This window comes from Pristis pectinata, chromosome 3, assembly GCF_009764475.1.
Source record: "Pristis pectinata isolate sPriPec2 chromosome 3, sPriPec2.1.pri, whole genome shotgun sequence".
NCBI lineage: Eukaryota > Metazoa > Chordata > Chondrichthyes > Rhinopristiformes > Pristidae > Pristis > Pristis pectinata.
In genome coordinates, this window is record NC_067407.1 from 986,926 (window position 1) to 1,131,104 (window position 144,179).

The window sequence follows — 144,179 nt, forward strand, 5'->3', positions numbered from 1 at the left end:
TCTCTGTACCCCGGAGCCTTCCTGTTTAAACATCTCTTCAATTGTCTCCACCAGTTCCTGTTGAATCTGCTCCCCAGTCCGACAGCGGCTCCCAGAGCCCAGCACCTCACTGTGGGGGACATTCTCTCCTTCCGACCCTTCAGCCCGTCCCCACACTCCTAGCCCCACCGTCCTGCCCTGGGAACATTTACTCAGCGCAGCCCCGTTACCGAGTGTGTGAGCACCTTCAGTCTCATTCAGTGCCAGTGTGTGGACTCTCCCCCGCCCCCAGTCACCGGCCCCCCCTCCGTTTTCCTCCCCCAGCTCCTGCCGCTCTCTCCCACTCACAGTCACCGGGGGTCCTCACTGACTAGAGCACAGTCACCGGGGGTCCTCACTGACCAGAGCACAGCGCCGGGAAATGTTTCCGCTGTGATTCACGGGGCCGCAGGGAGCGGTCTGACACCGAGCGCGGAGTTGGCCAATAGTCGCTCCCTGGCCTCTGCTGGTCCAGAGGGACTGAGCCAGGACTCGGGGCCGGGAGCAGGGAAAGTCCAGGAGCAGCGACCCTGCACTCACACACCCAGGGCACAGACAGCATTTATGTAGCGTCTTTCTGGGAGTAACAGCAGAAATGAAACAGGCACCGGCCAATCGGCCCCTTCAGCCAGTACGGGCATTCTATGAGATTGTGGCTGATCCAATCTTGGCCTCAGCACCACAGATGCAGCAGGCAGAGCCACTGCCTCACAGCTCCAGAGACCCGGGTTCAATCCCGACCTCCGGCGCTGTATGTGTGGAGTTTGCACGTTCTCCCTGTGACCGCGTGGATTTCCCCCGGGTGCTCCGGTTTCCGCCCACATCCCAAAGATGTAGAACACGGAACAGTATAGCACAGGAACAGGCCCTTCGGCCCACCATGTCTGTTCCTAACACAATGCAGAGTTAAACTAACTCACTTCTGCCTGTACATGACCCATATCCCTCCGTTCCCTGCATGTTCATATCTAACAGCCTCTTAACCGCCTCTGTCGTATCTGCCTCCACCCCTGCCCCTGGCAGCATGTTCCAGGCACCCAACCCCCTCTGTGTGAAAAATTTGTCCCGCCACCTTTAAACTTTCCCCCTCTCACCTTAAAGCTCTGCTCTCCAGTGTTTGACATTTCCACCCTGGGCAAAAGACCCTGACTGTCTCCCGTCTCTGCCTCTCATCATATTATACACAGCCATCAGGTCTCCCCCCAGCCTCAAACACTGCAGAGAAAACACCCAAGTTTGTCCACCATCTTGGGTGGCTGTGAGCAGTAGTGTGTTTGGGTATAAGTGTGAGCAGAGCCAGTGTGATGGGTGTGGGTGTGAGCAGTAGTGTGATGGGCATGGGTGTGAGCAGAGCCAGTGTGATGGAAGTGGGTGTGAGCAGTAGTGTGTTTGGGTGTAAGTGTCAGCAGAGCCAGTGTGATGGGTGTGGGTGTGAGCAGTAGTGTGATGGGCATGGGTGTGAGCAGAGCCAGTGTGATGGGAGTGGGTGTGAGCAGTAGTGTGATGGGAGTGGGTGTGAGCAGTAGTGTGATGGGAGTGGGTTTGAGCAGAGCCAGTGTGATGGGAGTGGGTGTGAGCAGTAGTGTGATGGGAGTGGGTGTGAGCAGTAGTGTGGTGGGTGTGAGCAGTAGTGTGATGGGCATGGGTTTGAGCAGAGCCAGTGTGACAGGTGTGGGTGTGAGCAGTAGTGTGATGGGAGTGGGTGTGAGCAGAGCCAGTGTGATCAAGTGCTGATGTGAGCAGGCGCAGTTGCGGGCAGTGTTTGTGTGATGGGGTTTGGGTGTGAGCGGGAGTTGTGCAGTCAGACGGCAGTGTGAGCAGGAATAGTGTCAGCAGGGTGGCGGAGAGCAGGGGCAGGGAGACAGCTGAGGTTGTGAGGAAAGGTTTGTCTGCACTGGGCTGAGACATCACTCACAGTCCCGTTCCCCATGTGCTGAGCGGGACAACCGTGATCACTTATCCCCAGTTCCGGAATCTCCTCCCAACCTGTCCTGGGAACACAAGTCGAATATTTCTCCACTTTCAGAGAAGTATTGACAAAGCTCCCTTATCTGACGTTTCAGCTGATTAAATGTTGAAATATCACTGACTGGGTTCACGGTGTCTCCACAGGGCTCTTTAATATCCATCTCACTCTGCGCTCACTGAACACTTTGGCAGCAGATTTACATAGAGCAGTCCATCACGGCAACAGGCCCTTCAGCCCGCCATGTTTGTGCTGAACATGACGCCAATCTAACTGATCCTATCTGCCTGCACGTGGTCCGTATCCCTCCGTTCCCTACCTGTTCATGTATCTATTTAAGTGCTTTTTAAATTCTGGGGTCATATCTGCCTCCACCACCACCACCACCCCTGGCAGCACGTTCCAGGCATCCACCACTCTCTGTAAAATAAGACTTGCCTCGTAAATCTCCTTTAAACTTTCCCCCTCTCACCTTAAACCTCTGCCCTCTAGGATTTGACATTTCCACCCTGGGGAAAAGACTCTATCTACCGTGTCTGTGCCTCTCATCATTTGATAAACCTCTATCAGGTCTCCCCTCAGCCTCCGTCACTCCAGAGAAAACAACCCAAGTTTGTCCAACGTCTCCTTATAGCTGATATTGTCCAATCCAGGCAACATCCTGATCAACCACTTCTGAACCCTCTCTAAAACCTCCACATCCTTCCTGTAATGGGGTGACCAGAACTACACACCCTCGGCCTCACCAAAATTTTAGACAACTGCAACACGACTTCCCAACTTTTGTACTCAATGCCCAAACAATGAAGGCCCAAACCTGTCACCTGTTGAACAGGTTCAGGCGGCAGGCACTGTGGTCCCAGGATAATGTGTGGTGCCGACTCGGGGGAAATGGCTTCTGATTAACCGCAGGCTGTAAGCAGTTCACTCCTGACTTCTAGTGGGGTGTTGGGACGAACGAGGTCTATGCTGACAGCACTGGTGATCTGGTGGCAGCGGGTCAGTGAGTGCTCTGGTCCGTCTGGGGTGGAGGTGAGTGGAAGGCACACTGCCGGTGGCACTCTGTGAACAACCTGGAGATCCCAGCAACCAGCACCTCTGACAGGAGAGAGCTGTGCAAAGTGGCGCTGCTGTTTGCCACCTGGGATATCTTCACATTGAAGTCTAGTTCTTGATGGATTACCTTATATCTTCTGCCGGTTCGAAATATGTACGAGGATATAGTTGTTAGGTGCAGTGAATGGTCCCCCGCTGTTTGGGAACTTGGGAGCTTTTGGTTGAGTTGGGCCAAACCATTGAGTGTTGCAGGATACATATGCGTTCAAATGTGAAATATTTGAAGCAGACTGTTATTGTTTTTACCTGTACTACATCAATGCACTCTGTACTGACTCAATGTAACTGCACTGTGTAATGAATTGACCTGTACGATAGGTTTGTAAGACAAGTTTTTCACTGTACCTCGGTACAAGTGACAATAATAAATCAATACCAATAGAATGATGTACACCTTACCACCCAGGGAGCTATGGACTATGTACATCAACACTCCTGAAGGTCCTGAAATTAACTGTATACTTTCCTCATGCAAATGATCTCCAAAAATACAACACCTCACACTTGCCTGGATTGAATGCCTGGGACCATAAGAAACTGCAGAGAGTTGTGAACATAGCCCAGCATATCATGGAAACCAGCCTCCCCCCCCCCCCCCCCATGGACTGTCTATACCTCTCGCTGCCTTAATGAAGCAGCCAGCATAATCAGACCCCACCCACCAGAGTCATTTTTTCTTCTCTCCTCTCCCATCAGGCAGAAGATACACACGTACCACCAGGCTCAAGGACATCTTCTATCCCACTGTGATAAGACTATTGAACAGTTCCCTTATACAATGAGATGGACTCTTGACCTCATGATCTACCTTGTTATAACCTTGCACCTTATTGTCTACCTTCACTGCCCTTCCTCTGTAGCTGTGACACTTTACTCTGTATTCTGTTATTGTTTTTACCCTGTACTACCTCAATGCACGGTGTAATGAATTGATCTGTACGAACGGTATGCAAGACAAGTTTTTCACTGGACCTCGGTAGACGTGACAATAAACCAATACCAATCTGCCGTTTCTCTGCCCACATTTCCAGCTGACCCATATCCCGCTGGATCCTTTGACAACCCTCCTCACTCTCCACAGCTCCACCGATCCTTGTGTCATCTACAAACTTACTAATCACCCCCCCCCCCACATTTTCATCTAGTTCATTTCTATACATCACAAACAACAAAAGTCCCAGCACTCCTCCCCACAGAACACCACTGGTCACAAACCTCCAGTCAGAAAAACCATCTCTCCACCACTACCCTCTGTCATCTATGGGCAAGCCAATTATGTATCCAACTTACAGTGGACTCCATGTGCCTTAATTTTCTGGGTCAGTCGACCAAGGCGGACCTTGTCAAATGCCTTACTAAAGTCCACGTAGGCAACATCCACTGCCCTACCCTCAATCATCTTCCTCACCTCCTCAAAAAACAATCAAATTTCTGAGGCAGGACCTCCCCAGCACAAAGCAATGCTGATTATCTCCAGTAAGTAAGTCCATGCTTTTGCAAAAGTGAGTAATTCCTATCCCCAAGAATCTCCAGTAATTTCCCCACCACTGATGTAAGGCTCACATGCCTATAATTTCCTGGTTTGTCCTGTTGCGCTTCTGAACAGAAACAACTTTGGCTATTCTCATCTCTGGGACCTCACCTGTAGCTAAAGAGGACACAAAGATCTCTGTAAAGGAGACAACAGTCTCCTCCTTTGCCTCCTTCAGTATCCTGGGATAGATTCCATTAGGCCCTGGGGACTTTAGTCCTTGAATAGTCCTACCCTCTTCCTAGTTACACTTTTGTTTTCAATATACTGTATGTATAAAATACCTTGCGATTCTCTTTAATCCCACTCACCAAGGACATTCCACAGCTCCTTTAGCCTCCAGTTCCCCGTGTAAGTTCTCTCCTGTTTCCTTTAGATTCCTCAAGGGCCCCGTCCAATTTCAGCTTCCTAAACGTTACATGCGCTTCCTTTTTCTTTTTGACAAAACTTGCAACACTTGTCACCCACGGTTCCCGAATCTTCTCATTCTTATCCTTCATCCTCACAGGAACATTTTGGTCCTGGCCTTTAAGAGATTCCCACTTGTCAGATCTGGATTTACCCCCAAGCAGCTGCCACCAATCTGCTTTCCCCAGTTCTTGCCTAATATTGTTGTAATATTGTTATAACGAGCCTTGCCCAATTTAGCACTTACCCCCAAGATCCTGTCTTATTGTTGTCCATAGCTATCTTACTACCTATGTGTTGTTTCAAGAAACTCTCCTGAACGCACAGAATTTTGCCCCATCTGAGCCCCCTTGCACTAAGGGAGCCTCAGTCATTACCGGGGAAGTTAAAATCACCCTCTACAATAACCCGTTGTTTATACAACTCACACAATCTGCCTGCATCTCTGTTCTGCTATATCCCGCTGGCTATTGGGAGGCCCATAGTATGTCCCTGTCAGAGTGGATCTACCCTGATGGACCCACTGGATGAGCCCATAAGATGTCCTCTCTAAGTGCTGCTGTGACATTCTCCCCAATCAGTAGTGCGACTCCCAATTCTCTTACATCCCTCTCTCTCGCATCAGGAAGATCTATATCCAGGAACGTTGAGCTGCCAGTCCTGCCCTTCTCTCAACCAACTTTCTGCAGTGGCTACAACACACTTCTCTGTACTAATCCAGGCTGTGAGCTCATCTGCCTTACCTGTTGTACTCCTTGCATGAAAATAAGCACACCTCAGCCCATCAGCCCTACTGCCTACAGTAACCTGGCCCTGTACGTTCTTCCTTTTACACTTACCTGAGCTAACCCCGATCTTCTCCTCAACCCCTCCACCAGCTGACCTACTGCTCTGGTTCCCACCTCCCTGCTACACTACTTTAAACCCTCCTGAGTAGCATTAGCAGACGTCCCTGCAAGGATATGCGTGGTTCACTATTTGATCCAAACTCTTTGTTCAATCCCTCAGGTGTGGGCTGGAACTGTAACCAAGAGCTGCAGGAAATTATTCCCCTGTTGATGGGTTTGAAGGTACCACTGACCCACACTGGTCCTGGTTTACCAAATTTGCATCCTCATGTTCAGGCTTCTCCAGGGTCCTGCCCCTCATTATCTCTATAGCCATCCTACAATTCTGTAACTTTTGGAATAAACACAGAAAATGCTGGAAACACTCAGCAGGTCAGGGAGTATCTGTGGGGAGAGAAACAGTTTCAGGCCTTGGACCCTTCATCAGAACAGGGAAGAGATAAAACAAGTTAGTGTTCAGTGTCAGGGAAGGTGGGCAGGACTGGAGAGGACAAAGGGAATATCCCTGATAGGGTGAGACCAGATCCGTTCATGTAGAGTACATCAAATAGAAAATGCAAGAAACGCTCAGGAGGTCAGGCAGTTGGTGAAGGATCCCAGACCTGAAACATTAACTGTTTCTCTTTACACAGATGCTGCCTGACTTGCTGAGTGTTTCCAGCATGTTCTGTTTTATTTCAGACTTCCAGAACCTGCAGGTTTTGATTTTCACAGTGTAGCAGTTCGAGTACGGGTACAGAAGAGATTATGCTTCACAGTCTGAGTAATGTGCTGCTAATTGTGAGGCTGTGGGACATGCCCAGCAGGCCACACTGTACAAATAGAAAAAGAAGAAAAACTGAGCCAAAATAATGACAGGATATTCCTCTGGGCTCTCTCCAGTTCCCCAGTTCTGGCATCTTCATCACCTCTGATTTCAAATCGCTCCACAATGCTGGCTATTTTTTCTGCTACCTTCGCCCCAAGTGCTGGCAGTCCCCTCGGTCCAATCCATCTCCCAACCCTCAGTAAGCAATACATAACTGCCGAATGATTTGCAGTGAATTGTTGGACACACACGATGTGGCAGGCACATCCCTCTCCTCTCTCGGTCTGATTGAAATGATTGAGTGAGCTGTGAACAGAGCAGCGGGGAAGCTCTCTCGGGGATGGCGATAATGGACCAGCTCTGCCTCACCACTCATCCATTACAGTGGGGTCAAACTCACAGAATTAAATGCCCCAACCTTCTTGCAGTGCCCCTGTTCCCCTGCCAGCAGGTGAAGTGTATGTTCCTAAGTACCGCTCACCGGCTCAGGATGATCCCACTCACAGACAGTAGTCACTGTTGTGGGTGATGCAGCAGCCACAGTGAACACAGCAAGATCCCAGAAATAGCAATGTGATAGCTGTCTCACATTCACTGGACAAACGTTTAACTTCCTGCTCTTTGGAATGGAAAACGTGGGGTCTTCTCCACCCAGCTGAGATGTCACGTAAGCATTGTATACAAATGTTGGCACCCTGACCATAGACCAACACTCCCTCAGCACCGCCCCTTTCTTTCTTATTATAAACGTTTATTCGCTAAAAGCACTACAAAAAGACAACCAGTGTCAATACACGACATCTAATACAGAAAGAAGAAACAACTAAGCAACTACAAACTACAGTAAAGAATGCAAACTAGTACCCTCAAAACACACACGCAACACTACACCCGCTAACGCAACATGCGACACTTCAGATAAGAATCGCATTTGTACTGTCCACGACACACACCACCCCCGGAGGGACCCACCGAGCGCGGAACTCAACCAGGGTGCCCGCGGAGACCGCGTGCTCCCTCTCCAAGGACACCTGCACGCGCACGTAAGCATGGAAGACGGGCAGGCAGGTGGACCAGCCGGAACCCTCGGCCACCCGCCGCTGCGTCCCGTGGATAGCCAGCTTGGCCAGGCCCAGCAGAAGACCCACCAGGAGATACTCCACGCGCCCCGCCCCGCGCCACACTGGGTGCCCATAAACCAACAGCGTCGGGCTGAAGTGCGGCCAGAACTTGAGCAGCAGCCCCTTCAGATACGCAAAGAGGGGCTGCAACCTCTCGCACTCCGCATACGCGTGGTACACCGTCTCCTCCCGGCCACAGAAGTGACAGGCGGCCGGGGTGTCGGTGAACCGGCTCAGGAATCGGTTGCACGGCACGGCCCGATGCAACACCCTCCACCCCAGGTCCCTGACGTACAGCGGGAGGACTCCCATGTAGAGAGACCTCCACCAGGGACCCCCCTCGCTGCCGGCCGGCAAGACAGACCGCCACGGCATGTCCAGCTGGCAGACCAAGGCAAGGGAGTGAAAGGTGTGTAGGAGAAGCCCGTACAAGAACTGCCTTGGTGCCTCGTGGAACGGTACCGTCGGCGTGTCCGCCAGGCAGCTCAGGTTGTGCTGCGCCGCCTCCCACGAGACACGCCGGGCCCGACCAGCAGGGCGGGGTCCGGCGCAGCCAGGATCCCCCCCGGCGCCCACTGCAATGGGAGGGGGAGCGGCCACATGCTCGCCGCACGACACCACGCCCCACACCAACATCAGATCCCGGTAGAACCCGGGCAGCTCCCACAGAGCGGCACAGCCGCCGGCCGCCGGCGGGAGATGCACCCCTTCCTGGAGGCAGTGTCCCCGGTGGAGGAAATAGGTGGCCAATGCGTGCCACCGTGGGGGGTGCTCTGTATACAGGTACCTCTGCAGCGCCCAGAGGGGTGGAGGGCCACCAGATGGGTACGCACGCACACCAGCGACTGACCCCACCCGCCAATGGCAGATTCAGGACAGCCGCAGAGACCCAGTGCCTCCAGCCGCCCCAGAAGAAGTCCGTCAACCTCCTCTGGGTGGTGGCAACGAAGACGTTGGGCGGCACCAGCGTGGCCAGCCAGTACCACAGCATGGAGGCCACCAGCTGGTTAATGACCAGTGCCCTGCCCCGGTACAAGATCGCCCGGAGCAGCCCCAACCAGCGCCCCAGCCGGGTGGAGAGTTTCGCCCCAAACTCCTGCCAGTTCACCGGCCAGGACCCCTCGGCCGGGGACAGGTAGACCCCCAGGTAAAGGAGGTGCGAGGTGCTCCACTCGAAGGGCCACAGTTCCTCCGGCAGGGAGTCCACCCGCCACGGACTCACCAGCAGACCCCAACACTTCGCCCAGTTGACCCTGGCGGAGGACGTGGCCGAGTAGACCCGCTGGCACTTGCGCATCCTCCGCAGGTCCGCTGGGTCGGTGACCGCAAGGAGGACATCGTTGGCGTAAGCAGAGAGGATGACCTCCGTCGCCGGCTCGCGCAGGACCAGACCCGTCAGCCGCTTCCGAAAGAGGCACAGGAACGGTTCCACGCAGACCGAGTACAACTGCCCTGACATGGGGCACCCCTGACGCACCCCCTCCCGAAGCGAAAGGGCGCCGTCAAGGACCCATTGACCCTGACGAGGCTCTCCGCGGCGGTGTACAGCAGCCGGACATGGGCTGCAAAACACAGCCCAAGCCCGAACATGCGCAGAGTCCCAAAAAGGTACCCGTGATCCACCCTGTCGAACGCCTTCTCCTGATCGAGGGAGAGGAAGGTGGCCGACACTCCGGCCTCCCGACACAGGTACAGCAGGTCCCGGACGAGATGGACGTTGTCCTGGATGGACCGGCCCGGGACCGTGTACGACTGGTCGGGGTGGATCACCTGGGCCAGCACGGAGCCCAGACGATTGGCCATCGCCCAAGCGAACACCTTGTACTCGGCGCAGAGGAGAGACACCGGGCACCAGTTCCGCAGACTGCGGAGATCCCCTTCTTGGGCAGCAGGACCACGACTGCCCTGTGCCAAGAGAGAGGCATCTCACCCATTGCCAGGCTCTCCCCCAGCACTATGGCATAGTCCCCCCCTCCAGGACATCCCAGAAAGCCCGGAGGAACTCAACCATCAGCCCGTCCAGCCCCAGAGCCTTGCCCCTCCTCAGCTGGTCCAGGGTGCCGGTCAGCTCCTCCAGACTTAGGGGAGCCTCCAGCCACTTGACAGCCTCGGGGCTGACTTGTGGCAGACTCTCCCACAGAGTCACGCACATGTCCTCACTGGACGGATCCGGCGAGAACAGAGCTGTGTAAAAGGCGCGGACCTCCCGGATGATCCCCGCCTGATCCGTGACTGAGCGTCTGTCCTCCGCCAGCAGCTCCACGAGCTGCCTGCGGACACCCCGCCAATGCTCCAGAGAATAGAAGAATGGTGAGGCATGGACCAGATCCCGCAGCATCTGGACCCACGATCGCACGTATGCGCCTTGAGCTGCAGGTCCCTCAGCGCTTCCTTCATACATGGCACCGCGGACAGCCGGTGGCCCAGAACACTCGGTAGTGCTGCCCCTTCTACACAATCTGGAACTGCCCCTCGGCATTCCCACCCTGTGCCAACTGCATAAACAGCGAGCGCTTGAAGAAGTACACGTTCTCGAAGCCAGGTATGGCCGGCTTGAGCAACATTGGAGTGATGCTCGACTGCACCTCGCCCAGAGACCGCAGGTGAGGGAGGAGGACCTCGTCTGGGATATGGGGAAAGACGTCAGAGAGGACAACCTGCTGCACGGAGGCCCCCACTGGCTCTACTGGCATAAAGACCTCCCCTGACGTTAGCCCCCTGCCCAAGGCCAAGGACACCTCCTTCTCAGACCGCAGTACAAAAACCATCCCACCAAACATCTTAGTTACCGCTACAACACCAGCCTTGCCCCCCACAGTCTCAGGCATGGCCAGTAAGCCACCCCCCAGTCCAACCGATGGAGGCACAGTGCAGCGCACAGCATTTTTCAGAGTCAACAGTCTGAAAGGTGACATCTTCTCAGTAGCCACGCCTCCAGGAGCAGCGACGGCTGCGTCGGAACGAGGCTGCGCCATGTTCGAAGCACAGGCAGCCGTGATAAGTCCCTACGCAGTAAGAAATTCAAAACTCACTGCCTGTTCGCTAAACAGTAACACATTAATTAGTTCCACAAAGAGCAGCTCAGAGAAAGAAAGATGAGAGATGTCTCCTGATATGCAGTCTGTGAGCTGAAACTCCAGCGCCGTCCCTCCCGCATGCAGTGAAACGTCCACCGGCATCCCAGCCCGATGTCCCTCCGGCCGCACAAAAGTCCAAGGAGCCGTCGAGAAGCTCTTCACCCAGTCATCCCGGGTCGATTCCTCGAGTGGGAGAGCTTGGTTGTTATCACGGACCAGGATGATATCAGTCCGAGCTCTTAAACAGTTCAAAAATGAACCATGGCAGCTCGCCAGCCACTGCTGTTCCCACAGCACTTGGAATCCACACTCCCAAACCTAGGGAAAAACAGTCCTTCCACTAAGAGAAGCTGTTCCCGCCACTGCTCCAGATGAAAACCACACACACCTCCACCTTCCAAGGTACTCCGACACTGCTCTTTTAGATTTCCACCAATATATCATCAGTCCAATGGAGAGCACACTCAAAACTGCCACTTCTACAGTGTGACCCTCCCTCAGTACTACCCCTCCCACAGTGTGACCCTCCCTCAGCACCATCCCTCCCACAGTGTGACCCTCCCTCAGCACCACCCCTCCCACAGTGTGACCCTCCCTCAGTACTGCCCCTCCCACAGTGAGGCACTCCCTCAGCACCATCCCTCCCACAGTGTGACCCTCCCTCAGTACTACCCCTCCCACAGTGTGACCCTCCCTCAGCACCACCCCTCCCACAGTGTGACCCTCCCTCAGCACCACCCCTCCCACAGTGTGACCCTCCCTCAGTACTGCCCCTCCCACAGTGAGACACTCCGAGTAGTGTACTGGGTGTGTAAGCCTGGATTTGGACCAATGCTGCCCCTGCAGCCTGTCTGCTGAAGTGTTTTATTCAGCAATAGATCTGCAAGTGATGTCTGTCCCCACGGTAATGGCCCTCAGTGCCCAACACTCTCTTGTTACCGCTCGGTCACTGCAAGACTGCACCTCCATCATCACACACGTGGTTCCCACCTCTGCGCGACCCACAACACAATTCTCTAGTGACGATACAATTTGTTCAGGGAACCGGGTGAGCAAGGCCAGACCCCGATCTCCAACTGCAGAGCAAGTTTTATGCAGGCCTGCGATAACTCCATGCTTGAAGGCTGAGCTCATGTTTAATCTCCCCGCTCCAATCGTCGACAATTCCTTTCCTCCCACAGGTGCAGCTTGACCTGCTGAGTTCCTCCAGAAGACTGTCTGTGGCTCCAGGTTGCACCATCTGCAGCCTCCTGTGTCTCCTTTCTTTGAGTTCAGGTGCTGCCAATCTCAGAGTCACAGGGCCTTTCGCCCAACTGGTCCATGCCGACCCAAGCCAGTCCCATTTGTCTGCGTTTGGCACATATCCCTCTAAACCTTTCCCATCCATGGACCTTTCCAAGTGTCTTTTAAATGTTGTTATTGTACCTGCCTCGATAACTTCCTCTGGCAGCTCGTTCCACATACCACCAACCCTCTGTGTGAAACAGTTGCCTCTCAGATCCCTTTTAAATCTTCCCCCTCTCACCTTAACTCAATGCCCTCTAGTTTAGACTGCCCTACCCTGGGGAACAGACTGTGACCATCCACCTTGTCTCCACCCCTCATGACATTATAAACCTCTGTAAGGTCACCCCTCAGCCTCCTTTGCTCCAGGGAAAACAGTCTCAGCCTGTCCAGTCTCTCCTTATAACCCAAGCCCTCCAGTTCAAATTATATCCTCGTGAATTTTTTCTGCACACTTTCCAGTTTAATGGCATTCTTCTGCTCCTGTTCAGGCCCTCTTTCCCGGGGACATGTTGAAAGGATTCTCATCAACCCGTTCCCAAGCCAGTAAACTAATGAAGCAAGCACTGACTTGGTGCTGGTGGGCTCGGGTTACTCTGTGACATACAGATGGCAAGGAGATGAGAACATTCATCTCCAAGGCCTCCTGTGAGGGATCTGAGGAGGAATCTTCTCAGCGAGAGGGTGGCTGGAATCTGGAATGCACTGCCTAAGGGGGTGGTAGCATTTGGGCAAATGTCTGAATCACTAAAGCAGGGAAGCAATGGACCTAGAGCTGGGAAATGGGGTTAGGATAGATGGCGACAAAAGGGACTTCAGATGCTGGAATCTAGAACAAAAACACAACACTGGAAGTACTCAGTGGGTCAACCAGCATCTGTGGAGGCAAAAGGCACAAGCTGATGTTTCAGGTCAAGACGGGGGTGGGTGGGGGGGGTGGAGGGGAGGTGTGGGAGGAGGACAGGGGTGAGGGGGGGGTGGGCAGAGAACAGGGGGGAGGGGGCATGGGTTACCTGGAGTTGGAAAACTCATGGTTCATTCCATTGGGTTGCAAGCTTCCCAAGCGGAACGCGAGATGTTTTTCCAATCTGCGTTTGGCCTCTCGGTAACAATAGTATGGATGGGTCTTTGATGGTTGGTATGGAGACAATGGGCCAAAAGGCCTGTTTCTGAGCTCTAACAGTCTAAGAAATAGTTTCCCTCTTTCCTATTTCAGCACCCCTCAGTAACATTCATACACATTCAAATTCTGGGTTTGAATCCAGGATGTCTTAAGTAATTGCAAATGTTTTACATATAGTGACATCTGAGGGCTAAAATATACTAAAATACTTGGAGCAGCCTTCTGCAACCTGCCCCTGTTTACTGTACAGTGGTCGGCAGTCGCTGGACCTCAGGCTTCGAAGCAGATGCCTCAGAATGGGTGGGCGTAGGCTGGAGGGGATTCCCTGGCAATCTCAGAGGGTGCAAAGTGCTCTCTTTAGCTATGGCCACCTCAGGGGCTTCTGCCATGAACTCTCTTCCCTTCTGAGCTGCCACCCTGGCTCTGGCACGCAGCAATCTGTCTTTCGTTGCTTGGGAGAGAATGATGCTGGTGGCTGTGTTTGTGGCGTTGTTCTCTGCTTGCATGGCCAGCTGCCTTGATGGGGAAGAGAAAGGTCAGTCAGTAATGGGAACCTTCCCAAGATCCCAAGAGGAAAATGTTAAGTGTTTCACATCTCTCCCCTGCTTCACCAGAGTGGAGTTTTCATCTGATTGGTCTGTTCCACTGAGGCAAGTCAGTGATTGACATGAATAGCACAGAAACAGGCCATTCAGTCCAACTGGCCTATGCTATACTTTGCCCCACCCCCATTCTCCCTTCACTACTTTTCTCCTCACCACTTGGCTGGCTTTTAATCCATCCCTGCTGTCCATCTCAGCCATTCCCTGTGGGACTGAGTTCCACATTCCACGCACTCCCTGAGCATGTTACACATCAGCTGCCCTTTCATGCCCTCTGATTCTGGTCTTCCCACAACCGGAAATGTCTTATCATCTTCTACCCCATTACATTCCTTCAGCGTCTCAAAGACCTCCATCATACCACAGCCGCAGATTTGTTGTTTGGACAAGAGCCCCAATCTCTTCAGACTTTCTGATGGGTATAACTTCTCTGTTATATTATCTTTCCAATGAGAGGTCAAATATAAGAGGAAAGTATACAGTAAATGGCAGGACCCTTGGGAGCACTGATGTACAGAGAGATCTTGGGGTGCAAGTCCATAGCTTCCTGAAAGTGGGAACACAAGTAGGTAGGGTGGTAAAGAAGGCATACGGCAAAATTGCTTTCATCAGTCAGGGCACTGAGTGTAAAGTTGGCAAGTTATGTTGCAGCTTATAAAACTTTGGTTAGGCCATATCTGAAGTCATGTGTGCAGTTCTGGTCACCTCATTACAGGAAGGATGTGGAAGCCTTGGAGAGGGTGCAGAAGAGGTTCACCAGGACGCTGCCTGCATTGGAGAATATTAGCTCTAAGCAGAGGTTGGACAAACTTGGGTTGTTTTCTCTGGAGCGTCAGAGGCTGAGGGGAGACCTGATTTAAAAAGTTGTGAGAAACATAACTAGGGTAGAGAATCTCCCAGAGTGCAAATGTCAAATATTTGAGGTCTTAGATTTAGAGTGAGAGGGGGTAAGTTTAAAGGAGATGTGTGGGGCAGGTTTGTTTTTACACAGACAGTGGTGGGTGCCTGGAACGTGCTGCCGGGGGAGGTGGTGGAGGCAGATATGACAGTGGTGCTGAAGTCGCATTTAGACAGGCAGGGAATAGGGGGATATAGACTACATGCAGGACGTAGGAGGAGACCGGAGCACCTGGGGGAAACCGTAGGTCGGGATCAAACCCGGGTCTCTGGAGCTGTGAGGCAGCGACTCCACCCGCTCTACCACTGTGCCCCCATGTCTTGTTCTAACAAGATTCCTGTTAGCGAGGATGCAAAGTGATAGCTCACCTGAACACCATGAAGTCGTTTCTCTCTCTCTTCAGCTGGCTTGCTTGCATCTTGATGTTCCTGGCCAAGTCAAGATTCCGTTGACGGATGTTTTCGTTCTTTTCCCGGATCTGTTTCTTCAGCAAGGTTTCTGACATCATTGTGTAGTGGGAATTGAAGTCCCTGGTGGACTGCTGCTCCAATGCTCGCTGGTTCTTCTCCTCGAGGAACAAGATGTTGTTCTGCCGGATGAGCCTCAGCGACTCCGCGTGCTCTGCCTCACGTCGCTGCAGGACCTGCTTGCCCTGCGCCTTGTCCTCTTTGTACTTACGCAGAGGATCCAAGCCTCTCCTGATCGCCTGGCCGTGGAGGTGGCTCCTGGCTTGTTCTTCAGCTGCCTTCAGTTTGTGGGTCTGGTCCGCACAGAGTCGCTGCCTCATCGCTTTCTCTCTGTCACGGTAGGCTTTCTGGATCGCCACAAAGGGAGCCAGGGTCACACAGCCAAAGGATTTGGCATACAGCCTCTTGTCCAGGCTCACAGGCGGCTGGTAGGTGAACCTCGGCTGCGGCCTGTTCCTGAGCATCTCGTGAAGCTGCTGGATGCCCAGGCGAACATCTTCCCCGGCCGCCCAGTTGGACAGCAACACCTCACGGGCACGGACTGGCTGGTGCAGAATCGGACCTAACTTCAAGCGGTCCGCCCTGTCAGCGTCCTCCTCCTCCTCCTCCTCCTCCTCCATCCAGGACTCCGAATCTAATGTAAAGGGACAGTACACAGTTAATGGCAGGACCCTTAACAGTGTTGATGTACAGTGGGATCTTGGGCTCCAAGTTCAAAATGGCTGCACAGGTTGATACAGTGTTAAAAAGAAGGCACGTAGCTTGCTTGCCTTTATAGTTGAGGCATTGAGTTCAAGAGTCAGGATGTTATGTTGCAGCTTTGTAAAACTCTGGTTAGGCTGCATCTGGAGCATTGCATTCAGTTCTGGTCACTCCACACAACAAAAGTTTTTGTGTGCTGTTCCAGCATCTGCAATCTTTCTTGTGTCTCCATTTTACTGGGACGCTGCCTGGATTAGAGGGTATGAGCTATAAGGTTGGACAAACTTGGGTTGTGTTCTCTGGAGCGTCAAAGGCTGAGGGGACACCTGATAGAAGTTTATAAAATGATGAGAGGCAGAGATAGGGGAGGCAGTCAGAATCTTTTTCCCAGGGTAGAAATGTCAAATACGAGAGGACACACATTTAAGGTGAGAGGGGGAAAGTTCAAAGGAGATGTGCAGTTTTTTTTACATGGGGAGTGGTGGATGCCTGGAACAGGCTGCCATGGTAGTGGTGGAAGCAGACACAATAATGATGTTTAAGAGATTGTTAGAAAGACACAATGTGCAGGGAATGGAAGGATATGGATCATGTGCAGGCAGAAGAGATTTAGTTTAATTTGTCATCAAGTTTGGTGCAGTCCTGGTGAGCCGAAGGGCCTGTTCCTGTGTTGGACTGTTCTGTGTTCTAAAACATTGCATGTTATATCCTAATCAGAAAGGACAGGGGAGGAGGAAGGGTTGGGGAGCCGGGTAATTAGTGATATCATTGTGGTAACAGGGCACAGACTGCCCAAGGGTCAGAAACACAGAACATAGAACATTACAGCACAGTCCAGGTCCTTCGGCCCACAATGTTGTGCCGACATTTTATCCTGCTCTAAGATCTATCTAACCTTTCCCTCCCACATAGCCCCCCATTTCTCTATCATTCATGTGTCTATCTAAGAGTCTCTAAGAACCATAGAACAATACGGCACAATACAGGCCCTTCGGCCCACCATGTTGTGCCGCCCTTCAAACCACACTTAAGACTATCTAACCCCTTCCTCCCACATATCCCTCTATTTTAAATTCCTCCATATGCTTATCTAACAATCTCTTGAACTTGACCAACGTATCAGCCTCCACCACCACCCCAGGCAGCGCATTCCATGCACCAACCACTCTCTGGGTGAAAAACCTCCCTCTGACATCTCCCTTGAACTTCCCACCCATTACCTTAAAGCCATGTCCTCTTGTTTTGAGCATTGGTGCCCTGGGAAAGAGGCGCTGGCTGTCCACTCTGTCTATTCCTCTTAATATCTTGTATACCTCGATCATGTCTCCCCTCATCCTCTTTCTCTCCAATGAGTAAAGCCCTAGCTCCTTTAGTCTCTCCTCATAATCCATACTCTCTGATCCAGGCAGCATCCTGGTAAATGTCTTCTGCACCCTTTCCAATGCCTCCACATCCTTCCTATAATGAGGCGACCAGAACTGGACACAGTACTCTAAGTGTGGTCTAACCAGAGTTTTGTAAAGCTGCATCATTACTTCATGGCTCTTAAACTCGATCCGAGGACTTATGAAAGCTAACATCCCATAAGTTTTCTTAACTACCCTATCCACCTGTGAGGCGACTTTCAGTGATCTGTGGATATGAACCCCCAGATCCCTCTGCTCCTCTACACTCCCCAGAATCCTGCCATTTACCTTGTATTCCTCCTTGGAGTTTGTCCTTCCAAAGTGTACCACCTCACACCTCTCCAGATTGAACTCCATCTGCCACTTCTCAGCCCAGCTCTGCATCCTATCAATATCCCTCTGTAAGCTTCGACAGCCCTCCACACTATCCACAACACCACCGATCTTTGTGTCATCTGCAAACTTGCTAACCCACCCTTCCACCCCCTCATCTGTCATTAATAAATATCACAAAAAGTAGAGGTCCCAGAACCGATCCCTGTGGGACACCACTAGTCACAGCCTTCCAATCTGAATGCACTCCCTCCACCACAGCCCTCTGCTTTCTACAGACAAGCCAATTTTGAATCCACACTGCCAAGCCTCCCTGGATCCCTTGCCCTCTGACCTTCTGAAGAAGCCTACCATGCGGAACCTTATCAAACGCCTTACTAAAATCCATGTAGACCACATCTACTACACTACCCTCATCAATCTTCCTGATCACCTCCTCAAAGAATCCTATCAGGCTTGTGAGGCAAGATCTTCCCTTCACAAATCCATGCTGGCTGTCCCTAATCAGTCCATGATTCCTTAAATGTTCATAGATCCCATCTCTTAGAATCTTTTCTAACAGCTTACCCACCACAGACGTAGGGCTCACTGGTCTGTAATTCCCTGGACTATCCCTACTACCTTTCTTGAATAAGGGGACAACATTCGCCACCCTCCAATCCTCCGGTACCATCCTTGTGGACAACGAGGACTCAAAGATCCTAACCAACGGTTCAGCAATCTCTTCCCTTGCCTCACGAAGCAGTCTGGGGAGTACTCTGTCAGGCCCTAGGGACTTATCTGTCCTAATATTTTCTAACAACTTCAACACATTCTCTCTCTTAATATCTACATACTCTAGAACATTACCCTCACCAACACTGTCCTCAGCATCATCAAGACCCCTCACCTTGGTGACAACTGAAGAGAAGGTAGGGACATGTTCGGCACAGCTTTGTGGGCTGCTGTAATTGTTCTATGTTCTATGTTCTAGAAGTATTCATTGAGAACCTCACCCACTTCCAGGCACATTTTCCCACCTTTGTCTTTAATCGGACCTTTACTCTCGTCATCTTTCTGCTCTTCACATACGAGAAAAAAGCCTTGGGATTCTCCTTAACCCTACTTGCCAAAGCCTTTTCATGTCCCCTTCTCGCTCTCCTCAGCCCTTTCTTAAGTTCCTTCCTTTCTACTCTATATTCCTCACGAGCCCTATCTGATCCTTGCTGCTTACACCTTATGTATGCTGCCTTCTTCTTCCTAACTAGTTGTTCCACCTCTCTCGTCACCCACGGTTCCTTCACTCTGCCATTCCTTCTCTGCCTCACCGGGACAAATTTATCCCTAACATCCTGCATAAGATCCCTGAACATCAAAAGATCCCTGAACATCAATCACATCTTCATAGTACATTTCCCTTCAAAAATGTCATCCCAATTTACACTCAAGTTCTCGCCTTATAGCCTCATAATTTGCCTTTCCCCAATTAAATATCTTCCCGTCCTCTTTGCTCCTATCCCTGTCCATGACAACTCTAAAGGTTATGGAGCAACAGTCACTGTCCCCCAAGTGCTCACCCACCGATAGATCTGTCACCTGTCCCGGTTCATTACCTAAAACTAGATCTAATATGGCATTCCCTCTAGTCGGCCTGTCAACATACTGTGTCAGGAATCCATCCTGGACACACTTAACAAACCCCGCCCTGTCTAAACCTTTGGCACTAAGTAGGTGCCAATCAATATTTGGAAAGTTGAAGTCTCCCATTATAATAACCCTGTTATTTTCACATCTTTGCAAAAACTGCCTCCCAATCTGCTCCTCAGTATCCCTACTGCTACTGGGGGGCCTATAGAGTACTCTTAAATGTCCCTAATGTATCTGCCCCCACAACCTCTGCTGGCAGTGTGTTACACGCACCCACCACTCTCTGTGTAAAAAAACTTACCCCTGACATCCCCCTTATACCTTCCTCCAATCACCTTAAGATTATGTCCCCTCATGTTAGCCATTGTCACCCTGGGAAAAAATCTCTGACTGTCCACTCAATCTATGCCTCTTATCATCTTGTACACCTCTATCAAGTCACCTCTCACCCTCCTTCTCTCCAAAGAGAAAAGCCCTAGCTCACTCAACCTATCCTCATAAGCCATGCTCTCCAATCCAGACAGCATCCTAGTAAATCTCCTCTGCATCCTCTCTAAAGCTTCCACATCCTTCCTATAATGAGGCGACCAGAACCGAACACAATACTCCAAGTGCGGTCTAACGAGAGTTCTATAGAGCTGCAACATCACCCCGCGGCTCTTGAACTCAATACCCCGACTAATGAAGGCCAACACTCCATACGCCTTCTTAACAACCCTATCGACCTGTATGGCAACCTTGAGGAATCTATGGACGTGGGCCCCAAGATCCCTCTGTTCCTCCACACTGCTAAGAGTCCTGCCATTAACCTTGTATTCTGCCTTCGAATTCGATCTCCCGAAGTGTATCACAAGTGTAACATACCTAAGCCACAATAACTGGGCAAAAAGGCAAGGAGAGACTAATCCTGATAATGGGAGCAAAGTGTAGAGGTAGAGGAGGTCCAACAACAATCTCAGGAGATTTCAGCCACACCCAAATAAACTGACAGGAGACAATGAGAGAAGACTGCTGTTTCTTTCTTTTACAGGCAGGAATAATTTCTTCCCCAAGATATAACAATCCCAACAAGAGAGGCAGTCTGTCAGATCTGAAGAAGACAACCTTGGAAAATGTAATGGAATGTAAGGGAAGGAAAATGGGAGCATATAAGCAGTAGTGATCACAAATTTATTTATATATTCCTTCCTCCACCTCCTTAGATATATTTCAAGTAGAGGTATCTAAATATTTGAAACATCAAGGAATTGAGGGTTATGGGGAACTTACTCAGAAGAGAAGCCGAGGCCAGCACAGATCAACTACAATTATATGGAATGGTGGGGCAAGCTTGAGGGGCCAAGTAGACTTTTCCTGCTCTTATTTTCTTGTCTTATTTTTTTCCTGTCCAATGGTAAGTGATAAACTAAGCAAACATGGAGGGGAAAAACCCCAGGTCCAGATGGATTGTATCTATGAATACTAATAAAGTTCAGGAAAATACTGCAAAGGCTTTATTACCGATAAAAAAAAGAATGCTCTGATATTGGAAAACTAATGTTATGCCAATGTACAAGTGAGTTGGAAGAGACCAAATAGCCTGATGTCAAAGGTAGGAGAGAGAATGGAATCCTGACTCAAAGATGCAACAGAGAAAAAAACTAGAAAATTAAAATTCAGTAAAGAGTAGTCAGCACAGACATCAAAGCAAAGGTCAGACATGACTAACTGCTCTTTTTGGAGAGGTTACAAAGATGGTAGAACCGTGTAATTAATCTCAGGTAGGCAACTGGTCAGCATGGATGTCGGGCTGAAGGGCCTGTTTCTGTGCTGTACAACTCTATGACTCCATCACTCTAAATGCAAAATACATGGACTTCTAAGGAGGTCCCAACAGTAGACGTGATCAATATCAGAAGCTAGTGTCGAGGACCAGTCATACAAGGTAAAGTAAGTTGACCACGAGGTGCAGATCATACAGTACGTGCTGAACGCTGTTATTCAGATTAATGAATGGTGGAGAGAGGTGTTCCTCAGGGATCAGTGCAGGGATCACTGCTGGTCACACCTTCAGGATTAGGAAGGACAATTATTATGAAATAAGGGCAGAGAGTTTTAGTCATCAGGAAAAATCAGGGGCCATGAAGATGCTCCTCTTGCAGAAACACAGAACTAGAGGCCGTAGATACAGTAGTTTAGGAGAAACACAGCAAGCAACTAAAATGTGGAACGCGCTCCCACGGGGGATTGGTTGAAGCAAATCACAGAGAGAGATTTAAGGGGAAGCTGGATAAACACAAGAATAAGAAAGTTATGGTGACAGGTGAGATGGAGGGGACCTGTGAAAATGTTCATGGACATGTTAGTATTTACAAAGCAGACCGTTCAGGCGATGTAAGATTATATAATACCATAAAGCTGTTTACTGTATCATCTAAATTAGTGTCATCATCAAGTCAGCTATTTATAAATACAGTAAAAAGCTGAGGCCCGAGCAACCTGAGTCAGCAATATTGTACTTCTGGTGCACTGATACAGCAGGCTCTTTAACTACATTTAACATCACTGCAAAATCTGATCACAGAAGAGATCTGGCCTAAGGACGAAGTGGGCCTACCTAAAACAACGAGGCACAGTCTCAGGATAGAGACACCAGAGACTGCAGGTGCTGGAACCTGGAGCAACAAGCAACATGCTGGAGGAACTCAGCAGGTCGAGCAGCATCTGTGGGGGGGAAAGGAATTGTCGATGTTTTGGGTGGAGAGTCCTGATGCAGGATTTCAACCTGAAACATTGACAACTGCCTCACCCCCCACATTTGCTGCTCGACCTGCTGAGTTCCTCCACTGCCTCGCCCCCCACAGATGCTGGACTCGCTGAGTTCCTCCACTGCCTCGCCCCCCACAGATGCTGGACTCGCTGAGTTCCTCCACTGCCTCGCCCCCCACAGATGCTGGACTCGCTGAGTTCCTCCACTGCCTCGCCCCCCACAGATGCTGGACTCGCTGAGTTCCTCCACTGTCTCGCCCCCCACAGATGCTGGACTCGCTGAGTTCCTCCACTGCCTCGCCCCCCACAGATGCCGGACTCGCTGAGTTCCTCCAGCATGTTGCTTGTTGCTTGAGTCTCGAGATGCTGACGAGGAGTTTCTTCCTTCAGAGAGCCATGAATACTTGGCATTCTCAACCCCAGGCACTGTGAATACTGAGTCATTAAGTATATTCAAGAAAGACAGATTTTGAACTATGGGAATAATCAAGGGTTCCGGACACTGGCAGAGTAGAGCTGACATTAATGATGGGGTGATTGGTGATCTTATTGAAAGCAGGTCCAAAGGGCTGAGGCTCACTCCTGCTACTGTTTCTGATGTTCGAGAGTGTTTATCCTGACAATGCAAAGATACATTCAACTTCTCCACTCCCTACCTCTCACCCCTGACCAATTCCCCATTTAGACCGTGCTCTAATGTTTGCAAATCGCCTCTTCTGTGGAACTTCATCAAAAGCCTTTTGGAAGTTAATATAAATAATATCCACTGACATATCCCCATTTACCAATTCATTACATCCTCAAAAAAAATTAACTGGCTTCATTAGACACGAGTCGTTCCTTTTAACCCAAGCTCGCTCTCTCTGATCTCTGTGCTTCTGCAAGTGCTCAGATACTCTGTTCCAAATTAACAAATTCCGGAAACATTACTTGAACAGATCCATCCTCAGCTTATCTTGCCCACCCGTCTTAAATCATAGAGCTGCCTTGGCAGTTTTCCAGGCCAGCGAGGCAATTCCTCAATTGAGAATATCTCGGCCAACACATTAATAATTTCCTTACATGCTCCCTGTAGTACTTCTGTGATGGAAACCATTGGTTCCTAAAGATTAGTCCATGCTTAATCTCATTAATTGTCCCATCACTGAATCTAACAGATTTTTCAATTTATTTCTAGTTTTCCTGTTTCACTGACTGTGAGATTAACTATTTAGTAAGGATCCATCTTCAGATTTCCAAGTGAGCTATCTGGGGTGTCAGTCAATAAGCAGCCACAATACTTTTGCTCTTAAAACCTGCAGTGTTCTCCTTGATGTCCCCCACACTCTCTCATATTCTCTTTCTGCATCCTTTATCACAATCATTCCATTCCTCTGTGTTTCTTTTACCTCATCTGCAGGACTTCCAGTGTTCTGCTTTTATACAATCCATTTCTTCTGGTTTTAATCTTTCTCATTTCTCTTGCTATCCCAGGTTGATTCATTAAACATGTGGAGTTCTGGCTTTCAGGGGGCATTGAGTCAAACAACACAGAAACAGCCCTTCGGCCCACCATCAAGTGCCCATCTACACCAATCCTATTTACCTGCACTTGCCTTCTCTGCCTTGCTGATTCAAGTGCTTGTCCAGATGTTTATTAAATGTTGTGAGAGTCTCTGCCTTCACCAGCCCCTCAGGCAGTGCGTTTCAGATTCCAACCTCCCTCTGGGGGAAGAAAATTCTTCGTCAGATCCCCTGCACTCCACCTACCCCTTGCCCTAAGCCTTTACCCTGTAATTTTAGACACCACTGCTATGGGGAAAAGTTTTTCACTATCTACGTCCCTCATAACTTTGTACAGCTCTATCAGGTCCCCCCTCAGCCCCCCTCTGTGCCAAGGAAAATTCTCTCCTCACAACTGGGCGATGAGAGTTGGGACACCATGTTGTAACTTTACCTGACACCGGTTATGCCACACTTGGAGTACTGTGCGCAGTTCTGGTCATCGCACTATAGGAAAGATGTGGTTGTGTTGGAGAGGGTGCAGAGGATGTTGCCTGGCTCGGATGACGATAGTTGCGGGGAGAGAGTGGACAGGCCAGGCTTGTTCTCCCTGGAGTGAAGGAGGCTGAGAGGTGACCTGATCGATGTGTATATGACGATGAGACACATACATAGGGTAGATAGTCAGATACTTTTTCCCAGGGTAGGGCAATCAAAAACAAGATGGCGTAGGTTTAAGGTGAGAGGAAGGAGTTTTAAAGGGCATTTGAGGGGAAAGTTGTTTTTTTTACACACACGTGTTATTATGTGTTGTTATGTAGTTATAATAAAGAACTACAGTTCCCAGTGGGCAATGCAAGGGGTCACATGGGGGAACAGGAAGTGGCTGGAAAGAACGGGAAAAGCAGCCAGCCTGGTGTTGTAAGTCTGTGCAGTCTGTTGTTTTGTTGTTTTTCAATAAATGTTCCGATGTTAAACCCACGCCAAGTTTGTCTTGTGATGAAGAACAAACATAACACACACACAAACATATATATATGTTTGTGTGTGTGTTATGTTTGTTATAATATATATATATATATATATATATATATATATATATATATAGAGAGAGAGTAACCTGGAACGCGCTGCCAGAGGAGGTGGCGGAGTCAGATACAGTCACTGTGTTTAAGTGACATTTAGACAGACACTTAAATCGACAAGGCAGAGAAGGATATGTTTCTAATGCAGACAACTGGGATTAGTGTAGATGAGCAAGAAGGTCACCATGGATATGAAGGGCTGAAGGGCCTGCTTCTGTGCAGTAGAACTCTATGAAAAGCTCCATCCCAGGAAACATCCTGGTGAATCTCCTCTGCACCCTCTCCAGTGTGATCACATCCTTCCTACAGTGTGGCAATCAGAACTATACCTGGTGGCTTGACCTATCCAATGTTTTATAAACTCATACCATAACTTCCCTGATCTTGTATTCTGTGCCCTGACCAATGAAGAGAAGTATTTTTCACCATGTATTCCACTAAATATTTTTTCTTGAACACTTCCATTGCTGTTTCAGTGCTCCTGAGATCAGTACAGTTTTAGATCAATGATAGCATTTCACGTCCATTCCTTTACTCCATTCACAAGTTCAGTCACTTACCTACTTGTGGGGTCACATTTGGCCGATGGAGTGTTGTGTCCCTGACAGGGCTGCTCTTCTGAAGTTTTAAGTTCCACCTCTTCCTCTCCGAGATGCATGGGTAAACACCAGAGGTTATTTCTTTGGCTTCATACCGGGCCTGAACGTACACAATGTCACACAAATAACTGAACCATTTCAGTACACGTCTGTCTGCTGACAGTGATATAAGCAGCTTAATAAAGAGACAAAGAAAATTACAAATGCTGGCAATCTTAAAATTCTGTAGTGGTATAACACTGCCTACACTCTCTCATATACACACACCCACACGCACGCGCGCACGCAGGCACTCGTGTGCACACACAAAAGCACACATGTACATACACACACATGCTGGCACGTGCGCACAGTCACGCACACATATACACACACACACACAGGCACAAACACAAACACACACGTACATGTGCGCGCGCGCACACACACACATACATACATGTGCGCGCACACGCACACGCACACACATGCATACAACCAAGAGCTGGAAGTGGAAGTCTAGACAGGCTTCCTTTCCTGAAGCTGAATGTAGCTCCTGGCATTGGCCAGGTGAACAACTGTTTTCAAGGAGCACCCATGGGTGTCTCAGTCAGCATCCCACCATGTGCTGAAATTAATCCCCAAATCCATTGGAAGTATGTTTCAGACCAGCCACAGTAACTGTGGAAAAAGAGTTCAACATTGATTACAAGTAGAATGATGCCAATTATTCAAACAGGATCATTTCCTTCTAAAGCAAAAACTAAACTGCTGCAAGAACTCTCTATAGGAAGGATGTGGGAGCTTTAGAGAGGGTGCAGAGGAGATTTACCAGGATGCTGCCTGGATTGGAGAGCATGTCTTATGAGGAGAGGTTGAGTGAGCTGGGACTTTTCTCTTTGGGGAGAAGGAGGATGAGAGGTGACTTGATAGAGGTGCACAAGATGATAAGAGGCATAGATTGAGTGGACAGTCAGAGACTTTTTCTCAGTGCGACAGTGGCTAACATGAGGGGACATAATTTTAAGGTGATTGGAGGAAGGTATAAGGGGGATGTCAGGGGTAAGTTTTTTTTACACAGAGAGTGGTGGATGCGTGAAACGCACGGCCGGCAGAGGTTGTGGGGGCAGATTCATTAGGGACATTTAAGAAACTCTTAGATAGACACATGAATGATAGAGAAATGGGGGGCTACGTGGGAGGGAAGAGTTAGGTAGATCTTAGAGCAGGATGAAATGTTGGTACAACATTGTGGGCCGAAGGGCCTGTACTGTAGTGTTCTCTGTTCTATGTTCTAACTCAGAGGGTCAGGCAGCATCTGTGGAGACAAAGGGATGTGTAAATGTTACAGGACAAGACCCTCAATCCCTGTTCCTTCACATATGTTGCTTGATCTTTACTTCGGATTCCAGAAAACTCAAGAAATAACAAGAGACTCTCATGTCTTCATTTTCTTTTAACTATGGTTAATACTTCATCTGTATAATATTCAGTAATTATAAAACAGCCAGACCTGAGAAATTTTAAATGAAAGAAAGTGAATTCATAGAACACAGAATGGTACAGCACAGCAACAGGCTCTTCGGCCCACAACGCCCATGCCGACTATGAAGCCAAGTTTAAACTAATCCCATCTGACTGCACATGGTCCGTATTCCTCCATTCCCTGTCCGTTCATGTGTCTAAATGCATTTTAAATGTTGCCATTATATCTGCTTCCATCACTGCCCTGGCAGTGCAGTCCAAGAACCTACCATCCTGTGTAACAAAACTTGCCATGTAAATATCCTTTAAACATTCCCCCTCTCACCAGAACTGCACACAATACTACAAATGTGACCTAACCAAAGTTTTACACAGTTGCAACATGACTTCTCAATTTTTATTCTCAATACCCCAACCGATGAAGGCAAGCATGCCGCATGCCTTCTTTACCCCACCTTTCTATCTGTATTCCCACGTTCAGGGAGCTTGGACTTGCACCTCAAGATTCCACAGTATGCTGATATTCTAGGGCAATGGTCCTCAGGGTCCTGCCATTGACTCTTACGTTTGACCTCCCAAAGTGCAACACCTCACACTTGTCAGGGTGAAACTCCATCCAGCATTTCTCTGCCCACATTTCTCATTGGTCTATATCCTGCTGTATCCTTTGACAACTTTCCTTAATATCTACAACTCCGCCAATTTTCGTGTTCCTTACAGGACACCACTGGTCTCAGACCCCCAGTTAGAATAACCCCTCAGGCAGGAGGTACAGAAGCCTGAAGTCCCACACCACCAGCAAGAACAGCTACTTCCCTTCAACCATTCAGTTCTTTAACCAACCAGCACAACCCTAATCACTACAGTTTAGCAACACTATGATCACTTCGATCACTTTGCACTAAAATGGACTTTTTTTTGTTCTAATTGTGTTCTCTCTTGTAAAAATTGTATATGATTTAGGTTTAATTTATATTTTTCTTGTGAATGCTGCTTATCTGATGCTCTGTGCCTGTGATGCTGCTGCAAGTAAGCTTTTCATTGCACCTGGACTTGTGCAGAATCCAATTTATCAAGACTCCATGTATCCCATGTGCCTTAATCTTTTGGATCAACCTACTATGAGAGACCTTATCAAATGCCACGCAGACAACATCCACTGCCCTAACCTCATCAATCATCTTCGTCACCTCCTCAAAAAACTCAGTCAAGTTTATAAGACATGACTTCTCCTGCACAAAACCATGCTGACTATCCCTAACAAGTCCATGCTTTTCCAGATGCAAGTAAATCCTGTCCGTAAGAATCTTCTCCAACAATTTCCCTGCCACTGACGTAAGACTCACCAGCCTATCCCTACTGCCGACTTAAAACAAAGGAAGGACACCGGTTTTTCTCCAGTCCTCTGGGACCTTGTCTGTGGTTAAAGAGGATACAAAGATCTCCGTCAAGGCCCCAGCAATCTCCTTTCTTGCCTTCACAATAGTGAAAGTAGGAGTAGGAGATGGCAGATAAATGCGTGGCTGAGAAGTTGGTCAGGAGGGAGGGTTTTAGATTTTTGGATCATTGGGATATATTCTGGGGAAGGTGGGACCTGTACAGAGAGGACGGGTTACGCCCAAACCTGAGCGGGGCCAATATCCTTGCAGCCAGGTTTGCTAGGGTGGTTCAGGAGGGTTTAAGCTAGATTGCGAGGGGGAAGGGAACCAGAGTAGTAGGTCAGAGGAAGAAGGGGATGGGGAAAAGTCAGATCTGCTTTGAGGAAGGAGAAGCAGAGTACAGGCTACAAAAGTAGTAAGGTGGATGGGCTAAAGTGCATTTACTTGAATGCAAGAAGCATCAGGAATAAGGGAGCTGAACTGAGAGCTTGAATAAGTACATGGGACTATGATATTGTGGCCATTACAGAGACATGGCTGACATCGGGGCTGGAATGGATATTGAATATTCCTGGTTTTCAGTGGTTTAACAGGGATAGGGAGGGGGGGAGAAGAGGAGGAGGGGTTGCGATACTGGTCAGGGACACGGTTACAGCTGCAGAAAGGGTAGATAATGTAGAAGGATCCTCTCTAGAGTCAATATGGTTGGAAGTTAGAAATAAGAAAGGGGCAGTTACCCTCCTGGGAGTATTCTATAGGCCCCCCGGTAGCAGTAGGGATACTGAGGAGCAGATTGGGAAGCAGTTTTTGGAGAGAGATGAAAATAACAGGGTTATTATAATGGGAGACTTCAACTATCCAAATATTGATTGGCACCTACTTAGTGCCAAAGGCTTAGACGGGGCGCAGTTTGTTAAGTGTGTCCAGGACGGATTCCTGACGCAGTATGTTGACAGACCGACTAGAGGGAATGCCATCTTAATCTAGTTTTAGGTAATGAACCGGGTCAGGTGACAGATCTATCGGTGGGTAAGCATTTGGGGGACAGTGACCACTGCTCCATAACCTTTAGAAGGAACCATGGGTGACAAGAGAGGTGGAACAACTAGTTAGGAAGAAGAGGGCAGCATACATAAGGTGTAAGCAGCAAGGATCAGATAGGGCTCGTGAGGAATATAGAGTAGAAAGGAAGGAACTTAAGAAAGGAGAGTGAGAAGGGGACATGAAAAGGCTTTGGCGAGTAGGGTTAAGGAGAATCCCAAGGCTTTTTCTCGTACGTGAAGAGCAGAAGGATGGCTAGGGTAAAGGTAGGTCCGATTAAAGACAAAGGTGGGAGGATGTGCCTGGACGCTGTGGAAGTGGGTGAGGTTCTCAATGAATACTTCTCTTCAGTATTCACCAAGGAGAGGGGTCTTGATGATGCTGAGGACAGTGTTGGTGAGGGTAATGTTCTAGAGTACGTAGATATTAAGAGAGAGGATGTGTTGGAGCTGTTAGAAAATATTAGGACAGATAAGTTCCCGGGGCCTGACAGAATATTCCCCAGGCTGCTTCGTGAGGCGAGGGAGGAGACTGTTGAACTGCTGGTTAGGATCTTTGAGTCCTCGTTGTCCACGGGGATGGTACTGGAGGATTCGAGGGTGGCGAATGTTGTCCCCTTATTCAAAAAAGGTAGCTGGGATAGTCCAGGGAATTACAGACCGGTGAGCCTTACGTCTGTGGTGGGTAAGCTGTTGGAAAGGATTCTAAGAGATAGGATCTATGAGCATTAACAGAAACGTGGACTGATTAGGGACAGCCAGCATGGCTTTGTGAAGGGAAGATCTTGCCTCACAAACCTGATAGGGTTCTTTGAGGAGGTCACCAGGAAGATTGATGAGGGTAGTGCAGTGGATGTGGTCTACATGGATCTTAGTAAGGCATTTGACAAGGTTCCGCATCGTAGGCTTCTTCAGAAGGTCAGAGGCCAAGGGATCCAGGGAGGCTTGGCCATGTGGATTCAAAATTGGCTTGCCTGTAGAAAGCAGAGGGTTGTGGTGGAGGGAGTGCATTCGGATTGGAGGGCTGTGACTAGTGGTGTCCCACAGGGATCGGTTCTGGGACCTCTACTTTTTGTGATATTTATTAACGACAGATGAGGGGGTGGAAGGGTGGGTTAGCAAGTTTGCAGATGACACAAAGATTGGTGGTGTTGTGGATAGTGTGGAGGGCTGTCGAAGCTTACAGAGGGATAGTGATAGGATGCAGAGCTGGGCTGACAAGTGGCAGATGGAGTTCAATCCAGAGAAGTGTGAGGCGGTACACTTTGGAAGGACAAACTCCAAGGCAGAGTACAAGGTAAATGGCAGGATTCTGGGCAGTGTAGAGGAGCAGAGGGATCTGGGGGTTCATATCCACAGATCACTGAAAGTTGCCTCGCAGGTGGATAGGGTAGTTAAGAAAGTTTATGGGATGTTAGCTTTCATAAGTCAGGGGATCGAGTTTAAGAGCTGTGAAGTGATGATGTAGCTTTACAAAACTCTGGTTAGGCCACACTTAGAGTACTGTGTCCATTTCTGGTCACCTCATTATAGGAAGGATGTGGAGGCGTTGGAAAGGGTGCAGAGGAGATTTACCAGGATGCTGCCTGGATCAGAGAGTATGGATTATGAGGAGAGACTACAGGAGCTAGGGCTGTTCTCATTGGAAAGAAGGAGGATGAGAAGAGACATGATAGAGGTATACAAAATATTGAGAGGAATAGATAGAGTGGACAGCCAGCACCTCTTTCCCAGGGCACCAATGCTCGAAATAAGAGGACATGGCTTTAAGGTAATGGGTGGGAAGTTCAAGGGTGATGTCAGAAGGAGGTTTTTCACCCAGAGAGTGGTTGGTGCATGGAATGCGCTGCCTGGGGTGGTGGTGGAGGCTGATACATTGGACAAGTTCAAGACATTGTTAGATAAGCATATGGAGGAATTTAAGTTAGAGGGATATGTGGGAGGAAGGGGTTAGATAGTCTTAGGTGTGGTTTAAAGGGCGGCACAACATGATGGGTCGAAGGGTCTGTATTGTGCTGTATTGTTCTATGGTTCTATGGTTCTAAATAACTATCAGGCCCTGGGGACTTATCCAGCTTAATGTTCTTCAAGTGACCCAACATCTCCCCCTCCTTGATATCAACATGCCCTAGAATATCAGCACACCCCTCCCTGATCTCACTATCCTCCAAGTCCTTCTCCTTGGACATTTCCTGAACAATTTCTGTCCAGGAACTGTAAGTTAATGTAAGTTAGTGTAAGTTAGAACCACATCAAGATAAATACCTTATATTGACAGGCTGGGCTTCTTGTTTTAGAAAGATTTAGCATCCTGAAAGAAGTTTATGGTCCAACTGGTTGGAAAAGGTCAACGTACAGAGATATTTGCACATGGGAGCATTATAAACTCAGAGCCGTTAACACAGGTGGTAGCTCATAAATCCCATGGGGAAAGGATGAGAGTTTTCTTTCCTCAGATATCAGTGAAAATATGGCATTCCCAAAGAAAGTGAATGAAGCAAATTGCAGAGAAAACAATATGAGTCTAGGAGCAAATAGAGAATCAAATGGTCAGCTGAAAAGTTGAGACGAGGCAGGTGAAATGGAAAGAGACTCAGTGGAACATAGACTAGATTTGTTGGACAAACTTGGGCTGTTTTCTCTGGAGTGGTGGAGACTGAGGGGAGACCTTCTATCAGACGTTTATTAACTTATGAGAGGCACAGATACAGTAGACAGCTGGTATCTTTTTCCCAGGGTAGAAATGTTGAATACTAAAGAGCATGCATTTAAGGTGAGAGGGGTACGTTCAGAGGAGATGTGTGGGGCACGTTTTGTTCTTACACAGAGTGGTGGGTGCCTGGATTGCATCGCCAGGGGTGGTGGTAGAGGCAAAAATGATAGAGGCATTTAAAAGGCTCTTAGATAGATACATAAATGTGCAGAGAGTGGAGAGTTATGGACCTAGTGCAGGCAGAAGGGAGCAGTGTCATTAGGTGTCATTAGCTTAATCAGTTTGGCATAACATTGTGTGCCGAAGGGGCCTGTTCCTGTGCTGTACTGTTCTATGTTCTATGTTCTAGATGGGCTGAATGGCCCACATCTGGGCTGAATATCTTATGTAATTCCATGTACTAAGTGGCACTAACTGAGAAACAGTTCCAGAAAGAAGACATACCTCTAACGTCTTAACTTGTAGCTCGTTTATCTGTAACTGTACGGCACAGCACCGACCATCTTGCCTGCTGCTGCTTTTTTCCACCTGGATAAGCAATTACACAATTCATCAGCAGATGAGCATTGATTAGAAATACACTGAAGGCAAGTCTGCAGATTAGAAACGTCCTGGGTAAATTAAACTGAGTAAATAAATGTCAGCTGTGTATCTGCAGCAGCTCTGCTAATGAAAGCTATTGCCAGGAGGTCCCTCTCTCCACCTGCACTGTTCACTGAGGCGCAGAACTCAAAGGGAGGGGAGATTTGCCTAAGTAACCAGCGTCAATCCAGAGAGCTATAATTAAAAACATCCTCCAACTTGGTGCCAACATAGTCCCATACAGCTCCACACACACACCACGTACACAACGCCATGCATGCACGCACATGCGCATGCACCCTTAGTCACTCACACACAGCTATAGATAAGTAGGCACAACACACACACACACAAACACACACAAGCACACACATGCATGCACACACAGAGGCACAAATACAGGCACATGCACGCATACAGGCGCACGCATACAGGCACACGCATAGGCACATGCACGCGCACACACACCACACAAGCACATGTGCACGCACGCACACACACACACAGGGGCACACACATAAACACACAGGCACATATGTGCACACACACACAGGCACACACAAGCAGACACAGGCACACATGCAGACACACACGTGCACACACACGTGTGCACACACACACATACATTATATTGCAAGCATTCCAAGTGTGCAATTGCTCTTCAGTTTTTGAAAGACAAAACATTTCCCATGTTTCTTCTGAAAGGTGTAAATAATCCTAAAGATCTCGGAGCTGAGCCAAAATATTAAAGCTAGTACTAAAGTATTAAATACTTTATTGATGTAGCCAGGAAAGTGATTACATATGATGCTGGAATCTGAAATAGAAACAGGAAATGCTGGAACCACTGGGCTGGTCAGGCAGCATCTGTGGAGAAACAGTCAACATCTCAGGTCTGTGACCCTTCATCAGAAGTGGGAAAGAGAGGGATGCAAGTTAATTATCACTGGGAAAAGGAAGGGAGATATTTGTAAAACACACACAATTGTAAGTCCATGAAAGATTCACTGGAAATAGTCTGATGGGGGCAGTTACCAGCACATAAAGTTCTTGGTCTGTGCAATGAGTTGTTGATGGTGAGACCTCTGGTAAGTACATCTCCCTCACTGCCCTTGGACTGATCGCTTGTTGGGCCGTTTCAAGGACAGCAAGTGACAACCGCATTGTTGTAGATCACATCCAGAGAGATTCCTTCCCCAAAGGGAATTAAAAGATCACATTCCTGAAACCATGTTCCCATCGTTTACCAGATCTGGTTTTATCTTCCAGATTTATTTAACGAATTGAACTTAAATTCCCTTGTTGCTGTTGTGGGTTTTGTCATAGAATAATATAGCATGGAAAGAGGCCGTTTGGCCCATCGAGTCCGTGCCAACCATCCACCACCCATTTACACCAACCCTACATTGATCCCATTTCATTCTCCCCACATTCCCATCAACTCCCCCCAGATTCTACCCCTCACCCACACACTGGGGACAATTTACAGCGGCCAATTACCCCACCAACCCGCACGCCTTTGGGATGTGGGAGGAAACCAGAGCACCCGGGGGAAACCCACGTGGTCACAGGGAGAACGTGCAAAGTCCACACAGACAGCGCCAGAGGTCGGGATTGAACCCGGGTCTCTGGAGCTGAGAGGCAGCGGCTCTGCCCGCTGGGCCACTATGCCATCCTTCTGTGCCCATGCCTTTAGATTATTAGTTGAAGCCTCTGGTGCAGTTACACAAGCACTGCTCCTATTCTGCAGGTGCTCCCAGGCGTTGCCCAGCCCCCACCGCACTGACTCACCCATAGACTGCCATCCTCCAGCCTGTGGATACCCCGTCCACACATGTTCACCTCCGCACATGACACACATTGTTGACCTGGGTCTGAAGTGGCACTGGTTTAGTAAAACAAAACAGAAAATAGTTTAGTACTGGTTACCACTTGCACAGCAACAGGCCCTTCGGCCCACCGAGTCCATGCCGACCATCACCCACCCATTTACACCAACCCTACAATGATCCCATTTTATTCTCCCCACATTCCCATCAACTCCCCCCAGATTCTACCCCTCACCCACACACTGGGGACAATTTACAGACGGCACTGGTGGTCAGGATTGGACCTGGGTCTCTGACACTGTGAGGCAGCGGCTCTGCCAGCTGTGCCACTGAGCCGTGCCTTAATTTAAAATTTAATTGTGTATAGTTTTGGGCCCCTTACCGAGAAAAAGATATACTGACCTTGTAAGCAGCACTAAGGAGATTCACCAGGCTTATTCCTGGGATGAGAGAGTTGTCATACCAAGAAAGACTACATATTTTGGGCCAGTTTTCCATGGAGTTGAGAAGAATGAGGGGTGTATTTATTCAAACATACAAGATCCTAAGTAGGCCTGACAGGGTAGATGTTGGGATGTTTCACCAGTGGGAGAGTCTCGAACAAAGGACAAAACTATGAGGTAAAGGGCCAGACATTTAAACCTGGGGTGCGTAGAAATTTCTGCCGGCAAAGGGTGGTGAATTTCCGGAATTCTCCGCCCCGGTGAGTGGTGGAAGCTGGATCATTAGAAGTTTTTAAAGTGGAGGTGGATAAATGTTTGACAGATTGAGGAACAGAGGGCTGTGGGGAACTGGTACAGGAGAGGAGATGAGGCCGGCATAGGTCAGCCATGATCAGATCGAACCGTGGGGCAGACTAGAGGGGCTGAGTGGCCTACTCCTGTTCCTACTTTCTTGTGTTTTGTGAAGGCTGTCTTCTTTTGGTAAGTTAAACCGGCATACCATGAACAAAGTACACAGATCTCCCAATTTCCCAAGTTAACAGTGCCATTACATCAGAGTCCAGCTGGAATTCTAACCACATGTCAACGGGGAGCATGAGAGATTTCCTAACGCAAGATATGGCAGAGGCTGGATTTCTGAAATAAAACAGAGAATGCTGGTCTGCATCTGTGGAGAGAAGCCACAGACATCTCTGGCTCCTGCTGTACCTGTTCCTTCTCCAGGCTGCCGACTATTCCCTGTCTTTTGTCAATCACAGGACCTCTCTAAGGATCCTTAATGAATACTCTCAATTGGTCTGAACAATCCCTCTGGGTACCTTGAGCAATCGTCCTGAGTTCAGCTGCAGCTGATGAGGTCATCGGTCTGGTGACCCTCTCTGGAAGTCATTGGCGGCTTGAGGACCCTTCAGACACTGAGAAAGCTGAGATATACATGAACACTGAGGGGAAGAAACAACGTTTGTCGACATATTCCTCCCAAAAATGTTCAGGAGCCACCTTCCTACCTCCATCTCTCCCAGAGATGCATACCTGGAGATGGAATTCTTGACTTGGCTCAGGTACTTTTTCTGGAGCATGGACAGCAGCCAAAGCCTGAGGAAGGAGGGGACCTTATCCCCAAAGATCCATCCACACCTGGACTGTTTGGCCCTCAGAAGGCAAAGTCACGCTCTCACTCTGAACCTCCTTGGTTCTGGCTCATTACAGTGGAGGCAACTGATCTGTGCTATAATTTCCAGTCTGCTGCACACCACTGTGTTCAGACAGTTACCAACAATCTCCACACAGATAGAAGGGACTGGGGCTGTTTTGTGTGGGGTTGCCAGGATTACGTGCTTCACAACGGTAACATTCCATTAATACAAACACAAGAGGAGCAGGAGCAGAGAACAGCACAGCACAGGAGCAGGCCACTGGGCTAGATCCTTGGGGACCTTTGAGAGCAAAAACCCCTCCTTCCTCACCCTATGACCCGTCTCTGCTTTAGCAGATGCCCCACGAATAAACAAACGACTGACAGGATTAGCTGGAGTCCTGAGGAGATTCTCAAGATGTTGGGGTGCTTGTGGTGCTGTTGATCCACAGCCATCACCTGCTGCCTCGCCCAACCTCACCTTCAGGAAAGCCCAGTCATTGCCTGAGGCCCTGGGAGAGAAAAAGGAAGAAAGTGGAGGGGGGGAGGGAGGAGGAGGGGGGGAGGAGGAGGAGGGGGGGAGGAGGAGGGGGGGAGGAGGGGAGGAGGAGGAGGAGGGGGGGAGGGGGGAGGAGGAGGGGGGGAGGAGGGGGGGAGGAGGGGGGGAGGAGGGGGGGAGGAGGAGGGGGGGAGGAGGGAGGAGGAGGGGGGGAGGGAGGAGGGGATGAGGAGGGGGGGAGGAGGGGGGGAGGAGGGGGGATGAGGAGGGGGGGATGAGGAGGGGGATCTGGAGGGGGGATGAGGAGGGGGAGATGAGGAGGGGGGAGGAGGAGGGGAGGAGGAGGAGGAGGAGGAGGAGGGGAGGAGGAGGGGGGAGGAGGAGGGGAGGAGGAGGAGGGGGGGAGGGGGGGAGGAGGAGGGGGGGAGGAGGGGGGGAGGGGGGGGGGAGGAGGGGGGGAGGAGGAGGGGGGGAGGAGGGAGGAGGAGGGGGGAGGGAGGAGGGGAGGAGGAGGGGGGGAGGAGGGGGGGAGGAGGGGGGAGGAGGGGGGAGGAGGAGGAGGAGGGGGGAGGAGGAGGAGGGGGGGAGGAGGAGGAGGAGGAGGGGGGGAGGAGGGGGGGAGGAGGAGGAGGAGGAGGAGGAGGGGGGGAGGAGAGGAGGAGGAGGAGGAGGGGGGAGGAGGGGGGGAGGAGGAGGAGGAGGAGGAGGAGGGGGGGAGGAGGGGGGGAGGAGGAGGAGGAGGAGGAGGAGGAGGAGGAGGAGGAGGGGGGGGAGGAGGGGAGGAGGAGGAGGGGGGGAGGAGGAGGAGGGGGGGAGGAGGGGGGGAGGAGGGGGGGAGGAGGAGGAGGAGGAGGAGGAGGAGGGGAGGAGGAGGAGGAGGGGGGGAGGAGGAGGAGGAGGAGGAGGAGGAGGAGGAGGAGGGGGGGAGGAGGAGGAGGAGGGGGGGAGGAGGAGGAGGAGGAGGCAGAGGAAGAAAGCCCTGACAGACAGCAGTGATGTCAAACCTCCTCTGGGTACGCTGTCAGGTCCAATTTGATCACCCAGATTTTTGCACAGCGTCACAGCTCATAGAGCTGCTACCTTACAGGTTCAACCCTGACCTCCGGCGCTGTCTGTGTGGAGTTTGCACGTTCTCCCTGTGACCGCGGAGGTTTCCCCCGGGTGCTCCGGTTTCTTCCCACATGCCAAAGACGGGCGGGTCGGTGGGTTAACTGGCTGCTGTAAACTATCTCCAGTGTGTGGGTGAGGGGTAGAATCTGGGGGGAGTTGGTGGGAATGTGGGGAGAATGAAATAGGATCAGTGTAGGGTTGGTGTCAATGTGTGGTTGATGGTCGGCACGGACTCAGTGGGCTGAAGGGCCTGTTTCTGTGCTGTGACTCAGGGGGTTTCAAAGTGCATTTGTCCACAGTGGGAAAAAATGATCCAATTTCAGCTGCCATGCTTAACATGTCCCTCAAACCAAAGAGTTGACATGAGCCGGTGTCGATCATCCCCTGAGGTGCCAAGTCAAATTTCAGATAGTACACCATTCTCACTACACTTTCTACATCTACAAATAAAAACAGGATTTTCAATTCTATTGCACTTAAAAACAGGGCGACACAATCTGATTTCAATTGACATACTAAATAAGAAATAGGGTGAATAACAGTCTCACCAGCAGTCCCAGTGACTAATGTCCACTGGGATCATGCAGGACTGACAATTACCCAGAAAAAACTAAAAATACTGAAAAAACATCAATAGTAAGAGACTTAAAGGATAAACAGGGAATGAATTCTCTCCTTCAACTATATCTAAAGGTGCAACAACAAATAAGATTGAAAATGGCAAAAGGAATTTAAAGCATTTGAGTTACAAACAATGAAACCATTAAAACATGTCATAGCTTTTCTTTGTGGAATTGTGTTGTAACAAAAAGTTGTCACTAAAAAGAGCTGAAGGCACAGCATCTTAATGAACACGTTACTGCAGGAGGCAGGCCCCTGGACTAACTACTGACATGAATGAATTTTTTCCACCACAGCAAATCAGGCATTTAAATTCAGTTAATACAGAATAAAACTGTCATTATGGTCAGCACAGACACGGTGGGCCAAAGGGCCTGTTCCTGTGCTGTACTGTTCTGTGTTAAAAACTTAGTATCAGTAGTGGTGACCATGAAACTAGCAGATCTTTATACAAACCCATCTGGTTCATTACTGTCTCTCAGGAAGGAGATCTGCTGCCCTGATACGGCCTGGTGTGTGTGTGACTCCAGCCCTCTGAAGGAGCCTGCCAAAGCTCCTGAGGGACAGTCAGGGAGACCGTTCATATCACATTCTCAAAGGTAATAAGGGGACAATAGATAACAAAGGTGCAGTAATTGGAGCCACTGACAGCCTCTCCCCGAGTAATACTCATGGTTTAACAAGTAGCCCCACAAGCTAGTCCTGCAACACTGTGTGAATCCAGTTCAGAGGGTGTAACACGTCAACTAGAGTGTGTGGAAAGGGTTAACTACCGCAGCCTCTTCCTGGTGAGGTGCCCACGGATCCATCGCTGAATGATGTGCACTGGAGAGTGATGGGCAAGGATGTTGTTTATGGTGGCCATCAGGTTTCTGATATTCTCCAACTCACTGCACCAGGTCGAGATCTGTGAGAGAGGTCAAAGTATCAACACTGACTGCAATTCATCCAGACACCAACGGCTTGCTCATACAGCAACACTGAGAACTATTCATTGTCTTTGAGGCACATGGGTCAGAGAAGGAAGAATGCTGTTGTCCACTTCCATATCTTGGCAGTGGCAACAGCAGCAACAATCAGCACTTAAACGCTACAGACGTTACAAAATGCAGCAAGGGCTTCAGAGAAGTACACATCAAAGTTTGACAGAGTCAAATCCTAATCAAACCAGAAGGTTATAAAGGAGTGCCTCGCAGTAGGAGGTGGGAGAAGAGGTGGAAATATTTAAGATGGGAACCTACGACCTTAAGACACAAGCAACCGAGGGCACAGGCGAAAATGGTAAAGTGAAGAGAGGTGGACAAGAGGCAAGAATTGGAAGACTATAGAAATCCTGCATCAAAATACTGCCAAGTGCTCAAAATAAAGCCAAAATTGTGGAAATTTTAATTAGGTCAGGCAGTATCTGTGGAGAGAGAAACAAAGTTAATGTTTCAGGTTGAACATCTTGCTTCGTGTACCTCTACAATACTTCCTCCAACCTGCCTCCCGTAAGGAATCTGTTCCATTCTCCCAATCCCTCTGTCCTCATTGTGTTTTTCTCTGGTGATGAGACTTTCCACACAGGTGCCTCTGAGATAATTTCCTTCTACTTGAACTGTGTGGCTTCCTGCACCCCCCCACCATTGTTAAAAGACACTTTCACCACATCTCATACAGCTCAGAAATAGGCCCTTCGGCCCAACTGGTCCATGCTGACTAAGATTCCTATCTAAGCTCGTCCCATTTGGCCATGTTTGGCCCATATCCCTCTAAACGCTTCCTATCCATGTACCTGTCCAAGTGCCTTTTAAATGTTGTTAGTGTCCCTGCCTCACCCACTTCCTCTGGCAGCTCATTCCACAGACGGATCACCCTCTGGGTGAAAAAGTTGCCCCTCAGCTCTCCCCTCTCACCTTAAACCTGCGCCCTCTAGTTCTTAATTCCCCAACCCTGGGAAAGACTGTGCAGCACTATGCACTCATGATTTTCTACACCTCTATAAGATCATCCCTCATTCTCCTACACTCCAATGAATGATGTTACAACCTGCTCAACCTCCCTCGTGTCCCAGCAACATCCTTGTAAATCTCCTCTGCACTCTCTCCAGCTTAATGGCATCTTTCCAATAGAAGGGTGACGAAAACTGAACACAATATTCCAAATGCGGCCTCACCAATGTCTTGTCCAACTGCAACATAAAATCCCAACTTCTATACTCAGTGCTCTGACTGATGAAGACCAGAGTGCCAAAAGCCTTCTACACCAACCTGTCTACCTGTAACACCACTTTCAGGGAACTATGTACCTGTACTCTACAACACTGACCAGGGCCCTGCCGTTCACTGTGAAACTCCTATCCCCGTGTCTTCCCAATATGCAACACCTCACACGTATCCCAATTAACCTCCATTTGCCATTCCTTCGCCCAGTTACCCATCTGCTCAAGACCCCTCTGTAAATCCTGAGAACCATCCTCACTGTCAACACCACCACCTATTTCAGGGCCACCTGCAACCATCTACTTCACACACCTCTGCTCTCAAACACACGTCTCCTGGGCATAGTGAGAACAGAGTTCCCCAGTCCTCACTTTTCACCCTACCAGCCTCTGCATTCAATGGATTGTCCCACACAATTTCTACCATCTTCAACATGATTCCATCAAATACATCTTACCCTCCCCTCCCTCTCAGCATATTGAAGAGGGCATTCCCTTCACTCCATGGTCCACTCTTCCATCCCCATCTTTACAGCACTCTCCCATGCAACACCTGCCCTTTCACCTCCTCCAGTCTCACAGTCCAGGAACCCAAACTGTCTTTCCAGGTGAAGCAGCAACTTACTTGCTGCATTCTGTTGGTCTTCAGCTTGTAAAGTTAACTCTGTTTCCCTCCACAGATGCTGTCTGACCTGCTGAGAGTTTCCGGCATATTCTGTATTATTTCAGGAGTTCCAGCATCTGCAGTTCTTTGGTAATTTTTATCAAGCCATGAAGTTAATCTGGTATGGTTGGAGGACACTCAGCAAAACAGAAGAAAGGTTACGTGACTGAAGAAGGTTTCAGGAATAAGGCCTGAAGCAGGTTACGTAACGAGGCTACATCACCTATTAGTCTATCCAAGTTTCAGATCAACAGTTTTAAGCGCTAAGGGAGTAGGGCAGGAAAGTGAGGTGTACACAGAGGATCAGACACAATACTGAATGGCAAAGCTAACACAGACCATTCGGCCCCTCAAACCTGATACTATTTCTTATATCTGGAATCTGTGTGGTTTTGACATGTTGATATTTATCAGCAGCATCAGGCCCCTTAATGTGAATGTTACACAAGGATCTTCCTTTCAACAATACCTTTCGGAAATTTGGGGAATTCTGATAATTTTCAAAGATTCTACCTAATATTATCCAATTAGAAAATAACTGAGTGTGCTGATTGTAGTAGCTAACCACAGAGATGTTATACTAATGCGGCAGAAACTGATTTACATACCACCTTCAGCACAGCCACATATCACAAGCCACCTCACAGAAGTGCTGCTTAGCAAAATTTGACACTGAGCCCCATAAGCAGTTGTCAGGCAGGAGACCAAGAGCTTTGTCAAGGACAGTCTCGGAGGAGGAGAAAGAGCTTTCGGGATGGAATTCCAGATCTTGCAAACTAAACATCTGATGGCACAGCTGCCAACAATGTACCAATTAAAATTGGGAAGGAGCAAAGGCCAGAACTGGAGGAGTCAGAGAAGCAGTCATAGCATCACACAGCAGGGAAACAGGCCATTCGGCCCATCATATCCATGCCAACAATTATGAACAACATTTAAGAGGCACTTGGACAGGTACATGGATGGGAAAGGTTTAGAAGATGTGGGCCAAATGCAGGTGAATGGGACTGGTACAGATAGGCACCTTGGTCGGCATGGACCAGTTGGGCCGAAGGGCCTGTTTCCATGCTGTATGACTCCATAACCAGTGGGCACCAATCCCTACTAATCCCAACTTCCAGTACTCAGGGCTTGTACCTTCTATGCCTGGGTTCATCTAGACACGTCTCAAAGGCTGTCAGTGATTCTGCCTCCACTACTCTCTCTGGCAGTGTGTTCCAGGTACTCACCATGCTCTGGGTGATGAAGGTCCCCTCCATTGCCTCTGAATTTCTTCCCCTTTACCCTAAATCTGTCCTCTAGTTTTATTCAACTCTGATATGGAGATATCTTTTCTGCAGTCTACCCTCTCTATACCCCTCATCATTTTATACACCCTAATCATGTCCCCTCTTAACCCCTCTGCTCCAGGGAGAACAGACCCAGCCCCTCCTGTCTCTCCTCATAACTGAACTGCTCCATCCCAGGCAACACCTTGGTGAATCGACTCTGTACCCTCTCCAGCACGGTCACATTCTTCCAGGAGTGCGGTGACCAGAACTACATACAGGACTAAGTTGGAGCATAACCCCCCGATCTTGTATTCAATACCTTGAAGAACGAAGGCCAGCATCCCCTGTTCCTTCAAAACCTCATTATCCACCTACAGAAACAAAGGATTGCAGATGCTGGAGGAACTCAGCAGGCCAGGCAGCATCCGTGGAGAAAAGCAGGCGGTCAATGTTTTGGGTCAGGACCCTATCTCTCCTCATAACTGAACTGCTCCATCCCAGGCAACACCGTGGTGAAGCGACTCTGCAGGATGATGGCTGAAGGGACATGGTCTAGACAGCAGAGTTGTGGAGTCAAACAGCAGGGAAACAGGCCCTTTGGCCCACTGAGTCTGTGCTATCAACCACCACTTATCCTAATCCCACTTTTATTTTGCCATATATTCCCATCAACTCCCTCCAGATTCTACCACTCACCTACACACTAGGTGTAATTTACAGTGACCAATTAACCTTCCAACCCACACGTCTTTGAGATGTGGGAGGAACCAGGAGCAGCCAGAGGAAACCCACACAGTCACAGACAGTGCCCAAGGTCAGGATTGAACTTGGGTCTCTGGTGCTGTGAGGCAGTGGTCCCACCCACAGTGTCACTGTGACGCCTTTCTTCTGCAATACATACATCGAAAGAAGCAACAACAAATGAGGTTGAAAACGGCAAAAGAAATTTAAAGGAACAAATTGCAGTCAGAAAAAGAATAAAATAAATTTAACTAGTCATAACTTTTCTTTATGGAACTGTATTGTAGTAAAATGTTGTCAAAAAGATAAACAGCTAATGGTACTACATCTTAATGGTTACAGTGCTGTAGTAGTTAAACCCCTGGAACAATAACCTAAACTCATAAACTGGATTCCCACCCCAGCAAAAGAAGAATTTAAATTCAGTTAACTAAATAAAGATGGAATAAACATCGAGATGGGTAATGGTAGCCATGAAACTACCAGTTGTACAAACACACAAAGGAGCAGCAGCGTTAGTCCACGCTCCACCGTCCTCTCCTATCAGATTCCATCTTCTTCAGCCCTTTGTCACTTCCACCGATCATCTCCCAGCTTCTGACACATCATTCCCACTCCCTCACCTGCCTACCCCCCGGATCCACCTATCACCCGCCAGCTCTTGCTCCACCCCTTCCTCCCACCTTTTTATACGGGCTATCTCCCCTCTTTCTTTCCAGTCCTGATGAAGGGTCTCGACTGGAAACATCCAGTGTCTACTCCCCTCCATAGATGCTGCCTGAATAGCTGTCTTGTGTCTCCAGTTGTACAAACACATCTGGTTCACGAATGTACTTCAGGGAATGAAATCTGCCCTCCTCAACCAGTCTGATCTCCGTGTGACCCCAGACCCATACCAAAGTGGTTAACTGTCCTCTGAAGTGGCCTACCAAGCCACTTTGTTGTCAGAGAGACAATCCACCATCACGTTCTCAAAGATAATTAGGGACGAACAATGAAAACGTGTAAGCGATGGTGGTATGGAATTGCCTGCCCGTAGGGTTTGTTGAACAGTCAGTGAGGGCACTCAGAAAGGCAACTGGATGGGCACTCGAGGGAAAATTATTAACAGGGCTACGAGCAAACGGTGAATGGGACTGAATTACCTGCTCTGCAAGTAACCAACATAGACTCAATGATCTGCTTCTGTACGGTAATGATTCGATGAGATTGAACTGAACCATGCTTGCTGAGTTACTCTGGTCAATGGATAAAGGACTGGAAGACATCCAGGAAATTCACCAGCCTCAGGACATAGAACAGTACAATACAGGAACAGGTCCTTCGATCCACAATGTCTGCGCCAAACACAATGCTGATTTAAACCATTCCCATCTGCCTGCACGTGGTCTAGATCCCTCCATTCTCTGCCTGTTCATGTGCCTTTTTAAATGCCTCTTAAACATTGCTAGCATATCTGCCTCCGCCACCTTCCCTGGCAGCCCGTTCCAGGCACCCACCACTCTCTGTGTAAAAAAATCTTGCCTCGTAAATCTCCTTTAAATCTCTCCCTCTTTAAATCTATGCCCTCTCGTATTTGACATTTCCACCCTGGGTAAAAGACTCCAACTGTTTTCTCTATCTGTGTCTCTCACAGTTTTATAAATTTCTATCAGGTCTCCCCTCAGCCTCCGATGCTCCAGAGGAGACAATCCAAGTTTGTCCAATCCCTCCTTAGAGCTGACAATCTCTAATCCAGGCAACATCTAGGTAAACCTCTCCTGCGCCCTCTCCAAAGACTTCACTTCCTGTAATGTGGCAACCAGAACTGCTCACAGTGCTCCAAATGTAGCATAACCAAAGCTTTAAACAGCTGTAACATGACTTGCCAGCTTTTACACACGATACCCTGAGCACTGAACGCACAACAAGGTTACAACTAAACCAGGAGATTGACAGGATGTTGCCTGGGATGGAGCACTTTGTTTATAAGGGAGAGACCAGATAGGCTGGGTTTGTTTCCCTTAGAGCAGAGGGGGAATGGACATAGAACAGTACAGCACAGTACGGGCTCTTCAGCCCACAATGTTGTGCCAACTGATATAGTCTAATGACTGTAACTCTGAGATTAAATGAAAGTGTCCTGGAGGATGGTGGAATATTACCAGAGAAGGAGATCCCCAGAAATCTGTCAATGCGCAGGTTGAGGTGGTTTTAAGGAAAGCTTTAACAGGAGGGCTGGATGTTTCTATTGGGAAATGGGCCACATGAACTAGACCAGTAATGTGAAGTGGTTCAGGGAGAGGCCTCATCACTGCCCTCACAGGATGACCAGTTAGATTGGCCGTTGCCCACCCCACTGCCCCCACAGGATGACCATCGCCCACCACACTGCCCTCACAGGATGACCGTCACCCACCACGCTGCCCCCACAGGATAACCATCGTCCACCCCGCTGCCCCCATGATGACCATCACCCACCATGCTGCTCTCACAGGATGACCATAGCCCACCACGCTGCCCCCACAGGATGACCATCGTCCACCCCGCTGCCCCCACAGGATGACCATTGTCCACCCCGCTGCCCCCACAGGATGACCATCGCCCACCATGCTGCTCTCACAGGATGACCATCGCCTACCACGCAGCCCCCACAGGATGACCATCGCCCACCACACTGCCCTCACAGGATGACCATCGTCCACCATGCTGCCCTCACAGGATGACCGTCGCCCACCATGTTGCTCTCACAGGATGACCGTCACCCACCAGGCTGCCCCCACAGGATGACCATCGTCCACCCCGCTCCCCTCACGATGACCATCGCCCACCATGCTGCCCTCACAGGATGACCATCGCCCACGACACTGCCCTCACAGGATGACCAGTTAGAGTGGCCGTTTCCCACCCCGCTGCCCTCACAGGATGACTGGTTACACTGACCGTCGCCCACCACGCCACAGTTAAACATTTCCCTTGCTGTTCCTTTGTAAAGGGCAACTATCCACTGAAAGCAGTCTGATGTACACAGGATCTTGGGGTCCAAGTCCATGGCTCCCTGAAAGTGCCAACACAATAGATAGGGTGGTAAAGAAGGCGTACAGCATGCTTACCTTCATTGGTCAGGGCACTGATTATAGGAGTCAGGAAGTCACGTTGCAGCCGTGTGAAACTTTAGTTCGTCCACATTTGGAGTATTGTGTATAGTTCTGGTTGCCGTGCTACAGGAAGGATGTGGAGGCTTTGGAGAGGGTGCAGCACCAGGACGCTGTCTGGATTAGAGGGTATGAGCTATAAGGAGAGGTTGGACAAACTTGGGTTGTTTTCTCTGGAGCGTCAGGGTCTGGGGGGAGACCTGATCGAAGTTTATAAAATCAGGACAGGCAGAGACAGGGAAGGCAGTCAACGTCTCTATCCCAGGGTGGGAACGTCAAATACCAGAGCACGTAGGTTGAAAGTGAGAGAGGGAACAGGTTACAGGAGATATGCGGGGTTAATTTTTCCAACACAGGCTGGTAGGTGCCAGAACACGCAGCCAGGGGTAGCGGTGGTTGCAGACACGATAGAAGAGGCACTTAGACTGGCACATGAATATGCAGGGAGTGGAGGGATATGGATCACGTGCAGGCAGAATGGATTAGTTTAATTTAGCATCATGGTCAGCATAACATGGTGGGCCGAAGGGCCTGTTCCTGTGCTGTACTGTTCTATGTTCTAAGGTCCCTCCTGCAAGACAATGCTTCCAACGGTGCAAATACCCCTCAGTCCTCCAGTGCCATGAATTCTGGGAACCTTACACCTCAGAGGTGAGATTGCAGCTTACTGAGGTGTGTATTAAACACGTTGAAAAGGCAGGTTATAAATGGCAGGCTGGGTTTGAATGCTCATTTTTTCTTGAGAAACTCGATTTGCGTCTGGCCCCAGGATGAAGGCAGAATAGACTTTTATTAAAAACAGAAATTGCTGGAAACACTCTGCAGATCAGAGTGTGAGCTCAGGCACTGGTAAGTAATTGGCTGCTGTAAATTGCCCCAGTGTGCAGCTGAGTGGTAGATTCTTGGGGGGGGGGGGGGGTTGATTAGAATGTGGAGAGAATAAAATAAGACTAGGGTGGGTTTAGTGTAAATGGCTTAGATTCAGTGGGTCGAGGGATCTGTTTTTCTGTCAATTCTCTCTGTGATCCATCTATGACTCCAACAACAGGACTGCAGTAATGTTTTACATAGTCTCTAAATGAATAATTATAACAGAATTTCCAGTTGGAAACTCCAATCCATCCTTCCCCTTTCAATCCTGACAGATTCTCTGCATATTTCCAGCAATTTATTTCTGTTCTTCTATCTGTTTCCCAGGGGAAACTGAAAGCACTTTTTCCTCTCAACACCAGACAATGGCACCAACCTGGGAAGCTTCAGGAACATCAAGAAGAAACTCGGGATTTAAAGCTTTGAATTTGTCATTTCTCGGCCAATCCTCCATGACTTCCTCATCTGCAATGACAAAGTTATCCAGCGCTTTGAGAGACCAGATGTTGTTGACAATGAAATGTCGATACTTTGGCATGAGGCTCACGGGGGTGTCAAACAGGGTGAGAACAGTGAGCTGCGGGCAGGCAGAGAGGGCTTCAGTGTTGTCCACGTCACCAATGATGTTGTCGTGGAGGTAGAGAACTTGCAGATACTTCATGTCTGACCAAAAGTACTCATCTGGGAGCTCGGTAATCTGACAGCAGTACAGAAACAGACAAATGTTAGTCGTACATCACATTCTCCTGGGTGAGGAGAGTGGGGCTGGTTGGAGCGAGCCCTCAAAGGCCAGTATAGGCACTAACTCGAATGTGGTGCAAGATTTTATATTAACTACACGTGACACTGCAGTAAAAGAAACTCATCTGACAGAAAGTTGCTGCTAGATAGGGTCATAGGGCCTGTTTCTGTGCCCTTCGGCCCACTGAGTCTGTGCCAAACATCCTACACATGTCTATTCCAATCCCATTTACAAACACTCTGCCAATCGAGTCTTTGCTGGTTCACCAAGCAATCCCATCCCCCACTAGCAAATTCTCCCAACATTCCCATCAACTCTCCCCTCACCTCCACTCCAGGGACAATTTATAGCAGCCAATTAACCCACCAACCCACACGTCTTTGGGATGTCACCCATGCAATCATGTGCGAACTCCACACAGACAGCACCGGAGGTCGGGATTGAACCCGGGTCTCTGGGGCTGTGAGGCAGCAGCTCTGCCCCCTGTGCCACCGTGCTGCCTGACCAAGTAACACCAGTGTTGGCAAGCACTAGCTCACTTGGTCTTCGTCAAAACGGTCAACACTGGAGCTTCACCATCCAGCTGTGTGCAGCTGGAGCCTTGGTTTAACATCCCATCAAAGAGGTGGAACTGCCAACACAGCCCGCCTTCAGTATCAACCCCAGGGACTTGCGCTCATGTCCTCACTCCAATGCAGGAACCAGGTTGACCTTTCTCTGGCTGGGGTCTCTACAACCAGGAGTCACTGTCTCAAAACCAGGGGTCAGCCAGCTGATCGAGATACAGTTGAGTAGAAATTTCTTCATTCAGGTTTCACTCCCCAAGAGAAACGTGGGGACTCAGCAGTGAGTATATTCAAGGCAGAGTTTGAAAGACTTTTGGGTCTTATGTGAATCAAGGGAAGTAGGGTTAGTTCAGGAAAGTGCCGCTGTGATAAAAGATAAGCCACGATCTTACTGAATGTCAGAACTAGCCCACTCCTGGGTTTATTGGTTTTGTTCTTAATGTTGCTCAGCAGTGTTCTTCAGACAAATGTCTCCATTTGGCATGTTCCTAGGTGATGCAGCTGGGTGGAAGGAACCCCAGATTTTAAACCCTGTGAGTGCCAAACTCCGGTCTCCAACCCTGCAGATCCAGCAGTCTCTGGGACAGACTCTCTCTCCTGCTCACACTGGAGTGACAGCCTGCAGAAAGCAATGCACTGCTGATCAAGCGCTTTGGGACATAGAGAGGACATAATGAGGCTCGACAGCCCAGGTTCACACGGAATGCATCGAGACTCCTTCTTTCTGTAGATTGGTCGCAGCTGGATTGTTGCTGCAAACATCAAACATTCAGGACACTGATTGTCAGCGCTCAGATTTCCAACTGTATGACTCTGTTGCATTGAGCTCACACATCCTGCTTCACTTACATGGTTGCTATGGAGATCCAGCTTGATTAAATTTGGACAGTTTGAGAGAGCATCGATTTTAGTGATGTAATTCCTGGGCAGAATGCAAATCGTCAGAGCCCGGCAGTTGGTCAGGTAGCCCAGGTTTATCAGATAACGTCCAGACATGTTCACCACTACAACCTCCTCCAGTTCCTTCTCCTTGCCCACGTGGTCCATCTCTCCACACAACAGGATCAATGACTTTGAAGGGGACACAAGACGTGTGCTGTCCACCTGTCGCCTCAGGTCTGCAGGCATCTGTGGAAAACACAACGGTGAAAGAGGGAGTCATAGAGTCACACAGCATAGAAACAGGCCCTTCGGCCCAACTCATCCATGCCAAGTCTTCTACCTGAGCCAGTTCCATTTGTCTGCGTATGGCCCATATCCTTCTAAACCCCTTCTATCTACGAACGTGCCTAAATATATTTAAAACATTATAGTTTTATCCGCCTCTACCATTTCCTCTAGCAGCTCGTGTGAAAAAGTTGCCCCTCAGGTCCCCCTTAAATCATTCCCCTCTTACCTTAAACCTGTGCCTTCCAGTTTCAGAGTCCCCCACTCTGAGAAAAAGACTGTAATCATTCACCTTATCCACGCCCCTCATGATTTTATAAATCTCTATAAGTCACCCCTCAGCCTCCTACACTCCAGGGAGGACAGTCCCAGGGAAAAGGACATTAATACCACCCGGCCAAAGCAAGGTGGTACTCAGTGCATCTTCCGTAAAAATATCACCTGCTTTCTCTTTTTAAAAAAAGTACATAATCTGGTCTGACACCAGGGCATCCCTGACGAAGCTCCACATTGACAAGTGATGCCACCTTTCGGACCCTTTCAACTCAGATCCTGTTAATTCTCTCAGGTCAACAGAAACGAGTTAGAAAACTGTTCACTGTTCTCCAGGCATTAAGGATAATAAGATTACTCGGCTGCACTGTCACTCAGTAGGATCATCTGCCTAAACTACATTTACCCGCCCGATCTCCGTGTCTCCCAGTGCCACCTCAGTACACTCTAATTCTAACACGTTTCAGCCTTGAACATACTCAGTGACTGAGCACCCATGGGGCAGAACGTTACACTGATTCGCAAGCCTCTGAAAGAAGAATTTCTCATCTAACCCCGAGTTCAGGACTCAACAGCCTAAGGAAACTGCCTCTCAAGATCAGCTCTGTCAATCTCTCCAAGGTCTCATACATTTCAATGAGATCAGCTTTCATTCCCCTAAAGAGTATAGGCCCATTTCATTCAATCTTCATTGTATGACCTTCTGATCCCAGAATGTAGCAAATCACTTTTTAATAGGTATTTTTAATCACTGCTCGTTTTTACACTGGAGAGCCTCCAGAGAGCTCCACTACACCAGTGATTGACTGCCACCTAGCGTGCAGCTCCCAAATGCATCAGCGTCACAACAACGCAACCTGCATTCACGAACACCCCTCGTACAATGAAACGTCCCAAGCCACTTAAGGGCTCTTATCCACAAAAACAGAACTGAAGAGAGAGGTAATCAACACAACCAAACACTTGGTTGAAGAGGGAAGTTGAAAGGAGCATCTTACGGGAAAAGAAAGAGAGGAATCTAAAGACAGATTACATCTAAATGGAGAAAGACTGCAGGTGAACCAAGGACAGAGGGACACAGAACATCGAACACTACAGCACAGTGCAGGCCCTTCAGCCCACCATGTTGTGCCGACATTTTATCCTGCTCTAAGATCGATCTAACCCTTCCCTCCCACATAGCCCCACATTTCTCTATCATTCATGTGGCTATCTAAAAGTCTCTTAAATGTCCCTAATGTATCTGCCCCCACAACCTCTGCCGGCAGTGCGTTCCACCCACCCACCACTCTCTGTGTAAAAAAACTTACCCCTGACATCCCCCCTATACCTTTCTCCAATCACCTTAAAATTATGTCCCCTCATTTTAGCCATTGTTGCCCTGGGAAAAAGTCTCTGACTATCCACTCGATCTATGCCTCTTATCATCTTGTACACCTCTATCAAGTCACCTCTCATCCTCCTTCTCTCCAAGGAGAAAAGCCCTAGCTCACTCAACCTATCCTCATTAGACATGCTCTCCAATCCAGGCAGCATCCTGGTAAATCTCTTCTGCACCCTCTCTATAGCTTCCACATCCTTCCTATAATGAGGTGACCAGAACTGAACACAATCCTCCAGGTGTGGTCTAACCAGAGCTTTATAGAGCTGCAACATCACCTCGCGGCTCTTGAACTCAATACCATTCTTCTTACCAGCCCTATCAACCTGCGCAGCAACCTTGAGGGATCTATAGATGTGGACCCCATGATCCCTCTGTTCTTCCACACTGCTAACGTTCCAGCCATTAACCCTGTATTCTGCCTTCAAATTCAATTTTCCAAAGTGAATCATTTCACACTTTTCTGGGTTGAACTCCATCTGCCACTTCTCAGCCCAGCTCTGCATCCTATCAATGTCCTGTTGTAGCCTACAGCAACCTTCTACATTATCCACAACACCACCAACCTTTGTATCATCAGCAAACTTACTAACCCACCCTTCCACATCCTCATCCAAGTCATTTATAAAAATCACAAAGACCCGGGGTCTCAGAACAGATCCCTGCAGAACACCACTGGTCACCGACCTCCAGGCAGAATACGCTCCATCTACCACCACCAATGGGCGAGGCAATTCTGAATCCACACAGCCAGGTTTCCCCAGATCCCATGCCTCCTGACTTTCTGAATGAGTCTTCCACGAGGAACGTTATCAAACACCTTACTGAAATCCACATACACCACACCCGCTGCTCTACCTTCATCAATGTGCTTTGTCACATCCTCAAAGAATTCAATCAGGCTCGTGAGGCACGTCCTGCCCCTCACAAAGCCATGCTGACTGTCCCTGATCAGTCTATGCTTCTCCAAATGCCCATAAATCCTGTCTCTCAGAATCTTCTCCAGTAATTTGCCCACCACTGGCGTAAGACTCACTGGTCTATAATTTCCAGGGTTATCCCTACTCCCTTTTTTGAACAAAGGAACAACATTTGCCACCCTCCAATCATCTGGTACTACTCCTGTGGCCAGTGAGGATGCAAGGATCATCGCCAAAGGAGCAGCAATCTCTTCCCTCGCCTTCCGTAATAACCTTAGATATATCCCATCTGGCCCCGGTGACTTCTCTATCCTAATGTTCCTCAAGTCGACATGCCCTAGCCTATCAGCTTGTTGTATGCCATCCTCACAAACATCAAGGTCTCTCTCACTGGTGAATACTGAAGCAAAGTATTAAGGACCTCCCCTACCTCTTCGCACTCCAGGCACTTGTTTCTTCTTTTATCCCTGATCGGTCCTACCCTCACTCTAGTTATCCTCCTGTTCTTCACATACATGTAGAATGCCTTGGGGTTTTCCTTAATCCTACTCGCCAAGGACTTCTCATGCCCCCTTTTAGCTCTCCTAAGTCCATTCTTAAGCTCCCTCCTGGTGACCTTGTAACACTCCAGAGCCCTGTCTGATCCATGCTTTCTAAACCTCAGGTAAGTTTCTTTATTCCTCTTGACAAAATATTCTACGTGTCTTGTCAACCACGGTTCCTTCACTCTACCATCCTAACCCTGCCTCAATGGGACAAACCTATCCAGAACCCCATGCAAGTATTCCCTAAACAACCTCCACATTTCCGTTGTGCACTTCCCCATGAACATCTGTTCCCAATTTACGCTCCCAAGTTCCTGCCTAATAGCATCATAATTCCCCCTCTCCCAATTAAATACTTTCCTATATCATCTGTTCCTATCCCTCTCCAAGGCTATGGTAAAGGTCAAGGAGTTATGGTCACTGTCTCCAAAATGCTCTCTCACTGAGAGAGTGAAACCCGATCAGGCTCATTGCCTAGTACCAGGTCCAGTACGGCCTCTCCTTCAGTTGGCCTGTCCACATACTGTGTCAGGAATCCTTCCTGGACACACTTAACAAGCTCTGCCCCATCTAAACCTTTTGCACTGAGGAGGTGCCAATCAATATTGGGGAAGTTGAAGTCTCCCATGACATCAACCCTGTCAGTTTTGCACCTTTCCAAAAGTCTCTCAATCTACTCCTCAGTGTCTCTGCTGCTATTGGGGGGTCTGTAGAATACTTGCAATAGAGAGATTGCTCCCTTTCTGTTTCAGACTACCACCTACACTGACCCAGTAGACAATCACTTCAGGATGTCCTCCCTTTCTACAGCTGTGACACTGTCCCTGATCAGCAAAGCCACTCCCCCACCTCTTTTACCTCCGTCCCTGTCCCTTTTGAAACATCTAAAACCCAAAACATTCAGCAGCCATTCCTGCTCTTGTGACAGCCAAGTCTCTGTAATGGACACAATGTTGTAATTCCATGTACTTAACTGCGCTCTCGTGTCTCCGAGTCACAAAAAGCGAGCAGGCAGGTGCAGCGGGAGGTTTGGAAGGCAAATAGCACATTAACCTTTATTGTAGAGGGTTAAAGTTTTGAAAAAATGAAAAACACGATGATGCTGGAGGAACTCAGCAGGCCAGGTCCCATCCCTGGAGAAAAGCAGGTCAGGACCCTTCTTCCACCTGTTTTCTCCACAGATGCTGCCTGGCCTGCTGAGTTCCTCCAGCATCATCGTGTTTTTCATCTAGATTCCAGCATCTGCAGTCCTTGTTTCTCTGGAGTTGTGAAAGTTTTGTAGTAGTTGTGTTGGGTGTTAGCGAGGCCACACCTGAGCTACTGTGTACAGTATTGGTCCCTTATTCCAGAAAGGATATCCTGACATTGGAGGCAGTCCAGAAGAAATACACTATGCTGATTCCTGAGGTGAGAGACTATCCTGCCTCAAGCAGCTGAAGAATTAGTTCTGTATTCTTTGGACTTTAGAAGAATGAGGGGTGATCTTATTGAAACAGCGTTCAACGTACTTGGTTTCATCGGTCAGGGTGTTGAGTATAAAAATTCGGAAGTCATGTTGCAGCTGTATAAAACTTTGGTTAGGCCACATTTGGAGTCTTGTGTGCAGTTCTGGTCGCCCCATTACAAGAAGGACGCAGAGGCTTTGGAGAGGGTGCAGGAGAGGTTCACCAGGATTTTGCCTGATTGGAGAGCATTTGCTATAAGGAGAGGTTGAACAAACTTGGATTGTTTTCTCTGCAGTGCTGGAGGTTGAGGGGAGACCTGACGGAGGTTTACGTATAAAATGATGAGAGGCGTAGATAGGTAGACAGTCAGAGTCTTTTCGCCAGGGTGGAAATGTCCAACACCAGAGGAGATAGGGTTAAGGTGAGAGAAGGAAAGTTTAAAGGAGATGTGCAGGGCAGGTTTTTGTTTACACAGAGTGGAAGGGGCTGCCAGGGTGGTGTGGAAGCAGCCAGGGTAGTGATGTTTAAGATGCAGTTAGACAGACACATGAACAGGGTGGAGGGACGTGGACCATGCGCAGGCAGACAGGATTGGATCAGCAGAGACATGGTGGGCCAAAGGGCCTGTTCCTGTGCTATACTGTTCTATGTTCTGTATAAGACCCTGAGGATGTGTGACAGGGTAGATAGTCTCCTACTAGTGGAAACACCTTGAACGAGGGGACACAGTTACAGGATTAGGGGGTGGACATTTAAAACTGAGGTGTGTGGGGACTTCTTCTCACAGAGGGAGGGGAATCTGTGGGATTCTCTGCCCCAGAGGGTGTGGAGACTGGATCACTGGGGGGTTTAAAGAGGAGGGAGGTAAATGTTTGAAATGGGGCTCCAGTGACCACAGGAACCAGGGACTCGGGTGAATTGAAGGGAGCATGGAACACAGTACTCCTGTGAGATTAAAAGGAGCATGGGACAGATGGCCCCAGAGAGTTTAAATGGAGTGGGAAACGGGGCCCCAGAGAGTTTAAACGGAGTGGGAAACGGGGCCCCAGAGAGTTTAAACGGAGTGGGAAATGGGGCACTGGGGAGTTTAAAGGGAGCGTGGAAAACAGAGCCAGGTGAGCTAGATCCTGAATCATTTGGTTTTCCAAAACATCGAATAGCGGATTGTCAGAGTTTTACTGTACTGCAGAAGCTGCACATCTGAAATTAAAAGCTGGAAATCCTCAACAAGACGAACACCACCTTATTGGCTGCCTGCACTGCACTTTCTCTGTAACTGTAGCACTTTATACTGCACTCTGGTGTTGTTTTACCCTGTACTACCTCAATGTACTGTGTAATGAATTGACCTGTACGAACGGTATGCAAAACAAGTTTTTCACTGTACCTCAGTACAAGTGACAATAATAAACTAATTTACCATGTTTAAAACCAAAAATCAAACCAAATAATTTTGCCTGACCTGCTGAGTTTTTCAAGCATTTTCTGTTTTTAGTTCCAAAGTTAAAGCATTGTCTGGTTTTTCTCCAGGACTGGGAATAATTAGATATAAACCAGGTTCTGCTGCAAGAAAAGTGCTGAGCAGAAAAAATAAAAGGGAGATCTGTGACAGGGAAAAGAGAATGAATGTCAAATGGGACAATGGTCTATGGGAAATGGCCTGTTTCGGAGCTGGCCTTCAGAGTTAGTGGGATACGAGAGCTCAGACACCAGTTTTAAAATTAAATCTACCTTGTACCTTGTCTACCTGCCTGCACTACACTTTCTCTGTAACTGTAACACTATATTCTGCATTCTGTTATTGTTTTACCTTTTGTACTGCCTCGATGTACTTGTGTATGCAATGATCTGTCTGGATGGCATGCAAAACTAAATTTTTCATAATTTTTTGGTACATGTGACAATAATAAACCAATTTACCAATTTAAATGTTCATTTCAAATGAGTCACCTGCGTTTGGACACTCAGAAAACAATGAAATTCTGTTTCTGAGGGGGAGGATGCACATTGTGAGATGAAACAGTCTACAGACCATATACTTATCACAAATAATTTAATGATGTGGATTAGTAACTAAGGATCAGAACATTAGGATCAATGACAGGGATTCAGCGTTTAGGAGTAGTAACCACAATTTAGAGTTAATGAATGTGTTTCCAGGCAGACTCCTCCCAAAGCAAAGCCCCACACAGTGCACGTCTTCCACTACTGCCATGCTCAATATGAGACTGAGAGGTGAGCAAAATTCTAAGAGGTGTAGTCAGAATCATTCTCCCATGGTAGGAGTATCAAAAACAAGAGGGCAGGTATTAGGACGAGAGGAAGGAGCTTTAAGGGGATTAAAGGGGTATGTTTTTTTTAAACAGAGTGTGGGTGATATCTGGAATTCACTGCCAGAGGAGGTGATGGAATCAGATACAGTCACACTGCTTACGAGGCACTTTAGACACTCCATTAAATAGGCAAGGAACGGGACAGGGTCCTAACCCGGGCAAGGAACGGGACAGGGACCCAACCCGGGCAAGGAACGGGACAGGGACCTAACCCGGGCAAGGAACGGGACAGGGACCCAACGTGGGCAGGGAATGGGACAGGGACCCAATGTGGCAAGCATGAGGTGGGCCAAAGAGCCTGTTCCTACAGGACTCCATGCTTCCACACCTCAGATCCAGCCCAATCTCACCCCACAACGCAGCCCGCCCACCCGCCCTGTCGCTGGGGGTGAAGACCCATCCACTGACCCTGCCCACAAGGTGAGACCTTATCCAGGCAAAGCCCCGCCCAACAAACTGAGCCCCCCACACCGGCTCCTCCCACAGCGAGCCCCGCCCACACACTGGCTCCTCCCACAACGAACCCCGCCCACAGCATGGCCCCGCCCACAGCAATCCCCACCCCCACACCGGCTCCTCCCACAGCGAGCCCCGCCCACACACTGGCTCCTCCCACAACGAACCCCGCCCACAGCATGGCCCCACCCACAGCAATCCCCACCCCCACACCGGCTCCTCCCACAGCGATCCCCACCCCCACACCGGCTCCACCCACAGTGAGCCCCGCCCACAGCGAGCCCCGCCCCCAGCGCGGCCCCGCCCAGAATGAGACCCCGCCCCAGCACGGCCCCGCCCAGAATGTGACCCCGCCCCCAGATCGGCCCCGCCCAGAATGAGACCCCGCCCACAGCGAGCCCCGCCCAGAATGTGACCCCGCCCCCAGATCGGCCCCGCCTGCTGTGCCCACGGAATGACAGACGTGCTGGGGCCCGGGCCCTCCTGAGGCGGGGGACCTACCGGTCCGGCGGGGGCGTCGGGCCGCTGCTCGTGGCGCTGAGCGGCGGGGCCGCGAGCGGTCCGCGCGCCTCCTGTTGCTACGGAAACCGCTCAAACACGCGGCCCCCTGCCGGAGCGGCCAATCGCCGGCTTCAACGTCACAGTCTGCCCCGCCCACTGCCTCCGGCCGCGGACCTTGGCCCCGCCCACCTTCGCCACACCCACAGCTGTCGATTCGCAGCGGGAGGACCGGGAGGGGGCGGGGCGGGAGGACCGGGGCTGGAGGACCGGGGCTGGAGGACCGGGTGGGGGGGCGGGGCGGGAGGACCGGGTGGGGGGGCGGGGCGGGAGGACCGCGGGCTGTCGGTCGGCGGCGCCGGGTTCGGACGGGCCTGGCGGCGGGGGATGGACCGCAACGTGACAAATTTATTCCCATAATCCAGCACCTCGTTTTGGGACCATTCGGCCCATCGCATCTGTGCTAGCTCACTCAGCAGTCCCATTCCCGTGCAATTGTATATAATCCGCCTGGGGAGTCCCAACCCCACCCTGTGAACTCCAGTCTCAGGTAACCCGCCTCCCCCGGTCCACCCAGTTCCCCCCACCCCCACCCACACTCCACCTGCCCATCACCCACACACCCCTCCCACTGGGCCCCTCCCCCACCTGCCCATCACCCGCACACCCCTCCCCCACCTGTCCATCACCCACACACCCCTCCCACTGGGCCCCTCCCCCACCTGCCCATCACCTGCACACCCCTCCCCCACCTGTCCATCACCCACACACCCCTCCCACTGGGCCCCTCCCCCACCTGTCCATCACCCACACACCCCTCCCACTGGGCCCCTCCCCCACCTGCCCATCACCCGCACACCCCTCCCCCACCTGTCCATCACCCACACACCCCTCCCACTGGGCCCCTCCCCCACCTGCCCATCACCCGCACACCCCTCCCCCACCTGTCCATCACCCACACACCCCTCCCACTGGGCCCCTCCCCCACCTGCCCATCACCCACACACCCCTCCCCCACCTGTCCATCACCCACACACCCCTCCCACTGGGCCCCTCCCCCACCTGCCCATCACCCACACACCCCTCCCCCACCTGTCCATCACCCACACACCCCTCCCACTGGGGCCCTCCCCCACCTGCCCATCACCCACACACCCCTCCCCCACCTGTCCATCACCCACACACCCCTCCCACTGGGGGCCCTCCCCCACCTGTCCATCACCCACACACCCCTCCCACTGGGGCCCTCCCCCACCTGTCCATCACCCACACACCCCTCCCCCTGAGCCCCCTCCCCCACCTGTCCATCACCCACACACCCCTCCCCCTGAGCCCCCTCCCCCACCTGTCCATCACCCACACACCCCTCCCCCTGAGCCCCCTCCCCCACCTGTCCATCACCCACACACCCCTCCCCCTGAGCCCCCTCCCCCACCTGTCCATCACCCACACACCCCTCCCCCTGAGCCCGCTCCCCCACTGCTCCCACCTTCCCTGCCCACCTCCCTCCCTCGGTTCCATGCTCTACTATCAGATTCCACCATCTGCAGCCCCCACCCCCACCTCCCAGCCTCTGTGTCCGCTCTCCCCTCCTCCATCTGCCCATCACCCTCCTCACCTGGATCCACCCATCACCTGCCAGCTCTTGCCGCACCCCTTTCCTCACCCCTTTACACAGGCTACCTCCCCTCAGTCTCTCAGTCCAGATGAGGTCTCAACCCAAAACAACAATTGTCCATTCCCCCCCTCCCCCCCACTGATGCTGCCTGACCCGCTGAGTTCCTCCAGCAGTTTTGGAGACACAAGAGATTCTGCAGATGCTGGAGGAGCTCAGCGGGTCGGGCAGCATCTGTGGAGGGAAATAAACAGTCGATGTTTCAGGTCGAAACTCTGCACCAGAACTTTGAGTGGAGAGGGGAGATAGCTGGTATAAAGAGGAGAAGGGGAGTGGCGAGAAAGGATTCTGAGGTGATTCATGGACTGGGGAGGGGTGTATAATGATAGGCAAGTGGTCCCAGGTAGCGGAGGGGAGCAGGGGTAGGGTTGGGAGACAGTGGCAGGTGAAAGATGAAGGCAGACAGAGAGAGGGGGAAAAGGGGAAAAGCAACAGAATGGAGCAAGATCTCTGGGATGTGGGCGGAAACTGGAGCACCCGGGGGAAACCCCCGCGGTCACAGGGAGAACGTGCAAACTCCACACAGACAGCACTGGAGGTCAGGATCGAACCCGGGTCTCTGGAGCTGTGAAGCAGCAGCTCTGCCCGCTGTGCCACTGTGCACCTGTGTTATGTGATATCACAGGGGTGGAGAGAAATGGGGTGAGTGCAGAAAGATGAGCTGAAAGATCAGCTGTGATCTCTTACATGGTGGAGCAGACGAGAGGGCATGAATGGCCTGCCTCATGTTGTTGAAGATGGCCATGATTAATGCATCTTCTTCCCCCAGCATGTTGTGCTCTTATCAGAGGAGGGAGAGGAGTCTGTCAATTTATGCCAGAAGTTTCTCTCAGCCAAGTTTTAGAACTTAAGCAGGGATACCATCTGCTCCACAGGCCTTGTAGTTTGCCATCTGACATATGGTTTTTTCAACCTCTTGTTGGGCTCGGATGATGGTGAGACTGGATCATGTGATGAATTGGGTGGATGCTTGTGTCAAAAGCAGAGTCTAGTTCATGGTGTGCTCCTTCCTGCTGGACTTTGTTGGCTCTCGGTGGGGTGGACCCTTGCGAGTTTGGGCCATAGATGGTCCTGGCGACACGGAAGCATCTGTGCCATTGTTGTCAGTGAGCTGTCGGACCTCCTCTGAACTTTCCATCCATCATTTACTTAATTCAGCCACGAGGTCTTTTGTCAGGCATCAGCCCACACTGGGATTTTTTTTCCCTTGAGGCATAACAGAGTTTCCATCCACAAACACCTTGCATTTCAGGTTGAATACCAAAGAAATGCAGATGCTGGAAATCCCAGCAGTTATCTGAAATGCTGTAAATCTGAAATATAACCACAAACTGCTGGAAACACTCAGCAGGTCACGCAGTGTCTGAGGGAAGAGAAAGAGTTAATGTTTTAGGACAACGAATGGCAAGGAGAGAAGGTGAGTTAAGTTTTGCCCATTTTCTGGTTTTATTTTCATTTATTTTTACTATCCCATAGTCCCAGCTACCCTGTGACCGCATGGGTTTCCCCCGGGTTCTCCAGTTTCCTCACACATCCCAATGATGGGCGGGATGGTGGGTTAATTGGCCGCTGTAAATTGCCCCCAGTGTGTGGGTGAGGGGTAGAATCTGGGGGGAGTTGATGGGAATGTGGGGAGAATGAAATGGGATCAGTGCAGTGGGCGGTTGATGGTTGGTGTTTGCATGTCTCTCTATGGCTGTAAAATTAGCTCCCAGAGGTTAATTATCTCCTGGATCTCCTCGTCTTCTGGCAGAGTATCTTCAAAGGTGCTAATTACATTGGACTCAGGGCCGTGCAGACGCTGTGACTTCTACTGCTTGGGGGTGGTCAGGCTGCCTTGGAGCTGCTGTGTGAGGAGAACGACCTGTGATGTTGGTTTCATAGAACATAGAACATTGGGCACAGTACAGGCCCTTCGGCCCACAATGTTGTGCCGACCTATATAAACCTACTCCACATTCAACCTAACCCTTCCCTCCCGCAGACCCCATAACCCTCCATGTTTCTTACATCCATGTGCCTTTCTAAGAGTCTCTTAAACGTCCCTGTTGTATCAGCCTCTACCCCCACCCCCAGCAGTGCGGTCCGGGCACCCACCACTCTCTGTGTAAGGAACCTACCTCTGACATCTCCCCTGAACTTTCCTCCACGCACCTTAAAATGATGTCCTCTGGTATTGGCCATTGCCGCCCGGGGGAAAAGGTGCTGCCTGTCCACTCTGTCTATGCCTCTCATAATCTTATACACTTTTACCAAATCCCCTCTCATCCTCCTCTGCTCCAAAGAGAAAAGTCCCAGCTTGCTCAACCTATCCACATAAGACATGCTCTCCAATCCAGGCAGCATCCTGTTAAATCTCCTCTGCACCCTCTCTAAAGCTTCCACATCCTTCCTATAATGAGGCGACCAGAACTGAACACAATACTCCAAGTGTGGTCTGACCAGAGTTCTATAGAGCTGCAACATCACCTCACGGCTCAATCCCCCGACTAATGAAGGCCAACACACCATACGCCTTCTTAACCACCCTATTAACTTGTGCGACAACTTTGAGGGATCTATGGACGTGGACCCCAAGATCCCTCTGTTCCTCCACACTGCTAAGAGTCCTGCCATTAATCTTGTATTCTGCCTTCAAGTTCGATCTTCCAAAATGTATTACTTCATACTTTTCTGGATTGAACTCCATCCGCCACTTCTCAGCCCAGCTCTGCATCCTGTCTACATTCCACTGTAAACTAAAACAACCTCCTACACCATCCACAACACCTCCAACCTTCATGTCATCTACAAACTTACTAGCCCACCCCTCATCCAAGTCATTTATAAAAATCACAAAGAGCAGGGGTCCCAGAACAGATCCCTGTGGAACACCACTGGTCACCGACCTCCAGGCAGAATACGCTCCATCTACTACCACCCTCTGCCTTCTAAGGGCGAGACAATTCTGAATGCACACAGCCAAGTCTCCCTGGATCCCATATCTCATGACTTTCTGGATGAGCCCACCATGGGGAACCTTGTCAAACACCTTACTAAAGTCCATATACACCACATCCACTGCTCTACCTTCATCTATTTGTTTTGTCACCTCCTTGAAAAACTGAATTAGGCTCGTGAGGCACAACCTGCCCCTCACAAAGCCATGCTGACTGTTCCTAGTAAGACTATGCTTCTCCAACTGCTCATAAATCCTGTCCCTATGAATCCTCTCCAATAGTTTGCCCACCACTGACGCAAGACTCACTGGGCTATAATTCCCTTCTTAAGCTCCTTCCTGGCTACGTTACAATTCACAAGATTCCTGTCTGATTTTTGCTTTCTAAACCTTAGGCAAGCTTCCCTCTTCCTCTTGACTAAACCTTCCACCTCTCTTGTTAACCATGGTTCCTTCACTCTACCATCCTTTCCTTGTCTCAGTGGGACAAACCTATCCAGAACCCCATGCAAGTGGTCCCTACACAACCTCCACATATCTGCTGTGCATTTCTCTGAGATTTACACTCCAAAGTTCCTGCCTAATACCATCGTAATTAGCCTTCCCCAATTAAAAACTTTTCCATATCGTCTACTCCTCCTCCACGGCTAAAGGTCAGGGAGTTGTGGTCACTCTCCCCGAAATGCTCTCCCACTGGAAAGTCTGTCACCTGACCATGTTCATTGCCCAGTGCTAGATCCAGTATGGCCTCTCCTCTAGCCGACCTGTCCACATACTGTGTCAGGAATCCTTCTTGCACACACCTAACAAACTCTGCCCCATCTAAACCTTTTGCACTAAGGAGGTGCCAATCAATATTAGGGAAGTTGAAGTCTCCCATGACAACAACCCCGTTATTTTGCACCTTTCCAAAATCTGTCTACATATCTGTTCCTAAGTGTCCCGGTGGCTACTGGGGGGAGGTCTGTAGAATACTCCCAATAGAGTATTTTTGACTCCCACCCACACCGACCCAGTAGACAATCCCTCCACAACATCCTTTCTTTCTGCAGCTGTGGTATTTTCCCTGATAAGCAATACCACTCCCCCACCTCTTTTACCTCCCTCCCTATCCCTTTTGAAACATCTAAACCCCGGAACATCTGACAGCCACTCCTGCCCTTGTGACAGCCAGGTCCCTGTAATGGCCACAACATCGTAGTTCCATGTACTGATCCGTGCTCTACGTTCATCACCCTTAACCCTTCTTGCACTAAAAGAAACATATTCTAACCTACCCAACTGACTACGTTTATACCCTATCCACTGCCTACCCTTCCTCACAGCCTCTACACCAACTGCTCCATCATCTGACCTATCACTCTGGTTCCCATCCCCCTGCCAACCCTCCCCAACAGTTCCAGCAAACCTGCCCGCAAGGACATTGGTCCCTCTACAGTTCAGGTGAAACCCGTCCCTTTTGTACAGGTTGTACCTTCCCTAGAAGAGATCCCAATGATCCACAAATATGAATCCCTGCCCCCTGCACCAACTCCTCAGCCACTTATTCATCTGCCATATCTTCCTATTCTTTCCCTCCCTGGACTGTGGCACAGGCAGCAATCCAGAGGTTACCAGCCTTGAGGTCCTGCTTCTTTGCTTCATTCCTAACCCCCAATAATCCTTCTTCAGGACCTCATCCCTTTTCCCATCTATGTTGTTGGTACCAATGTGTACTACAACTTCTGGCTGCTCATCCTCCCCCTTAAGAATAATGTGGACTCGGTCCAAGACATCTCTGACCCTGGCACCTGAGAGGCAACATATCATCCGGGAGTCCCATTCCTGACCACAGAATTTCCTGTCTGTTCCCCTAACCAATCACTTCCCCATAGCTCACCTCTTCTCCCCCCTTCTCTTCTGAGCCACAGAGCCAGACTCAGTGCCAGAGACCTGGCCACTGTGGCTTTCCTCTGGTTGGCCATCCCCCCCAACAGTATCCAAAGCGGTACACTTGTTATTGAGGGGATTGGCCACAGGTGTACCCTGCACTGACTACCTATTCTACACAGGAATATCTTGCACTGATTGCCTAAGTTTCCTTGTGACAGAGATGGTATCGCTCTTTTGGACCAGGCTACGGAGATAACAGGGTGAACTGGGCAACCTTCAGCCCAGCAGTTATCAGTGCCAGTCATGCAGTGGGTGTTCTCATGATGACAAAATCCAACAGGTGCCAGTGCCTGGATCAGGGGTGTTGCCAAGAGGTATGGAGTCCTCCAGTGCAGAATCAGGCCCTTCGGCCCACCGAGTCCATGCTGACCATCAACCACTGGCGTAGACGGTTCCTACCTGAATCACATTTCATTCTCCCCACGTTCCATGTGATAAGGAGCACGAGTCCTGACTATCAGCGAAGGACATAACGTGACGATGGGAAAGGATGAGAGAGCAGTCTACCTGAAGCTGGAAAATTCATCGTTCAAAGTGCCTGGATGTGGTGTTGTCCTCTCGCATACATTGGGCCTCACTGCGGCAGTTGAGTGGGATTGGAAATTAAAGTGCTGTCTGTGTGGAGTTTGCACGTTCTCCCTGTGACCATGTGGGTTTCCTCCCACATCCCAGAGACGTGCGGGTCGGTGGGTTAATTGGCCGCTGTAAGTTGCCTCCAGTGTGTGGGTGAGGGGTAGACTCTGGGGGCAGTTGATGGGAATGTGGGGAGAATAGAACACAGAACATACAGCAAAGGAACAGGCCCTTCGGCCCACGATGCGGTGCCAAATTAATCTAAATCTCTTCTACCTGCACACGATCGATATCCCTCCATTCCCTGCATGTTCATGTGTCTATCTAACAGCCTCTTAAACCCCTCTGTTGTATCTGCCTCCACCCTTGCCCCTGGCAACCTGTTCCAGGCACCCACCACTCCCTGTGTAAAAACACTTGCCCCACACATCTCCTTTGAACTCTCCCCCTCTCACCTTGAATGCATGTCCTCTATTGATGTTTTTACGCTGGGAAGAAGATTCGGGCCATCTACCCTAGCTATGCCTCTCATAATTTTATTAAATGGGAATAGTGTAAATGGGTGGTTGGTGGTCAGCATGGACTCGGTGGGCCAAAGGGCCCGGCTCTGTGCCGTATAATTCATTGAAAAGCAGACTTTTGGTATGAAATTCTTTAAAGATCAGGAGGCAGATAGACATGTGCCCGATTTGCCTCCCATCTGCTCCACTTCCCATTGATGTGGTGGGGAGAGTGCGTTACAGTGGTGTGTCAGAGCTCAGAGCCCCAGTGGGGTGTCCCAGACCTTGCATCAGTTGTTGGCCTCTGTCACCTACCTTCCAGGCAGCACACAGAGCCTACACACTGAAGGGAAACTGCCGGCAGAGAGATACAGCATGGAAACAGGCCCTTCAGCCCACTGAGTCCAGACTGACCAGCAAGCACCCATTAACACTAACCATGGAATCCCACTGCACGGAAACAGACCCTTTGGAAAATTATACAGAAACTTCTGTAAACGTTCTGATGAAGAATCTTGAACCTGAAACAATAATTCTATTGCTCTCTCTACAGATGCTACCTAACCTGCTGAGTGTTTAAAACACTTTCTGTTTTTATTCATACCTTAGTGAGTGTAAAACAGCAGTGACGACACTTCAGTAATGGTTACCTAAACACAGAAAATGCTGCAAACACTCAACGGGTCAGGCAGCATCTATGGAGGGAGAACCAAGGGTTAATGTTTCAGGCAAGGAAGGGGCGGAGTTTCTGATGTGTGTTCAGGAGAACTTTCTTGATCAGTATGTTCCTGGGCCCAATGAGGAAGACAGCATTGCTAGACTTGGTTCTGGGAAATAAGCCAGGCCAAATGGAGCAACCATCAACAGGGAACGTCTCGGAAGCAGCAGCGTAATATCATAAGGTTCAGAGCAGCTTTGTAACAGGAAATAGGCCACTCCAAGGTAAAAATAGTCCATCAGAGGAGTGCCAATTTCAATGGGTTGAGAACAGATCTGGCACAACAGGAGCACTTGAAAGTGGAGATGTTTCAGCTACAGTTCAGGTACGTTCCCAAGGAGGAGAAGGGAAGTTCGAGCCAAAGCACTCTGGATGACCTGAAGGATGGAATGTAAAATAGAGCAAGATAAAAGGGCAGGCGACAGATGTCAGTTTGTTTCCTCCAGTGAGAACCCTGCTGACTGCAGAAACTTCAGGGGAGGGGTGAAAAGGGAGGAGGTGAGTAAAGACAGGTAGGAAACATTAAAGGAAATGCAAAAACATTCTGTTGGCACATGAACAGGAAAAGGGTTGTCAAAGGAAAATCAGGGAATTGACTGACGGAGGTGGAGGTGGAGGGTGTGGCTGGGGCACTGATGGAGAACTTTACACCAGTCCTCGACAAGGATGGAGATGATGCTGGAGTCTGGGTGAGGGTGTAACTGAGATTCTGGGTGGAATAAAGACATACAGAATCAGTACTCGGAACTCGAGACTGGCAAAGGATACAGCAGGATATAGATCAGTTGCAGATATGGGCAGAGAAATGGCAAATGGAGTTTAACCCGGCCAAATGTGAAGTGTTGCACCTTGGGAGATCAAATGTAAAGAGACGGGACACTGTTAATGGCAGGATCCTTAACAGTGTTGATGAGCAGAGGGATCTTGGGGTCCAAGTTCATAGCTCCCTGAAAGTGGCTCCACAGGTTGATAGGGAGGTATAGAAGGTATTGGAATTGGAATTGGTTTATTATTGTCACTTGTACCGAGGTCCAGTGAAAAACTTGTCTTGCAAACGGATCGTACAGGTCAATTCATTACACAGTGCAGTTACATTGAGTCAGTACAGAGTGCATTGATGTTGTACAGGTAAAAACAATAACAGTACAGAGTAAAGTGTCACAGCTACAGAGAAAGTGCAGTGCAATAAGGTGCAAGGTCACAACAAGGTAGATCATGAGGTCAGAGTCCATCTCATTGTATAAGGGAACCATTCAATAGTCTTATCACAGTGGGGTAGAAGCTGTCCTTGAGCCTGGTGGTACGTGCCCTCAGACTCCTGTATCTTCTACCTGATGGAAGAGAGAATGACCCGGGTGGGTGGGGTCTTTGATTATGCTGGCTGCTTCGCCAAGACGAGAGGTAAAGACAGAGTACATGGAGGGGAGGCTGGTGTCCGTGATGTGCTGGGCTGTGTCCACAACTCTCTGCAGTTTCTTGTGGTCCTGGGCAGAGCAGTTGCCGTACCAAGCCGTGATACATCCAGATAGGATGCTTTCTATGGTGCATCGATAAAAGTTGGTGAGAGTCAAAGAGGACAAACCAAATTTCTTTAGCCTCCTGAGGAAGTAGAGGTGCTGGTGAGCTTCCTTGGCCGTGGCATCTACGTGATTTGACCAAGGCAGGCTATGCTTGCCTTCATTAGTTGAGGCATTGAGCTCAAGAGTCAGGCAGTTATGCTGCAGCTTTATACAACTTTAGTTTGGCTGCATCTGAAGTATTGCATTCAGTTCTGGTCACCCATTATAGGAAGGATGTCGAGGCTTTGGAGAGGGTGCAGAAGAGGTTCACCAGGATGCTGCCTGGATCAGAGGGCGTGTGGAATGAGGAGAGGTTGGAGAAACTTGAGATGTTCTCTCTGGAGCAGTGGAAGCTGACGGGAGATCTGATAGAGGTTTATAAGATTATGAGAGGCACAGATAGAGTAGACAGCCGGTATCTTTTCCCCAGGGTTGAAATGTCTAACACCAGAGGGCATGCATTTAAGGTGAGAGGGGGTAAGTAAAAGGAGATGTGTGGGGCAAGTGTTTTACACACAGAGAGTGGTGGGTGCCTGGAAGCTGCTGCCTGGGGTGGTGGTGGAGGCAGATACAATAGGGGCATTCAAGAAGCTCTTAGGCAGGCTCATGAATGTGAGGGTAATGGTAGGATATGGACATTGTGTGGGCAGGAGGGATTAGTTTAATTGGGCATTTTATTCCTAAAGTAATTGGTTCGGCCGAAGGCCCTGTTCCTGTGCTGTACTGTTCCATGTTCTATTTCTTACACTCCTCAAACACCTCATTTGATCCTAGCTGCCTGTACCTGATATGTGCCACCTCCTTTTTCTTTACCAGGGCCTCAATACACCTCGATAACCAAGGTTCCCTAAACCTGGTAGCCTTGCCTTTTAGCCTAACAGGAACATACAGATTCTGTACTCTCAATATTTCACTTACGAAAGCCTCCCACTTACCAAGCACCTCCGTGCTGGAAAACAACCTATCCCCGTGTCTGCGTGGGTTTCCTCCGGGTGCTCCAGTTTCCTCCCACATTCCAAAGACGTACGGGTTAGGAAGCTGTGGGCATGCTATGTTGGCGCTGGAAGTGTGGCGACACTTGCGGGCTGCCCCAGAACACTCTACACAAAAAGATGCATTTCACTGTGTGTTTCGATGTACATGTGACTAATAAAGAAATCTTATCCAATCTACACCTGCCCAATCCCTTCTGATGCCATCAAAATTTACCTTCCTCCAGTTCAGAATCTAACCCAAGAAGCAGTCCTATCCTTCTCCATAATTATCTTGAAACTAATGGAATTATGATCACTGGATCCAAAGTGTTCCCCTACACACACTCCCGTCACCTGCCCTGTCTCGTTCCCTAAGAGGAGATCCAGTGTTGCACTCTCTCTAGTTGGGACCACTACATGTTGATTAAGGAAACTTTTCTGAACGAATTTGACAAACTCGATCCCATCCAATCCTTTTACAGTATGGGAGTCCCAGGTCAATATGTGGAAAGTTAAAATCACCTACTATCACAACCTTATATTTCCTGCAACTGCCTGCTATCTCTCTGCAAATTTGCTCCTCTAAATCCCGCTGACTATTGGGAGGTCTGTAATATAGTCCCATTAACGTGGTCGTCCCTTTCTTATTCCTCAGTTCCACTCAGATAGCCTCGGTAGTTGAGCCCTGCAGTGTGTGCTTGCTGAGCACACCCATTTTATAATCTGCAGACTTACTAACCACGCCTTGTATTTTCACATCCAAATTGTTTATATAAATTGAAAGTAACAAAGGTCCCAGACCATCCCCTGTGGCACACCACTAGACACAGGCCTCCAGTCTGAGAAACAACCCTCGACCATCACCCTCTGCTTCCTACCACCGAGCCAGACATGAATCCAATCCACTATCTCCCCCTGGATCACGTGTGATCCAACCTTCCAGACTAGCCTGCCATGAGGGACCTTGTCAATGGCCTTGCTAAGGTCCACATAGGCAACATCCACTGCCCTACTCTCATCTACCCTGTTGGTTACCTCCTTGAAGAACTCCAAGAGATTTGTCAGACACAACTTCCCACACACAAAGCCGTGCTGACTGTCCCAAATCAGACCCTGTCTCTTCAAACGTTGGTAGATCCTGTCCCTCAGAATCCCCTCCAGCAACTTACCCACCACCGATGTCAGACTCACCGGCCTGTAGTTTCCTGGCTTGTTTTTGCTACCCTTTTGAAACAATGGTACCATATTAACCACTCTCCAGTCCTCCGGAGCCTCACCTGTGGCCAGAGATGAAGCAAAAATCCCTGCAAGGACCTCCACAATTTCTTCTCCAGCTTCCCACAAGGCCCGAGAATGCACCAGGTCAGGCCCCTGGGGATTTATCCACCTTAATGCACTTTAAGGCCTCCAATACCTCCTCCCTGCTAATTCGTATGTGGTCCAAGACATCACCACTCATTTCCCCAATTTCCTCAGCTTCCATTGTTTTCCCCACAGTAAAAACTGAAGAGAAATATTAATTAAAAATCTCCCCCGTTTGCTTTGGTTCCACACAGACGGCCGTGCTGATCTTTAAGGGGACCCATTCTCTCTCTAGTCACCCTTTTACTCTTTACCTACACTTAGTCATCCAGAAATTCACTAGTTCCCAACTGCTCATGCGCAGTGTGTGCCTCCCTCTTTTTCTTAACCAGAGCCTCAATATCTCTCGTCAGCTGGGGTTCCCGAAACCTGCCAGCCTTGCCCTTCACCCTAACGGAAACATGCAGGCCCTGAACTCAGGACTTCACATGGCAGACCCTCCTTTCCCTGCAAACAATCTTGCCCAATCAACCTCTGCAAGATCCCACTTAATGGCTCCAAAATTTGCTCTGCCCCGGTTCAGGACCTTAACCTGTGAACCGGTCGTATCCTTCTGCAGAACTATTTTAAACCTAGTAGAATTATGGTCACTGGACCCAGAGTGCTCACCGACACACACTTCCACCACATGCCTGACTGCATTCGCCAAGAGGTCCAGCGTTACCTCTCTCTAGTAGCTCCCTCTGTATATCGATAAAGGAAGCTTTCTTCATCAATAGATAAAGGTGACACAGGCAGATACAAGGTTTAAAAGGCATTTGGACAGGTAGTTGGATGGAAAAGGTGCAGAGGTAAACGGGCCAAACGTAGGCAAATAGGATTGGTTCAGATCGGCATCGTGGTCGGAATGGATGAGGTGGGCTGAATATCAGGGAGCCGTCAAGCAGTCCCACTCCCTGCTTTCTTCCCCACAGGTTCCCAGATGATTCTTCACCTATGTTGATCCAATTCCCTCTCAAAGATACCGATTCATTCTGTTTCCACCAAGCCCACAGGCAGTGAATTCCAGATCAGAACCACCCTCTGTGAAGAAGTTTTTCAGATCTCGGCCCATCGAGTTCGTGCCGACCATCACCCACCCATTGACACCAACCCTACACTGATCCCATTTCATTCTCCCCACATTCCCATCCACTCCCCCCAGACTCTACCCCTCACCCACACACTGGGGGCAATTTACAGTGGCCAATTAACCCACCGATCTGCACATCTCTGGGATGTGGGAGGAAACTGGAGCACCCGGGGGAAACCCATGCGGTCACAGGGAGAACGTGCAAACTCCACACAGACAGCGCCGGAGGTCAGGATCGAACCCGGGTCTCTGGGGCTGTGAGGCAGCGGCACTACCAGCCACACCACTGTGGACACTGTAGGGGTTAGCATATTACAGCGCTAGCAACCTGGGTACAATTCTGGCCGCTGTCTGTAAGGAGTTTGTACGTTCTCCCCGTGTCTGCGTGGGTTTCCTCCAGGTGCTCCGGTTTGCTCCCACATTCCAAAGACGTACGGGTTAGGAAGCTGTGGGCATGCTATGTTGGTGCCGGAAGCGTGGCGACACTTGCGGGCTGCCCCCAGAACACTCTGCGCAAAAGGTGCATTTCACTGCGTGTTTCGATGTACGTGTGACTGATAAAGATATCTGAGCTTACCCCTTTAAAATCCATGCCCTTGATGCACCACTAATGGGAAGAGCTTCCTTCTTAACAGGTGGTGAGCCTGTATACCTCCAAATTTTCACACACAGAGGGATGGGTATGTGGAATGAGCTGCCAGAGGAAGTGTAGAGGTGCAGTCGTGAAGAAGGAATGCCAGAGGCTCTACTTCATTAGCAGTTTGAGGAGATTTGGTCTGTCGCCAAAGACTCCTGCAAATTTCTACAGATGTACGGTGGAAAGCATTCTGACTGGTTGCATCACCGCCTGGTATGGAGGCTCCAATGCGCAGGATCGAAAGAGGGTGCAGAGGGTTGTAGACTCAGCCAGCTCCATCATGGGCACAACCCTCCCCACCATCGAGGACATCTTCAAGAGACGATGCCTCAAGAGGCGGTGCCACTGAGGACCCTCATCACCCGGGACATGCTCTCTTCTCGTTACTACAGGAGCCTGAAGACCCACACTCAATGACTCAGGAACAGCTTCTTCTCCTCCGCCATCAGATTTCTGAACGGTCCATGAACACTACCTCGTTATTCTTCTGTTGCACTATTTATTTATTTTTGTAACACAGTAATTTTTAAGTCTTTCTGCCTTGCCCTTTGCTGCTGCCGCAAAATGACAAATGTCACAACATACGTCAGTGATAATAAACCTGATTCTGATTCTGAGGTGGGTACAATTACAGGGTTTAAAAGACATTTGGACAGGTTCATGGATCGGAAGGGTTTAGAGGGACATGGGCCAAACACGGGCAAATGGATGAGCTTAGATGGGCATCTTGAAGGAACTAAGAGGGTCAGACAGCACTGGTGACCCACTGAGTCCCTCCAGCTTTTTGTCTGTTGCTCCAGATTCCAGCACCTGGAGTCTCTTGTCTCCAGATTGGCATCTTGGTCAGCATGGAACAGTCGGGCCGAAGGGCCTGCTTCTGTGCTGTATTACTCCATGAATCAACGTCAACCCCAGCCAAGGCTTGTTGCCGAAATCCCCCATTGTCTACTTTAGCATTTTTTACGCTAGTGTTCTGGCAAAGCAAAAAATAGCAGGAGCTGCGCATTCACCCACCAATCCTGCTCTCACTTTCAGGATCGTCATGTTGTTCATCCAACCTCAGTCTCCTGCTTCCTCCCCACATCCAGCTGCAACAATCTTGGTAAGGCCAAGTTTTACATAGAACATCGAACATAGAACACTACAGCACAGTACAGGTCCTTCGGCCCACAATGTTGTGCTGACATTTTATCCTGCTCTAAGATCTATCTAACCCTTCCCTCCCACATAGCCCTCCATTTCTCTATCGTTCCACGCACCCACCACTCTCTGTGTAAAAAACTTACCCCTGACATCCCCCTTATACCTTCCTCCAATCACCTTAAAATTATGCCCCCTCGTGTTAGCCATTGTTGCCCTGGGAAAAAGTCTCTGACTGTCCACTCGATCTATGCCTCTTATCATCTTGTACACCTCTATCAAGTCACCTCTCATCCAAAGAGAAAAGCCCCAGCTCACTCAACCTATCCTCATTAGACATGCTCTCCAATCCAGGCAGCATCCTGGTAAATCTCCGAGATAGATAGATAGATGACCCCACTTGGAGTACTGTGCTCAGTTCTGGTTGCCTCACTACAGGAAGCATGTGGAAGCCATAGAGAGGGTGCAGAGGAGATTTACAAGGATGCTGCCTGGAATGCGGAGCATGCCTTATGATAGCAGGTTGAGGGAACTCAGCCTTTTCTCGTTGGAGAGACGGAGGATGAGGGGGGGACCTGATAGAGGTGTATAAGATGATGAGAGGTATTGATCGGGTAGATAGTCAGAGGCTTTTCCCCAGGGCTGAATTGGTGGCCACAAGAGGACATAGATTTAAGGTGCTGGGGAGTAGGTACAGAGGAGATGTCAGGGGTAAGTTTTTTACTCAGAGAGTGGCGAGTGCATGGAATGGGCTGCCGGAGATGGTGGTGGAGGCGGATACGATAAGGTCTTTTAAGATAGGTACATGGAGCTGAGAAAAATAGAGGGCTATGGGTAAGCCTAGTAATTTCTGGGGTAGGGACATGTTCGGCACAGCTTTGTGGGCCGAAGGGCATGAATTGTGCTGTAGGTTTTCTATGTCTATGTCTATGTCTATTAGTCACATGTACATCGAAACACACAGTGAAATACATCTTTTGCGTACAGTGTTCTGGGGGCAGCCCGCAAGTGTCACCACGCTTCCAGCACCAACATAGCATGCCCACAACTTCCTAACCTGTACATCTTTGGAAAGTGGGAGGAAACCAGAGCACCCAGAGGAAACCCACGCAGTCACGGGGAGAACGTACAAACTCCTGACAGACAGCGGTGGGAATTGAACCCAGGTCGCTGGCGCTGTAATAGCGTTATGCTAACTGCTACACTACTGTGCTCCCTCTCTAAAGCTTCCACATCCTTCTTAGAATGAGGTGACCAGAACTGAACACAATACTCCAAGTGTGGTCTGACCAGAGTTCTATAGAGCTGCAACATCACCTCGTGGCTCTTGAACTCAATACCCTGACTAGTGAAGGCCAACACTCCATACGCCTTCTTAACAACCCTATCAACCTGCGCGGCAACCTTGAGGGATCTATGGACATGGACCCCAAAATCCCTCTGTTCCTCCACACTGCTAAGAGTCCAGCCATTAACCCTGTATTCTGCCTTCAAATTCAATCTTCCAAAGTGTATCACTTCACACTTTTCTGGGTTGAACTCCATCTGCCATTTCTCAGCCCAGCTCTGCATTCTATCAATATCCTGTTGTAACCTACAGCAACCTTCTACGCTATCCACAACGCCACCAACCTTTGTGTCATCAGCAAACTTACTAACCCACCCTTCCACATCTTCATCCAAGTCATTTATAAAAATCACAAAGAGCAGGAGTCCCAGAACATCCCTGCAGAACACCACTAGTCACCGACCTCCAGGCAGAATATGCTCCATCTACAACCACCCTCTGTCTTCTATGGGCGAGCCAATTCTGAATCCACACATCCAAGTTTCCCTGGATCCCATGCCTCTTGACTTGTAAATGAGTCTTCCACGAGGAACCTTATCAAGCACCTTACTGAAATCCATGTACACCACACCCATTGCTCTACCTTCATCAATGTGCTTTGTCACATCCTCAAAGAATTCAATCAGGCTTGTGAGGCATGACCTGCCCCTCACAAAGCCATGCTGACTGTCCCTAATCAGCCTATGCTTCTCCAAATGCCCATAAATCCTGTCTCCAAGATTCTTCTCCAGTAATTTGCCCACTACTGAAGTAAGGCTCACTGGTCTGTAATTCCCAGGGTTATCCCTGCTCCCTTTGTTAAACAAAGGAACAACAGTTGCCACCCTCCAATCATCTGGTACTACTCCTGTGGCCAGTGAGGACGCAAAGATCATCACCCAAAGCACAGCAATCTCTGCCTTCTATTCCCATAATAACCTTGGATATATCCTGTCCGGCCCTGGTGACTTATCTATCCTAATGTTTTTCAATAGTTCCAGCACATCCTCGTTCCTCATGTCGACATGCCCTGGCATATCAGCCTGTCATACGCCGTCCTCACAAATGTCAAGGTCTCTCTGGTGAATACTGAAGCAGAGTATTCTTTTAGGACCTCCCCTACCTCTTCTGACTCCAGGCACGTTTCCTCTTTTATCCCTGATTGGTCCAACCCTCACTTTAGTCATCCTCCTGTTCTTCACCTGTGTGTTGAACAGCTTGGGGTTTTCCTTACTCCTGCTCACCAAGGCCTTCTCATGCCCCCTTCCAGCTCTCCTCAATCCATTCAGTTTTGTGTGCAGTTCTGGTCATCGCATTACAGACTTCGGAGAGGGTGCCTGGATTAGAGGGTATGAGCTATAAGGAGAGGTCGGACAAACTTGGGTTGTTTACTCTGGAGTGTCGGAGGCTGACAGGAGACCTGATAGAAGTTTATAAAATTATGAGAGGCACAGATAGAGTCTTTTCTCCAGGGTGGAATTGTCAAAAACCAGACTGCATAGGTTTAAGGTGAGAGGGGGTAAGTTTAAAGGAAATGTGCAGGGCAAGTGCTTTATGGTGGATTATGGACCACGTGAAGGCAGATGGGATTAGTTTAAATTGGTATCATGGTCAGCACAGACATGGTGGGCCGAAGGGCCTGTTGCCTGTTCCTGCATTGTTCTGTGCTCTAGATCCCGTCATTCCTCTAGCCCTATGAACAGGATTCAACTCTGAATATTTGAAGACTTGGCCTCAGCATTGCTTTGGGACAGAGAATTCCACAGGTTCAACACTCTCCGGGTGAAGATATTTCTTCCCATCGCAGTCACACTCATCTCTGGAGCATCTGGACAGTAAAGACACCTACGTTAGACTATTGTTTATTGACTACAGCTCTGCCTTCAATACAATAATCCCAAGCAAACTCATCACCAAACTCCGAGACCTGGGACTCAACACCTCCCTCTGCAACTGGATCCTTGACTTCCTGACCAACAGACTGCAATCAGTGAGGATAGGCAGCAATACCTCCGGCACGATTATTCTCAACACTGGTGCCCCACAAGGCTGTGTCCTCAGCCCTCTACTCTACTCCCTATACACTCATGACTGTGTGGCCAGATTCTGCTCTAACTCCATCTACAAGTTTGCAGATGATACCACTGTTGTAGGCTGTATCTCAAACAGCGATGAGTCGGAGTACAGGAAGGAGATAGAGAGCTTAGTGGAATGGTGTCATGACAACAACCTTTCCCCCAGTGTCAACAAAACAAAAGAGCTGGTCATTGACTTCAGGAAAGGGGGCAGTGCACATGCACCTGTCTACATCAATGGTGTTGAGGTCGAGAGCTCACCAGCACCTCTACTTCCTCAGGACGCTAAAGAAATTTGGTTTGTCCCCTTTGACTCTCACCAACTTTTACCAATGCACCATAGAAAGCATCCTATCTGGATGTATCACAGCTTGGTACGGCAACTGCTCTGCCCAGGACTGCAAGAAACTGCAGAGAGTTGTGGACACAGCCCAGCGTGTCACGGACACCAGCCTCCCCTCCACGGACTCTGTCTTTACCTTTCGTTGTCTTGGTGAAGCAGCCAGCATAATCAAAGACCCCACCCACCCGGGACATTCTCTTCTCTCCTCTTCCATCGGGTAGAAGATACAGGAGCCTGAGGGCACGTACCACCAGACTTAAGGACAGCTTCTACCCCACTGTGATAAGACTATTGTACAGTTCCCTTATACAATGAGATGGACTATGACCTCATGATCTACCTTGTTGTGACCTTGCACCTAATTGCACTGCACTTTCTCTGTAGCTGTGACACTTTACTCTGTACTGTTATTGTTTTTACCTGTACTACATCAATGCACTCTGTACTAACCCAATGTAACTGCACTGTGTAATGAATTGACCTGTACGATTGGTTTGTAAGACAAGTTTTTCACTGAACCTCAGTACAAGTGACAATAATAAACCAATCCCAATACCAATACCGAGAGTGCAGAAGAGGCTCACCAGGATGTTGCCTGGAATGGAGGGCTGCAGACAAAAGAAAAGATTAGGTTGGCTGGTTTGTTCTCGCAGGAAGGTGGGAGGCCGATGGATGGCCTTGTAGAGTTTATAAAATCACGAGGGTGGACAGTTAGAGTCTTTTCCCAGGGCAGTGGAGTCTAGAATTAGAGGGCACAGGTTTAAGGTGAGAGGGAAGAACTTTAAAGGAGGTCTGAGAGGTGTTTTCACACAGAGGAACGAGCTGCCAGAGGGGATGGTGGAGGTGGGTCCAATTACATTTCAAAGACATTTGGACAGAAACTTGGATGGGAAAGGATTGCAGGGAATTGAGCCTAATGCAGGCAGATGGGTTGAGCAGAGACAGACATGTCAGTCAGCAATGGACAAGGTGGGCTGTGGGACCTGCTTGTACAGATCCATGACCATGGCTAACATGCTTCCTGCATCTCATCTGTCTATGAGATCCCCTCTCGGTCTTCTAAACCTAATATAACCTAACTGACCCAATCTCTCTTCACACTTCAGCCCTGCCATCCCAGGACGGTGAATGTTTGCTGAACTCCCTCCACAGCAAAGAACATCCTTCCTCGGATAAGGAGAGCGAAGCTGCAGTAGTCATGGTGCAGACTCACTAAGGCCCTGTACAATTATAGCAGAACACCCCACCCCTGTACTCAAATACACTCCTGACGAACATCATTGCACCTCCTAATCACCTAACGTTCGTGTCATCAGCTGGTCGCCAGGTCTTGCTGCATCTCCCAAACTATCCTTGTTCAGGTAATAACGCCTCCAGTTTTTGCCACCAGTGGGTAAGCTCACATTTCCCCTCAATCCCCTGTATCTGCCGTGCATTTACCCACACCCTCAACCTCTCCAATTCACACTGGAGCCCCTCTGCATCCTCCTCACTGCTCACCCTTCCCCCCAGAATTGTGTCATCAACAAACCTGGAGATACGACACTTAATTCCTTCGTCTTTATCGTCAGTGTATATTGTGAATAACTGGGGTCCCAGTGCCCGTCGCTGTGGTACGCTGATGGTCACCGCCTGTCACTCAGTGAAAGGCCTGGTTACTCGTCGTCTTGGTTTCGTGTTGGCCAATCCATGTCAGCAGCTTAATCCCAATTCCATAAGGTTATTTTGCTTGCTAATCTCTGATTCCAACTGCTCTACAATTTCCCATTTTCCCTGGACCTCCTTTTGTAAAGAACGGGATTGCATTAACTGCACTGAAACTCTAATCATCCAACATGCACAGGGATTTGGCAGATTTTCTACACTACTGGATGTTATCTCTATTAATATTCCACCAAACATTTAATGAACTTTTTTTTGACGTTGTAATAAATGTTTCAGTGAATCAGGTAAGTTGAAAGGAAGCACAGAACTGGGAGCAGTGAGTCGAAAGAACCAACCATCACCTCTGAGTCAGGTACCAAGCCACTGGGATTTCCGAATAGTTGGAACATGGATTATTCGGGCTTTACTGGACTCTCCAATCCACTGAAACTGCTCGAGAGTCTAAGGACTGTGGAAAATAACCAGTAATTCATTAATTTTTTTCTAAGGTCACTTCTGGAGGATTGGAGGGTGGCAAATGTTGTCCCCTTATTCAAAAAAGGACAAAACAAGAGAGGTGATTGTGGATTTTAGAAAGGCTCAGGCTGACCACTTACCCCTGTGCATCAATGGCATCACTGTACAGAGAGTCAGCTGTTATAAATTCTTGGAAATACATATAGCAGACGACCTGTCCTGGTCAACTAACATCTCTTCCCTCGCCAAGAAGGCACAGCAGCGTTTCCACTTTTTACGGCGGCTGAAAAGAGCAAACTTGCCCTCCCCCACCCTCACTACATTCTACAGGGGTTCCATTGAGAGTGTCCTGACCAGCTGCATCTCTGCCTGGTTCGGTAACTGTAACATCTCTGGCCGTAAGTCTTTGCAGAGAATTGCGAGTGCAGCGAAAAAGATCATTGGAGTATCTCTTCCCTCCACCTCAGATATTTACAACACACGATGCACACGTAAGGTTTATAGAATCATAGACAACCCTTATCATCCCTCCCACGACCTATTCGTCCCACTGCCGTCTGGCAAGCGGTACCAGAGCATCCGGACCAGAACTACTAGATTGCACAATAGTCTTTCCCCCCAGGCTGTCAGGCTCCTGAACACCCTGGTAGACAAATGCCACGTCAAAAGCTCTGGTTTGCACAACAGCGTATAAGAACTTTGGCTGCTGCTGAACATGTTTATACAATGAGTACAACACATGAGCTTGTATTTCTCTTGTCCAACTTGGTTTTGCACTAACTCTGCACTAAATTTGTATTTTGTATATATTTTTTTGCACGATTTGTACTTGCACTATTTTGTTTTTGATTTTTTGCTTTTGTCTGTGTTTATTGTATGTCTTCTGTTCTATGCATGTCCTCTGTTGTGTGAGTCTGGGGGAAGCGACATTTTATTCCGCCATGTGTTTTTTATAGCATGGATGAATGACAATAAAGTTGAACTTGAATTTGAACTTGGATAATCCAGGGAATTACAGACCAGTGAGCCTTACATCTGTGGTGGGCAAGCTGTTGGAAAGGACTCTTAGAGATAAGATCTATGGGCATTTAGAGAATCATGGTCTGATCAGGGACAGCCAGCATGGCTTTGTGAAGGGCAGATCATGTCTCACAAGCTTGATAGGGTTCTTTGAGGAGGTGACCATGAAGATTGATGAGGGTAGTGCAGTAGATGTGGTCTACATGGATTTTAGTAAGGCGTTTGACAAGGTTCCGCATGGTAGGCTTCTTCAGAAGGTCAGAGGCCAAGGGATCCACGGAGGCTTGGCTGTGTGGATTCAGAATTGGCTTGCCTGTAGAAAGCAGAGGGTTGTGGTGGAGGGAGTGCATTCGGATTGGAGGGCTGTGACAAGTGGTGTTCCACAGGGATCGGTTCTGGGACCTCTACTTTTTGTGATATTTATTAATGACCTGGATGAGGGGGTAGAAGGGTGGGTTGTCAAGTTTGCAGACAACACAAAGGTTGGTGGTGCTGTGGATAGTGTGGAGGGCTGTCGAAGATTGCAGAGGGACATTGATAGGATGCAGAGCTGGGCTGACAAGTGGCAGATGGAGTTCAATCTGGAGAGGTGTGAGGTGGTACACTTTGGAAGGACAAACTCCAAGGCGGAGTACAAAGTTAATGGCAGGATTAGAACATAGAACAATTACAGCACAATTCAGGCCATTTGGCCCACAAAGCTGCGCCGAACATGTCCCTACCGTAGAAATTACTAGGCTTACCCACAGCCCTCTATTTTACTCAGCTCCATGTACCTATCTAACAGTCTTTTGAAAGATCCTATCGTATCAGCCTCCACCACCATTGCAGGCAGCCCATTCCCCGCAATCACCACTCTCTGAGTAAAAAACTTACCCCTGACATCTCCTCTATACCTACTCCCCAGCACCTTAAACCTATGTCCTCTCGTGGCCACCAATTCAGCCCTGGGGAAAAGCCTCTGACTATCTACCCGATCAATGCCTCTCATCATCTTATACACCTCTATCAGGTCCCCCCTCATCCTCCGTCTCTCCAAGGAGAAAAGACCGAGTTCCCTCAACCTGCTTTCATAAGGCATGCTCCGCATTCCAGGCAGCATCCTTATGCACCCTCTCTATGGCTTCCACATCCTTCCTGTAGTGAGGTGACCAGAACTGAGCACAATACTCCAAGATTCTGGGTAGTGTGGAGTCGCCTCACAGGTGGATAGCGTAGTTAAGAAAGCTTATGGGATGTTAGCTTTCATAAGTCGTGGGATCGAGTTTAAGAGCCGCGAAGTGATGTTGCAGCTTTACAAAACTCTGGTTAGACCACACTTGGAGTAATGTGTCCAGTTCTGGTCGCCTCATTATAGGAAGGATGTGAAGGTGTTGGAAAGGGTGCAGAGGAGATTTACCAGGATGCTGCCTGGATTAGAGAGCATGGATTATGAGGAGAGACTAAGGGTGAGAGAAGGAGGATGAAGGGAGACATGATAGAGGTATACAAGATATTGAGAGGAATAGAGTGGACAGCCAGCACCTCTTTCCCAGGGCACCAATGCTCAATACAAGAGGGCATGGCTTTAAAGTAATGGGTGGGAAGTTCAAGGGAGATATCAGAGGAAGGTTTTTTTTACACAGGGAGTGGTTGCGGCATGGAATGCGCTGCCTGGAGCGGTGATGGAGGCAGGTACATTGGTCAAATTCAAGAGATTACTAGATAAGCATATGGAGGAATTTAAAATAGAGGGATCTGTGGGGGGAAGGGGTTAGATAGTTTTTAGGTGAGGTTTGAAGGTCAGCACAACATTGTGGGCCGAAGGGCCAGTATTGTACTGTATTTTCTATGATTCCTTAAGTACTCTGAATACTCAATATTAGTTGAAACTCAAAAAAGAATCTGCAAATTCTGGAAATTAGGAATAAAAATAGAAAGTGTTTGAAATATTCTGATGAGGGGTCAAAGATTCATTAGGCACAGATAGGGCCCCTTCACCCACTGTCCATGCTGACTGTTTGGACCCATGTTGGTCTCAGACCTGAAACACTAGCTCTGTTTCTCTCTCCACAGATGCTGCCTGACCTGCTGAGTGTTTCCAACATTTTATGTTTTTATTCAATAGTAGTTGGTGAGTTCAAAACACAGAGTTAAAAACAGCAGCAACTGTTTTTAGATCATCATTATTGCACTTGGTTACCTAAACACAGAAACTGCTGCAAACACTCAATGGATCAGGCAGCATCTACGGAGGGAGAACCAAGGGCTAGTGTTTCAGACAAGGAAGGGGTGGAGTTTCTGATGTGTGTTCAGGAGAACTTTCTTGATCAGTATGTTTCTGGGCCCAATGAGGAAGACAGCATTGCTAGACTTGGTTCTGGGAAATAAGCCAGGCCAAATGGAGCAACCATCAACAGGGAACGTCTCGGAAGCAGCAGCGTAATATCATAAGGTTTAGAGCAGCTTTGTAACAGGAAATAAGCCACTCCAAGGTAAAACTAGTCCGTCAGAGGAGTGCCAATTTCAATGGGTTGAGAACAGATCTGGCACAACAGGATGACTTGAAAGTGGAGATGTTTCAGCTACAGTTCAGGTATGTTCCCAAGGAGGAGAAGGGAAGTTCGAGCCAAAGCACTCTGGATGACCTGAAGGATGGAATGTAAAATAGAGCAAGATAAAAGGGCAGGCGACAGATGTCAGTTTGTTTCCTCCAGTGAGAACCCTGCTGACTGCAGAAACTTCAGGGGAGGGGTGAAAAGGGAGGAGGTGAGTAAAGACAGGTAGGAAACATTAAAGGAAATGCAAAAACATTCTGTTGGCGCATGAACAGGAAAAGGGTTGTCAAAGGAAAATCAGGGAATTGACTGACGGAGGTGGAGGTGGAGGGTGTGGCTGGGGCACTGACGGAGAACTTTACACCAGTCCTCGACAAGGATGGAGGTGATGCTGGAGTCTGGGTGAGGAGGGTGTAACGGAGATTCTGGGTGGGATAAAGACTGATATAGAATCAGTACTCGGAACTCGCGCTGCACGTGAAATGGATAAATCACCTGGCCAGGATGGGAATGTACCCCGGATCACTGAGGGAAGTAAAGGAGGGAATTCCCGAGGCCCTGCCCACAATCTTCCAAGGCATTCAAAGGTTCAGGAGTGGACTGGAAAATTGCAATTGTTCTCTCCTGCGGTAAAGTGTGTAGAAGTAAACCCTGTAACTGCAGAGCAGTCGGCTAAACCTGGGTCATGGGGAAAGTTTAGAAACAATAAGCAGGGCCTGAATGAGCCGTTACCTGGGCCGACACAGAACAGAACAGCACAGAACCCAGAGCCAGCCATTCAGTGCCGACCACCATGCCAATTTTAACTAATCTCATCTGCCTGCCTATGATCCACATCCCTCCTTTCCCTGCACATTCACGTGTCCGTCTAAATGCCTCTTAAACGCCTCTATCGAACCTGCTTCCACCTCCTCCCCGACTGCCAGTCCAGGCACCCACAAGTCGCCTTCCCACTACCCTCTCACCGTAACCCTCTGCCCTCTGGTATTTGACACGTCAATCCTGGGAGACAGACTCTGACTGTTCCTCTCTCCGCCGCTCATCATTTCACAAACTCCTGTCAGGTCCTCGGTCAGCCTCCAGTGATCCAGTGATCCAGTGGTCCAACCTCCTATCAGGTCCTCGGTCAGCCTCCAGTGATCCAGAGGGAACAGCTCAGCTTCGTCCAAATCCGCCACTTTGGCAGCGATCCGTAACCCGGGCACCGTCCCGGCGACGCTCCCCTGCAGCCGCGCCACGGGTTTTATTTCTGACCCGGAGCCGCGGCCGCCAAACCCCACGGGACGTCCCGCCGGACCAGCGGCTCCCGGCCCCCCGTTGCTGCATCACGTGGGCCGGCGCTGTCACTCACCGCCGGCGGGGGCGGGGCCGGCGGCCGCCGCGCGCTGACTGGCTGACGGTTCGTTGCGTCACTGGAAGTCACGGCGCATGTGCGTAGTGCTGCAGAGCTTCGCGGAACGGCTTCCGGTGAGTGTGAGGGGGCAAAGTGGGGAGAGGAGGCGCCCCCGGTACCTCCCCCCTCCCCCCCTCCCCCACCCCCCCCCTCCCCCCCCCCTCCCCCCCCCCCCCCTCCCCCCTCCCCCTCCCCCACCCCCCTCCCCCCCCTCCCCCACCCCCTCCCCACCCCCTCCCTCCCCTCCCCCACCCCCCTCCCCCCCCTCCCCCCCCTCCCCCCTCCCCCCCCTCCCCCCCCCCCCCTCCCCCACCCCCCCCCTCCCCCCCCTCCCCCACCCCCCCCCCCCCCCCCCCCCCCCCCCCCCCCCCCCCCCTCCCCCCCCCCCCCCCCCCCCCCCCCCCCCCCCTCCCCCCCCCCCCCCCCTCCCCCCCCCCCCCCCCCCCCCCCCACCCCCTCCCCCCCCCCCCCCCCCCCCCCCCCCCCCCCCCCCCCCCCCCCCCCCCCCCCCCCCCCCCCCCCCCCCCCCCCCCCCCCCCCCCCCCTCCCCCCCCCCCCCCCCCCACCCCCCCCCCCCCCCCTCCCCCCTCCCCCCCCCTCCCCCCCCCCCCCCCCCCCCCCCTCCCCCCCCCCCCCCCCCCCCCCCCCCACCCCCCCCCCCCCCCCCTCCCCCCCCCCCCCCCCCCCCCCCACCCCCCCCCCCCCCCCCCCCCCCACCCCCCCCCCTCCCCCCCCCCCCCCCCCACCCCCCCCCCCCCCCCCACCCCCCCCCCCCCCCCCCCCACCCCCCCCCCCCCCCCCCACCCCCCCCCCTCCCCCCCCACCCCCTCCCCCCACCCCCTCCCTCCTCCCCCCCCACCCCCACCCCCTCCCCCCCCCTCCCCCCCCTCCCCCCCACCCCCTCCCTCCCTCCTCCCCCCCCTCCCCCCACCCCCTCCCTCCCCCCTCCCCCCTCCCCCACCCCCCCTCCCTCCCCCCTCCCCCCATCCCCCCCACCCCCACCTCCCCCCCATCCCCCTCCACCCCCCACCCCCATCCCCATCCCACCCCCCCCACTCCCATCCCCCCACCCCGGTACCCCACCCCCCCACTCCCATCCCCCCACCCCCGGTACCCCACCCCCCACTCCCATCCCCCCACCCTGGTACCCCATCCCCCCCCACCCCGGTACCCCACTCCCATCCCCCCACCCCGGTACCCACCCGCCCACTCCCATCCCCCCACCTCCCCCACTCCCATCCCCCCACCTCGGTACCCGCCCCATCCCATCCCCCCACCTCGGTACCCGCCCCATCCCATCCCCCCCGGTACCTCCCCCACCCCGGTACCCCCCCCATCCCCCCCCACCCTGGTACCCCTCCACCCCATCCTCCCCATCCCCTCTCCCGGAACCCCCCCATCACCCCCACTGCACCCTGGTACCCCCGCCATCCCCCCCACCCCGGTACCTGCCCCATCCCATCCCCCCCGGTACCACCCCCATCCCCCCCACCCTGGTACCCCCCCACACCCACCACCCCATCCCCCCGCACCCCCTATCCCCCAACCCCTTCCCCCATCCCCCCGCAACCCCCATCCCATCCCGCAGCCCTATCCCGCACCTCTAATCCCCCTGCACCCACCAACCCCCCAACACCTTCCATCCCCCTCCCTCTGCCCCCTCACCCTCTTTCCCCTTTCTCCCCCTCCTCTAACCCTGCTCCCTCCTTCCCCCACCCCTGCTGCCCCCACCCTACCTCCACACCACTCCCCCCCCACCCCCCAGTCCTGTTCCACACAGTGCCCAGACTCTAACCTCCAGTGTGTTGGTCACCCAGTACAATGGCTGCTCCAGGCTCTGCAGAGAACCCTTCCCCTCTCAGCAAAAGCAGTCAGACCATTCTGGTGAGGCACCTGCCATCCGAGTTAACCTGCAGTGAGAAGGTGGACCTGCTGAAGTATTTTGGAGCACAATCCGTGCGAGTCTTGTCGGACAAAGGAAGGCTGGTAAGGCGTTAACGAATGGCATTGACACTGTGATACTCCGGTCACGTTCATGATATGTTGTTGAAGCTTTGGGAGACTGGTCAGGGTTCTGTTGGTTTGATACCTTGAGGCTGGACAAATAGCCCAGTGTTTGTCATTAGCACCTGCCCTGTTGAACGCGACTGACTTCAGGATGAGATGTTGAACTGAGGAACAGCCTGCTCCCAGGGGATTGATTCAGTGGCAATGTTTCCTCTCCTTATCCTGGAGCCAACATCCATCCCTCAGAGTCATTGTTACCTTCGCAGTGTGTTTGGTGAACACACTGACAGGGAACAGGAACCATCACTCTATCATTTAATAAGGTCACAGCTGATCTGATTGCTACCTCAGCTTCACATTCCCAGCTACTCATGATAACCTTTCACTTCTAGAATCTGAGAGTCACACAGCACAGAAACAGGCCCTTCAGCCTATCATGTCTATGCTGACCATCCATCTACACCAGTCTCATTTACCAGCACTTGATCTACAGCATTCTATCCTTTGCTGATCCAAATTCTGTATAGAAACTAGAAGATAATCCAGGAAATTATAGGCTGGTGAACCTTGCACCAGTGGTTGGGAAATTATTGGAGAAGATTCTTGGGGATAGGATTTACTCGCATTTGGGATAGTCAGCATGGCTTTGTGCAGGAGAAGTCCTGTTTTGAGTTTTTTAAGCAGGTGATGAAGCTGATTGATGAGGATAGGGCAATAGATATTGTCTACATGGACTTTAGTGAAGCCTTTAACAAGGTCCCTTATGATAGGGTGGTTCAGAAGATTGTCATATCGGATCCACGGTGATTTGATAAATTGGGCATAGAATTGGTTTGATCATACAAGCTAGTGGTGGAGGGGTGTTTTTCAGCTGGAGGTCTGTGACCAGTAGTGTTCTACAAGGATCAGTGGTGGGACCTCTGTTGTTTGTATCGGTATTGGTTTATTATTGTCACTTGTACCGAGGTACAGTGAAAAACTTGTCTTACAAACCGATCGTACAGGTCAATTCATTACACAGTGCAGTTACATTGAGTCAGTACAGAGTGCATTGAGGTAGTACAGGTAAAAACAATAACAGTACAGAGTAAAGTGTCACAGCTACAGAGAAAGTGCAGTGCAATAAGGTGCAAGGTCACAACATGGTAGATTGTGAGGTCAGAGTCCATCTCATTGTATAAGGGAACCGTTCAATAGTCTTATCACCGTGGGGTAGAAACTGTCCTTGAGCCTGGTGGTACGTGCCCTCAGGCTCCTGTATCTTCTACCTGATGGAAGAGGAGAGAAGAGAGAATGTCCCAGGTGGGTGGGGTCTTTGATTATGCTGGCTGCTTCACCAAGACAATGAAAGGTAAAAACAGAGTCCAAGGAGGGGAGGCTGGTGTCCGTGATGCGCTGGGCTGTGTCCACAACTCTCTGCAGCTTCTTGCAGTCTTGGGCAGAGCAGTTGCCGTACCAAGCTGTGATACATCCAGATAGGATGCTTTCTATGGTGCATTGGTAAAAGTTGGTGAGAGTCAAAGGGGACAAACCAAATTTCTTTAGCCTCCTGAGGAAGTAGAGGCACTGGTGAGCTTTCTTGGCCATGGCATCTATGTGATTTGACCAAGACAGGCTGTTGGTGATGTTCACTCCAAGGAACTTGAAGCTGTCAACCCTCTCGACCTCAGCACCATTGATGTAGACAGGTGAATGTACACCGCCCCCTTTCCTAAAGTCAATGACCAGCTCTTTAGTTTTGTTGACATTGTGGGGAAGGTTGTTGTCATGACACCATGTCACTAAGCTCTCTATCTCCTTCCTGTACTCCGACTCATCGCTGTTTGAGATACGGCCTACAACAGTGGTATCATCTGCAAACTTGTAGATGGAGTTAGAGCAGAATCTGGCCACACAGTCATGAGTGTATAGGGAGTAGAGTAGAGGGCTGAGGATGCAGCCTTGTGGGGCACCAGTGTTGAGGATAATCGTGCTGGAGGTATTGCTGCCTATCCTCACTGATATGCAGTCTGTTTGTTAGAAAGTCAAGGATCCAGTTACAGAGGGAGGTGTTGAGTCCTAGGTCTCAGAGTTTGGTGACAAGCTTGCTTGGGATTATTGTATTGAAGGCAGAGCTGTAGTCAATAAACAGTAGTCTAACGTAGGTGTCTTTACTGTCCAGATGCTCCAGAGCTGAGTGTAGGGCCAGGGAGATGGCATCTGCTGTAGACCTGTTTTGGCAATAGGTGAATTGCAGTGGGTCGAGGTTGTCTGGGAGGCTGGAGCTGATGTGTGCCATGACCAGCCTCTCAAAGCACTTCATGATGTTGGATGTCAGAGCCACTGGTCGGTAGTCACTGAGGCATGTTACCTTGCTTTTCTTTGGTACCGGGATGATAGTGGTCTTCTTAAAACAGGAGGGAACCTGAGATTGAAGCAGGGAGAGGTTGTGATGTATATTAATGATTTGGATGAAACTGTAGGTGGTCTGATTCGTAAGTTTGCAGACGATAGGAAAATCGGTGGAGCTGTGGACAGTGAGGAAGGTCATCAAAGGATCCAGCGGGATATGGATCAGCTGGAAATGTGGGCAGACAAGTGGCAGTTTAATCCAGAGTGTGTAGTGTTGAGTTTTGGGAGGTCAAACGCAAGAGGAAAATGTTCAGTAAATGGCAGGACCCTCAGGAGCACCCATGTACAGAGGGGTGTTGGGGTGCAAATCCATTGCTCCCCAAAAGTGGCAACACAACTGGATCAGGTGTAAAGAAGGTGAAGGCAAGTATGCCATACATCGGTTAAAAGTTGGGAAAGATGTTGCAGCTATATAAAACTTTGGTCAAGTTCAAGTTTATTGTTATGGGTCTACATTACACAGGGTAGCCGTGCCGTGAAGATTAGCCTTTTGCAGCAGCAGCACCGTACATGATAAACATAGGCTAACATGAACTTAAATTAAGATAAATTATACATAACTTACTTGATAAAATAAACATAACGACACTAGGGCAGGTTAGAGAGAAAAGGAAATACAGTCCGGAGTAGTGTTAGAGTTTTTCAGGTTAAGCCACCTTTGGAGTATTGTATTCAGTTCTGGTCGCCCCATAACAGGAAGGATGTGGAGGCTTTAGAGAGGGTGCAGAAGAGGTTCACGAGGATGCTGTCTGGATCGGAGAGTATTAGGTTAGACAAAGTTGGGTTGTTTTCTCTGACCTGATAGAGGTTTATAAATTAGAGGCGTGGATGGTCAGAATCACATTTTCCCAGGGTGGAAATGTCAAGTACTAGAGAGCATAGATTTAAGATGACAGAGGGAAAGTTTAAGGGAGATGTGTGAGGCAAGCTTCTTTACACAGAGGGTGGTGGGTGCCTGGAATAGGCTGCCAGGGGAGGCGGTGAAAGCAGATACAATAGCAATGTTTGAGGTATTTAGACAGACACATGAACAGGCTGGGGATGGAGGGATATGGACCACGTGTGGGTAAATGGGATTAGGTTGGATTGGCATTGTGTTCGGCACAGGTACAGTGGGCCGAAGGGCCTGTTCCTGTGCTGTGCTGTTCTACTCGTTGTGAGAGTCTCTGCCTCTACTGCTCTCCCTCTCCCCTCTGCCTCCAGGCAGTGTGTTCCAGTTGCTTCTAAATAATCCATCTCGGATAGATTATTCCAAACTGCTTCTACCAGCCTTTGAAATTCTCCTCCTTAAAGATGCACAATCATCTGCAAGAAAAGAATCGCCTTATTTCTGTCTTAAAAGGGCTATCCTTTATTTAAAAATGTCGACCCTCTAGTTCCAGATTCTTCCATAAGAGGAAACAGCCTCTCCAAATCCACCCTGTCTAGACCCCTGGGGATCTGTACTTCAGTCAAGTCCCCCTCACTCTTCTAAACTCCAAAGGATGCAAACCTCATCTGCCCAACCTGTCCCCGTAAGATGATCGTCCATTCCAGGTAATAGTCTAGTGAACCTTTCCTGAAAGTTTCCAGCACAGTTCCTCCTTAAATAAGCAAAGCAATTCTCTGCACAGTACTGCAGGTGTGGTTTCACCAGTGCCCGATATAACTCAAGCATTACCTCCCTACTCTTGTATTCCATTCCCTTCATAATAAATGACAACATTCTGTTTGCTTTGCTAACTTGCCGTACCTGCACACTCACCTTTAGTGAATCATGCACTGGGGCACTCAGGTCTCGGAGCTCTGCACTCACATGATGGACGGTTTCGCATCTTTACACATTATATTTGATTTGCCAGATCTTTATCCCATTGTAGCTTCTTTACGCCACCTTCACAACTTACTTCCCTACCTTTTTTTGTGACAACAGCAAATTTAGCCACCATATCTTTGGATCTTTCATTCAAATCATTTATATAAATTGTGAAAGAACCATAGAACATTACAGCACAATACAGGCCCTTCGGCCCACCATGTTATGCCGACCTTTAAACCATGCCTAAGGCTATCTAACCCCTTCCTCCCACATATCCCTCTATTTTAAATTCCTCCATATGCTTATCTAACAATCTCTTGAACTTGACCAACGTATCAGCCTCCACCACCACCCCAGGCAGCGCATTCCATGCCCCAACCACTCTCTGGGTGAAAAACCTCCCTCTGATATCTCCCTTGAACTTCCCACCCATTACCTTAAAGCCATGTTCTCTTGTTTTGAGCATTGGTGCCCTGGGAAAGAGGTGCTGGCTGTCCACTCCATCTATTCCTCTTAATATTTTGTATACCTCTATCATGTCTCCTCTCATCCTCCTTCTCTCCAATGAGTAAAGCCCGAACTCCCTTAGTCTCTCCTCATAATCCATACTCTCCAATCCAGGCAGCATCCTGGTAAATCTCCTCTGCACCCTCTCCAATGCTTCTGCATCCTTCCTATAATGAGGCAACCAGAACTGGACACAGTACTCCAAGTGTGGTCTAACCAGAGTTTTGTAAAGCGCATCATTACTTCGCAGCTCTTAAACTCGATCCCACGACTTATGAAAGCTAACATCCCATAAACTTTCTTAACTACCCTATCCACCTGTGTGGCAACTTTCAGTGATCTGTGGATATGAACCCCCCGAATCCTGCCATTAACTTTGTACTCCACCTTGGAGTTTGTCCTTCCAAAGTGTACCACCTCACACTTCTCCGGATTGAACTCCATCTGCCACATCTCAAAGGTTGAGGCCCCAGCACCGAACCAGTGCCACACCACTCATTACATCCTGTGCTTTTTTTTTGTTAGTCAGCCAATCTTTAGATCAAGTTAACATATTACCTCCTACACCATGAGCTTTTATTTTTTGCAATGACCTTTGATGCAGCATCTTGTCAGATGTCTCCTGGAAATGTACATCTGGTACATCCACAGCATATGTTACTCTTTCAAAGAGCTCCAATAAATTGGGCAAACATGATTTCCCTTTTACAAAGCTATGCTGAATTCGCCTGATTACCTGAGATATTTATAAGTACCCTGCGATAATGTATTCATCAACAGCACCACCCACAATGGCAAAAGATGAATAGACAATTAATTTTGGGTGACCCAGTGACACAACTTGTAGAGCTGCCGTCTTGGAGCTCCAGCAGTGTGGGTTTGATCCCAACCTCCGGCGCTGTCTGTGTGGGGTCTGCTCGTTCTCCCTGTGACTGCGTGGGTTTCCCCCGGGTGCTCCGGTTTCCTCCCACATCCCAAAGATATGCAGGTTGGTGGGTTAATTAGCTGCTGTAAATTGTCCCCAGTGTGTGGGTGAGGGGTGGAGTTTTGGGGGGTGGGGGAGAATGGGAGTTGATTGAACCCAGGTCTGTGGGGCTGTGAGGCAGTAGCTGTGCCAATATGCCGTGTGCTAAAGTTCGGAAGGAATGAACAATATTCTTGATTAAATCGGTCACTTTTTCAAGCACTTGTACAACTTTTTTTCTTTTGCAGAAACATACAGCTTTTGCAACTTTCTCATCTACTCACGCAGCAGCCAAGGTTGGTTCTCTGTTAAGCAGTACATAATACCCAGATCAAACTGATTAGATTTAAGGAGTGATGGGATTCTACAGCACAGAAACAGGCCCTTTGGCCCAACTTATCCACGTCGACCAAGATGTCTTCCTGAGTTACTTCCATTTGCCTGTGTTTGGCCTGTATCCCTCTAAACCTTTGCTATCTGTGTACCTTTCCAAATGTCTTTTAAATATTGTGACTGGACCCACCCCTACGACTTCCTCTGGCAGCTCTTTCCATATACCCACCACCTTCTGTGTGGAAAAACCTGCTCCTTCGATCCCCTTTAAATCTTTCCCCTCTTGCCTTAAACCTATGCCCTCTAGTTCTAGACTCCCCTGCCCTGGGAAGAAGACCATGCATTGGGGCTACCAATACCCCTCTATAAGGTCAGCCCTCAGACCCCTGCATTCCAGTGAGAATAAACCCAGCCTATCCAAAGTGGATACACGTAATTACAACGTGTATGTCTTCAGAGTAAATATGGATGCAAAAAATCCATTTCAGATCTCCCCCATCTCTTTCAGCTCTATCCAGAGATGACCACACTGATCTTCAAGAGGACCAATTTTGTCCCTTGCTACCCTTTTGCTTTTAATATACCTATAGAAACCCTTGGGATTCTCCTTCACCCTGTCTGCCAGAACAATCTCATGTCCTCTTTTTGCCCTCCTGATTTCTCTCTTAAGTGTTCTCTTGCATTTCTTACACTCCTCAAGCGCCTCATTTGATCCTAACTTTCCTGAACACATTTGACAAACTTGATCCCATCCAATCACCTTACAGTATGGGAGTCCCATTCAATATGTTGAAAGTTAAAATCACCTACTATCACAACCTTATTTTTCTTGCAACTGTTTGCTGTCTATCTACAAATTTGTTCCCCTAAATCCCGCTAACTATTGGGAGGTCTTTAATATAGTCCCGTTAACGTGATCATCCCTCAGTTCCACACGTATGTACCAAAGCTCGTGTTCTTTCCTGTGATGTTTGCTTGCAGGCCCTGTCCAGGCTGCACCAGCTGCGATGTCTGGGCCACACCTTGGTGGTGGAGTTTGCAAAGGAGCAAGAGCACATTGGAGCATTGGATGAGGAGCTGCTGTCTGACAGAGGCAAGCCGTACGTCACTTCTCTGTCTACTGCCTCGATGTGGAGGCTGGGGCTTTGCTGTGGGACTCTCAGATCTGGACTGGAGTCCAGCTGGGGTAATGAGGCTGAAGGCTGACTGTATATGTGTCAGCCTTGGCTTGACAGGCTGCTCACTGGCCCCTCGCATGGGTTGTATTCGAGCTCCTCTCCAGACCTTCGTTCCCATACCCAAGGCTAACCTCCCGATACACGACTGAGGGGAGTGACCGACTGTCGGTGGTGGGGGGGCATTACTGAGGGATGCTGCACTGTCGGAGGCACCGAGCTCAGGTTGTGCTGTTGGAGGAGGTCCTGATTGGTACACTGTGCCCATTCTCCTGCATCAGACATGAATTGACAGTGTTGCTGTCAAGTCACAGGACGACAGTAAAGAGTCATTAGTGAAAGAGCTTTTATACATGGCAAAGAGACTCCAGAAGGCACATGGGATCCATGGAGTCTTGGTGGATTGAATTCACAGGTGGTTTGGCCATAGAAGACAGAGGGTCAAAGTCAAGTTTATTGTCAGATGCACAAGTCCATGTGTGCACAGGTGCAATAAAAAACTTACTTGCAGCAGCGTCACAGGCACAGAGCATCAGATAAGCAGCATTCACAAGAGAAAACATAAACACAATTTTTACAAGAAAGACACAATTAGAACAAAAAGAAACAGTCTATTTTAGTGCAAAGTGATCAAAATAGTCATAGTGGTGCTAAACTAGTGGTTAGGGCTGTGCCGGTTGGTTCAAGACCGAATGGTTGAAGGGAAGTTGCTGTTCCTGAACCTGGTGGTGTGGGACTTCAGGCTTCTGTACCTCCTGCCCAATGGGAGCTGCGAGATGATGGCATGGCCCGGATGGTGGGGATCTTTGATGATGGATGTTGCCGCCTTGAGGCAGCGCCTCCTGTGATGTGTTGGGCAGTCCACTACTCTCTGCAGCTTATAAGACCACAAGAAATGGGAACAGGAGGAGACCACTCTGCCCCTCGCGCCTGCTCCAGCATTCACTGAGATTATGGCCGCTCCAATTTCCTCGTCCACTTTAGTGATCTCAGCTCATCAATTCCCTGACTGATTTAACGTCTCCCTCTCGCAAATGTGAATAGCTGCAAGGATTCAGTCTCAACTACTATCTGGGGCCGGAGTCCCTGAAACCAGCAACACTGGAAGACAAGGAATTCTCCCTGATCTCGGCCTGAGATGGGCGCTCCTGACCCTCAGACCCAGCCCTCTGGTCCTCGACTTTCCCGTGAGGGGAACGATCCTCTCACCATTTACCCTGTTGATCTCACCAACAGCCAGTGAGTACAGACCCAAGCTGTTCAACCTTCCTTCACAAGGCCATCCTGCCCACAGCCTGGGCTGAGCGTGTCCAGTACCTGATCACCAACCGTGCAGAAGCTGCCCCGTTGATCCATCCCTTCTGCCCACACACCTGCCAGTGGTTCACTTTAAACGTTCTTGCTCTCGATTTCATAGAACAGTACAGCACAGGAACAGGCCCTTCGGCCCACCATGTCTGTGCTGAACGTGATGCCAATCTAACTGATCCCATCTTCCTGCACGTGGTCCGTATCCCTCCATTCTCTGCCTGTTCACATGTCTCCAAAAGCCACTTAGACGTTGTTATCCTTTAATGCTTCTACCATTTCCCCGGCAGCACGGTCCAAGCACCCACCGCTCTCTGTGTAAACAAAAAACGCCCTGCATGTCTTCTTTACACTTCACCCCTTTCACTTACCCCCCCATGGCATCCAATATTTGACATTTCCACCTTGGGGAAAACCCTCTGACCATCTCCCTTATCTATGCCTCTTGTAATTTTATAAACCTCTATCAGGTCTCCCCTCAGACTCCGACGCCCCAGAGAGAACAACCCAAGTCTGTCCAACCTCTCCTTGCAGCTAATCCTCTCCAATCCAGGCAGCATCCTGGTGAACCTCCTGCACCTTCTCCAAAGCCTCCACACCCTTCCAGTAATGGGGCGACTAGAACGGCACACAACACCCCAAGTGTGGTCCAACTTCAATCCTTCCATGTTCTCACTTCCTCTTCTAGACACCTCCAAGCCTATGCTCCCCTGCATCGGTGTTTCACTGTGCCGTGGTGCCATCAGCTGCCCGGGCCCTGGCTCTGGAACCACCTTACCTCTCCTCCCATAAGTAAAACTCTCAGCCTCTCCCTCCCTCCTTTAAGATGCTCATTAAAACTCTTCCAATATTTCCTTGTGATTCATTGTAAAATAGTTTCATGGAGTTATACAGCAAGGAACAGGCCCATCGAGTCCGTGCCGACCATCACCAACCCTACACTGATCCCATTTCATTCTCCCCACATTCCCATCAACTCCCCCCAGATTCTACCCCTCACCCACACACTGGGGGCAATTTACAGCGGCCAATTAACCCATCGACCCGCACGTCTCTGGGATGTGGGAGGAAACCGGAGCGCCCAGGGGAAACCCCCGCGGTCACAGGGAGAGCGTGCAAACTCCACACAGATAGCGTCGGAGGTCGGGATCGAACCCAGGCCTCTGAAGCCGTAAGGCAGCAGCTCTGCCAATTGTGCCACTGTGCACCTGTTCAGTTGGTTTGAAGAGATTTGCAGGTGTTCTTCTCCTACCGCCTTTGTAATCTGTTTTTATTTGCAGCACGGATAAAACTTCAAGCGACAAAGGTGAGAAGGAGGTTCTGAAGCCAAAGGTACCAGTTATAGAAAACGGGATAGCTCCAAGTCTTGGGTGAGTAACTGCTGAAACTGCAGCGCTCCGTGAAACGCCAGCGCATCAAGACCCTGAACTCCCTGCTGGGAGCTGCTCCACGTCAGCTGGAACTCGGTGGGAGTTGGTTCTCACTCTGGCTGAGGTCCAAGTCCCATCAGGTACATCAGCACATAATCCAGGCTGACACCCCCAGTGAAGTGTCATTGAGGGAGGGATCCTCAGGCGCGCTGCCGAGGGAGGGGCCCTCAGGCGGAGGTGTGGCAGTGAGAGATGGAATGGTGCTTTGGACAGCACCGAGGGAGGGGTGCAGTAGCTGGGGAGCGGGCACTCAGAGGCAGTACTCTGGGATTTCTGCACAGTTAGAGCTACAGTTGTTAAATCATGGCTTTGACTACTCCCTTGAGTGGCAGTAAAATGTTCCAAACCTCCTGTTGTGAAGCAGTGATTAGCTGAAACTTTTCCAAAACTTGCCCAGACTGAACCAGAACAGGAGGCGGAATGGGTGACGGCAGGCTGTCTGACTGGGACACACTGTGTGCTGCCGACACACCAGCAACTTTTGTCAGAGTATTTAGTGGCTACTATCATCTTCTCAGTACTGATGCCCAATTAGCCACTGCTTAATTGTGTTCAAACCAAATCGTTTCAGTGTGGGAATGTACCCAACATGTGATCTACATTTATCACATGAAAAAATCTTAATTTTCCCATGAAGTTCCATGCCCAGGTTAAAAATTGATGTAAACTTCAATTACCTAGCTCCCAAGCCTGGAGTGTCTCCAAACCACTCCATTTCTTTAGCCCAGCTTTTAGTCGCCTGGTTTAGTATTGCCATATGTGCTCAATGTTAAGTATTGCCTGATAATGCTTTAAAGCCTTGGGATGTTAAAGGCACTCTGCAAATGTAAGTTGTTGACATATCCCTGCACAACTTGTGGTTAATGGGAGCCATAATGATGGAATGACACATTACACAGGGAATTCCCTTTGTTGTTGTGAGCAGAGGGGTTAAAATGGGAACAGTTACAGATGTGGGCGTGGGTTTCCCATCGCTTCCTTCACCATTGCTCTTTGGCCAATTGTCTTGTTCTCCTGACTGGTTTTAACATCCGAGTCTGGTTGTTGGTAGGCCTGTCCGTCCTGAGCAGTGTGATACTGGGTGTGTCTTGGTCTGACAGAGTTTGTACCATTCCACATTCCAGACTGACCTATCCTACAAACCCGTGTCTGAAGTACTTGTATCCACCGCCGACCAGCGTCATTCTCGCCAACATTGCTAACGCCATGGCAAGTGTACCCAAGTTCTACGTACAGGTGAATAACTTGATTTTTTTCAAACACTCTTCCAGCACTTCACTGCAACAGTGTCTCGGCAGTTTGATGAATAGTTTGAGGGCCACACTTGAAATGGCTGCCCTTTGCTGCAGCTCCTTGCACGTTGAATTTGCAGCATTCACACAGACAATTCATCCCAACAGGAGTGTGCTGTTGTTTCTCTTCCCCACAACATCTTACCCTCACCTCCCCCGCCCCCCCCCCAACTCTCTCTACCACTAAATGGGATTAGCTGAGATAGGCATCTTGGTCAGCATGGATGAGTTGGGCCGAAGGGCCTGCTTCCATGCTTTATAACTTCAGGACACCACATCTTTGTATTCTGTTCTGGCTCGTGTGCTCGTGCAGCCCCTCTTTAAATGGATTCATCCCCGGCCGCCATGCTTGTGATCCCAATCCCGATCCCTGCTCTCTCACCCTTTCTCCACATTTCCTGAACGAGCTCCACACTTGGGTCACTGCCAGTACCCTTCAGGGGGAAAGCGGCAGCATGTTCAGCCTTTCATGATGTCACCGAGATATAGAGCAGTACAGTGCAGGAACAGGCCCTTCAGCCCAACTCATCCATGCTGACCACGATGCCCATTTATCCACATCTGCCCGCACAAGGCCCATATCCCTCTACACTGTTTCCATCCAAGTATGTGTCCAAATACTTTTTAAGTGTTGTAATTGTATCTGCCTCTACCGCCTCCTCTGGTAGCTCATTCCAGATGTTCACCACCTTCTGTGTGGAAAATTCACCCTTCAGATCGCCTTTAAATTTCTCACCTTAAACCTGTGCCCTCGAGTTCTAGTCTCCCCGGCTCTTGGGAAAAGATTTTGACTCTCTATCCTATCTGTGCTGCTCATAATTTTATAAACCTCTATAAGGTCATTCTGAGAGGGAATCCATTTTACACAGAGTGGTGGGTGCCTGGAACGTGCTGTCAGGGGTGGGGTGGAGGCAGGTACGATAGAGATGTTTAAGAGATTCTTAGATAGGCCCATGGATGTGCAGGAAATGGAGGGAGACAGACATTGTGTAGGCAGAAGGGATTCGTTTAGTGAGGTGTTTAATTAGTTCGACACAACATTGTGAGCTGAAGGGCCTGTTCCTGTGCTGTACTGTTCTGTGTACATCCTTCAGCCGCCTATATTCAGTGAGAGAAAACCCAGCCTATCCATCTCTCCTTAGAAGGAAAGCCCTCCATTCCAGGCAGCGTCCCGGTGAATCTCTTCTGCACTCTCTCCCTTGCTACCACATCCTTACTGTAGTGTGGTGGCCAGAACTGTACCCAGTACTCGAACCAATGTCCCCTACGGCTGCGGCATGATGTCCCAGCTCTTACAGTCAGGGCCTCAGCCGATGAAGGCGAGCATGCTCAATGCCTTCTTCACCACCCTATCCACCTGTGTCACCACTGGGAGCTATGGACTTGCACCGCAAGGTCCCTCTGTACATCAGTGTTCCTGAGGTCACTGCCATTTACTGTAAGCATCCTGTTAGTAATGTGTGTAATCTGGTTTTCTTCTTGCTAAGTCATCCTCTCCACATTTCCATATCATAAGAACACAGGAGCAGGAGGAGGCCACTCGGCCCCTCAGTCCTCTCCCACCATTCAATGTGACCACGGCTGATCTGCTCCAGGCCTCATCTCCTCTTCTGTGCCAGTTCCCCATCGCCCTCAGTTCCCTGATCTTTCAAACAATTATCTCCCTCCTCTTCAAGTCCCCCAGTGATCCAGTCTCCACACCCTCTGGGGCAGAGAATCCCACAGTGAGAAGAAGTCTCACACCCTCTGGGGCAGAGAATCCCACACCTCCCTCTGTGAGAAGAAGTCCCTACACACCTCAGCTTTAAATGTCCGCCCCCTAATCCTGTAACTATGTCCCCTTGTTCCAGACTCTCCCACTGGTGGAAACACCTCCATATCTCCCGTCACCCCCTCAGGATGTTTCAATAAGATCTCCCCTCGTTCTTCAACCACATCTGCTCCCCATTTCCCAGGACTGGAAAACTACTTATGAGGAAAGATCTGATGAGCTGGGGTTGTTTCCCTTGGAACAGAGAAGGCAGAGGGAGATCTAAATGAGGGACCGAGATAGAGTTGACAGTAAGGACCTATCCCCCTTGACCATGGGATTAAGAACCAGGAGGCCGAGATTTAAAGCAGTTGGTGGAAAGATCAGTGGGAGATAAGGAGACATAACTCTCACCCTGGGGGTGTGGAACTCACTGCCTGACCGGGTGGGAGAGGCAGCAGCCCTCAGCACATTCACACAGTGCTTGCAGGGGACTGGCAGAGCCGTGAGTTGTGGGACCACAGACCCAGTGCCGGAGGGTGGTTGTGTGAAAGATAGCTGGGAACACAAGGGTTAATGACTGGCAGTGTAAGAGTTAATAGTATGCTTTTTAGTAATGTTCTCACTATGAAAGGATTCTCAAGGTAAGGAATGATCTCACTACTGTGTGATTTAGTTATGTCTGGTTTTAATGGCAGGTGCAAGTGGGAAGAAGTTTTTTAGATATATCTTGTTATGTTCGAAACTTTATGTAAACAATTGCCTGTGAAAGTGTAACTTCTCACTTAGCTTTCCCACGAAAATTGGTATAAAAATACGCTGTAGGCAAGCCTTCTTTGAGTGGGTTTCGGTAGAGTTCAAGTTACATGGTTTACTCTGTCTCCGTATTTCCCTACTCCTGCTAGCGAAAGCTGATAAAGCATTTATTGTACGTTCTTTGGTTCTGCTGTTGTCTGATTCTTTGCAGAAGCACGGGTCGACTTTGACAGTTGTTTTATGAACGGCAGCACAGCAAAGGAACAGGCCCTTCGGCCCACAATGTTGGGCCGAGCCAATTACATTAGGAATAAAATGCCCAACTAAACTAATCCCTTCTGCCCCCATAATGTCCATATCCTACCATTTCCCTCACATTCATGGGCCCGTCTAAGAGCTTCTTGAATACCCCTATCGTATCTGCCTCCACCATCCTAGGCAGCACATTCCAGGCACCCACCACTCTCTGTGTAAAAAAAACTTGCCCCACACATCTTCTTTGAACTTTCCCCCTCTCACCTGAAATGCATGCCCCCTGGTTATTAGACATTTCAACCCTGGAGAAAAGATACCGACTCTCTATTCTATCTGTGCCTCTCATAATCTTATAAACCTCTATCAGGTCTCCCCTCAGCCTCCGCTGCTCCAGAGAAAACAGCCCAAGTTTGTCCAGCCTCTCCTTATAACACATGCCCTCTAATCCAGGCAGCATCCTGGTGAACCTCTTCTGCACCCTCTCCAAAGCCTCGACATCCTTCCTATAACGGGGCGACCAGAATTGAATGCAATACTCCAGATGTGGCTTAGCTAAAGTTTTATACAGCTGCAGCATAGCTTCCTGACTTGGTTGTTTTATGAATGGCACAGACATTAATGGCCTCATTGTGTCATAAATATTCTGATAATTTGACCAGATGGGAGGCATGGGAAAAGACAATATAAATTAGAGGACAAAATACTTAAAGGGGAACAAGAAGTCGAAGTTGGTTGAAAGTAGCACAGAACATTGAGAAAGTTAAAAGGAATCCGGGATTATCAGGGTTTAGGCATCGAGAACCAGAGCAGGGAAGTCTGCTTTATAAAACACTGCTTTGGCCATGATGGAAGAGCTGTGTCCAGTTTTGGCTGCCATCTTCTAGGAAATGTGTGAGGGTCCACGGGATATTCCAGGGCTGAGTGGTCTTAGTGATGTGGATGGACTGGAGAAGCTGGTGTTGGAACAGAGGAGCTCACAAGGAGATCCGATAGATTTAAAACCAGTCGGGGTGCAGGCACAGTGGACAAAAACTGTTCCTGTGTGGACACAGAGTGAGGGTGATGGGTAAAAGAATCAAGACTGAGGTGAGGAAGTGGCTGCTTGGGGTCCAGGATGCAGGGGCAGGAGTGGAGGAAGATTTAATTCTAGCATCAGAAGGGAGCTGGATAAATGTCTGAAGGATATTTGCAGGGTTGCTGGGGGAGAGTGGGGGAGTGGGGCTTGCTGGATTGCTCTTGGCCTCCTCCATGCGGGAGTTTACAGTGCACTGCATATTTTGAACTTTACCCTGGCTGATGAATTGGCTGTAAAGTGCTTCGGGAAATCCTGACATGGACAAGGTGCTGAACAATCAATAACTCGAGTTCCTTGGAAATTGTTGTTGCAGGTTCTGCACCTGATGAACAAGATGAATCTGCCTGCTCCATTTGGTCCCATTACTGCACGCCCTCCGATGGTAATGTGAAGATTAATAAATAATAGCTTACAGCATCCAAGATTTCTCCCATTTACCAGCAGTTTCGAGGAAGTCCTCTGCACCTCATGCACTTTTTGCAGAGAGAGAGGGGTCAGGGTTCTGTTTACTTGGTAACGCTCCCCCCAGTCACTGGAGATGGTACAGACCCTCTCGGGGCAAGGAGTGGGGTGTGGTGGGGGTTGTTGGTGGGGGAAATCTGAAGGGAGCTGCTGTGGTTGGGCTTGGATTGCTTCCGGGGAGGGCATGTTGTTCGAGCATCTGCCACTGAGGGAAGAGACTTCGCCTCCACTCCTGGTGTCATCCAAATCTGACAGGTAGTGGGGAATGTTAGAAGAAATTTCTACATACCTTGGCTTTAAGTGACAACCCCCGCCCCCGCCCCCCATCTTTTAACTATGTCCCCTTGTTTCAGGCTAGTGTATCTTAACATCTACCCGTCAATTCCCCTCAGGACCTTGTACCTCAGTAAGGTCAGCCTTCATTTTTCTAAACCCCATGCAATACAGACCCAACGTATTCATCTTCTCCAGATAGGGCAACGTTCTCAGCCTGGCTAATCACCTTTGGACTGCCTCCAGTGTTACTATATCCCTTGGGTAAGGGGACCAGATCTGTGCACAGTATCCCAAGTGTGGCCTCACCAACAGCCTGTGTGACTGCAACAAAACCTCCCTGTTCTCAAACGCCAACCCCTTCACAATAAATGCCAACGTGCGATCTGCTGGACCTGCCCGCTAAGGTTTTCTGATTCGTGCCCTGGGACACCGAGATCCCTCTGGACCTCAGTCATTCCCAACCTGAGAATGGCTGATTGTTACTGGGAGTTTCGAAGGGTCTGGGAGTATCTGGATGGAGGGTGGTGCATTGTCACCTTGTCAGGCTGGTGGAGCAGTGGTTGTCCCACTGTTGACATATTTTGAACTTGCTGATTAATTGCTGAATGTTGTGTAATTATCTTTCCCAGTATGAGGAATACTTCCCTGCGCCCCCGCCCATGCCTCCCCTACCTCCGGAGGAGCCCCCGATTCCAGAAGAAGAGATGGATGTTTCCAGTGAGGAGGAATCAGAGTACGAAAGTGGGAGCGAAGAGGACAAAGAAAGGTGTGTAAGGGGATGCATGGACTTGGTGGGCCGAGCGGCCTGTTCCACCAGGATGTTCCCTGGGATGGAGCGTTTCCGTGGCTGAGGGGGAACCTGATGGAGGTGTTGGGGTTAGGTAGTAGGTACCATAGCAGAAGTATTTAAAACCAAGGGACATTGATCCAAGGGATAGGAGGTTTAGAAGGGATCTGAGGGGGATTTCATTCCCCCAGAGGGAGGTTAGAATCTGGAACACACTGCCTGGGGGTGGAGGGGAGAGCGTTTAACAAGTATCAGGACGAGCACTTGAATCACCAAGGCAGAGAAGGGTACGGACCACGTGCTGGAGAATGGGATTGGTGTAGGAGGGTACATAGTGGTTGGCATAGACAGTGGGCCGAAGGGCCTGATTCTGTGCTGTATGTGGAAACAGGAACAGACGGGTCATTCGATACCTCGTATCTGTTCTGATCTTTACCTCCACTTTACCCACACACATCTTGCATTCTTGGCCAACAAACACATCGCTCCCAATCAATGGGATCCAAGCCACAGGAGCTTCTCAGTGAAGAGGATTCCAGGGCAAGACCTGAACTCCTTTTGTCCCAACCCCATTGCATTATGAAGTTCTCCATTCTAAAGCTATACCACCTCCAATTGCCAAACTCAGAAACTGCAATTAAGGTCTTCCCGCAACCTCCGCTATGGAGAAAACAACCCAAGTTTGTCCAACCTCTCCTCATAGCACATGCTCTCTAATCCGGGCAGCAACCTGGTGAACCTCTTCTGTGCCCTCTCCAAAGCCTCCACATCCACATCACACAGGTGAGTTTCACTTTGCAGGAGACGGGACTTGGAGCGAGATTTGGGGCGGGAGATTTGAAAAGAGATGAGTCTCTGTGCTTGTGAGTTTCACTTTGCAGGAGTCTAAAAGAGGCATAGTTACAAGTTACTAATAGTTGATTAGCTAATTGGCTAGTTAACAGCAGCCAATAAAAAGAACTTAGGGTCAAGCAGAGCAACCATTGTTGGAGTGAACCATTGTTAAAGTGGGCGACTGAGGCTTTGGCTCGAGAGGCTTCGGCGTGAAGAGGCTAAGGTGAATTTCCGGTAAGTTTCTTTCTTTCTTGTATATCAGTGCCCAGCTAAGGTAGTGAGGATGGATCCAGGGTCAGTGGTGTGTTCTTCCTGCCAGATGTGGGAGACCTGGGAGGTCTCCAGTCTCCCTGACAGCTACACCTGCAGGAGGTGCATCCAGCTGCAGCTCCTGACAGACCAGGTTAGGGAACTGGAGCTGCAGCTGGGTAACCTTCAGCTCCTACCGGAGAATGAGGAGGTGACAGATAAAAGCTACAAGGAGGGAGTCACACCTCAGTGGCAGGAGGCAGGTAGCTGGGTGACTGTCAGGAGAGGGGTAGAGAATAGGCAGGTAGTGCAGAGTACCCCTGTGGCTGTTCCCCTCAATAACAGGTATACCGCTTTGGATACTGTTGTGGGGGACAGCCTACCAGGGGAAAGCCACAGCGGTCAGGTCACTGGCACTGAGTCTGGCTCTGTGGCTCAGAAGGGAAGTGGGGGAGAAGAGGAGAGCGGTAGTGTTAGGGGACTCTACAGTTAGGGGACCAGAAACGAGATTGTGTGGACGTGGAAGAGACTCCCGGATGGGACGTTGCCTACCAGGTGCCAGGGTCAGGGACGTCTCAGATCAGGTCCACAGCATTCAGAAAGGGGGAGGGTGAGCAGCCAGAGGTCGTGGTACACATTGGTACCAATGGAAAAAGGATAGGATCCTGAAAAGTGAATATGGGGAACTAGTAGGAAGCTGAAAAGCAGGCCCTCAAGGGTAGTAATCTCTGGATTGCCGCCTGTGCCACGTGCCAGTGAGGGTAAGAATAGAATGATTTGATGGATGAATGTGTGGCTGAGAAATTGGTGCAGGAGGCAGGGTTTCAGATTCGTGGATCTCTGGAATCTCTTCTGGGGAAGGTACGACCTGTAAAAAAGGGACAGGTTACACCTGAACTGGAGGGGGACCAATATTCTTGAGGGCAGGTTTGCTAGAACTGTTGGGGAGGGTTTAAACTAGTTTGGCAGGGGGATGGGAACCAGAGTGACAGGTCAGAGGTTGGGGCATTTGGTGTACAGGTTGATGCAGAGTGTAGAGAGACTGTGAGGAAGGATAGGCATTTGATTGGGCAAAATTGCAGTCAGTTGGATGGGCTGAAGTGGGTCTATTTTAGTGTGGGAAGCATCAAGAACAAGGCTGATGAACTGAGAGTGTGGGGAAGTACATGGAACTACAATGTTGTGGCCATTACAGAGACTTGGCTGAGACAAGGGCAGGATTGGCTGCTTGATGTTCTGGGTTTACATATTTCAAAAGGGACAGGGACGGAGGTAAAAGAGGTGGGGGAGTGGCATTGCTGATCAGGGACAATGTCACAGCTGTAGAAAGGGATCGTCCACTGAGTCAGTGTGGGTGGAGGTCAGAAACAGGAAGGGAGCGATCACTCACAAACGTCAAGGTTCCTCTCACAGTTGAATACTGAAATATTCTACAGACCCCATAATAGCAACAGAGACATTGATGAACAGATTGGGAGGCAGATTTTGGAGAGGTGCAAAAATAACAGGGTTGTTGTTATGGGTGATTTCAATTTCCCTAATACTGATTGGCACCTCCTTAGTGCAAAGGTTTGGATGGGGTGGAATTTGTTAGGTGTGTCCAGGAAGGATCCCTGACACAATATGTAGACTGGCCAACTAGAGGAGAGGCCATTCTGGATCTGGTACCAGGCAATGAACCTGGTCAGGTGACAGATCTCTCAGGTGAGCATTTTGGAGACAGTGACCACAACTCCCTGACCTTTACCTTGGATAGAGATAGGAGCAGACGGTATGGGAAGGTATTTAATTGGGGGAAGGGGAATTATGATTCTATTAAGCAGGAACTTGGCAGCGTAAATTGGGAATAGATGTTCTCAGGGAAATGCACAGCGGAAACTTGGAGGTTGTTTAGAGATCACTTGCATGGGGCTCTGGAAAGGTTTGTCCCATTGAGGCAGGGTAAGGATGGTAGAGTGAAGGAACCGTGGTTGACAAGAGAAGTAGAATATCTTGTCAAGAGGAAGAAACAAGCTTGCTTAAGGTTTAGAAAGCATGGATCAGACAGGGCTCTGGAGAGTTACAAGGTAGCCAGAAAGGAGCTTAAGAATGGACTTCAGGGAGCTAGAAGGGGGTACGAGAAGTCCTTGGTGAGTAGGATCAAGAAAGACCCCAAGGGGTTCCACTTGTATGTGAAGAATACGAGGATGATTGGAGTGAGGGTAGGACCGATCAGGGATAAAAGAGGAAACATGCCTGGAGTCAGAAGACTTAGGGGAGGTCCTTAATGAATTCTTTGCTTCAGTATTCACCTGTGAGAGGGACCTTGACATTTGTGAGGACAGCGTAAAACAGGCTGATAAGCTGAAACATGTCTATGTTAAGGAGGAGGATGTGCTGAACTTTTGAAACACATTGGGATAGATAAGTCCCTGGGGCTGGACGGGATATATCCCAGGATACTACAGGAAGTGAAGGAAGAGCTTTCTGAGACCTTGGCGATGACCTTTTTGTCCTCATTGGCCACAGGAATGGTACCAGATTGGAAGGTGGCAAATGTTATTCCTTTGTTCAAGAAAGGGAATAGGGATAACCCTGGGAATTATAAACCAGTGAGTCTTGCTTCAGTGGTGGGTAAATTATTGGAAAAGATTCTTAGGGACAGGATCTATGAGCATTTGGAGAAGCATGGTCTGATTAGGGACAGTCAATGTGATTTGGTGAGGGACAGGTCATGCCTCACGAGCTTGACTGAATTTTTTGAGAGTGTGACAAAACACATTGATGGAGAGAAGAGCAGTGGATGTGGTGTATATGGACTTCAGTAAGGTGCTTGATAAGGTTCCTCATGATAGGCTCATTCAGAAGATCCGGCGGCATGGGATCCAGGGAAACTTGGCTGTGCTCAACTCTTCGATTTTAGGAAGGATGTGGAAGCTTTAGAGAGGGTGCAGAGGAGATTTACCAGGATGATGCCTGGATTGGAGAGCATGTCTTATGAGGATAGGTTGAGTGAGCTAGAGCTTTTCTCTTTGGAGCAAAGGAGGATGAGAGGTGACTTGATAGAGGTGTACAAGATGATAAGAGGCATAGATCGAGTGGACAGTCAGAGACCTTTTCCCAGAGCGACAATGGCTAACGCAAGGGGGCATAATTTTAAGGTGATTGGAGGAAGGTATGGGGGGAATATCAGAGGTAAATTTTTTTTACACAGTGGTGGGTGTGTGGAATGCGCTGCCAGGGGTGCTGGTAAAGGCAGGTACATTAGGGACATTTAGGAGACTCTTAGAAAGGCACGTGGATGATAGAAAAATGCAGGGTATGTGGGAGGGAATGGGTAAATTGATCTTAAATAGATTAAAAGGTCGGCACAACATCATGGGCCGAAGGGCCTGTACTGTGCTGTTGTGTTCTGTGTTCTATCCTTCCTGCAAAAGGGCGACCAGAACTGCACAAAATACTCCAAATGTGGCCTAACGGAAGTTTTATACAGCTGCAACATTACTCACTTACTCTTATACTCAGTGCCCCGACCGATGAAGGCGAGCGTGCCGTACGCCTTCCTTACTGCCCTGTCCACTTGTGCTGCCACTTTCAGGGAGCTATGGACTTGGACCCCAGGATCCCTCTGTACATCAACACTGTGAAGGGTCCTGCCATTTACTGTGTACTTTCCCTTGTATTTGCCCTCCCAAAATACAACACCTCACATCTACACGGATTAAACTCCATCTGCTATTTCTCCGCCCATATCTGCAACTGGTCTATATCCCGCTGTATCCTTTGACGACCCTATACATTGTCCACAGCTCGACTAAACGTTGTGTTGACTGCAAACACTAACCCACCCATCTACTTGTTCATTGAAGTCACTTGTATATATCGCAAACAACAGAGGTCCCAGCACTGATCCCTGCCAAACAAAACCTGTCACAGACCTCCAGCCAGAATAACATCCTGTTGTTGTTACAACACCAGGCTGTTGTTTTTCTCATTACAATTAGCTGGGTCAATCTCGGTTCCCTTCTGGTTCAAGGACCCTCTGATTAATGTTTAATGTACGTCCGTGAAACTTTGTGAAATACCTCTCCAAACATCGGATACACCAACACTCCACAACCAGCAGAGTGCAGTGTAATGCAGCCGAACTGTTACACAAGCCCCCAACGCTGTTACTGTGATAGAAAACAGAATGTTGGAGGCAATCAGGCTGCATGGGGTGAGGAACTGTCAACGTGTCGTGTCGAGGACCCTGCGTGAGGACCAGGAGAGTGAGACGTGCAGGTCAAGCTGCAGACGGGTGGGGTGGGAGACAGGAGAGAAAGGTAGCCGTAACTTTAATTGTGGATAGAAACTAATAAAGAAAAGAACTATCCAACAGAGGTCCAGCCACATCTATGGGCAGAGAGAGAGAGAGAAAGGAAATCGTTCAGACCGGCAGAGTCCCAGTACACAGTTAAATTCATTATCAGGTCCTGAGGGCTTCAACACACTCTGACCTCACTCTTCAACCTTCAACTTTGCCCCAAATGATGATCCATGCAAGCCTGAGGAATGGCACCATCTGGGCGAGTTGAAGCCTCCAGGGTCTTGTGTGAATTTAACAGTCTCTCATCCCTCCCTCCGTCCTCTTCCCCCATCCCTCCCTCCGTCCTCTTCCCCCGTCCCTCCCTCCGTCCTCTCCCCCATCCTTCCCTCTGTCCTCTCCCCCTCCCTCATCCCTCTCTCTGTCCTCTCCCCTGTCTCTCCCCCTGTCCTCTCCCCCCCTCCCTCTGTCATCTCCCCTCCCTCCTCCCCCCCCCCCCCCCCCCAAGTCCTCCCTCCCTCCCTCCACTCCCAGGTGCAGAGGTGCCACCCACAGACACTGAGACAGGAGGTTATTGCTTGGAATTTTATGACTGGGAAGGAGGCCATTCAGCCCATCACGTCTGTGCCAGTTACGATTTTGAGTCCCAGAACTGTGTCAGTAGGTTCGACCTCTCACGTTCCAGTTGCCTTGTTACCGTCCATGTACGGTGAATGTCTGGTAACCCGGCATGCCCGGGACTTGGGTGCCAGCCCAGTGATTGATGCCCCAGCACACGTCTACCTCCCTTTGTTTCACGTGTCACACAGCAATACAGCACTGTGTTTCACTGAAGCACTGAGGGAACGGTAGCAGGAGATAGGTGAATGTCAGTTTCTTGTACCTGGTGCCCGGACCCCTGGCCCAGACCCACACTGGACTCCCGACCCCTAGCCCCAGACACACATCCTACCTGCGCTCCGGACCCCAGCTCTGACCATGGACCAGTGAGTGAGCAGAACCTGTGGGATTCCTGAACCGTGGGGTGTTGGGGTTTTACTGTGGTCCTGCTGTTGGGCTCTGGCTGCACTGCCCACACCCTCCCGGTGTTAGCGAAGTGTATCTGTAGACCACCTGTTGTTGACTGCCCCACCACTCTGAGAAACACTGTTCTACATCCCTCATACTCAAAACTCATTGCTGCTGTTCTGTTCTAATGGTGGTGACTTTACATTTGGTCTCGGGAACAGTTTCACCCTCGTTACCCTGCTGAATCCACGTGTGCTTGGAGACCCCTATTTCACAACCTCACTCTCCACCCCAGTGAGTACTCTCTTGCAGCCCCAGACCCTCGGGTCTCTGTGTCACTGACATCCCTGTTCCCAGCCCTCAGGTCTCTGTGTCACTGACCTCCTGTTCCCAGCCCTCGGGTCTCTGCATCACTGACGTCCCTGTTCCCAGCCCTCGAGTCTCTGCGTCACTGACGTCCCTGTTCCCAGCCTTCCAGTTGTCTCGGTTTCTCCATGCTCTGCAGAATGGTGCGACTGATGGGCTTAGCGACACAGCCACCCAGACAGCCACAGAAGAGGAAGCGAGCATCGGTCCGGAAACGGCCCAGGTTAAAGGATCTGATCAACGTGACGAAAGCACCTTCCCAAAGGTCAGAGCGCAGTGAACAACCTGGGGTTTGTGGGCTCCTGTGAAGCAGAACTCATCACTGGCCACGGGTTTACGGTGGAAGCTCGCGTTTGTTCCACACTGGCCCTTCTACACCCTGTCCCTCTGCACCGTCCCCAGTCCCAGCCCACACTGTGCCCTCTACACCCTGTCCCCAGTCCCAGCCCACACTGGCCCTTCTACACCATTGTGCCCTCTACACCCCATCCCCAGTTTCAGCCCACACTGTGCCCTCTACACCCTGTCCCCTCTACACCCTGTCCCCAGTCCCAGCCCACATTGTGCCCTCTACACCCCATCCCCTCTACACCCCGTCCCCAGTCCACCCCGTCCCCTCTACACCCTGTCCCCAGTAGTGTCCCAGCACACACTGACACACCCGTCGATAGTGCACACCCCTACCAGAACCTCAGAATGCCAGCAGCTTGGAAGGAGGCCATTCAGCCCCTCCAGTCTGGGCAGCCCTCCAATCGCGCTCCTCCACACTTCCCTCATTTCCCTGCACTTTATTTTGTTGAGTGTGAAAGCCACGACTGAACCTGCACCCCTCCCACTCCAGGTGCTGACCACTCACACACTTTCCTTCCTGTCTCCTTTAGTTTTCCTGCCAGTCACTCATCAGTCTGAGACACTGGTTCTTGGCTGACCAGTGTCACAGAGTCAGACAGCACGGAAACAGGCCATTCAGCCCAACCGATCTGTGCTGACCCAGATTCCCATCCAAGCTAGTTCCATATCCCTCTAGACCTTTCCTATCCATGGACCTGTCCAAATGTCTTTTAAATGTTGTTAATGTACCTGCCTCACCCACTTCCTCTGGCCGCTCGTTCCACATACCAACCAGTCTCTGTATGAAAAGTTTGCCCCTTGGGTCCCCTTTAAATCTTTCCTCTCTCACCTTAGACCTGTGCCCTCTAGTTTTAGACTCCCCCACCCTGGGACTGTCACCATCCACCTTATCTACACCCCCCCCCCCCCATGACTTTAGAAACCTCTGAGGTCACCAACCTCTTTCTGACTACTCCCTATGGATTGGGCACCTCTCTCACACCCTCTTCCTCATCCTTACCCCAGCCCCTCCACCAACCACACCCCCCCCCCCCCCCCGAAGGGACAATCTCACCTTCCTCAACTTGTCCTCGTCCGCCGAGCCCCTGGAGCCACTCCGTAATTCTCCACAGCCCCTCCACGCGTCCCACTGTGCAGCAGGACCTCCACCACTGGCTCGGCCCTGTGCGCACCGTCCCGTCCCAGCCCGCACTGGCCCAGCCTCTGGACGTCTCGGCCCGTAGCCGGTGAGTGCCGTCGGTGCCAGTGTGCCCTCTGTACTGGTGACGGCTGCTGCAGCCGCAGTACGCGCAGTCTCCTGACCCCAGGTTCCGACTGATTCCTTGTTCCTCACCAGCTCCCATCCCGCTGTCCCGCCTTCGGAAGTGTTTGACCAGCCACAGCCTCAGGGCCAGAGGAAAATCGAGTTCCACATCTCGGCCGACGTCAGCAGCTTGTTAGAAGGTGGAGGGGAACGACGGGCAGGTAGGGAGGCGCGGGGTTGTGGCGCGAGGCCTTTCCCCACCAGCAACCACGGTCCCTCGCTGGGACCCACAGCGAGCTGGTTACTGCTGGGGTGTGGTCCGGATCAACTCCTGTCTCCAGGGAGAGGGGAGAGCCCGTGTTTCTTCACAGTCACTGTGGGGCACGTGGCAGCCGATCTGTGCACAGCAGGAGCCCACACAAGCATTCCAACGTCCTCAACCAAGCGTTGGAAACCTGAACCAACGGCGGTGCGTGCTGCACGTACTAGTCTGCACAGGCAGCAGCCGTGGAGGGAGAGATGGAGTCAACATCGCTGCCCGCGTCCCGGTGCGTCACACTCCTGCAGCCGCTGCCCCGTCCCGGTGCGTCACACTCCTGCAGCCCCGTCAGGGTGCGTCACACTCCTGCAGCCCCGTCCCGGTGCGTCACACTCCTGCAGCCCCGTCCCGGTGCGTCACACTCCTGCAGCCCCGTCCCGGTGCGTCACACTCCTGCAGCCGCGTCCCGGTGCGTCACACTCCTGCAGCCGCGGCCCGGTGCGTCACACTCCTGCAGCCGCGGCCCGGTGCGTCACACTCCTGCAGCCCCGGCCCGGTGCGTCACACTCCTGCAGCCCCGTCCCGGTGCGTCACACTCCTGCAGCCGCGTCCCGGTGCGTCACACTCCTGCAGCCGCTGGCCCCGTCCCGGTGCGTCACACTCCTGCAGCCCAGTGTTGGGAAGAGCTGCTGTATGCCCTCCGACCCTTTGCCTCACCCAGATCCACGCCACCCAACCCCACCCTTTGCCTTTCTGTCCCAGGGTGGATGGGGGAATGCTGATGAGGTTACAATCAGATCAGTGTGTGCCCAGGTCAACTCTTCCGCTCCCTCACTGGCCCATGTCTGTTCCCACCTCTGGGCACTCTACAGCCCTGAGATCTGCAAGACCTCTCCCTCCCAGTGTCCCTTCCTGAGACGTACTGTTTTGACTGAACTGTCATAGATACAGCGCAGAAAAAGTCCCTTCCCATTTCATTCTCCCCACCTTCCCATCAACTCCCCCCAGATTCTCCCCCTCACCCACACACTGGGGACAATTTACAGCGGCCAATTAACCCACCGACCTGCACGTCTCTGGGATGTGGGAGGAAACCGGAGCACCCGGGGGAAACCCACGTGGTCACAGGGAGAATGTGCAAACTCCACACAGACGATGCCGGAGGTTGGGATCGAACCCGGGTCTCTGGAGCTGTGAGGCAGCAGCTCTAGCAGCACTGTCACTGTTGGTCACCTGTCCTGATGTGGCTAAGTATTATTTTTTTCTTTTGCTAGGGATCCTGTGGCCTTGTTAAGGCCCTAAATAAGTGTAAGTTGCTGTTGAGCAATGAAAAAGCACATGATCTAAACAGTGAGAGACTGCAGGGCTGTGAGGTTCCAAGGGATTGGGGTGTCCTGGTGCATGACTTGCAGGCTTGTTGGTTGGTGCAGCAAGGAGTTAGAAAAGCAGACAAAATGCAACATTTATGGCTGGGGGAGGTTACGCTTCAGTCAGTCACCCATTTAAGACAGATGAAGCAATTCTATTCTCCGAGATTCTTTGAAACTCTCTTCCTCAAAGGGACTGGAAGCAAGAGCCATTGAATATACTTAAGGCAAAGGTAGATAGATACGTGATAACCAAGGGGGTGAAAGGTTACTGACAATGTGGATTTCAGGTTACAATCAGAATAACCAGGATCTTACCAAGAGCAGAGTGGCCTCAAGGGGCTGAATCGCCTCCTCCTGCCCCTAATTGGAACGCTGGCGATTAAAGCCCCCGCAGTCTGAGATGGTGGTCATACTGGCAGCTTCAGCCTGAAGCTGTGTCCGCACTACGCAGTCACAACCCTGTCCTCATCAGCAGATGGTTGATAGCTTCAAGTTCCTTCACATCCATATCACCAGCAACCTCACCTCCACACTGATGCAGTGACCAGGAAGGTGCATCAGCAGGTGTACTTTCAGTGTCTGAGAAGGTTTGGCTTCTCCATGAGGATTCTCTCGAACCTCTACAGATGTGCTGCAGAAAGTATCCCGACATGTTGTATCCCAGCCTGGTACAGCAACTGCTCTGCTCTGGACCGAGGGAACCTGCAGAGAGCGGTAAACACTGCCCAGTCCGTCACCGGCTCCTCACCTCCTCCCACCCGTCCACCTCACCCTGCGCTGCTTCAGGAAGGCTGACGGTGTCGTCAGGGTCACCTGTCCCCCCGGCCGTTCCCTTTTCTCTCTTCTACCTTCTGGGAGAAGATGCAGGAGCTTGAAAGCCCCGACGTCCAGACTCAGGAACTGTTCCTTCGCCGCTGCTGTCAGACTCCTGAACCAGTCACATCTCTCACACCCCCTTCCTGCCGGTACTGCCACGGTCTCGGACCCTTCATTGTACCTCTTCCGTTAGTGTCACTTCAGCATTTCTGTCCACACTGCCTCAGACCACACCACAGTCTCGGCACCGTCCTGTTGTTCTGTGTTCGCTGCTGTACTTACTGTTGTATTCATTGTCACCACATACACTGTTCACTCTGCACCTCCACGCGAGCAAGCAATTTCATTGCACCCTGGTGTGTCTGACAATAAACTGATCCAACCTACCTCGTCGTGAATCAGGCTTTCATCCTTCCTCATTTGCAGAGCCTCAGGAGAATTCCGAGCCTCAGAGCTCAGGATTTGGAAAGATCCAACCAGCTCCGGTCTGTTTGAAGAGTGAGAACGAGGAGGAGGAAGAGGAAGAGATTCCCTCCGAGTTCATCTCCAGGAAACAGCTGGCCAAGGGCAAAATCACCAGGGACGGTGGGTGTAGGGGCTTGTTCTGTGTGCCGGAGGGTCTGGGTACCTGTGGTGGGGAGCAGGTCGGTGGGACAGGGAGCAGTGGGTTGTGGGGAGGTATCGGCGAGTTGTGTGTCAGGTGCCTGGGCATTTATCTTGTCTGGGTCAGGACCCTCTGTCGTGGTACGTTACATCATTTGGTCCCCTTATTCAAGAGGCGATGTACTGGCATTGGAGATGGTCCAGGAGGGATTCACCGGCTAATTCCCAGGATGAGAGGTTTGTCCTATCATGAACAGCAAAGGAAATTTGCTCTGTGTTCTTTGAAGTTTAGAAGAACGAGGGAGACCTCAGTGAAACATCTCAGGCCCTGAGGGGACAGGACAGGGGAGATGAGGAGATGTTTCCACCAGTGGGAGAGTCTCGAATGAGGGGACACAGTTACAGGATGAGGGGGCAGACATTTAAAACTGAGGTGTGTAAGGACTTCTTCTCACAGAGAGAGGGGAATCTGTGGGATTCTCTGTCCCAGAGGGTGTGGAGACTGGATCATTGGGGGGTTTAAAGAGGAGGGAGGTAAATGTTTGAAAGATCAGGGAACTGAGGGCGATGGGGAACTGGCACAGAAGAGGAGATGAGGCCTGGGGCAGATCAGCCGTGGTCACAGAGAGTGGTGTGACAGGACTGAGGGGCCGAGTGGCCTACTATTTTGTTGTGTGTTCTCCCTTGAAATGTTAAATTTCAAAATAATTCCATTACGTTTTGGTATAATTTGGTTTCTGTGCTGAGGTACTCTATGAAACTCTGAACTGTTGTCTGGAGTGCAGCTGTAGCTGACGTGACCCCCTGGCAGTGAGAGGAAGGCTCTGGGCAGACATGTTTCCTCTGCGGGGACACAACATCCAGAAGGTTCATGAGCTTAAATCTGGTGCCGGGCCATTTCGGGTGAAGCCCCCCACAGAGCGTGGTGGAAATCTGGAGCCTCCCCCTGTCCACCCCAATCATCTCAGAATACAAGCTGAATCACAGAGCCTTACAGCAAGGAACAGGCCCTTTGGCCCACCCAGTCCGTGCCGACCATCACCCACCCATTGATACCAACCCTACACTGATCCCATTTCATTCTCCCCACATTCCCATCAACTCCCCCCAGATTCTACCCCTCACCCACACACTGGGGGCAATTTGCACGGCTGGAGCACACGGGGCAGGGGGCCCACACAGTCAGTGGGAGAATGTACAAACTCCCCACTCACTCACCACACACGCACACTCACTTCGCATGCACTCACTCACTACACGCGCGCACACTCACTACATGCGCACACTCACTTCATGCACTCACTTTGCACATACTCACTTCGCACACACTTGCTCACTACACGTGCACTCACTACACGTGCACACTCGCTACACGTGCACACTCGCTATGCGTGCACACTCACTACATGCGCACACGCTCGCTACACGTGCACACACTCACTACACATGCACACTCGCTACGCGTGCACACACACTGCACACACTCGCTACACACGCACACACTTGCTACGCACACTCACACACTGAAGTGTAGGGACTGAGGGTTAGTGGTACTGGTTGAGCAATCGGTGTTGCTTTGACGTCACGTGGTTGATGGTGTAGCCGGGTGGGGTTGGAGTCGCCTCCTTCCGTTGCCCTGTCTGACCCGCTTTGTTTCGAACAGAGATGGAGAACACACCGATGTTTAAGAACTATAACCCCGGTGAGCCAACGTGCCGGCTGTATGTTAAGAATCTGGCCAAGCAAGTGGAAGAGAAGGTAACGCATTTCCCCCCCACCCCGCTCACTGCTGCTCACGTCCCCCAGACGTGGTCTTCGGTTACAGGTTTGTGCCTTTGATGACCGGACTCTCCGTCTTGTTGCAGGACTTGAAGTTCATCTTCGGCAGATACGTCGACTTTACGTCCCAGACTGAGAGGAACATGTGAGTGGCCACCCTCCCTTCTGTCCGTTATTGTCACAGTCTTTGTGTTGGGGAGAGGGAGTTACCATCAGTGGATAAAGGGACAGCTCACTGCGTGTCCATGATCCCAATCACAGAGTCTCTCAGCACAGCAACAGGCCCTTCGGCCCACAAAGTACCCATCGATACTGACCCATTTCCCAATCCTTGGTCCCCACCTTCCTGCCCTTGGCAATTCAGGTGCTCATCACTGGGGACAGTTTACAGCGGCCAATTAACCACTGACCCGCACATCTTTGGGATGTGGGAGGAGACCAGAGCACCCGGGGGAAATCCACATGCTCACAGGGAAAACATGTAAACTCCACACAGACTGCGCCGGGCGGGGGTCGGGATTAAGTCCAAGCTGCTGAAGTAATGGTCGGTGCCATTGAGAGGGTCACCAAGCAATGAACTGCCCAGCCTGGCCTTCACCAGGATCTCCGCTCCAGACCCCATCACAGCCCTGGTTCAAACACAGATCCAACTGCTGAATTCCAGGGGGAGGTGACTGTCCGTGACATGTGGCTGATTAGCAGAAGGATCCAGAACAAACATGACGGGCAAAAAGGCCAGAAGTGAGGAGGGGTAACTGGTTACTTCACACGGTGAGTGGCTGGGCTCAGGGCTGTCTGGGTGGTCCCACAAAGTGGCAGCAGGGTGTGAGTTGAGAAAGGAGAGACTCCGTCAGCTGGTCAAAGCACCAACTTTAAAAAAGGTCTTCAACGAGGAAGGAGAGGCAAAGAGCTTCAGAGAGAGAATTCCAGAGCTCAGGGCCGAAGGCACGGCCAGCAGTGGTGGAGAGATGGGCATCGGGGGCGGTCGAGCAGCTGGAAGTGGAGCAGTGAGGAGATCTGAGGTGAGGGGTGAGGCCAGGGAGGGTTTGACTGCAGGATAAGAATGGACCATGGAGGAGGTATAAACCCAGGTAAAGAAAGGAACAGTCAGCGTGGGTTTGTTCAGGGAATGAGTCTGGATGTCCTCGTACAGTTGTACAAACATTGGTTAGATCACACACGGGGTAGCATGTACAGTTCTGGTCTCCACACTACTGTGGTAGCAATAGAGAGGGTGCAGAAGAGATTCCCCAGGATGTTGCCTGCAACGGAGGCTGCAGTTACAAGGAGAGATCGGACAGGCTGGGATTGTTCTCACTGGAATGTCGGAGGCTGACGGGTGAGGTTTATAATGTGGGGTAGATACAGACACAGCAGAGGATGAAGGCAGACAGGGAGGAGGTGTAACACCTGTCCCTACACCTCCTCCCTCACCACCATCCAGGGCCATAAACAGCCCTTCCAGGTGAGGCAGAGGTTCACGTGCGTCTGGTGCTCCTGACATGGCCTCCTCTAGACCGGACACGGACTAAGCGACCACTTCGATGACCACCTGCAGTCTACCTACCATGGGCATTGAGACCATCGCCAGCCACTCCCTTCCCCATTCCCACACCGGCCCGTCTGTCCTTGGCCTCCTCCACTGCCAGGGTGAGGCCCAACGCACGCTGGAGGAACAGCCCCTCGTATTCTGCCTGGGTAGTTCCTGATGGCAGGAACACGGAATTCTCCAACTTCAGATAACCTGCTCCCCCTGATCCACCCTGTTCCTCCTACAGCCCCCATCACCCTGTTCCTTACCCCTCCCCCACCCACAATCTGCCCATCACCCACACGCCCCTCCCACTGGGCCCCTCCCCCACCTGCGGTGTACATGCACCTGTCTACATCAATGGTGCTGAGGTCGAGAGGGTTGAGAGCTTCAAGTTCCTGGGAGTGAACATCACCAACAGCCTGTCCTGGTCAAATCACGTAGATGCCACGGTCAAGAAAGCTCACCAGCGCCTCTACTTCCTCAGGAGGCTAAAGAAATTTGGTTTGTCGCCTTTGACTCTCACCAACTTTTACCAATGCACCATAGAAAGCATCCTATCTGGATGTATCACGGCTTGGTACAGCAACTGCTCTGCCCAAGACCACAAGAAACTGCAGAGAGTTGTGGACACAGCCCAGCGCATCACAGACACCAGCCTCCCCTCCATGGACTCTGTCTTTACCTCTCATTGCCTTGGTGTAGCAGCCAGCATAATCAAAGACCCCACCCACCCGGGACATTCTCTCTTCTCCTCTTCCATCGGGTAGAAGATACAGGAGCCTGAGGGCACGTACCACCAGACTTAAGGACAGCTTCTACCCCACTGTGATAAGACTATTGAACGGTTCCCTTATACAATGAGATGGACTATGACCTCACGATCGACCTTGTTGTGACCTTGCACCTTATTGCACTGCACTTCCTCTGTAACTGTGACACTTTACTCTGTACTGTTATTGTTTTTACCTGTACTACATCAATGCACTCTGTACTGACTCAATGTAACTGTGTAATGGATTGACCTGTACGATTGGTTTGCAAGACAAGTTTTTCGCTGAACCTCGGTACAAGTGACAATAATAAACTGGGCCCCTCCCCCACTGTTCCCACCTGCCCTCCCACCTCCCTTATTTGGTTCCACACTCCACCTTCCTCTCCTATCAGATCCCACCACCTGCAGTCCTCTGTCACCCCTACCTATCACCCCCCAGCCTCCCACTCCCCCCCTCCTCCATCTGCCTATCACCCCCCCTCACCTGGATCCACCCATCACCTGCCCCACCCCTTCCCCTCGCCTCTCTACACTGCCTATCATTCAGTCCAGATGAAGGGTCTCGACCTGAAACGTTGACTGTCCGTTTCCCTCCACAGAAGGATGTGTCCCTAATGCCGGCAAATGGGATTAGTGTAGGTGGACAGAGTCAGCGTGGACTCTGGGGGTGGGCCAAAGGGCCTGTTTGTGTGCTGTACAACTCCGTGACGAGTGCGAAGCCAGGATGACCGTAAGCTGACATTGGCTGTTGATCTCCTGCTGCAGATGGGAATGTGGTAATTCCTGGAGGAGTGCTCAGTGACGTGGGTGACAGTTGATGTTGAAAGCTTTCTCTGTTCCCCTGAAGGTTCGATATCCGACTGATGAAGGAAGGGCGAATGAAAGGTCAGGCTTTCATCGGACTTCCCAACGAGCAAGCAGCAGCCAAGGCCTTGAAGGAAGTCAATGGGTTTGTCCTGAGTGAGAAGCCTATGGTGGTTGTATCCTTTGGTAGACGATGGTACATGGGCATTTTTCCTCACAGACACAGCATGGAAACAGGATGAGGGGGCGGACATTTAAAGCTGAGGTGTGTAGGGACTTCTCACAGAGGGAGGGGAATCTGTGGGATTCTCTGCCCCAGAGGGTGTGGAGACTGGATCACTGGGGGGTTTAAAGAGGAGGGAGGTAAATGTTTGACAGATCAGGGAACTGAGGGCGATGGGGAACTGGTACAGAAGAGGAGATGAGGCCTGGGGCAGATCAGCTTTGGTCACAGTGAATGGTGGGACAGGACTGAGGGGCCGAGTGGCCTCCTCCTGCTGTTTTCTTGTGTTCCCTTTTGCCGATTGTCCTTAACTTCTCGACAGCAATTTGCCCGCTCTGCACGTCCCAAACAAGATGTGTCGGAGAACCGGAAGGGGCGGGGGAAGTGAAGGCTGGAGTCTGACAGTGGATGTGTAGCTGTGGTTGTCTCTGGTGTTCCCAAGCTCGGGCTGCCTGACATCTCTCGGTTACAGTGAAGGGCCAGGCTGGCGGTCCGAGAGCAATGCTAATCCGACCTACCCTTTATGAAGAGACGGGGAGGCGGTGCTGACCTGTGTTATCCCACAGCCCGTCCCCGTCACTGGGCAGCGGGGAGCTGGGGCGGCTGCTACCAGCAGTCCCGAGCCTGGTTCCTGTGTCCTCGGCCGTTCCTGAACTCCCAGTGTGTGTGCACGAGTCTCCTGCAGTGAAGTCACCGCGACAGATGCACGCACACCCACCGCACGTGCCTTCTCTTTCCTTGTGGGCTGTGACCTCCGACGCTGTCTGTGTGGAGTTTGCACGTTCTCCCTGAGACCGCGTGGGTTTCCCCCGGGTGCTCCGGTTTCCTCCCACATCCCAGAGACGTGCGGGTCGGTGGGTTAATTGGCCGCTGTAAATTACCCCCAGTGTGTGGGTGAGGGGTAGAATCTGGGGGGAGTTGATGAGAATGTGGGGAGAATGAAATGGGATCAGTGTAGGGTTGGTGTCAATGGATGGGTGATGGTTGGCACGGACTCGATGGGCCGAAGGGCCTCTTTCCGTGCCTTCTCCTGTACCGTGCCAGGGCCAAGAGGAGGTCCATTGTCTCCATAAACGTCACAGAAAGTTTGACCAGCGGGGTCAGACCCCGAGGACCGTTGCTGGATGCTGTGATATGGCCCTGCCTGGTCTCTAACGTTAGGGTTGGTGCCTGGGGAGGGTGTTAACTGGTCACAGACACGGCAGCGGACTGTGGTCTGTGAAATGGCAGCGGGCCCTCCATCCATATTTGTCAGAGATACAGCATGGAAACAGGCCCTTCGGCCCATCGAGTCTGTGCTGACCATCACCCACCCATTTACACCAACCCTACACTGATCCCATTTCATTCTCCCCACATTCCCGTCAACTCCCCCCAGATTCTACCCCTCACCCACACACTGGGGACAATTTACAGCGGCCAATTAACCCACTGACCCGCACGTCTCTGGGACGTGGGAGGAAACCGGAGCACCCGGGGGAAACCCACGCCGTCACAGGGAGAACGTACAAACTCCACACAGACAGCACCGGAGGTCGGGATCGAACCCGGGTCTCTGGAGCCGTGAGGCAGCGGCACTACCCGCTGTACCACTGCAAGGGCCTTCGTGTCAAAACACTGATAATCTGTGTCCTCTACGGATACATCAATCACCAGTGCTGTCAGTTGCAAAGTACTTTGTGGAATAAATGTGTTCAATAAAGAGAAAAGTCCTTTTCATTCAACGTGCTGATGCTTGTGATGTTGCCGAGTTATTCAGTGGCCGACCTGATCCGTCGAACATGGATCTGATCCAGGCCTTGCCGGTCACTGACCTCAGTCCCGCCTGAAATGTGGTTTCCCAGTTACCACACACACGCGCACAGACACACTCCATCTCCACCTTAGCCCTCGTCACTCACCCACCTGTTCTCCCAGACACCACCCCCTGCGGTCCTGGGTGAGACCACCCCGTGGTGTGTAGTTTGGTGTCCTGACCCAGTTAGGGCTGTGCTTGCCGTGGAGGGGGTGCAGCCAAGGTACACCAAACTGACTCCAGGAGAGGGGGGACTGTTGTATGTGGAGAGATTGGGCTGATGTCCAGTGTGGAACGACCATTGAAATGGTGGCAGGGTGGATGTGGGGAGGGCGTTTCACCTGGTCGGGGGTCACAGTCCCAGGACAGGTCAAACATTTAGGACTAAGGTGAGGAGGAAGTGGTGAACCGGTGGAGTTCTCCACCACAGGAGGTCAGTGGTTGAACATGTTTAAGGAGATGGGTTTTGAACTCGAGGCACCAAGTGGTTTGGAGGGAGCAGGGAGCACCGAGGGGGAGGACCAGCCATGATCGTATTGAACGGTGGGGTAGGCCGGAAGGGCTGAGTGGACTGGTGTTTCTCAGCCTCCTGTGGCCCCATGTCAAGCACCAACTGCAAACTTGTAGCTGGAGAGAGCAGAATCTGGCCACGTAGTCGTGAGTGTATAGGGAGTAGAGTAGAGGGCTGAGGACGCAGCCTTGTGGGGCTGCGGTGTTGAGAATAATCGTGCTGGAGGAATTGCTGCCTATCCTCACTGATTGCGGTCTGTTTGTTAGAAAGTCAAGGATCCAGTTACAGAGGGAGGTGTTGAGTCCTAGGTCTCGGAGTTTGGTGATGAGTTTGCTTGGGATTATTGTATTGAAGGCAGAGCTGTGGTCAATAAACAATAGTCTAACGTAGGTGTCCTTACTGTCCAGATGCTCCAGAGCTGAGTGTAGGGCCAGGGAGATGGCATCCGCTGTAGACCTGTTTCAGTGGTAGGCAAATTGCAGTGGGTCGAGGTTGTCTGGTAGGCTGGAGTTGATGCGTACCGTGACCAACCCACTGCTATAAGACTATTGAACGGTTCCCTTATACGATGAGATGGACTCCTGACCTCACGATCTACCTCGTTATGACCTTGCACCTTATTGTCTGCCTGCACTGCACTTTCTCTGTAGCTGGTACACTTTACACAGCATTCTGTATAGTTTTACCCTGTACCACCTCGATCCACTGTGTGATGAATTGACCTGTACGATCGGTGTGCAGGACAAGTTTTTCACTGGACCTCGGTACAAGTGACAATAATGAACCGATTTACCTCAGTGACTCCAACCTTCACCTCCACTCTGCTGCAGCCTCCCTCACAACCACCTGTATGCACCACACTCCCCACTTGCTGATGTTGCTCAGGCCTCGTCCCTGCCTCTCCCCCTCCTCTGTTCCCCACATGTTCAGCCGACGTGTGGCCCCATCCCTGGGCCTGGAGCGTGTTCACCACACGTGTGGCCCCAGGCCGGGCCTTGGGCCTGTTCACCACACGTGTGGCCCCATCCCCGGGCCTGGAGCACGTTCACCACACGTGTGGCCCCATCCCCGGGCCTGGAGCGTGTTCACCACACGTGTGGCCCCATCCCCGGGCCTGGAGCGTGTTCACCACACGTGTGGCCCCAGGCCGGGCCTTGGGCCTGTTCACCACACGTGTGGCCCCATCCCCGGGCCTGGAGCGTGTTCACCACACGTGTGGCCCCATCCCCGGGCCTGGAGCGTGTTCACCACATGTGTGGCCCTATCCCCGGGCCTGGAGCGTGTTCACCACACGTGTGGCCCCATCCCCGGGCCTGGAGCGTGTTCACCACACGTGTGGCCCCATCCCCGGGCCTGGAGCGTGTTCACCACACGTGTGGCCCCATCCCCGGGCCTGGAGCGTGTTCACCAGACACATGGTCCCACCCCCACACTAATGTCCCTGTTACCTATTCTCCCCACATTGCCGTGGTTTCCGCAGCCTGACGCCGGGACCCCGGAGGAGAAGGTGAGGTGGTGAAGGAGCAGGAGCAGTAAGGAGGAACAGGAAGAGACCATTCGGCCCCTCAACACTGTTTGCCCTTTAGTGCGATCACTGCTGATCCTCTGCCTCAGTACGTACCCTCACCCCCGGATGCTTTTCCCCTCCGGAAATCCTCATTTGAAGATGTCTGCTGACCTCAGCGTGCGCGGACCAGCCTGCCGTGAGTTGTGTTCATTGTACAGGTGATGAGCATCACCACTCCCCCAGCACCACAGCTTCAATGCAACAGAGAACAAGCGCGTTAAACTTGCAGAGACCGGCAGGAGATGGGGGGAGCAAGGGAATGTCTCACCGGGTGGAGACGAAGAGGAGGAGGATGAAACCGATGTCAACCAGAAGTGGGTCTGGGAGCTCGCTCGTGGGGGCTAATCTGTGGAAACGATGCCAGAAACACCCATCAGGTCAGGTGGCATCTGTGGAGAGAGAGGCAGAGTCAATGCCCCAGGTTAGTGACTCCTCCCGAGAGAGGTCACCGACCCCGCCCCCCCCCAAGAGATGCTGTCCAAACTACTGAGCGTCCCCCACCCTCCGACCAGAACCAGCCGGTTCTGACACAATGTGGAACGAGCTGGCAGAGGCGGGAACGTGCTGGCAGAGGTGGGAACGGGACGGCAGAGTCGGGAACGTGCTGGCAGGGGTGGGGACGTGCTGGCAGGGGTGGGGACGGGACGGCAGAGGCGGGAACGTGCTGGCAGAGGTGGGAATGGGACGGCAGAGGCGGGAACGTGCTGGCAGGGATGGGGACGGGACAGTAGGGGCGGGGACGGGACGGGACGGCAGGTAACTGGGAGCTAAAGGTCACCCTTGGGGACCAAGGGGAAGTTCTACAAAGCTGAACCCGTGTTCAGTTTCTCCGACGTAGGGGAGCCCACACCCTGAGCACTGAATCCGTGCCCCGGACTGAATCACTGCTTCACCTGGAAGGACTGTTTGTGTGAAGGAAGGAGGCGTCACCGGTTCTATGGGAGTTGTGTCTCCCGTGGTGGTGGGGAAGGTGCTGAGAGGTGGGGAGAGGGGGTTGGTGTCAGTGGAAGAGCGGAGGGGGTCGCAGAGAGAACGGTCCTTCTGGATTGTCGACAGGGGAGGGGATGATGTGGGAATTGTGGAGGGCAGCGGGGTAGGAGGTGTGCATCGGGGGGAAGTCTGTGGGAGGGGAGAGGGGCAGCCACAGTTCCCAGAGGCACTGGTACAGAAGTGTCATCACAAGACAGGTGGAGAAAGGTTCTCTTGCAACTCTTCTGAAATAAAGGCACCACATTAACCACTCTCCAGTCCTCTGGCACCTCGCCTGTGGCTATCGATGATGAACGGGGCCCACAATTTCTTCCCCACAATGGCTGATGTTGTGCCTTTACCTCAGGAGGGCTACAAGGACAAGCCAGGGAACTGCAGGCTGGTGAGCCCAACATCAGTAGTCGGAAAGTTACTGGAGGGGATTCTGAGGGACCAGATCTGTCTGCATTTGGAGAAGTGGCTGATTAAGGACAGTCAGCATAGCTTTGTGTGTGGGAAATCCTGTCTCACCAATTTGATTCAGTTTTTTTGAAGAGCTGAACAAGAGGACTGATGAGGGCAGGGTGGTAGATGTTGTCTACATGGACTTTAGCAAGGCCTTTGACAAGGTCCCGCATGGTAGTCCGGTCTGCAAGTTTAAAACACGTGGGATCCAGGGTGAGCTGGCCAATTGGATCCAAAATTGGCTTGGTGCTAGGGGTCAGAGGGTGGTAGGGGAGGGGTGTTTCTCCGATTGGAGGCCTGTGGTGTGCTGCAGGGATCGGTGCTGGGTCTGCTTGTTTGTCAGATATGTAAATGACTGGAGGCCTGTGACTAGTGGTGTGCCTCAGGGATCTGTGCTGGGGCCATTGTTGTTTGTTGTCTATATCAATGATCTAGGTGATAATGTAGTAAATTGGATCAGCAAGTTTGCTGATGACACTAAGATTGGAGGCGTAGTGGGCAGCGAGGAAGGTTTTCAAAGCTTGCAGAGAGATCTGAACCAACTGGAAGAACGGGCCAGAAAATGGCAGATGGAATTTAATGCAGACAAGTGTGAGGTGTTGCATTTTGGGAGGACAGATCAAGGTAGGACATACACAGTAAATGGTCGGGCACTGAGGAGTGCGGAGGAACAAAGAGATCTGGGAGTTCAGATACATAATTCCCTGAAAGTGGCGTCACAGGTAGACAGGGTTGTAAAGAAGGTTTTTGGCATCCTGGCATTGATAAATCAAAGTATTGAGTACAGGAGTTGGGATGTTATGGTGAGGTTGTATAAGACATTGGTGAGGCCAAATTTGGAGTATTGTGTGCAGTTCTGGTCACCTAACTATAGGAAGGATGTCAGTAAGATTGAAAGAGTGCAGAGGAGATTTACTAGAATGTTGCCGGGTCTTCAGGAGTTGAGTTACAGGGAAAGATTGAACAGGTTAGGACTTTATTCCTTGGAGCGCAGAAGAATGAGGGGAGATTTGATAGAGGTTTACAAAATGATGAGGGACATAGACAGAGTTAATGCGAGTAGGCTCTTTCCACCTAGATTAGGAGAGATAAGTACAAGAGGACATGGCTTTAGGGTGAAAGGGGAAAGGTTTAGGGGGAACATTAGGGGGAGCTTCTTCACTCAGAGAGTGGTGGGAGTGTGGAACGGGCTGCCATCTGATGTAGTAAATGCAGGCTCACTCTTGAGTTTTAAGAATAAATTGGATAGATACATGGACGGGAGAGGTCTGGAGGGGTATGGGCTGGGGGCAGGTAAATGGGACTAGCGGAATACCATTTCGGCACAGACTAGAAGGGACGAGTGGTCTGTTTTCTGTGCTGTAGTGTTCTATGGTTCTATTTAGATAAGGATGTAGTTGGCATGATTAGTGAGTTTGCAGATGACACCAACATCGGTGGTACGTATAGTCAATAAGGAGGTTGTCTCAGGTTACAACAGGACCGAGATCAACTGGGGAACTGGGCCAAGGATTGGCAGATGGAATTTAACTCAGAGAGTGGGAGTGATACATTTTGAAAAGTTAAACCCAGGCAGGACTGACACAGTGAACAGCAGGGTCCTGGGGGTGTTGTGGAACAGAGGGACCCAGGGGTACAGGTCCATAGTTCCCTGAAAGTGGTGACACAGGTAGACAGGGTGCTGAAGAAGGTAAATAGGTTTATTATTGTCACCTGTACCGAAGTGCAGTGAAAAACTTTGTTCTGCATGTCATCCTCACAGATCATTTCATCACATCAGTACAGTGGGGTAACGATCACAACAGAAGCTATGAGCAGATCTGCAGAGAGCAGCTTGCAACGAGTCACAATGCTTCCGGCACCATCTTGCCATAGACATATGGCGCGCTGGCCTTCATCGGTCAGGGCACTGAGTACAGGAGTTGGGACATCATGTTACAGCTGTACAAGATGTTGGTGAGACCCCACCTGGAGTGTTGGGTGCAGTTCTGGTTGCCCAGCTACAGGAAGGATGTCGTTAATCTGGAGAGGGGGCAGCAAAGATTCACCAGGATGTTACCGGGACCAGAGGGCTCGAGTTATGAGGAGAGACCGGACAGGCTGGGACTGTTTCCCTGGAGCAAAGGAGGCTGAGGGGTGACATGATAGAGGTACATAATATTATAATGTAGATAGCCAGACATTCCCATTGAAGGGGTATGTCAAGCCAGAGGGCAGAGGTTTAAGGTGAGAGGGAGAAGGTTTAAAGGGGATCTGAGTTTTTCCACACAGAGTAGCTGGCGTCTGGAACGAGCTGCCAGAGGAGGTGGTGGAGGCAGGAACAGGAACAACATTTAAGAGGCATCTGGACAGGTACCTGAATGAGCAGGTCACAGAGGGAGGTGCAATTAATGCAGGTGTGGGATTAGTGTAGATTTGCATGGTGGAGACACACGCATAGACCTGGTGCACTGAAGGACCTGTTTCTTGCTGTACAATCCTATAGCTCGAACACCCGAGGGCACGGGGCACAGTTCCAATCTCCTGTGTCCTGTTGTGTCGTTATTGGGTGTGTGGAGCTTGGTCAGTTACGGAGATCGGCAAAACTCCCCGTCCTTTGCTTGCTGTGTTAGTGCGGGAGATGTGAACCTCTCCGGAGCCTGAGGTGCACGTTTGTTGATTTTGTTTTCTGCGTTACTGATTAATCTGCAACCTTCTGTCACTGCCAGCGCTCGGTGGGACCGTGTCTGTTGTTGTTCCGCTGTGTCCGTCCTTATCATGGTTTTGCATGTGCCGTTTGATCACCTGGACAATTCCATCCACAATTAACACTGTGTAAACTGCAGCTCGGAATAAGTAGGCGGGTTGGTCACCCGGGGCAAATGTGTGCGAGATGTGGGCTGCGGTTCTGCTGGCCTGTCTCTCCGGCTGCTGGGCTCAGTACGACCCCCACACCGAGCCCAAGAGGACATCCATTGTGCACTTGTTTGAGTGGCGCTGGGCTGATGTGGCAGCTGAGTGCGAGCGCTATTTGGCTCCCCATGGATTTGGCGCAGTTCAGGTAGGTACAAGTGTCCCGTCCTGGTTTGGCCTGTCCTCCCTGACATTGTCCCGGGCTAGTGGAGCGTTGGCTAAAGTGACGGAATCATACATCATGGAAACAGGCCCTTTGGCCCATTGTCTCTGTGCCGACCATCACCCACCCATCTACACCGACCCCAGACCCCAGCATGTGGTCCGTACCTTCTCTGCCTTGGTGATTCAAGTGCTCGTCCAGGTACTTGTTCGATGTTATGAGAGTCTCTGCCTCCCCCCCCCCCCCTCAGGAAGTGCGTTCCAGATTTTCCAGATTCCAAACCCCCACCCCCCCCCCCCCCCCCCGGACAACTTTTTTTTTACACAGAGTGGTGGGTGGTTGGAACGGGCAGCCAGAGGAGGTGGTGGAAATAGATAGGATAGCAACATTGAACAGGCATTTATAGAGTCAGAGTCACACATCACAGAAACAGGCCCTTCGGCCCAACTGGTCCATACCGACCAAGATGCTCCATCCAAGCTCATCCCATTTGCCTGCATTTGGCCCATAACCTTCTAAACCTTTCCAATCAATGGACCTGTCCAAGTGTCTTTCAAATGTTGTTAATGTGCCTGCCTCACCCACTTCCTCTGGCAGCTCGTTCCACATACACACCACCCTTTGTGTAAAATAGTTGCCCCTCATGTTCCTCTTAAGTCTTTCCCCTCTCATCTTAAACTTATGATGAAGGCCAGCACGCCAAAACCCCCTGTCTACTTGTGACTTGACTTTCAGGGACCATGAATCTAAACTGATGTGCAGGGATCTGTCTGGGACCCCTGCGCTTGGTGATTTTTATAAATGACTTGGATGAGGATGTGGAAGGGTGGGTTAGTAAGTTTGCAGATGTTAAAGGTTGGTGGTGTTGTGGATAGTGTAGAAGGTTGCTGTAGGACATTGATAGGATGCAGAGCTGGGCTGAGAAGTGGCAGATGGAGTTCATTCCGGAGAAGTGTGAAGTGATACACTTTGGAAGATCAAATTTGAAGGCAGAATACAAGGTTAATGGCAGGACTCTTAGCAGTGTGGTGGAACAGAGGGATCCTGGGGTCCTCAAGGTTGCCGCACAGGTTGATAGGGTTGTTAAGAACTGTGTTCAGTTCTGGTCGCCTCATTATCGGAAGGATGTGGAAGCTTTAGAGAGGGTTCAGACGAGATTTACCAGGTTGCTGCCTAGCTTGGAGAGGATAGGTTGAGTAAGCTAGGGCTTTTCTCTTTGGAGAGGAGGATGATGAGAGGTGACTTGATAGAGGTGTACAAGATGCTAAGAGGCATAGATCGAGTGGACAGTCAGAGACTTTCTCCCAGGGTGACAATGGCTAACACGAGGGGGCATAATTTTAAGGTGTTTGGAGGAAGGTATAAGGGATATGTCAGAGGTAAGTTTTTTACACAGAGTGGTGGGTGTGTGGAACGCACTGCCGGCAGAGGTTGTGGGGACAGATACATTAAGGACATTTAAGAGACTCTTTGATAGACACATGAATGATAGAGAAATGGAGGGCTATGTGGGAGGGAAGGGTTAGATAGATCTTAGAGCAGGATAAAATGTCGGCACAACATCATGGGCCGAAGGGCCTGTACTGTGCTGTAGTGTTTTATTTAAAAAACACTTGGACAGGTACACGGATTCGAAAGGTTTAGAAGGTTATGGGCCAAATGCTGGCAAATGAGACGAGCTTGGATGGGGCATCTTGGACAGCACGAACCAGTTGGGCTGAAGGGCCTGTTTCCATGCTGTGTGACTTCTGTGTACAGGAATGGTATCATGGTTGGCACAGACAGGGTGTGCCAAAGGGCCAGTCACCATCCTGTACTGTTCGATGTTCTGTGTCCACCCAGGGATAATCCTTGCGGTCACAGGATGAACAGGCAAATTCCACGTTCGCAATATGACCCAGTGTGATATGGAGACTGGAACTGTGCACGGTGCTCCCAGTGTGATATGGTGACTGGAACTGTGCACGGTGCTCCCGGTGTGATATGGTGACTGGAACTGTGCACGGTGCTCCCAGTGTGATATGGTGACTGGAACTGTGCACGGTGCTCCCGGTGTGATATGGTGACTGGAACTGTGCACGGTGCTCCCAGTGTGATATGGTGACTGGAACTGTGCACGGTGCTCCCGGTGTGATAAGGAGACCGGAACTGTGCACGGTGCTCCCAGTGTGATATGGTGACTGGAACTGTGCACGGTGCTCCCGGTGTGATAAGGAGACCGGAACTGTGCATGGTGCTCCCAGTGTGATATGGTGACTGGAACTGTGCACGGTGCTCCCGGTGTGATATGGTGACTGGAACTGTGCACGGTGCTCCCGGTGTGATATGGTGACTGGAACTGTGCACGGTGCTCCCGGTGTGATAAGGAGACCGGAACTGTGCATGGTGCTCCCAGTGTGATATGGTGACTGGAACTGTGCACGGTGCTCCCGGTGTGATATGGTGACTGGAACTGTGCACGGTGCTCCCGGTGTGATATGGTGACTGGAACTGTGCACGGTGCTCCCGGTGTGATATGGTGACTGGAACTGTGCACGGTGCTCCCGGTGTGATAAGGAGACCGGAACTGTGCACGGTGCTCCCAGTGTGATATGGTGACTGGAACTATTCAGTAAGAGAGAGCTACAGCGAGTGGGTAGTGAAATGAAGCAGTTTTGTTTGGAGGATCTGTGAGGTTTGTGGCTGCGGTTCGGAGGGATGCATTGGGAGGTGGTGATGGTTCCTGAGGGATTGACACCATGAGCTGAGCGGCGATAACTGTGAGTGACTTTCGTCGTGTAAACTCCCTCCACTTCCTGCTTGTTTTGTAATGCTTGGTGCGTGAAGGAAAGTTTGTCGCCATCGTGGACGTTCGTGAGGCCCAAGCTCGAGTGAGTGTGAAGGCCTCTCCTGAACTCTGAGACCAGGGTAGGAATATCGTAAATGTGGCACATTCCTAGTGTTCCTGGGGTTATGCAGGGCCGCAGGGAGCTGGGAAGGACAATGGAGCAGTGGAGCTGGGGAAGAGGAGAAGGCAGCTGCCCTCTGGGTTAGAGGAAGCCCTGCAGGACAGCTGCCCCCCGCAGGGGGAGATTTACCCCCCTGTCGATGTCCTGTGTCCAGGGCACACCTTGTCTGGATGGAGGATGGCCCTTCGTGAACGTGCAAGCCTTTGCCCAGCGTGATGCACATGCGTTTATCTCGAGAGGTGTTCACCCTCTCGAGTTCTGTTGACCACGGCGAGTGCATCATCCGGCCGAGTGCTCAGATCTTGTGCTGATCAGCTGGCGGGAGTATTTGCAGACATACTTAACCTCTTCCTGCTTCAATCTCAGGCCCCCGCCTGTTTTAAGAAGACCACTATCATCCCGGTACCAAAGGAAAAGTAAGGTAACGTGCCTCAATGACTACCGACCAGTGGCTCTGACATCCACCATCATGAAGTGCTTTGAGAGGTTGGTCATGGCATGCATCAGCTCCAGCCTCCCAGACAACCTCGACCCACTGCAATTTGCCTATCGCCAAAACAGGTCTACTGCAGACACCATCTCCCTGGCCCTACACTCATCGACACTACCATAGTGGGCCGTATCTCAAACAGCGATGAGTCGGAGTACAGGAAGGAGATAGAGAGCTTAGTGGAATGGTGTCATGACAACAACCTTTCCCTCAATGTCAACAAAACAAAAGAGCTGGTCATTGACTTCAGGAAAGGGGGCGGTGTACATGCACCTGTCTACATCAATGGTGCTGAGGTCGAGAGGGTTGAGAGCTTCAAGTTCCTGGGTGTGAACATCACCAACAGCCTATCCTGGTCAAATCACATAGATGCCACGGCCAAGAAAGCCCACCAGTGCCTCTACTTCCTCAGGAGGCTAAAGAAATTTGGTTTGTCCCCTTTGACTCTCACCAACTTTTACCGATGCACCATAGAAAGCATCCTATCTGGATGTATCACGGCTTGGTACGGCAACTGCTCTGTCCAGGACCGCAAGAAACTGCTGAGAGTTGTGGACACAGCCTAGTGCGTCACAGACACCAGCCTCCCCTCCTTGGACTCTGTCTTTACCTCTCGTTGTCTTGGTGAAGCAGCCAGCATTATCAAAGACCCCACCCACCTGGGACATTCTCTCTTCTCTCCTCTTCCATCAGGTAGAAGATACAGGAGCCTGAGGGCACGTACCACCAGGCTTAAGGACAGCTTCTGCCCCACTGTGATAAGACTATTGAATGGTTCCCTTATACAATGAGATGGACTCTGACCTCACAATCTACCTTGTTGTGACCTTGCACCTTATTGCACTGCACTTTCTCTGTAGCTGTGACACTTTACTCTGTACTGTTATTGTTTTTACCTGTACTACATCAATGCACTCTGTACTAACCCAATGTAACTGCACTGTGTAATGAATTGACCTGTACGATCGGTATGCAAGACAAGTTTTTCACTGTACCTCGGCACAAGTGACAATAATAAACCAATACCAATGTAATCAAAGACCCCACTCACCCCGGACATTCTCTCTTCTCCCCCCTCCCATTGGGCAGAAGATACAAAAGCCTGAAAGCACGTACCACCAGGCTCAAGGACAGTTTTTATCTGTTATAAGACTATTGAATGGTCCCCTAGTACAATATGGACTCTTGACCTCGCAATCCACTACATAATGGAAGAGCTCCTTATTGTCTACCTGCACTGCACTTTCTCTGTAACTGCAACACTTTATTCTGCCATTTCCCGCAGCTCTGCTCTCACCCCCACACCTCCCAGACCCAACAGGGATAGGGTCCCCCTTGCCCTCACATTTCATCCCACCAGCCTACCTATCCAACACATCATTCTCCGCCACTTCCGCCATCTCCAACGGGACCCCACCACCAAACATATCTTCCCCTCCCCACTCCTTTCAGCCTTTTACAGGGACCGCTCTCCGTGACTCCCGAGTCACTCCTCCCCCCCCCCCACCACCCATCTCACTCCCACCCCAGGAACTTTCCACTGCCCCCACCATAGTTGCAACACCTGCCCCCACACCACCTCCATCCAGGGATCCAAACAGTCCTTTCAGGTGAGACAGAGATTCACCTGCACCTCCATGCAGAGGAGATTTACTAGGATGCTGACTGGATTGGAGAGCATGTCTTATGAGGATAGGTTGAGTGAGCTGGGGCTTTTCTCTTTGGAGAGGAGGAGGATGAGAGGTGACTTGATAGAGGTGCACAAGATAAGAGGCATAGATTGAGTGGACAGTCAGAGACTTTTTCCCAGGGTGACAATGGCTAACATGAGGGGACATAATTTTAAGGTGATTGGAGGAAGGTATAAGGGGGATGTCAGGGGTAAGTTTTTTTTACACAGAGAGTGGTGGGTGCGTGTAACACACTGCCAGCAGAGGTTGTGGGGGCAGATACATTAGGGACATTTAAGAGTACTCTATAGGCCCCCCAGTAGCAGTAGGGATACTGAGGAGCAGATTGGGAGGCAGTTTTTGCAAAGATGTGAAAATAACAGGGTTATTATAATGGGAGACTTCAACTTTCCAAATATTGATTGGCACCTACTTAGTGCCAAAGGTTTAGACAGGGCGGGGTTTGTTAAGTGTGTCCAGGATGGATTCCTGACACAGTATGTTGACAGGCCGACTAGAGGGAATGCCATATTAGATCTAGTTTTAGGTAATGAACCGGGACAGGTGACAGATCTATCGGTGGGTGAGCACTTGGGGGACAGTGACTGTTGCTCCATAACCTTTAGAGTTGTCATGGACAGGGATAGGAGCAAAGAGGACGGGAAGATATTTAGTTGGGGAAAGGTGAATTATGAGGCTATAAGGCGAGAACTTGGGAGTGTAAATTGATGACATTTTTGAAGGGAAATGTACTATGAAGATGTGGTTGATGTTCAGGGATCTTTTGCAGGATGTTAGGGATAAATTTGTCCCGGTGAGGCAGAGGAGGAATGGCAGAGTGAAGGAACCGTGGGTGACGAGAGAGGTGGAACAACTAGTTAGGAAGAAGAAGGCAGCATACATAAGGTGTAAGCAGCAAGGATCAGATAGGACTTGTGAGGAATATAGAGTAGCAAGGAAGGAACTTAAGAAAGGGCTGAGGAGAGCGACAACATAGAACATAGAAAACCTACAGCACAATTCAGGCCCTTCGGCCCACAAAGCTGTGCCGAACGTCCCTACCCTAGAAATTACTAGGCTTACCCATGGCCCTCTATTTTACTCAGCTCCATGTACCTATCTAACAGTCTCTTAAAAGACCCTATCGTATCTGCCTCCACCACCATTGCTGGCAGCCCATTCCACACACTCACCACTCTCTGAGTAAAAAACTTACCCCTGACATCTCCTCTATATCTACTCCCCAGCACCTTAAACCTATGTCCTCTTGTGGCCACCAATTCAGCCCTGGGGAAAAGCCTCTGACTATCTACCCTGTCAATACCTTTCATCATGTTATACACCTCTATCAGGTCCCCCCTCATCCTCCGTTTCTCTAAGGAAAAAAGGCCAAGTTCCCTCAACCTGCTTTCATAAGGCATGCTCCGCATTCCAGGCAGCATCCTTGTAAATCTCCTCTGCACCCTCTCTATGGCTTCCACATCTTTCCTGTAGTGAGGCAACCAGAACTGAGCACAATACTCCAAGTGGGGTCTGACCAGGGTCCTATATAGCTGCAACAATACCTCATGGCTCCTAAATTCAATTCCCCGATTGATGAAGGACAATACACCATATGCCTTCTTAACCACAGAGTCAACCTGCACAGCCGCTTTGAGCGTCCTATGGACTTGGACCCCAAGATCTCTCTGATCCTCCACACTGCCGAGAGTCCTACCATTGACTATATTCCGCCAACATACTTGACCTACCAAAATGAACCACTTCACACTTATCTGGGTGGAACTGCATCTGCCACTTCTCAGCCCAACTCTGCATCCTATCTATATCCCTGTGTAACCTCTGACAGCCCTCCAAACTATCGACAACACCCCCAACCTTTGTGTCATCCGCAAACTTACTGACTCCCCCCTCCACTTCCTCATCCAGGTCGTATATAAAAATCACAAAGAGTAAGGGTCCCAGTACAGATCCCTGAGGTACACCACTGGTCACCAACCTCCACACAGAATACGACCCCTCAACAACCACTCTTTGCCTTCTGTGGGCCAGCCAGTTCTGGATCCACACTGTGATGCCCCCTTGGATCCCATGTCTCCTCACCTTCTCCATAAGCCTCGCATGGGGTACCTTATCAAACACCTTGCTGAAATCCATATACACTACATCTACTGCTCTCCCTTCATCGATGTGCTTAGTCACATCCTCAAGAAATTCAATCAGGCTCGTAAGGCAGGACCTGCCCTTGACAAAGCCATGCTGACTATTCCTAATCATATTATACCTCTCCAAATGTTCATAAATCCTGCCTCTCAGGATCTTCTCCATCAGCTTACCAACATCTGAGGTGAGACTCACTGGTCTATAATTCCCTGGTCTATCCCTACTCCCCTTCTTGAATAAGGGAAAACATCTGCAACCCTCCAATCTTCTGGAACCTCTCCCGTCTCCATTGATGATGCAAAGATCATCGTCAGAGGATCCGCAATCTCTTCCCTCACCGCCCACAGCAGCCTGGGGTACATCTCATCCGGTCCTGGTGACTTATCTAACTTGATGCTTTCCAAAAGTTTCAGCACCACCTCTTTTCTAATATCTACATGCTCAAGCTTTTCAGGCCGCTGCAAGTCCCCACTACAATCCCCCAGATCTTTTTCCATGGTGAATACTGATGTAAAGTATTCATTAAGTACCTCCGTTATTTCTTCCGGATCCATACACACTTTCCCACTGCTGCACTTGATAGGCCCTATCCTTTCACATCTCATCCTCTTACTCTTCACATACTTGTAGGATGCCTTGGGGTTTTTCTTAATCCTGCCCGCCAAGGCCTTCTCATGTCCCCTTCTGGCTCTCCTAATCTCTTTCTTAAGTTCCTTCCTTTTAGCCTTGTACTCCTCCAGATCTCTAACATTACCGAGCTCTCTGTACCTTTTGTAAGCTTTTCTTTTCCTTTTGACTAGATTTATTACAGCCTTTGTACACCACGGTTCCTGTATCCTATCGTGACTCCCCTGTCTCATCGGAACATGTCTATGCAGAGCTTCACATAAATATCCCCTGAATATTTGCCACATTTCTTCTGTATTTTTCCCAGAGAACATCTGTTCCCAATTTAATCTTCCAGTTACCTGCCTGAGAGCCTCATAATTCCCGTTACTCCAAGTAAACACCTTTCTATCCTGTCTGTTCCTATCCCTCTCCAGTGCTAATGGATAGGAGATAGAATTATGATCGCTACCAGCAAAATGTTCACCCACTGAGAGATCTGACGCCTGACCAGGTTCATTACCCAATATCAAATCAAGCACAGCCTCTCCTCTTGTAGGCCTATCTACATACTGTGTCAAGAACCCTTCCTGAACACACCTAACAAACTCCACCCCATCTAAACCCCTCAATGTCTGGAGATGCCAATCGATGTTTGGGAAATTAAAATCTGTTATTCTCACACCTTTCTAAGATCTGCTTCCCTATCTGCTCCTCAATAACCCTGTCACTATTGGGCAGCCTATAAAAAACACCCAGCACTGTTATTGACCCCTTCCTGTTCCTAACCTCCACCCACAGAGACTCCATAGACAATCCCTCCACAATGTCCACCTTTTCCACAGCCGTGACACTGTCTCTGATCAACAGTGCCACTCCCCCACCTCTCTTGCCTCCCCCCTGTCCTTCCTGAAACATCTAAAACCTGGCACTTGAAGCAACCATTCCAGCCCCGGAGCCATCCAAGTCTCCGTAATGGCCACCACATCATAGCTCCAAGTATCGATCCAAGCTCTAAGCTCATCTGCCTTGTTCACAATACTCTTTGCGTTAAAATAGACACATCTCAAGCCTTCTCTATCACCTGCCCACGGAACCCACTCCTAGCCTCCTCCACTCGACAGCCAAACACCTCCTCCCCAGTCTCTCCAGTACGGATATCACCCCCCAACAATTCTAGTTTAAACTCTCTCCAGTAGCCTTAGCAAACCTCCCAGCCTGTATGTTGGTCCCCCGGGACATGAAAAGGCTTTGGCGAGTAGGGTTAAGGAGAATCCCAAGGCTTTTTTCTCGTACGTGAAGAGCAGAAGGATGGCTAGAGTAAAGGTAGGTCCGATTAAAGACAAAGATGGGAGGATGTGCCTGGAAGCTGTGGAAGTGGGTGAGGTTCTCAATGAATACTTCTCTACAGTATTCACCAAGGAGAGGGGTCTTGATGACGCTGAGGACAGTGTTGGTGAGGGTAATGTTCTAGAGTATGTAGATATCAAGATAGAGGATGTGTTGGAGTTGTTAGAAAATATTAGGACAGATAAGTCCCCGGGGCCTGATGGAATATTCCCCAGGCTGCTTCGTGAGGCGAGGGAGGAGACTGTTGAACCGTTGGTTAGGATCTTTGAGTCCCTGTTGTCCATGGGGATGGTAGCGGAGGATTGGAGGGTGGTGAATGTTGTCCCCTTATTCAAAAAAGGTAGTTGGGATAGTCTAGGGAATTACAGACCAGTGACCCTTATGTCTGCGGTGGGTAAGCTATTAGAAAGGATTCTAAGAGATAGGATCTATGATCATTTAGAGAATCATGGACTGATTAGGGACAGCCAGCATGGCTTTGTGAAGGGAAGATCTTGCCTCACAAACCTGATAGGGTTCTTTGAGGAGGTGACCAGGAATATTGATGAGGGTAGTGCAGTGGATGTGATCTACATGGATTTTAGTAAGGCGTTTGCCAAGGTTCTGCATGGTAGGCTTCTTCAGAGGGTCAGAGGGCAAGGGATCTAGGGAGGCTTGGCAGTGTGGATTCAGAATTGGCTTGCCTGTAGAAAGCAGAGGGTTGTGGTGGAGGGAGTGCATTCAGATTGGAGGGCTGTGACTAGTGGTGTCCCACAGGGATCGGTTCTGGGACCTCTACTTTTTGTGATATTTATTAATGACTTAGATGAGGGGATGGAAGGGTGGGTTAGCAAGTTTGCAGATGACACCAAGATCGGTGGTGTTGTGGATAGTGTGGAGGGCTGTCGAAGCTTGCAGAGGGATATTGATAGGATGCAGAACTGGGCTGAGAAGTGGCAGATGGAGTTCAATCTGGAGAAGTGTGAGGCGGTACACTTTGGAAGGACGAACTCCAAGGCGGAATACAAGGTAAATGGCAGGATTCTGGGCAGTGTGGAGGAGCAGAGGGATCTGGGGGTTCATATCCACAGATCACTGAAAGTCACCTCACGGGTAGTTCAACAAGCTTATGGGATGTTAGCTTTCATAAGTTGTGGGATCAAGTTTAAGAGCTGCGAAGTGATGATGCAGCTTTACAAAACTCTGGTTAGGCCACACTTAGAGTACTGTGTCCATTTCTGGTCACCTCATTATAGGAAGGATGTGGAGGAGATTTACCAGGATGCTGCCTGGATTGGAGAGTATGGATTATGAGGAAAGACTAAAGGAACTAGGGCTTTACTCATTGGAGAGGAGGAGGATGAGGGGAGACATGATAGAGGTGTACAAGATATTGAGAGGAATAGATAGAGTGGACAGCCAGCACCTCTTTCCCAGGGCACCAATGCTCAAAACAAGAGGACATGGCTTTAAGGTAATGGGTGGGAAGTTCAATGGCGATGTCAGAGGAAGGTTTTTCACCCAGAGAGTGGTTGGGGCATGGAATGCGCTGCCTGGGGTGGTGGTGGAGGCTGATACAATGGACAAGTTCAAGAGATTGTTAGATAAGCATATGGAGGAATTTAAGATAGAGGGATATGTGGGAGGAAGGGGTTAGATAGTCTTAGGTGTGGTTTGAAGGTCGGCACAACATGGTGGGCCGAAGGGCCTGTATTGTGCTGTATTGTTCTATGGTTCAATGGTTCTATGACATGCAAAACAAAGATTTTCACTGTACCTCAGTACATGTGTCAATAATAAACCAATTCACCAATTCTGATCTCCACATCACACATTTTTATTTCGAAAAGTCACTTCATTACACGGATAAATTTCAATAGTCCTATTTCTACAACACATTTGATATCCATTCACAAACAAACTTTAAATCAGTATATGATCATCCTTATTAAGAACGCACTCGAGTCCCTGTGGTGCCCAGCAGTTTTGCGAAGGCCCCCAGTGTACCTGTGGATACTGCCTGCTCTTTCTCCAGGGATACCTGGACACAGACATAACCCCAGGAGAGAGGACGGCAGTCAACTCGGGCACCTCGACTGCCCACCGCTTGGACCCATGAATGGCCACCTTGGCCCAGGAGTGGACTGACCCGGAGAGCCCCTGACCGACCATCCCCCCACCTCCGCACTGGGTGACCAGAACCTGAGGACCAGCCCCTTCGGGTACTCAAAGAGAGGCTGTATCCTCTGACACTCCATATACATATGATACACTTAGGAATCTGTTACATGGTATTGCACCATGCAACACTTTCCGCCCCACTCCATGGAGGGGAGATTGGTTCCCATGATGTGATGATCCAGATAGGATGCTTTCTATGGGGCATTGATAAAAGTTGGTGAGTGTCAAAGGGGACATGCCAAATGTCTTTAGCCTCCTGAGGAAGTAGAGGCACTGTTGAGCTTTCTTGGCCGTGGTATCAACGTGGTTGGACCAGGACAGGCTGTTGGTGATGTTCACTTGAAGCTGTCAACCCTCTCGACCTCAGCACCGTTGGTGTAGACAGGTGCATGTACACTGCCCCCTTTCCTGAAGTCAATGACCAGCTCTTTTGTTTTGTTGACATTGAGGGAAAGGTTGTTGTTGTGACACCATTCCACGAAGCTCTCTATCTCCTTCCTGTACTCCAACTCATTGTTATTTAAGTGCGTACTACGGTGATGTCATCTGCAAACTTGTAGATGGAGTTAGAGCAGAATCTGGCCACACAGTCATGAGTGTATAGGGAGTAGAGTAGAGGGCTGAGGACGCAGCCTTGTGGGGCACCAGTGTTGAGAATAATCGTGCTGGAGGTATTGCTGCCTATCCTCACTGATCGCGGTCTGTTGGTCAGGAAGTCAAGGATCCAGTTCCAGAGGGAGGTGTTGAGTCCTAGGTCTTGGAGTTTGGTGACAAGCTTGCTTGGGATTATTGTATTGAAGGCAGAGCTGTAGTCAACAAACAATAGTCTAATGTAGGTGTCTTTACTGTCCAGATGCTCCAGCGCTGAGTGTAGGGCCAGGGAGATGGCATCTGCTGTAGACCTGTTTCAGCGATAGGTGAATTGCAGTGGGTCCAGGTTGTCTGGGAGGCTGGAGCTGATGTGTGCCATGACCAACCTCTCAAAGCACTTCATGATGTTGGATGTCAGAGCCACTGGTCGGTAGTCATTGAGGCATGCTACCTTGCTTTTCTTTGGTACCAGGATGATAGTTGTCTTCTTAAAACAGGAGGGAACCTGAGATTGAGGCAGGGAGACGTTGAATATGTCTGCAAATACTTCTGCCAGCTGATCAGCACAAGATCTGAGCACGCGGCCCAGGACACCATCTGGGCCATGTGCTTTCCTCGTGTTCACTCTCCGGAAGACCGATCTTCGGTCCTCGACGGTGACCATGAGTTCAGTTGCATTGGAGGCTGTCAGGGTGGGTGGTGACAATCCCCTTCCCTTCTGTTCAAAACACGCATAGAATGCGTTAAGTTCATCAGGAAAGGATACGCTGTTGTTAACTATGTAGCTTGACTTCGTTTTGTAGCCTGTTATAGCATGTAAGCTTTCCAGAGGTCATATCTTGATTTCTTGTACAGGTCAGGATCACCAGATTTGTGTGCAGCAGTCCTCGGCTTCAGTAGGGAGTGGATCTCCCGGTTCATCCATGGTTTCCTGTTTGGGAACACCTGTATTGTCCTCTTTGGTACACAGTCCTCCACACACTTGCTGATAAAGTCTGTGATGGTGGTGACATACGCATCAAGGCCGGCAGCTGAGTCTTTGAACGTGGACCAGTCCACTGTCTCAAAGCAGTCATGTAGGAGCTCATCTGTTTCCTCAGACCAGCACTGCATGACTCTCCGTACCGGATCCTCCCGTTTCGGTTTCTGTTTGTTTGCAGGGAGAAGCAGCACAGCCTGGTGGTCTGACTTACCAAACTGAGGACGAGGGGTGGCTCGGAAGGCATCTTTGATGGTTGTATAGCAGTGGTCAAGGGTGTTTGTGCTCCTGGTGGGACAGGAGATGTGCTGGTAGTATCTTGGGGTGTGGGGACTGGAGAGGGTTACAGAGGGGTGTAGGGGCAGGTGGGAGTTACGGAGATGGGAATGGGTGTAGGGGCCCAAGGGGGTCACAAAGACAGGGAGGGGTGTAGGGGCCTGAGGGGGTCACGGAGATGGGGAAGAGTGTAGGGGCTGAAGAGGGTCACAGAGATGGGGAGGGGTGTAATCCAGTCTGGTTTGACTAACTCTGTGTTCCTTAGTAAGGGCAGGCATGGTAGTGTAGCGGTTAGCGTAACACTATTACAGCGCCAGTGACCCGGGTTCAATTCCGGCCGCTGTCTGTAAGGAGTTTGTATGTTCTCCCCGTGTCTGCGTGGGTTTCCTCCGGGTGCTCCGGTTTCCTCCCACATTCCAAAGACGTACAGGTTAGGAAGTTGTGGGCATGCTATGTTGGCACCGGAAGCGTGGCGACACTTGCGGGCTGCCCCCAGAACACTCTACGCAAAAGATGCATTTCACTGTGTGTTTCGATGTACATGTGACTAATAAAGAAACCTTATCTTATCTTATCAGATTTCTCCGCCCAATGAACACATCGTCCTGAACCAACCCTGGAGACCCTGGTGGGAGCGATACCAGCCGATCAGCTACAAGCTCTGCTCCAGGTCTGGTACGGAGGAGGAATTCCGGGACATGGTGACCAGGTGTAACAATGTCGGTGTAAGTTGTCCACAGGGCTCTGCCGTTTCCAACCGGAGAAATCTCTGGAAATCACTCACCCTGGGGGATGGGATCCGTGGACAGTGGGAGCAGGGACAACCTGTCTCAGCCCCGGGTGGATCCTCATTACAGACACCGAAAATGCTGGAAGGTTCCGACAAAATCCTGGTCCCGAGACGTGAACAGTTTCTCTCTTCTCAGTTGCTGCCCGACCTGCTGAGTATTTCCAGCATTCTCTGCTTTTGTTTCAGGTTTTCATCATCTGCAGCTCCCAGTGCAGGCTGACACAGTGCTCCCAGTGCAGGCTGACACAGTGCTCCCAGTGTAGTCAGGTACAGAACTTTCCTGTGCAACCTGACACAGTGCTCCCAGTGCAGTCTGACACACTGCTCCCAGTGCAGTCTGACACACTGCTCCCAGTGCAGGCTGACACACTGCTCCCAGTGCAGGCTGACACAGTGCTCCCAGTGTAGACTGACACACTGCTCCCAGTGCAGTCTGACACAGTGCTCCCAGTGTAGTCAGGTACAGAACTTTCCAGTGCAACCTGACACAGTGCTCCCAGTGCAGTCTGACACACTGCTCCCAGTGCAGACTGACACAGTGCTTCCAGTGTGGTCTGACACACTGCTCCCAGTGGGATCAAGCACAGTGTGAGCCACCAGCATCTCTCCTATCCCTTTGTGATGCCTGGTTTATTATTTTTGAATGGCTGTGTTATTGAGTCATAACATTCACTGTCCAGTGGAGCTAATTCCCTGCCCTGCTGTTCCTCTGACCTGTGCTGTCACTGACCTTCCTGGACATCTCTGCCCAGCCCCTTTAATCCCAATCTACCTGGTCAGTTCCCTGCTTTTGAATCCTGCCGTACAGCTGTTCAGCCAGGTGAGGACTCGTTCTGTAGTTTAGGAAAGCTCAGTGCCTCATGTTGTCACTGACTCGGGTGTGCCCGGTGTGACACTGACCTCCCTCTGTGCTGCTAACATCTCTGACGTTTAGTTCAGTGAGGGAGTGTCTCCATCATACACCCTGCACTGGACATCCCCTGTGACTGAGCGCACATATGGTGGGAGGGATCGGGGTTGGGAGTGCAGGTGGGTCTGTGAGGCGAGGGGACATGTATCCGGTCAGTGGGTGCAAGGTGTGGTTACCTGCATCTCCCCATTGCCGGTCACTTCAGCTCCCCCTCCCACACTATCACTGATATGTCAGTCCTCGGCCTCCTCCACTGCCGGGAGAATTCCAAGCGCAAACTGGAGGAACAGCACCTCATTTTCCGTCGTGGGACCTCGCAGCCTGACGGCATGAACATTGAATTCTCCCACTTTAGGTAACCCCCACCCCCCTTCCCCACACCCCCCCACACCCCCCCACCCCCCCCCACCCCCCACACCCCCCCACCCCCCCCACCCCCCACACCCCGCCCACTCCCCCCCCACCAGGCTTCTTCCCTTTCCCAGCCTCTTTTTCCTCTACGTTTTTTTACCTCTCGCCCCTTACCTTTGACCCATCCCCTGGTGGGTCTGCTCCCCCCTCCTCCCCGCATCTGACTGTGGATTTTTTACACTAACATCTTGTTTCTGCAGTTTTCTTCACTGTTGTATAGTTTACATGGAAGTTACGTTCTGTGTGTTGCCTGTACCTACATGCCTGTACCTTGTGCACAGGACAGTAAACTTTGCCTGACTTGCATCCTGTTGCTGAGGTGGGGTTAAGGGTGTGCAGGTTGGTTCAAGAACCGAATGGTTGAAGGGAAGTCGCTGCTTCTGAACCTGGTGGTGTGGGACTTCAGGCTTCTGTACCTCCTGCCCGATGGGAGCTGTGAGACGATGGCACGGCCCAGATGGTGGGGATCTTCGATGGTGGATGTTGCCTTCTTGAGGCAGCGCCTCCTGTCGATGCTGTCAGTGGTGGGGAGGGCTGTGTTCATGATGGAAACGGTCTGTGCGGACCACCACCCACCCATTGACACCAACCCTACACTGATCCCATTTTATTCCCCCGACATTCCCATCAACTGCCCCCAGACTCTACCCCTCACCCACACACTGGGGACAATTTACAGCAGCCAATTAACCCACCGACCCGCACGTCTCTGGGATGTGGGAGGAAACTGGAGCACCCGGGGGAAACGCCCGCAGTCACAGGGAGAACGTGCAAACTCCACACAGACAGTGCCGGAGGTCGGGATCGAACCTGGGTCTCTGGAGCCATGAGGCAGCAGGACTATCCGCTGCACCATCCATGTCCTTCCCAGGGTGAACTTCAGAAGCACCCAAAGAAATCACCCACCACTCTCTGTGTAAAAGACTTGCCCCACACATCTCCTTCGAAGATTCCCCCTCTCACCTTAAATACATGCCCTCTGGTACTTGACATATTGATCCCGGGGAAAAGATACCCACTGTCTACTCTATCTGTGCCTCTCATAATCTTATACACCACTATCAGGTCTCCCCTCAGCCTCTGCCACTCCAGAGAAAACAACCCAAGTTTGTCCAACCTCTCCTTACAGCTCATACCCTCTAATCCAGGCAGCATCCTGGTGAAGCTCCTCTGCACCCTCTCCAAAGCCCCTGCACCCGTCCTGTGACAGGGCAACTGGAACTGCCCACATATCGGCCGCACTTCCCATCAGACACTGGAGATGACCTGTTGTGGAGAGGCACCGTAAGAATGCAGGCATCTGCCTCGTTCCCCGTCCCCAGGTGCGGATCTACGCGGACGTGGTCATCAACCACATGTGTGGGGCATCGGGCGGATCAGGGAACCACTCATCCTGTGGGACCTACTTCAACGCCGGGGCCGAGGACTTCCCAGGAGTTCCCTACTCTTCCTGGGATTTCAACGACGGCAAGTGTCACACTGCGAGTGGGAACATCGAGAACTACAATGACGTCAACCAGGTGAGGATAGCTGGTGATGCACCCTCCGCCCCCCCCCACACAACCTCCCCCTCACCCCTCCTACACCTCTCCCCTCCAACAAACCCCTCTGTACACCCTCCGCCCCCCTACACAACCTCCCCCTCACCCCTCCTACACCTCTCCCCTCCAACAAACCCCTCTGTACACCCTCCGCCCCCCTACACAACCTCCCCCTCACCCCTCCTACACCTCTCCCCTCCAACAAACCCCTCTGTACACCCTCCACCCCCTACACAACCTCCCCCTCACCCCTCCTACACCTCTCCCCTCCAACAAACCTCTCTGTACACCCTCCGCCCCCCTACACAACCTCCCCCTCACTCCTCCTACACCTCTCCCCTCCACCAAACCCCTCTGTACACCCTCCGCCCCCCTACACAACCTCCCCCTCACCCCTCCTACACCTCTCCCCTCCACCAAACCCCTCTGTACACCCTCCACACCCCCGACACAACCTCCCCCTCACCCCTCCTACACCTCTCCCCTCCACCAAACCCCTCTGTACACCACACCCCCGACACAACCTCCACCCTCCACACCCTCCCGACACACCCCCACTACACCCAACTGGTACACCCTCCCCCGACCATACCCCACCCCTGCACCCCACTGGTACACCCTCCACCTCCCCGCCACACCCTCCCCTCTCACTCCCCAACACCTGTCCCCTGCAAACCCCTCTGTACAGCCTCCACCCCCCGCAAC

General features: G+C 50.6%; 4 protein-coding genes across 5 annotated transcripts in view; 2 read left to right on the forward strand and 2 right to left on the reverse strand.

Moving 5' to 3' along the window:
• Positions 1–13,326: 13,326 nt before the first annotated feature.
• On the reverse strand, positions 13,327–15,887 carry LOC127568898 (uncharacterized). The gene is made up of 2 exons (XM_052013149.1): positions 15,169–15,887; positions 13,327–13,816 (listed from the first exon to the last, which is right to left on the reverse strand). The coding sequence occupies exons 1-2, from the start codon at positions 15,885–15,887 to the stop codon at positions 13,540–13,542; spliced, it is 996 nt and encodes a 331-aa protein (XP_051869109.1). The 3' UTR covers positions 13,327–13,539.
• A 7,788-nt stretch (positions 15,888–23,675) lies between these two features.
• Positions 23,676–83,202, reverse strand: LOC127568899 (uncharacterized). The gene is made up of 9 exons (XM_052013150.1): positions 83,186–83,202; positions 82,738–83,092; positions 49,101–49,379; positions 47,320–47,640; positions 38,837–38,970; positions 34,218–34,311; positions 32,289–32,372; positions 25,210–25,348; positions 23,676–23,786 (listed from the first exon to the last, which is right to left on the reverse strand). Exons 1-9 carry the CDS (start codon positions 83,200–83,202, stop codon positions 23,755–23,757), a joined length of 1,455 nt encoding a protein of 484 aa, XP_051869110.1. The 3' UTR covers positions 23,676–23,754.
• rnpc3 (RNA-binding region (RNP1, RRM) containing 3) lies at positions 83,119–119,956 on the forward strand. The gene is made up of 15 exons (XM_052010878.1): positions 83,119–83,239; positions 84,983–85,151; positions 91,081–91,128; positions 92,147–92,265; positions 94,929–95,018; positions 96,203–96,314; positions 100,520–100,588; positions 101,574–101,710; positions 108,613–108,738; positions 110,161–110,288; positions 112,939–113,097; positions 114,779–114,873; positions 114,981–115,039; positions 118,048–118,180; positions 118,550–119,956. Exons 2-15 carry the CDS (start codon positions 84,987–84,989, stop codon positions 118,613–118,615), a joined length of 1,506 nt encoding a protein of 501 aa, XP_051866838.1. The 5' UTR covers positions 83,119–83,239; positions 84,983–84,986; the 3' UTR covers positions 118,616–119,956.
• A 6,148-nt stretch (positions 119,957–126,104) lies between these two features.
• LOC127567941 (pancreatic alpha-amylase-like) overlaps positions 126,105–144,179 on the forward strand; it is a 30,205-nt gene continuing 12,130 nt past the window's right edge. The window contains exons 1-3 of one of the 2 annotated variants that reach the window (XM_052011167.1): positions 126,105–126,178; positions 140,401–140,547; positions 143,256–143,453. In XM_052011167.1, coding sequence (XP_051867127.1) covers positions 140,521–140,547; positions 143,256–143,453 — 225 coding nt within the window. In that variant the 5' untranslated portion in view covers positions 126,105–126,178; positions 140,401–140,520. Of the gene's footprint in view, positions 126,179–126,406; positions 126,575–140,400; positions 140,548–143,255; positions 143,454–144,179 lie in introns of those variants that run through there. The other variant, XM_052011166.1, reaches the window with a different exon arrangement.

Bases quoted from the DNA above. Each gene is read 5' to 3' on its own strand.
- LOC127568899 (XM_052013150.1), bottom strand. The intron at 38,971-47,319 runs GTTGGTGCCATT...CCTCTCTCACAG, and splicing joins ATGTTCCTGAAGCTTCCCAG to ATCTCGACCTGGTGCAGTGA. The intron at 23,787-25,209 runs GTAAGTGACTGA...TTCTTCCCCCAG, and splicing joins AAATGTGACCCCACAAGTAG to AGGGAGGTTGGAATCTGAAA.
- rnpc3 (XM_052010878.1), top strand. From the start codon at position 84,987: ATGGCTGCTCCAGGCTCTGCAGAGAACCCTTCCCCTCTCAGCAAAAGC. The intron at 115,040-118,047 runs GTGAGTGGCCAC...GTTCCCCTGAAG, and splicing joins TCCCAGACTGAGAGGAACAT to GTTCGATATCCGACTGATGA. The intron at 118,181-118,549 runs GTATCCTTTGGT...ACTTCTCGACAG, and splicing joins GTGAGAAGCCTATGGTGGTT to CAATTTGCCCGCTCTGCACG.
- LOC127568898 (XM_052013149.1), bottom strand. From the start codon at position 15,887: ATGGAGGAGGAGGAGGAGGAGGAGGAGGACGCTGACAGGGCGGACCGC. The intron at 13,817-15,168 runs GTGAGCTATCAC...TTCCCCATCAAG, and splicing joins AACGACTTCATGGTGTTCAG to GCAGCTGGCCATGCAAGCAG.